The following is a 144,179-nucleotide window of genomic DNA, read 5'->3' as shown; positions in this document are numbered from 1 at the left end:
CTACTGTTCTCTTGGCTCTTCTGCACACGTTTATTACCCGTCTCTGCCTACAGTTTGCACCTGTTCTCCTGAGAATTTCAAACATTCTGCACTATTTTACATTGACGAACTCTTTCTCTAGGCAGACTAATCTTATGAAAGTGTCAATGTTTTCTCTTCTGCATACTTTTATTACCCGTCTCTGCCTACAGTTTGCGCCTGTTCTCCTGAGAATTTCAGACATTCTGCACTATTTTACATTGACGAACTCTTTCTCTAGGCAGACTAATCTTATGAAAGTGTCAATGTTTTTCGTAAGTATTGCACTCAGTGTCAAGCGCAACGTTAGATTGCCTTCTGATGCCTTAGCGCTTAGTAGGATGGCTTCAGCATTCGTCTGTCTTTGATATCGTCGGGATTGTGTGAACGATATTTTTTCAGAATGGCCGATAGTATCTCCAAACTCTCAGAGTCTACACACTAACTTGAGTAATTGCTTGGTACCGACTTGCCCAAATGATTTTATAAATCTATATCTTCGATTTTGTTTTTCGCAAGTCATCCAAAGGTAAGCCGAACTTGAATACTTCATCCCGTGTGTCTCCCAAATTGACACACATTTCTCCCTCTATCGCGTCAGCGTACAGTTTCCCAGTCCTCACTCCACTTACCCGCGCCCTCAACTATGTAATAAGTTGACACCGTTGATTTTAAATCCATGGAAAGTTATTTTGAGTTTTCTGTGTCTGCATCTGTCCTCCAGACAGCCATTTATTTTTCGATTTCTGCACATTTTTGGCGGTTATTTCGCTTTAGCTTCCCTGCCCTTTCTTTGTTAAGTGTCTTACACTGGTGTAACCCTATCTTTCAGATGAATACTGTGTAATATCAAACAGCAATAGAAAATGATATACTGGTAGTAGGATTCATTGTGAATAGCCTTCAGACACGAGTTAGTGTGAACGATTTCCTCTTACAGTTAACCATATGTTGCATCTCCTATTCTGTTAGAGAACCATCCGACTTTTCGTCGCAGAAAGGCTTCAAAAATATAAGCACTTCTTCATCAGGGTTAACATTTTAACGATAATTTTGGACGCATTGTTTATAAACTTTTAGTTCGGTGTTATTATTTTTTAATTGGAGTTGATTCAAAAGACGAAATTGGACTGATGACAGCCCATTCGTACTGATGAAGGTATGAAATTATAATACAGGTGAAGAAGTGTAATCCTGGTCTGGCGAGGCTTGTTTAAAGGGATTACTTGAAGGAATCAGTTGGAGACTGTTAGGCTACTTACTTAACTATGTTGCAGAATGGTCTTAGCAGGAATCATTTATTTAGAAGGGAAGACTCTGTGGAGATCATATTTAGTTACTTGGAGCTCTTTTATTATCTATGATACAGGTAAAACAATCTTCCACATACGGAATGTACAGTTATTTATAAGTTAGTGTGTACAGGTGAGTGGTGTACAAGTGTGTGCGCTGTTAGATGAGTCCGCACGCGGAGCATCAGTGGTGGTATCCGTAGCCGAGCCCGTGAAGGCCGTACCCCAGCCCGTAGGCGCCGTAGCCTGCGTGGGCGGCGTCGGCGGCGTTGACGGCGGCGTCGCGCGCCTTGGTTTCGGCGACGGCGGCGAAGTGGGCGCTGCGCGCGGCGGCCACTTCAGGGGTGTCCACGAGGTACCCGCCGGGACCCACGGCGACGAACGCCGGGCCGTAGGCGGCGTACCCGCCGTACCCGCCGTACGCCAGGGCTGGGGCGCCGTAGTAGCCGGCCGCTCCGGCCAGGTAGCCCGGCCTCGCCACGGCGACAGCCAGCACGGCGCAAACAACCTGCGGAAGACACGGCGTGCATCAGCTCCAGCACTGTCCATATTGCCTTTAGGACTCTCTGCCGTAGACCTCCCTTCTCTCGTAGGCGTAATAACCAGAACAACCCGACAGTAATGCTAGATGCACCAGAAAAATAGGAACCAGCAATCATGCGCCGTACAGATGGCCTGTATACCAAGTCCTTCCGAAAATAAACCGCGCCTTTTCTCCAGATTTCACCCTTGAAAAGTCAGGGTGTGTCTAATTAACGCTACGTGTCTTTTTCACATATCTTTGCTGTCAAAAAATACGCTCATTTGCTACAATAAAACTAGCGCCTGTAGCTGAATCTGGAACAAGGCATTTTATTCCACTATGATTTCAACTTATACCGATATTGTACATCTACATCTACATCTACATCCATACTCCGCAAGCCACCTGACGGTGTGTGGCGGAGGGTACCTTGAGTACCTCTATCGGTTCTCCCTTCTATTCCAGTCTCGTATTGTTCGTGGAAACAAGGATTGTCGGTATGCTTCTGTGTGGGCTCTAATGTCTATGATTTTATCCGCATGGTCTCTTCGCGAGATATACGTAGGAGGGAGCAATATACTGCTTGACTCTTCGGTGAAGGTATGTTCTCGAAACTTTAACAAAAGCCCGTACCGAGCTACTGAGCGTCTCTCCTGCAGTCTGCCACTGGAGTTTATCTATCATCTCCGTAACGCTTTCGCGATTACTAAATGATCCTGTAACGAAGCGCGCTGTTCTCCGTTGAATCTTCTCCATCTCTTCTATCAACCCTATCTGGTACGGATCCCACACTGCTGAGCAGTATTCAAGCAGTGGGCGAACAAGCGTACTGTAACCTACTTCCTTTGTTTTCGGATTGCATTTCCTTCGGATTCTTCCAATGAATCTCAGTCTGACATCTGCTTTACCGACGATCAACTTTATCTGATCATTCCATTTTAAATTACTCCTCATGCGTTCTCCCAGATAATTTATGGAATTAACTGCTTTCAGTTGCTGACCTGCTATTTTGTAGCTAGATGATAAGGGATCTATCTTTCTATGTATTCGCAGCACGTTACACTTGTCTACATTGAGATTCAATTGCCATTCCCTGCGCCATGCGTCAATTCGCTCCAGATCCTCCTGCATTTCAGTGAACTTCCGATGCCATCCACAAGGTCATTTATGTATATTGTGAATAGCAACGGTCCTACGACACTCCCCTGCGGCACACCTGAAATCACTCTTACTTCGGAAGACTTCTCTCCATTGAGAATGACATGCTGCATTCTGTTATCTAGGAACTCTTCAATCCAATCACACAATTGGTCTGATAGTCCATATGCTCTTACTTTGTTCATTAAACGACTGTGGGGAACTGTATCGAACGCCTTGCGGAAGTCAAGAAACACGGCATGTACCTGTGAACCCGTGTCTATGGCCCTCTGACTATTTGCGTTAACGCGGTTCAGACCCGCCAATATTGTTTCGTTAGCTTATAATTCACTTTCATTTGAATACTGGTAAGAGAACTTGTTTATGCCAATACGAACGACAGTGTAGAGCGAAAAGTATCATCAAGCCAAGGAACTCAGAGCAATTACGATGCAAGCTTCAAACTTAAATTGTATGTTAAGGCAAAACCACGACCAACAGAGAGGCCCGAAGAAAGTACGAAGTGGACGAAGCTGATGTTGGACATCGGGTTACTTCAGAAGAAAATAGGAAAAAGGCAGTATCAACAAGAAAATCTTTCGGGGGACCGAAATGCGTAGCTTGAAGTTAAGGTTCTTTCCTATGTGCAACATAAGTTGAAAGATAGGGTGCCTATCACACGAAAACTAATCCAACTGAAGACCTGGGAAATCACAAGTGTTTTAAACGTGCCACAAGCAAACTTCCGTCCTAGTTATTTGTTAGTGTCGTCGGTTTATGCGGAGAAATGCCCTTGCTCTCCGGCGAAGTACCACACTTGCACAGAGAATGCCAGCAGATTTCGAGGAGGAACTGGTTAACTTGAAGCGAAACGTCGTCCAGAAATGAAAGTGTCACTCATACCCTTTTCAACAGATTGGCAACGCTGCAAAACGCCAGCATTTTGTAACATACCGAGCAGTGCGACAGTAGACATGAAAGAGGCAGAAAGTATCCCATTAAGAAGAACCGGGAGTTAAAAAATAGTCTAAGTTACATGATAACTATTAGCTGTTAAAGATGATGGAAGAAGTTATCCCCTTATGTCATTCTGAAGAGAAAAAATATGCTCAAACAAAACTTTCCTAAGGGCTTAGTGATTCTCTGCCAAGGAAGCGGCTGGAGGGCAACTCAATTGATTGTTGACTGGCTGCCTAGTGCTTAGAATCGCTGACCTGCAGCACTGCTTGATAAAACATTGATGCTAGTTTTCGATGCGCTTACGGGACACCAAACTGCTGAAGTAAAAGATAGACTTCCAGTACAAAAGACAGACCTTGTCATAATGCCTTGAGGAATGAGTTGAAAACTACAGGTTCTACATGTAACTATAAACAAGCCGTTCAAGGACAACCTCCAGAAAATGAATTCAGATTAGCTCCTAGAAGAATACCATGCCCGTACACTATCTGATAAGTCAGCAGTTACCATTGCGTGTGAGGGAATGTTTGCGTTATGTTCCTCCATATCATAGGAGTTCATCATCTAGGGGTTCAAGAAATGCTGAATATCGAATGAATTGGATGGCAGCGGGGATGACGTAATGTGGGAAGAGGAGACGAAACTTATGGGTGTGAAAACGAGAGTGATGAAGTGAATACCGATACTGATAGTGATGAGAGTGAATGAGGTAAAATATTATACCGGTATGTTATGTGCCAATACGCTATATCATAATTATGTTAGAATAAATGTTTTCTGTCCATACTTACGTCTTACATGTAAGTACAAGTAAATTTCTTGTAATTTTTCTCGCCTTAGTGTACGGGTTTTTTCTGACATTCTGCCCGCCCCATTAGCTGAATGGTCAGCGCGTTGTAATGCCACGCACCGGGGCCTGGGTTCGATTCCCGGCTGGGGTGGAAGATTTTCTCCCCTCAGGGACTGGTTGTTGTGCTGTCCTCATCATCATTTCATCCCCATTGTCGACGAGCAAGTCGCCTAACGTGGCGTCGCACTCAATAAGACTTGCACATGGCGACCGAACTCCCCACCTGGGAACTCCCGGCCACTGACGCTATACGATCATTTCCATTTCATTTCTGGCATGCTTTTTTTGATGCTGGAAATTTAGGGGTGCGGCTTTTATGTGATGGTGACTATTATCAGGCCTATACGACACATGCCGCCTAAGGAGCTCAATTGTAAAATTACGTAATTTTGGCATTACATGGGGTCGAACAATCATACTTTCTCCCTTTTCATTTTCATCTTCTGTGAATAGAAATCGATGAAGGTAAAGTGACACTGCTAAGCCTCTTTACCCTCTGCCAGACTCAGTGTGGGTAGGTTCCTGTCTGTAATGGTTGGTCGCATTGCGTAGTAAAACACGGAAAGAATTCTCCTATCTCTCAAAGTTCAAAAAAGAATAAGGAAGATCCGACCGCAAGGCAAAGAATGGATTTACAGCGCAAGAGATCTACCAGGTCCAAGTGAAATGTAGACCATGAGGAAACTGCTGAAGAAGAAAATGGTGTCATTTGAAAGCTAACTGCGCAGTTAAACTGGGCGTAAACACACATCCATTTTATTTTTTTTTTGTTTTTCCCTGGCGCGATGGACAACATAGTCAAAGAAATAAAGTCATCAATACCATCCGCCAGTTCTGATCAAGGATTTCAGAGAAACATCCCTTGGTCACCAGGAGAATGTTGAAACTGGTAATTGATAATTCCCTCTAATTTAGTCCTAACAGAGAACCTCTCTTTCCTGTCGTGTCTTGCTGGGAGAAATATTCTGCAACAGCCTGCACTGCTCTCATGAACAGGAACTGAAGAATGTGTGTGTGTGTGTGTGTGTGTGTGTGTGTGAGAGAGAGAGAGAGAGAGAGAGAGAGAGAAAGAGAGAAAGAATGAAATAGGAAATGAGGAAGTACGAAAAATAACACGCCTTTTCTGATGAATGGGCAGTTTTATGGAACATCTGCTCTGGCATTTTTGAATAGATGATTTGAGTCTGGAAAAAACCATGCAGGGGGAAAAGCTGTAATACCAATCAAACGATAACAATATGTACAATACGATCTCGATAATGATTTATGTACTTCTTTAGAGACGAAAAGCTTATTTTGTCACAAGAAGCGGCAAGCGCATCGGCCACACGAGTTGCCGAATGCTGATGAATGTCCCTCTCCAATCTCTCTTCTTACTTCATGTATCAGCGTTTTGCAAGCAGTTACCAGCTAACATTTAGTAGTATCTGAAGGAATACAAAAGAATAAGGTTATCACAAAGCTCTTTGTAAACTTAGAAAATATTTCTACAGTTTAAGCTCTCAGAATGTTTATCCGGTTCTGTTGTGAGTGGAGAGGAATTAATAAAATCAATGTGCAATTTACAATTTCTAGTAATATCATATTAAACTAAATTCAGAAAAACGGAACACACAAAAACTGAGTAAACCAAAGATACAGTTCATGGCATTTAGTATGTAACGTTTGTCTTGAATGTACAGTGCAGCACATGAAATTTGAGAATGACGCTTAAAGTATATGTTGCTTTGAAGAAGATCTTACAAAATTGTTCAGTGGAGTTCACACAATGATTCATTCAACCTCAACCTTAACAAGATATTAATGCGAATTTAAACACTGTGACTATCCATTTCTTCAAGGGAAGAGAAAAATCAAAAATAGACTAATATAATGAGCAGAGCTCTCTTCATTTTCCTGTTTGGATCAGTTATGGTGACAAAAAAATCAACCTATATACGGAAGTACCAATGTAGTTCATCAGCATAAACACGACAGGAAATTTTATACAGCCCTTTAAATTTCCGATTTTTATGAAACGTTATAGTGTATTTCACTTTCTTTTTCTATAAAACACTTCTATACTATGTTTATTCTTTATTTCAGCGTTACGTAGACCTTAAGCAGCACTGAAACCTGCCACTGATTATCAGAATTGATTACAATTGTTAATTGAGCAGATAACAGCATACTCATCCATTCCATAACGAAAATAGCGATACAGTATATCAGTCGTCCTTCGATTTAACCTTTACTGCAGGACCCATCTTCTAACTAGCTGTAAAATTTTAGTTCGCTCAGTGTAAGCCTCACAGTACTTTTTCAGCCTTAATCCTGCCGCAGAAGATTGCTATAACCTTTTTAAGCAATATGACTTTAATGTTGGGCCCCTCAGTGCCGTGCGGTAGCTCAGATCATAGTTAAGCCACTGAAATCAGTAAGCTCGTAGGGGCCAAACTAAATGTATCCCATGTCGTAGCCGAGGTTAGTTTTTCCAAGGGAGTAATTCTCGATAATAAATCATGGCAGTTCAAGCGAAACATAATGGCAGCCCGACCACTGCACGTACTCCAAATGGTTCAAATGGCTCTGAGCACTATGGGACTCAACTGCTGAGGTCATAAGTCCCCTAGAACTTAGAACTATGTAAACCTAACTAACCCAAGGACAACACACACATCCATACCCGAGGCAGGATTCGAACCTGCGACCGTAGCGGTCGCGCGGTTCCCGACTGTAGCGCCAGAACCGCTCGGCCACCAGAGGCCGGCGTACTCCAAATAAATACAGCTACACATACACTAGGCTTTCGCATTTATTAAGACACAAAGAAATTATAGAGATTGACTGCGAGTGGGGATAGGTTGAAATCAGTGGGGAAAGCTGAAATGCACAAATGCTGGACTACCAAGCCATTCGGACGCAGTGGTCATTGCAATTCTGGGATTCGCTGTACACCACTACCAGGTCGCCTGGTATATGACTGGTAAGTCCTTGACACCAAAATATTTTACTACCCGAATAGCCCACTCTACCAAGTGACGATGGAAGAGCTACCAGGTTTTCTGAGCCTAAAGTAAGTTATTGTCTGTTAATACTGTTCGCAAGTTCTTTTCGCTGTCTGAGCACAGCCCCCTACATTATGCGCGAGACTTGTGTTATCATACACAAACGACATTCAGTATTGGCTTATTACTAAAGTCGATCTTGGGAACACTGAAATGTGGAGAATATTTTTATATAACAAAGAAAGAATGATTATGTGAAAATAAAATTCAGTTCCAGACTTTTTCGCCTACTAGTTGTTCGGAACATATAAACGAATCAAATCTTGTCTTCCCATCTATGTAGTAATCTACAGTCGACTTGGGTTTGCACAGACATGTTCCTGAGCAATACAGCAATGATGGAGTAACCTTCCTAAAAAAGTTATTGTTGAAATAACACTACGACACAACCGGTACTGCAGAGGGGGCGTTACGTGTGCGAGCCACACAGCGAAATCAGGATCTCTGATCATAAGCGGGCGTATATGAGTCAGATGTAAGCCGCTCTCAGAAGACCGTGCATTCACTCACCAGCAGAAGCTTCATGGCAGGTGGGTGAGTCGAGTAAGCGGCGGGCAGCTGCTATGAACTGTGCCGGCTTGCGTGCGGCTCGCATATTTATACCTCGCGCCGCCGGTTCTGTGAAAGTCCCGCGCTGGCCTTTGCCGCTATAATTCAAGAGGTGCCTTTGCGGTCTCCTCACCACACAACAAAAGGGTCGCGGCCGCGGGCCCCACTTTTTCTTGCATTCCGGAGGAGGCAACCTGTCATTTTTCTCGCTGAAATTTCCGTCTGTCAGCCGTTCTGCATTGTCAACCGTAACTCGCTCATGTGCGCAGTCTGTATGGCGACCTGAAGCATTCCAGCTGTGGATAGAAATAAGTCTGACGTTGAGAACATTTCAAAACGGCTGTCAGCTGACAACTTAGGAGCCGAAGGTCTAAATCGCATCCTTCGATGCCACCATCTTTTCAGGAAAGAAGTTCACTTTTTCCATGTTTGTCTGAGCTCATGAAGTGTGGCACAGGTTATTTGGACAATAACATTCACAAGTTTTACAATTTCAAACACTAATCTAAAGTGCTAATAGAACGAGCATTTTATTTCTATGAGATTGTTAGAGCGACAAGAATGAATACTTAGGCTGCTGCAGACTGAGTAAGACAGAACCAGTAAAGTTCCTAAAGGCTGTAAATAACAAGTGGATCTTTTTTCCTAAACATTTAAATACGTGTTTACTTCCTTATGATTTTCGCTATACTCCGCAACAGTGAAGGTGCAATGAATATGCTGAGAGAAGATATTACATTACATATGTTACTGTCATTAGCAACCCTTCATGAGGTTCATGAGCATAAAAATAACAGATGTTGCAGCTAAAATTATAGATTTCGTGACAATCAAACAGCAAATTTAGTATTAGTAATTAGAATGCTACAAACCATTATTCTCCGCTGATAATCAACTCTGGCACAGAAAGAAAACGTAACTCATTATTAAATTGCCAAAATGTTGCTCGTCACATACACCTACGTCGAATACCTGGCTGTGAATGGAGTTCACTGCAATACGAATATAGTGCCGTATAGTGGCAACCACTACTGAAATTTTATACGATTAGCTGTTAGACAAGAAGCAGTAATAAAACAAAATTATTAACTAAGATCGCAAATTAGAACTTACAAAAGCACTTCTCATAGATGAACGGAGACGACTTTAGATTTTTGTTGTTTGTCAACAGCTCCACATCAAAATTTATAATGCACAGAGTTTGCTTCTCTAATCTGGGCAATTTCAGTAAGAAGCTTTTTGAAAAGTAACAAAGATGCAGCCCTACTTTTAGCCCACTTTTTCACACACAGAGTCCGGAAACGATTAGAACTAATTTTCAGCAACTTCTTATAGTATTAACGTTTTGTACCTGGGATCCACAGTCATGTGGAACTTAATTTAGACATCATATTTACGCCAGTGATTGTAACACTTCCTTTATTTCACGATTGCAGTTTCGGCCTTGGGCCATTATCAAGTGAAGATGTTATGGCTATTAGGCCATGTCAGCCTAAAATGAGCTGACACATTTATATATCGTTGTTAGCTCATTTTAGGTTGACATGGCCTAATAGCCATAACGTCACTTGATAATGGCCCAAGGTCGACATTGCAGTCGTGAAATAAAGGAAGTGTTACAGTCACTGGCGTAAATATAATGTCTTTTATAAAGTTCTTACAGCATATTAGTTACGGGGAAAACAAAGCAACCGAAAGTAGCAGCATACTACAGGAACCTCTTTCTTACGTGAAATGTTTAAAATGTCCTCCAGTGGCATTGACACATGCATCAGACCATCGTTCTATTGACTTATGGGTGTCTAATTATTCCTGGATTATTGAGGCACAAAGGCTCTTTGCATGCTGTGCCTAGGTTCAAAACAAAAAATCTTTCAAATGCTTCCACAAATAGAAGTCTGGTAGGTTCACATCCTGAGAACGTGAAAGCCATGGAATCGGTCAACCTCTTCATATCAGTTTGTGACAGAATCAGTCATTTAGAAGTATCTTCGCTCTGATAAGACGTTATTTTCTAGCTGATCAGATTGACTATTGTCTAACAAACCAAAAGGCTGCGGAAACATAATCAACCTCCATGAATGCAATGCGATGGCGAGTTAAACCATACTTTTAGTTAAGCTGGAGTTTCATGTGGTACGCCGGTACCATCTGTTTCTGTGCATTTCGCATCGTTAGTGCATACTGCAAAGAGTTGTAGAAAGTTAGTTCTAACATGGAAATAAAGCTTTTCTGGGTCCATGACAGTGTAGCTACTGTATTTCGCCTGTGAACCATGTGCTCTGAAAGCCTGACCGTGCCATTTTGCTACACTCGGAACATTGTCAGCAGTGAATGAAAACCACCGATAGCCATAGCCTATACAGGTTAACATATGACAAACTTAAGAATTCAGTTATAAAGAAATTTGTTTGTTATTATTGCGCAAACCATCGTTGGTCATGAACTCGTCGCTTGTTCATAGTAAATCGGGCACTGGAAAGCAGTTCCTTGTTCAGTTACAAATGAGAATAGGCCTCTAACCAAGGACTCATTTCCTTGCTTGTGGTAACATAATTTAAGACTGTTACTAGAATGACTACAAAAGCTTATTTCCAACATTCTCTGGGAGTATGAGTCTGCTTTGTAATTTGGTGAATTCCGTCTTTGTATTTTCTTATACACTCATCATAAACGTTTTTTAGGAATTTCATCTTGATGGTATACTCTTCAGTTGGGCTCAGTACTGATGCAGTAGTATCTTTCGAATATTCTCTATCTTATATTCCAAATTCATATACATCGTAACACTCTCTGTTTTTGTCCAGAATACGAAATGTAATTTTACGTCATACTAAGCTTTAAAATGAAATAAAGTAATAAGAGATGCAGGACGTCTTTACTGAAAGCCCTAGGTAAAGAAAGGAAAATAGTACATACGGACAGCTTAATAAATCTAGAATTAGGGATTGTAAGGTTATCAATAATTTACATAATTGAGCTGAAGACGCAATTCACTCTGCGATACAGGACACGGAGACATGCTCTCAATGCGTCATGCTAGAGAATGAAATGCGAGAACGGGAAATACGTAACTATGAATACGCTGTTTGCAAACAGAAAGAAAAAAAATAGCGCCGCAGTGTTTCCTTGAGATACATTTACGACTTACGTACCGGTATCGTAAAGGGCACCTGACTTAGAAAATAGCTGTACGTTTCGCAGAATGCTTTGCTTACCGCTTCTTGCAACTACGAGACAGTGGTGGCAGAAACCAATGAAGAGAAATGAAAATGTTGCCGACGTTGACCTTGCTACAGTACGCTATAAATTCAGACGAGCCACGTATGTGACCAGAAGTCGCCGGATCCTTAATGAGACGTCACCCGTGTAGCCGTTAGTGAGCTGGGTTCGGTCACAGGATTTAATACCAGGGGAAGGCCGTCCACTAACTTCTGACATAATGCGAGTAAATCACCCTAAGGTGGTTTGTGGTTTGCGGAATGCAGATGTAGATGATATCGTACTCCACCGCCTTGACTGTACTTAACGCTAAACGTTCTTACCAATACCGATAAATTCGTCTCGAGGGAGCTGAACAACTGTTTTCATATTTAAAAACTTCCATATGTCGTTTATTTTTTCATCTCAATTGCACATTTTTATAGTATGCCTAGGGTCTGTCACACTTGATCTTCTTCAGATTTGTATATCAGTAGTTGCTAAGTAACCCGTCGTGTCTATACAGGAACCATACATGAAAATTCTGACATGCGGTTCCTTTATAGCCATACCGGAATGCTCACGCAACTACATAGATCTGAAGAAAATCAAGTGAGATCAAACTTATCACACCACAAATAAAATCAACTCAGATGGAGAAATAAACGATATCCTAAAGTGGCATTCAATTTCCTTCTGTATTCCAGGCGTGAATCTGTGGAACAAACTACGCAACAACCTGTAGGTGATCAAAACTACACTATAGGCAAGAGGAGACTAAATGTTGCCTTTGGCTTAACTTCCCCTCGCTACATCACAGGTGACTTCTTCCTGTTGAACACTGAATCGAAATTTCTGTTTTACTGTCGATGCTCTTCAAATTTCTCTACCTCTACCACTTTTTCTCCAGTCACCATTATTATTTTCATTATTATTATACTAAATTTTATGTTAGGTTCTGTTTTTTGATGCTATCGCCATGTTTTTCTGTTAGTGCGTGTAAACTACCTTGTGGCAAGAATGTTATGAGAAATGTGTCTATCAAAATTTAATAAGATTCATATTAAAGTAGTAATTATATAGAATGTTTTAGAATTCCTTTTAGAGTCGTCTAGGGGTTAAAGAGAGGACACAGTAGAAAAAGTTTTGATAAGGAACCAATGTCCGAAAATGTACGAGGGTTGTTTATTAAGGAAGGGCCGTTCGCGCGTATAGTCCCGTAGTTCGCGTGGACGCCGCAACAAGCCACCGCGCCACTTGCCGGCATCCTTCCCCTTCACACAGATGCAAGTTGCTGACGTGTAGGCATCGCTGTGCGACTTTACAATGTTTACGATTACTGAATCGCCCGCCGCGTGTGAGATACGGTCAGTGATACGTTTTTTGACCGCGATAAGCCTATCAGCTGCAGAAATTCATCGTCAGTTAACAGAAGTTTATGACTTGAATGCAATGAGTGAAGGTAAAGTGCGTCAATGGGCTAGAGAGTTTAAAAATGGCCGTCAAAACGTCCATGAGGAAGAACGCTCAGGCCGGCCCTCTGTGATCACTGATGATTTGGCGGCTGCAGTCGAAACAAAGATTCGTGAGGACCGAAGATTCACAATTTCCACTCTTTCTTTGGAATTTCCACAAGTTTCAAGATCGGTTTTGTACAAAATTGTGTCTGAAAACCTAAACTTTAAGAAACTGTGTTCTCGGTGGGTACCCAGACTCCTCACAGAGGACCACAAAGGGAAGAGATTTGCCACTTCATTTGACTTTTTGATTCGTTACGAGGAAGAAGGGGATGACATGTTGAGTCAAATTGTCACTGGAGATGACACATAGGTACCCCATACCACTCCCGAAAGCAAGCGACAATCGATGGAATGGCGACACACAACCTCACCCGTCAAGGTCAAAGCCAAACAGACGCTGTCAAAGCGCAAGATTATGGCAACTGTGTTCTGGGACCGGCGCGGTGTTTTGCTAGTGGATTTCATGCCACGAGGAACGACAATCAACTCAGATGCCTACTGTGCAACTCTAAAGAAGCTCCGCAGAGCAATTCAAAACAAAAGGCGCGGCATGCTGACAAAAGGAGTTTTGCTCCTGCACGATAACGCTACGCCTCACACCTCTCAAAAGACTCGGGATCTGATTGATTCTTTTGGCTGGGAAGTTTTGGACCATGCACCACACAGCCCCGACCTTGCTCCCAGCGATTTTCACCTTTTCCGGTACCTGAAACACCATCTTGGCGGGCAGCGCTTCAATGACGACAATGAAGTGAAAACGGCCGTGAACTCTTGGCTGTCGGAGCAGGCGGCCGAATTCTTTGAAGAGGGAATTCAAAACTTAGTTGTACGGTATGACAAGTGCTTAAATAAACAAGGCAACTATGTAAAAAAATAGGTAAAAGTGTGTAGAATCAGAAAATAAAAGTTTTTGTACAAAAGTATTTGTATCTTTTTTTTTTAAATAAAAACGGCCCTTACTTAAAAAACCACCCTCGTACATTTGGATGGAAAATAAGCTTGAAGATGGATAACTTTCAGGCTCCCGCTTCACGGTAAGCACACAGTGCAGACAACAAGCTCTGACCTCCGCGCTCTCTAGGAGTCTGATGGTATGACCAGTGTTTCGAGTACTCGCCGTCACGAAAGAAGCCCTCCTCAAAGTCGAGAGTGCGACGTGCCCGTGGAACACCAGTCAGTCCCTCTATTTGCGAACATAGTGGTTCTCACAATCATTGTTGCTGTCTGAGGAAAACGGTATGTGATGTCAGTATTACAACAGGAACTGACGAAGCCGACCTCTTCACACTTTGTGTGAATACCGTGAAGTCCGATCTTCAAACTTACTTCTTATCCAAACGGTACTTTACGAACTCTGGTTCCTTAACAATACCCTATGTACGAAGTCCCCTATACATCCATCAAAGACTGTAACAGGAATTGCGAATCACCCTGTATTCATAACTGCAACTATTAATTGTTAAGGGAGAGTGTTGTGCCTACGTATAATTTTCAGAGTTTCTCCTCTAGCCAGCCCTGTAATAGCAGTTTAATGTTAAAAAGCTGAATAATAATACAGGCGCCAAGGCCGGACGTATGTCAGTTTCCGAGACCGGAGCCGCTACTTCTCAATCAAGTAACTCCTCAGTTTGCCTCACAAGGGCTATAATAATACAGGGTTTCCATAAATTATCTTTACAGGTAATTTCAATAAAAGTATATTAGATATTAACAAATGATTTACAACATTACAAGTAATCAAATTTTGTTTCCTCATTCTTATACTTAAATGTGTGCACCGTTAGTGTCACGGATAATGTCTAGTCGGAATTCCATATCTCTACACGTACGATTCAAGAACTCCACGGTGACATGTTCAAACGAATGCGAATGCAAGCCTTCACGACCTGTAGGTCTCTTAGTTAGGTACACCAGATTCTTCAGAAAATCCCACAGGAAGAAGTCTGGTAGTGTGAGGTAAGAGGATCGTGGTGGCCATCGAATTGGACCATCTTGTCCAATCCACGTATCCGGAAACTTTTCATCTAGAAATTGACGGACATTTAGGGGCCAGCAGGGTTGTATCCATCCTGTTGAAATATGATGTCAGGTTGCAGATTTTTCAGCTGTAGCAGAGCAACCTCTTGTAACATGTCCAGGGATAGACCACCAGTAACGGCAGACTCAATGAAAAACAATGGACCAGTGATGAAATTGTGCATCAGTCCGAACCAAACACTGATCTCGGGACTGACTTTTTCCATTTCACGTGTAACATGAGGATGCTGTGAACCCCATATACGAACATCATAAGGATCCAGTTTTCCGGATATATGAAATGTTGCCTCACCGGAGAAAGAAATTGTTACCAAAAAGTCATTGTTTGCGTTAATCTTGCCTAGTATATCCGCTGCAGACTATTCGTGCTAAGGTTTCCCGTAGGCTTTAATGCATGAAGCAGCCGCCCTTTGTATGGATATAGCCGTGACCTCTTACACAATACACTGTGCACTGTCGATCGTCTCATTTCCAACTCTTTGGCTGCCATAAGCACTCATTTTGTCGTACTCCTTGTAAATGCCTCCCGTACCTTGTCCACGTTGGCGTCTGAAACAGATGGGCGACCCGCCCCCTTTTTGTGGAGAATACTATCAGTTTCCATAAATGATGTATGCCAAGCCCGAATATTTATTTATTTATTTTTATTTATTGATTTATTTAACCTGGCAAGATTAGGGCCATCAGGCCCTCTCTTACATCTAACCAGGCATTCTACTTATTTTACATTCATATGTTTTAGTAGGCATGTTAAACTACATCTAGTACAAAAAGTGAAATAAACAATTTCAAAGGTACACCTGGAAAAATACACACATATAGAGTTTATATTCTTAGGTCACAAGTACTGTTATGATTAGACATTATTGAAGAGACAGATTTTAGATAGGAGTGCCGGCAGCAGGGAGTATGAGGGAGACTCATGGTGAAGGGAGGAGAAGAATAGAGACACGATGAAACATAATTAAGGAAATATAAAGGAAAAGAAGATTGCGTGGCTAATAGAGAAAGATGAAGAGGAAGGCATCTCAGGAGCAAGATAGGAGACGCTAGCTTTGCTATTTGACAGATGAGGGGATTGTCCTTGTACATTAATTTTGTGGAGAACTTTGTGAGGATGATAGTAGGAAATACTTCAACTTCTTCTTAAAAGCAGCAGGAGATCGAATTTTGCGCAAGGTAAGGGGCAGTTTGTTCCAGAGGCGGACAGCGGCAACTGAGAAGGAGTTTGCAAAAGTTTTTGTTTTGTGAGTGGGCACAGTTAGGATACCAAATAAGAGTGACCTCGTGTTTCGATTATGATGACATGACAGGTTTTTAATCTCTGAAGCAAGGTACTGGGGTGCTTGCGCGATGAGGAGTCGGTGGAGTAGACATAGAGTGTGGTAGTCACGCAATTTGTCCGGCCGCAGCCACCCTAGCTCGGAGTATGAAGCACTAACATGATCATATTGGCGAATGTTGCAGGTGTAACGCACACAGGCATTCATGGTTAGCTCTAGCCGTCTTTTGTTTTCACTACTCATGCCTTGTTGAATCACATCACAATAGTGGAGGTTCGGTAGAACGAGTGCTTGCACGAGCTGGCGTTTCAAGTCCTGTGGAAATATGTTCCGAAACTTTTTGAGAGCATAGAGACAAGCAGACGTCTTTCGGCACACTGCGACTGTATTCTCCGCCCAGTTGAGATGCTCATCCAAAGTTACACCCAAGTTCTTCACTGTTTTCTGATATGGTATTGGAGTACCGTCGAGCAGAATAGGAGGTAGCCGTTCGCGGAAATCTGAACTTATTAATTTCTGATGGGCTATTAAGATTACTTGCGTCTTTTTTGCATTTAGTTTAAGCCCCAGGTTTTTCGCCCATCTCTCTACTGAAGACAGATCATCATTCATCTGAGCGATTGCAGTGTTTACATCTTCAGGTCTGACGCTTAGGTAGAGCTGGAGGTCGTCGGCATAGAAATGATATTTACAGGAGGACAGAACCGACGAAATATCGTTGACATATAAAGAAAACAAAAGTGGTCCTAAGACTGATCCTTGTGGCACTCCCGAGGAAACATGTTTCCAGGAAGATTTTTCATTTACGCAGACAACACATTGCTGTCTGTCTTTTAAGTAGCTTTCAAACCATCTCATTGCACTGTCAGAGAAATTAAGCTGTTGCATTTTTCTGAGCAATATGTCAAAGTTAACAGTGTCAAAAGCTTTGCTGAAGTCCAGTAGCGTCAATATTGTTGCCTTTCGATTGTCGATGGCATATTTCAGGTCATCAGTTACTTTAATTAGAGCAGTGTTTGTGCTGTGATGTTTATGGAAACCGGATTGAAATTTGTCATATAGGATGAATTCATGCAGGTGTTCAGTGATTTGGTCATGAACAATATATTCAAGTGCTTTGGAAACAGCAGGCAGTATGCTAATTGGTCGGTAATCACTAGGCAGTTGCGGGTTTTCGATCTTAGGGATGGGTCGAATTAGGCTTCTTTTCCATGCAGTGGGATATATTCCGTTCACGAGGGAAAAATTAAATATGTCAGTTAAGACAGGTACTAAGATATCGGCAACATTCTTAATCATGGTTATACCGATACTGTCGTTGCCTATTGCATCAGAAGAGATTCTCATTATTGCTTTTCTTGCCGTATTTGTTGTTACATGTTTTAGATGGAAGGTATCGTTGTTAGTTATCCAGTTTGGGGATTCTTGTGGACGGTAATTATCAGCTGTGCTGGTATTCAGAGGTGCAGAGAAGAATTCGTTTAATTCATTAGCTGACACATGAAAAGTAGTTTCCGATTTTGCCTTTCCGACCCCCAAGCTACGGAGATTCTTCCATAGAGTCGTGGGCGTCAGATCGCTGCATACAAGGGAGCGAGCGTGGCTGATTTTCGCGTTGCGAATGCATTGTTTCACTCTGTTCCGTAGCTTTCTATATTCTTCGAAACGCTCGGGTTTCGGATCTGCCTTGAAACGCCTGTGGGCAGCATCCCTATTAGTCACCATTTGACGTAATTCAGCTGTCAGCCAGGGAGCAGGAGATTTTCTTACACGGATTGTGCGCACAGGTGCATGTTTGTCATAGAGGGCAGTGAGTTTATCACCAAGTTCATTAATTTTGCAGTCGATTGTGGGTTTTCTGATTATTTGATGCCATGAGATTTCTGAGCAATCGGCTGTTAGAGCGTCAAGGTCAATACGTTTCATATTCCTACAAGTTATGTAACGCGATTTGATCCTTGGGGGCTGCACAGAGTAGGCCAGGAATATTACATCATGTGCTGAGAGGCCAGGGGCCGATGTTTGACCAACATCTCTTACTTTGTCAGTCTGTTTCGTTGCGATTACGTCTATAAGAGTATGACTGTGCGCCGTATGGTGTGTAGGTTGTAATGGAAGAATGTTCATGCTATTGCAACTAAACAGTCTTCTTAGGTTTATTGCGGAGGGAGTGTCTCTTAGCAGGTCTATGTTCAAGTCATCCATTACGATGACATGTTCGTATTGACACTGAAGTGAATGTAATTCCGACTGGAAGGAACTCATTGAGCTTATTTTTGGTCGGTCGGGACGGTGGTTGCCTTCCATATCGTTTTCGAAAGTTCCGTTGCACTTGCGTATCGGACGTCGACTTTATGTACCAGACCACGCAATGTGTTTTCTCCTGTGGCGTCCACATTTTATCAGGTTTACAGTTTCAATTTTGCTACAAACTTGCGACGTCTAGATGGTACAGAAACCTTATGAGTTATCTTCTCCCATGTTTAAAACCATTTGTTAACATTTATTATAGTTTCAAAGCTATTAACGTTTTATGTCCTGAAGTTAATTTATGAACAGTCTGTATCTTCTCCCATGTTTAAAACCATTTGTTAACATTAATTATAGTTTCAAAGCTATTCACGTCTTATGTCCTGAAGCTCATTTATGAACCGCCTTCTGGCTTTCTGGACCATCATGAGATAACATAATACTAAACACATAGTTCACACAGCATTAGCGAGAGTTCATAGCTGGACACAGTTTTTCAAGTACATGTAACATCTTACGATTGTGTGTCGATACAAAAACACAAGCATAATGTAAAATCTATAGACGCTCAGAATATAACAATGGCATTCACTGTTTTATATGCTGCTTTCCTTTTCTCAGATTACAAAGATTAATCCAGAAAATTATTTTCTTCCCAAATGCGAAAACACGTTCCAAGGTGCATTATGATCTGGAAGAAATATTCTCTTGAAATTTAAAGTCGTTGAAATCGAGAAAGTATTGGCAATACTGTATTTAATGTTCTATCTGTTACGTTAATTCTCTACTACACACCAATAATCAGTAAGTCAAAACAAATAAAGTAGAAGCAGTATCAAAAACCAGTTACAAGTTAAATACATCTTTAAATAGGAGCTATTTGAAACCAACACAGATTTCCATTTTCAAGACAAGTAAACGTTAAGACACTAAAGACACTCAGTTGATTTACAAGTATCACACCTTCCATGGTAAAAAGACCCCCTTGTGTTTCAAAGTACTAGACGGATTGGCTTAACTGCCCAGATTGTACATAAATTGTTCTAAAAATATGACAGTCAAATGAAAACGAGATACATGCATAAAAAGTAAGTAAAGACTTTATTATTTGTCCCAGTGTGAGACAAAGCGATCAGTGCTTTCATGTAAAAATGTTTGTAGTTGCCTACGGAACCATGATTGTATCAAGGCGTCCGAAGCAAATGGATGGACACGTATGTCTGTCTTCAGAGCTCCATAAATATGGGAATGGGTTGGGGTGAGTCAGGGACTGTAGTAAGGATGTGTAAGGACTTCCTAGCGAAACTTCGGCAGGGTAGTCGAAACATCCTTGCCTCCCCCCCCTCCCCCCCCTCGTTTTTTGGACCGATGAAGAAAGACATTCGTCGCCGTCGGTTTGCTTCGGATGAAGAGGTGAAAATCTGGGTATAGTCACGGTTCGTAGACGTTGACGTATGTCACCGCCTGTAAGCAGCTGAGGGTGTTCATTGTTCATTTGATTGTAAATGTTTTGGTGTCAAGGACATACTAGGCAGATACCAGGTGACCTGGTAGGGGTGCATAGCGAATCCCAGAATTGCAATGACCACTGCGTCCGAATGGCTTAGTGGTCCAGCACAAATTTTCAACTTTCCCTACTGATTTCAATCTATGTCCACTCGCAGCCAATGTCTCTAATTCCTCTGTGTCTTAATAAATACGAAAGTCTAGTGTATGTGTAGCTGTGTTTGTTTGGAGTACGTGCAGTGGTCGGGCTTGACTTTTTCAAGGTCCGACTCTCTAACAACTAACTAATAATCGCTTACGCGCCCAAAAATCAGAGTTACAAGTACGTCAAAGATCGTAGTGACAAAAGAAAGAATACACATAAGAATAATATCATTGCTATATAAACATATCGATGTATCACAAATTAAATCAAGTCTGAATGTTGTCTCAGAAATATGTTAAGTAGTTAACGGAAACACAGTAGAATATAGCTGGTATCGTGAGGTTCAGGTGAGGTGCCGTAATGGTAGCGTAATTCAAGTACCATTACAGGCTTTTGTTGGGAAATATCTATGACGCTCTCCTGGCGCTTATATTAATTACATGACGAATCGTGCAGATCTTCTCTGAATATCGTCGGCGCCTTAATGCGTCTTTGCGCGGGTTCCACAACAAAAGGCAATAGTCAAGACTTCGTTGGACAAGAGTATTTTTAGACGGTGTCCATCATTAGTTCGTTAGAGATTTTCCGATTCTCTACAGCTTGGTATCAGCCTCCCTCACGGCCGACCGCTGTGGCCGCGCGGTTCTAGGTGCTTCAGTCCGGCACCACGCGGCTGCTACGGTCGCAGGTTCGAATTCTGCCTCGGGCATGAATGTGTGTGATGTCCTTAGGTTGTTGAGGTTTACGTAGTTCTAAGTCTAGGGGACTGATGATCTCAGATGTTCAGTCGCATACTGCTTAGAGCCATTTGAATCTCCCTCACGGCTGAATTTATTACGTTGCCCCATTTGAGATGGCTCCGGATCTTTAAGTGCATTCCCTTTCCAGCTCTATGTACTGAAGAATGAACAGAAATTACCCCGTTTTTTCGTCAACTGTACTGTATCCGGTACGTGATACTGAAAGGCGAAAGGGGTGTCACTCGGAAATTGCTATCCTCAGAGAGAAAGTAATTGATGGCAGGACCTCCTTTTGCCGTTTCGTTTCCATGACCTGCGGTTGCCACAGGGAGTGTCCGCAGGTCGGCAAGGGCGACACACCCAGCACCAGCGGCGCGTCTCAAAAGTCACGGTCTGGCAGCACTGCTTACGCCTGTATTATATACCAGAGTTGCGGCATTCTGCCCCGCTTTAGATTAGATTAGATTCAGTTTTCGTTCCACAGCCCCAAAAAGTGATATGATTCTCGTGGGTGTGGAACATGTCAGAAAGTATGACATAAAAACATAAAACATTTGAATATAATACTTCCTACCCTGATGATTTCTCAGGAGATAGTCGAAATTAAGCTAATACATTGCATTAAACTGGAACAGCTAATATTTACAGATTTAACACACTGACAGACTGAAACACTGTCATACACTATTAATAAATTTATAATACACAAAATACCTAATCTTGACTGTTGTGACCAAGTGTTGTCAAAACTGAAATCTAACAGATATTTTTACTTAAGCTGCATAACGACCTCTGTTAAGATATTCATCTCTGGAGTAGAAAGAGTGGCCTATCAAAAAGTCTTCCAAACTCTAGAATGAGATTTTCACTCTGCAGCGGAGTGTGCGCTGATATGAAACTTCCTGGCAGATTAAAACTGTGTGCCCGACCGAGACTCGAACTCGGGACCTTTGCCTTTCCCCGTCAAGTGCTCTACCAACTGAGCTACCGAAGCACGACTCGCGCCCGGTACTCACAGCTTTACTTCTGCCAGTACCTCGTCTCCTACCCTCCAAACTCTACAGAAGCTCTCCTGCGAACCTTGCAGAACTAGCACTCCTGAAAGAAAGGATATTGCGGAGACATGGCTTAGCCACAGCCTGGGGGATGTTTCCAGAATGAGATTTTCACTCTGCAGCGGAGTGTGCGCTGATATGAAACTTCCTGGCAGATTAAAACTGTGTGCCCGACCGAGACTCGAACTCGGGACCTTTGCCTTTCGCGGGAGAGTGCTCTACCAACTGAGCTACTGAAGCACGACTCACGGCCGGTACTCACAGCTTTACTTCTGCCAGTACCTCGTCTCCTACCTTCCAAACTTTACAGAAGCTCTCCTGCGAACCTTGCAGAACTAGCACTCCTGAAAGAAAGGATATTGCGGAGACATGGCTTAGCCACAGCCTGGGGGATGTTTCCAGAATGAGATTTTCACTCTGCAGCGGAGTGTGCGCTGATATAAAACTTCCTGGCAGATTAAAACTGTGTGCCCGACCGAGACTCGAACTCGGGAGCTTTGCCAGCTACCGAGGCACAACTCACGCCCGGTACTCACAGCTTTACTCTTGCAGTACCTCGTCTCCTACCTTCCAAACTTTACAGAAGCTCTCCTGCGAACCTTGCAGAACTAGCACTCCTGAAAGAAAGGATATTGCGGAGACATGGCTTAGCCACAGCCTGGGGGATGTTTCCAGAATGAGATTTTCACTCTGCAGCGGAGTGTGCGCTGATATGAAACTTCCTGGCAGATTAAAACTGTGTGCCCGACCAAGACTCGAACTCGGGACCTTTGCCTTTCGCGGGCAAGTGCTCTACCAACTGAGCTACCGAAGCACGACTCACGCCCGGTACTCACAGCTTTACTTCTGCCAGTACCTCGTCTCCTACCTTCCAAACTTTACAGAAGCTCTCCTGCGAACCTTGCAGAACTAGCACTCCTGAAAGCAAGGATATTGCGGAGACATGGCTTAGCCACAGCCTGGGGGATGTTTCGAGAATGAGATTTTCACTCTGCAGCGGAGTGTGCGCTGATATGAAACCCCCTGGCAGATTAAAACTGTGTGCCCGACCGAGACTCGAACTCGGGACCTTTGCCTTTCGCGGGCAAGTGCTCTACCAACTTAGCTACCGAAGCACTACTCACGCCCGGTACTCACAGCTTTACTTCTGCCTGTACCTTGTCTCCTACCTTCCAAACTTTACAGAAGCTCTCCTGCGAACCTTGCAGAACTAGCACTCCTGAAAGAAAGGATATTGCGGAGACATGGCTTAGCCACAGCCTGGGGAATGTTTCCAGAATGAGATTTTCACTCTGCAGCGGAGTGTGCGCTGATATGAAACTTCCTGGCAGATTAAAACTGTGTGCCCGACCGAGACTCGAACTCGGGACCTTTGCCTTTCGCGGGCAAGTGTTCTACCAACTGAGCTACCGAAGCACGACTCACGCCCGGTACTCACAGCTTTACTTCTGCCAGTACCTCGTCTCCTACCTTCCAAACTTTACAGATGCTCTCCTGCGAACCTTGCAGAACTAGCACTCCTGAAAGAAAGGATATTGCGGAGACATGGCTTAGCCACAGCCTGGGGGATGTTTCCAGAATGAGATTTTCACTCTGCAGCGGAGTGTGCGCTGAAATGAAACTTCCTGGCAGATTAAAACTGTGTGCCCGACCGAGACTCGAACTCGGGACTTTTGCCTTTCGCGGGCAGGTGCTCTACCAGCTGAGCTACCGAAGCACGACTCACGCCCGGTACTCACAGCTTTACTTCTGCCAGTACCTCGTCTCCTACCTTCCAAACTTTACAGAAGCTCTCCTGCGAACCTTGCAGAACTAGCACTCCTGAAAGAAAGGATATTGCGGAGACATGGCTTAGCCACAGCCTGGGGGATGTTTCCAGAATGAGATTTTCACTCTGCAGCGGAGTGTGCGCTGATATGATACTTCCTGGCAGATTAAAACTGTGTGCCCGACCAAGACTCGAACTCGGGACCTTTGCCTTTCGCGGGCAAGTGCTCTACCAACTGAGCTACCGAAGCACGACTCACGCCCAGTACTCACAGCTTTACTTCTGCCAGTACCTCGTCTCCTACCTTCCAAACTTTACAGAAGCTCTCCTGCGAACCTTGCAGAACTAGCACTCCTGAAAGCAAGGATATTGCGGAGACATGGCTTAGCCACAGCCTGGGGGATGTTTCGAGAATGAGATTTTCACTCTGCAGCGGAGTGTGCGCTGATATGAAACCCCCTGGCAGATTAAAACTGTGTGCCCGACCGAGACTCGAACTCGGGACCTTTGCCTTTCGCGGGCAAGTGCTCTACCAACTTAGCTACCGAAGCACTACTCACGCCCGGTACTCACAGCTTTACTTCTGCCTGTACCTTGTCTCCTACCTTCCAAACTTTACAGAAGCTCTCCTGCGAACCTTGCAGAACTAGCACTCCTGAAAGAAAGGATATTGCGGAGACATGGCTTAGCCACAGCCTGGGGAATGTTTCCAGAATGAGATTTTCACTCTGCAGCGGAGTGTGCGCTGATATGAAACTTCCTGGCAGATTAAAACTGTGTGCCCGACCGAGACTCGAACTCGGGACCTTTGCCTTTCGCGGGCAAGTGTTCTACCAACTGAGCTACCGAAGCACGACTCACGCCCGGTACTCACAGCTTTACTTCTGCCAGTACCTCGTCTCCTACCTTCCAAACTTTACAGATGCTCTCCTGCGAACCTTGCAGAACTAGCACTCCTGAAAGAAAGGATATTGCGGAGACATGGCTTAGCCACAGCCTGGGGGAGGTTTCCAGAATGAGATTTTCACTCTGCAGCGGAGTGTGCGCTGAAATGAAACTTCCTGGCAGATTAAAACTGTGTGCCCGACCGAGACTCGAACTCGGGACTTTTGCCTTTCGCGGGCAGGTGCTCTACCAGCTGAGCTACCGAAGCACGACTCACGCCCGGTACTCACAGCTTTACTTCTGCCAGTACCTCGTCTCCTACCTTCCAAACTTTACAGAAGCTCTCCTGCGAAACTTGCAGAACTAGCACTCCTGAAAGAAAGGATATTGCGGAGACATGGCTTAGCCACAGCCTGGGGGATGTTTCCAGAATGAGATTTTCACTCTGCAGCGGAGTGTGCGCTGATATGATACTTCCTGGCAGATTAAAACTGTGTGCCCGACCGATACTCGAACTCGGGACCTTTGCCTTTCGCGGGCAAGTGCTCTACCAACTGAGCTACCGAAGCACGACTCACGCCTGGTACTCACAGCTTTACTTCTGCCAGTACCTCGTCTCCTACCTTCCAAACTTTACAGAAGCTCTCCTGCGAACCTTGCAGAACTAGCACTCCTGAAAGAAAGGATATTGCGGAGACATGGCTTAGCCACAGCCTGGGCGATGTTTCCAGAATGAGATTTTCATTCTGCAGCGGAGTGTGCGCTGATATGAATCTTCCTGGCAGATTAAAACTGTGTGCCCGACCGAGACTCGAACTCGGGACCGTTGCCTTTCGCGGGCAAGTGTTCTACCAACTGAGCTACCGAAGCACGACTCACGCCCGGTACTCACAGCTTTACTTCTGCCAGTATTTCGTCTCCTACCTTCCAAACTTTACAGAAGCTCTCCTGCGAACCTTGCAGAACTAGCACTCCTGAAAGAAAGGATATTGCGGAGACATGGCTTAGCCACAGCCTGGGGGATGTTTCCAGAATGAGATTTTCACTCTGCAGCGGAGTGTGCGCTGATATGAACCTTCCTGGCAGATTAAAACTCTGTGCCCGACCGAGACTCGAACTCGGGACCTTTGCCTTTCGCGGGCAAGTGCTCTACCAACTGAGCTACCGAAGCACGACTCACGCCCGGTACTCACAGCTTTACTTCTGCCAGTACCTCGTCTCCTACCTTCCAAACTTTACAGATGCTCTCCTGCGAACCTTGCAGAACTAGCACTCCTGAAAGAAAGGATATTGCGGAGACATGGCTTAGCCACAGCCTGGGGGATGTTTCCAGAATGAGATTTTCACTCTGTAGCGGTGTGTGCGCTGATATGAAACTTCCTGGCAGATTAAAACTGTGTGCCCGACCGAGACTCGAACTCGGGACCTTTGCCTTTCGCGGGCAAGTGCTCTACCAACTGAGCTACCGAAGCACGACTCACGCCCGGTACTCACAGCTTTACTTCTGCCAGTACCTCGTCTCCTACATTCCAAACTTTACAGAAGCTCTCCTGCGAACCTTGCAGAACTAGCACTCCTGAAAGAAAGGATATTGCGGAGACATGGCTTAGCCACAGCCTGGGGGATGTTTCCAGAATGAGATTTTCACTCTGCAGCGGAGTGTGCGCTGATATGATACTTCCTGGCAGATTAAAACTGTGTGCCAGACCGATACTCTAACTCGGGACCTTTGCCTTTCGCGGGCAAGTGCTCTACCAACTGAGCTACCGAAGCACGACTCACGCCCGGTACTCACAGCTTTACTTCTGCCAGTACCTCGTCTCCTACCTTCCAAACTTTACAGAAGCTCTCCTGCGAACCTTGCAGAACTAGCACTCCTGAAAGCAAGAATATTGCGGAGACATGGCTTAGCCACAGCCTGGGGGATGTTTCCAGAATGAGATTTTCACTCTGCAGCGGAGTGTGCGCTGATATGAAACTCCCTGGCAGATTAAAACTGTGTGCCCGACCGAGTCTCGAACTCGGGACCTTTGCCTTTCGGGGGGAAGTGCTCTACCAACTGAGCTACCGTGCTTCACGCCCGGTACTCACAGCTTTCCTTCTGCCAGTAACTCGTCTCCTACCTTCCAAACTTTACAAAAGCACTCCTGCGAACCTTGCAGAACTAGCACTCCTGAAAGAAAGGATATTGCGGAGACATGGCTTAGCCACAGCCTGGGGGATGTTTCCAGAATGAGATTTTCATTCTGCAGCGGAGTGTGCGCTGATATGAAACTTCCTGGAAGATTAAAACTGTGTGCCCGACCGAGACTCGAACTCGGGACCTTTGCCTTTTGCTGGCAAGTGCTCTACCAACTGAGGTGACGAAGCACGACTCACGCCCGGTACTCACAGCTTTAATTCTGCCAGTACCTCGTCTCCTACCTTCCAAACATTACAGAAGCTCTCCTGCTAACCTTGCAGAACTAGCACTCCTGAAAGAAAGGATATTGCGGAGACATGGCTTAGCCACAGCCTGGGGGATGTTTCCAGAATGAGATTTTCTCTCTGCAGCGGAGTGTGCGCTGATATGAAACTTCCTGGCAGATTAAAACTGTGTGCCCGACCGAGCCTCGAACTCGGGACCTTTGCCTTTCGCGGGCAAGTGCTCTGCCAACTGAGCTACTGAAGAACGACTCACGCCCGGTACTCACAGCTTTACTTCTGCCAGTACCTCGTCTCCTACCTTCCAAACTTTACAGAAGCTCTCCTGCGAACCTTGCAGAACTAGCACTCCTGAAAGAAAGGATATTGCGGAGACATGGCTTAGCCACAGCCTGGGGGATGTTTCCCGAATGAGATTTTCACTCTGCAGCGGAGTGTGCGCTGATGTTAAACTTCCTGGCAGATTAAAACTGTGTGTCCGACCGAGACACGAACTCGGGACCTTTGTCTTTCGCGTGCAAGTGCTCCACCAACTGAGCTACCGAAACACGACTCACGCCCGGTACTCACAGCTTTACTTCTGCCAGTACCTCGTCTCCGACCTTCCAAACTTTACAGTAGCTCTCCTGCGAACCTTGCAGAACTAGTACTCCTGAAAGAAAGGATATTGCGGAGACATGGCTTAGCCACAGCCTGGGGGATGTTTCCAGAATGAGATTTTCACTCTGCAGCGGAGTGTGCGCTGATATGAAACTTCCTGGCAGATTAAAACTGTGTGCCCGACCGAGACTCTAACTCGGGACCTTTGCCTTTCGCGGGCAAGTGCTCTACCAACTGAGCTACCGAAGCACGACTCACGCCCGGTACTCACAGCTTTACTTCTGCCAGTACCTCGTCTCCTACCTTCCAAACTTTACAGAAGCTCTCCTGCGAACCTTGCAGAACTAGCACTCCTGAAAGAAAGGATATTGCGGAGACATGGCTTAGCCACAGCCTGGGGGATGTTTCCAGAATGAGATTTTCACTCTGCAGCGGAGTGTGCGCTGATATGAAACTTCCTGGCAGATTCAAACTGTGTGCCCGACCGAGACTCGAACTCGGGACCTTTGCCTTTCGCGGGCAATTGCTCTACCAACTGAGCTACCGATGCACGACTCACGCCCGGTACTCACAGCTTTACTTCAGCCAGTACCTCGTCTCCTACCTTCCAAACTTTACAGTAGCTCTCCTGCGAACCTTGCAGAACTAGCACTCCTGAAAGAAAGGATATTGCGGAGACATGGCTTAGCCACAGCCTGGGGGATGTTTCCAGAATGAGATTTTCACTCTGCAGCGGAGTGTGCGCTGATATGAAACTTCCTGGCAGATTAAAACTGTGTGCCCGACCGAGACTCGAACTCGGGACCTTTGCCTTTCGCGGGCAAGTGCTCTACCAACTGAGCTACCGAAGCACGGTAGCTCAGTTGGTAGAGCACTTGCCCGCGAAAGGCAAAGGTCCCGAGTTCGAGTCTCGGTCGGGCACACAGTTTTAATCTGCCAGGAAGTTTCATATCAGCGCACACTCCGCTGCAGAGTAAAAATCTCATTCTGGAAACATCCCCCAGGCTGTGGCTAAGCCATGTCTCCGCAATATCCTTTCTTTCAGGAGTGCTAGTTCTGCAAGGTTCGCAGGAGAGCTTCTGTAAAGTTTGGAAGGTAGGAGACGAGGTACTGGCAGAAGTAAAGCCGTGAGTAACCGGGCGTGAAGCACGGTAGCTCAGTTGGTAGAGCACTTGCCCGCGAAAGGCAAAGGTCCCGAGTTCGAGTCTCGGTCGGGCACACAGTTTTAATCTGCCATGAAGTTTCTTCCAAACTCTGTTTAAATCGTGCTTTATCTGAAACCTAGTTTTTAATGGTTGCTGGCAATTTATTAAAAATGTGTGTTCCTAAGTATTGGACCCCTTTTTGAACCAAGATAAGTGATTTTAGGCCTTTATGTAGTTGTTGTTTTTGTGGTCTTCAGTCCTGAGACTGGTTTGATGCAGCTCTCCATGCTACTCTATCCTGTGCAAGCTTTTTCATCTCCCAGTACTTACTGCAACCTACATCCTTCTGAATCTGCTTAGTGTATTCATCTCTTGGTCTCCCTCTACGATTTTTACCCTCGACGCTGCCCTCCAATACTAAATTGGTGATCCCTTGATGCCTCAGAACATGTCCTACCAACCGATCCCTTCTTCTGGTCAAGTTGTGCCACAAACTTCTCTTCTCCCCAATCCTATTCAATACTTCCTCATTAGTTATGTGATCTACCCATCTAATCTTCCGCATTCTTCTGTAGCACCACATTTCGAAAGCTTCTATTCTCTTCTTGTCCAAACTATTTATCGTCCATGTTTCACTTCCATACATGGCTACACTCCATATGAATACTTTCAGAAATGACTTCCTGACACTTAAATCAATACTGGATGTTAACAAATTTCTATTCTTCAGAAACGCTTTCCTTGCCATTGCCAGCCTACATTTTATATCCTCTCTACTTCGACCATCATCAGTTATTTTGCTCCCCAAATAGCAAAACTCCTTTACTACTTTAAGTGCCTCATTTCCTAATCTAATTCCCTCAGCATCACCCGACTTAATTAGACTACATTCCATTATCCTTGTTTTGCTTTTGTTGATGTTCATCTTATATCCTCCTTTCAAGACACTGTCCATTCCATTCAACTGCTCTTCCAAGTCCTTTGCTGTCTCTAACAGAATTACAATGTCATCGGCGAACCTCAAATTTTTTATTTCTTCTCCATGAATTTTAATACCTACCCCGAATTTTGCTTTTGTTTCCTTTACTGCTTGCTCAATATACAGATTGAACAACATCGGGGAGAGGCTACAACCCTGTCTTACTCCCTTCCCAACCACTGCTTCCCTTTCATGTCCCTCGACTCTTATAACTGCCATCTGGTTTCTGTACAAATTGTAAATAGCCTTTCGCTCCCTGTATTTTACCCCTGCCACCTTCAGAATTTGAAAGACAGTATTCCAGTCAACATTGTCAAAAGCTTTCTCTAAGTCTACAAATGCTAGAAACGTAGGTTTGCCTTTCCTTAATCTTTCTTCTAAGATAAGTCGTAAGGTCAGTATTGCCTCACGTGTTCCAGTGTTTCTACGGAATCCAAACTGATCTTCCCCGAGGTTGGCTTCTACTAGTTTTTCCATTCGTCTGTAAAGAATTCGTGTTAGTATTTTGCAGCTGTGACTTATTAAGCTGATAGTTCGGTAATTTTCACATCTGTCAACGCCTGCTTTCTTTGGGATTGGAATTATTATATTCTTCTTGAAGTCTGAGGGTATTTCGCCTGTTTCATACATCTTGCTCACCAGATGGTAGAGTTTTGTCAGGACTGGCTCTCCCATGGCCGTCAGTAGTTCCAATGGAATATTGTCTACTCCGGGGGCCTTGTTTCGACTCAGGTCTTTCAGTGCTCTGTCAAACTCTTCACGCAGTATCGTATCTCCCATTTCATCTTCATCTACATCCTCTTCCATTTCCATAATATTGTCCTCAAGTACATCGCCCTTGTATAGACCCTCTATATACTCCTTCCACCTTTCTGCCCTCCCCTCCCTGCCCAGAACTGGGTTTCCATCTGAGCTCTTGACATTCATACAAGTCGTTCTCTTATCTCCAAAGGTCTCTTTAATTTTCCTGTAGGCGGTATCTATCTTACCCCTAGTGAGATAGGCCTCTACATCCTTACATTTGTCCTCTAGCCATCCCTGTTTAGCCATTTTGCACTTCCTGTCGATCTCATTTTTGAGACGTTTGTATTCCTTTTTGCCTGTTTCACTTACTGCATTTTTATATTTTCTCCTTTCATCAATTAAATTCAATATTTCTTCTGTTACCCAAGGATTTCTGCTAGCCCTCGTCTTTTTACCTACTTGATCCTCTGCTGCCTTCACTACTTCATCCCTCCTTTTTGTAGATTGTTCTTATTTCTAGTATTGATACTATGTACTGAACTATTGGTTGCAAATTTCATTAAGGAATAAATATACTGAGAAGCAGTGGTTAGAACACAAAGTTCCGTGAACAGGTTTCTACAAGATGTTCTTGAAGTTACACCACAAATTATTGTTATCAAACGCTTTTGCACCTTAACAAATTTGGTCGGTTTGATGAGTTGCCCAAGAATATGATGCCATACGACATAACATAATGAAAGTAAGTAAAGCCCGCAAGTTTTTTTATATTTATATCTCTTACATCCAACATCATTCTCACATTTACATTTGCACCAAGGGATACGAAGTACAACACAATAAAAATACAATTCAGTAGCTGCAGGGACATTTGCTTCATGACGAATATTAACTAATTTCACATGATTAACTGCAATGCACATACTCAGATTTATATTACTAGGCTTTGTGTTACATTTCGGTGAAAACCCAACAGAGCATCATTGTTATCTATCTTATTCTAGAAAATGTACAAAATCTCACACGTGTGGAGAATAAACATAGAAGCCATTTGCATTTGTCTATGGCACATCGACACCAGACGTTATCATCCTCTTACCGCACTGAAGTTCCATACAAAATGAAGGTAGGGAGCTCAGAAGTTAACGTGTCATTCTGAAAAATGGCAATACTTCTGAACAGCTTGCAACACTCACCTTCTGCTTATGTTACCGTACTCATTTTGAACCGTAAGTAGTGCCTCTCAGTTACAACAAGTGGGTGCTAGACCTACGTTGAGGAGCAACAGAGTCGAAATCATATATTACAGTCCATATTAAGGTTTTCAGTTATTTTGCTAAATCGATTAAGGAAAAAAACCTTTGAAAGGATTTCTTTTTCAACTATGCTTATTTATATTTGAAGAATAGTGAACTTCTTTGTAGCAATTCCTTCGTCACCACTTAGTGGTAATTAATCTTTCGTTCTTGTATCACGCTTAGTTTATTCACACTGTCTGAGTGACTTCTCGGGGGGGGGGGGGGGGGGGGCAGGTAGCGGAAGAAGCAAATGCCGCTCGCCGACTCCTGGCACACTGCCAGCCGGAGGGGGGGTGGGGGGGTGGGAGACGGTGCAAGGTGGAACAAGCCGTGCTTTAGTCAAGCATTGTTGCTGGCACTACACATGTGCTCACTGGTTTTGCACGACATGACACAACATTCCATTCGTAATGGCCACTCACTGTCCGAGCTCAAGTCAGTTCCAAACTTCTCAGAACCAAACTGAAATATCCTCACAGTGCGTCTACAACACCCGCTTATGTCCTCCTCCCGACACGGCAACTCACATTCTCGTGTTGCAAAAAAAAAGCCCCTACCCTGTGAAAAACGTAATACCATTCTGAAGTTTGCCACAAGACATCAACAACATAAGCGATGTTTTACACAATACAACTGCTGAAGCACTGGTGACTCCAGTGCGTAAAAAAGATAAGAGAACGGACTCGCAAAATTGCAGACCAGTTCTGTTTGCTGCAGAATCCTTGAACATATTCTCAGTTCGAATACAATAAACTTTCTTGAGACCGAGAAGCTATGTGCACGAATCAGCATGGTTTTAGAAAACATCGCTCATACGAAACTCCCTTTTCTCACATGATGTACTGCGAACTATGGATGAATGGCAACAGGCAGATTCCATATATCTAGATTTCTAGATTTTGACACGGTGCCCCATTGCAGGCTGTTAGTGAAGGTACAAGCATGTGGAATAAATTCTCAGATATTTGAGTGGCTCCAAGACATCTTAGACAATAGAACCCAGTATGTTGTCCTCGACGGCGAGCGTTCATCAGAGACAAGGGTATCGTCAGGAGTGGTCCAGGGAACTGCGATAGGACGGCTGTTGTTCTCTGTTCACATAAATGATTTGGCGGACAGGGTGGGCAGCAATCTGCGGTTATTTGATGATCATGCCGTAAGGCGTCGAAGTTGAGTAACTGTAGAAAGGCACAAGACGACTTAGACAAAATTTCCAGTTGTTGTGATGAATGGCAGCTAGCCCTAAATGTGGAAAAATGTAACTTTACACGGACCTGTAATGTTCGGATACAGTACTTCTAGCGTCCTGCTTGATACAGTCAAGTCGCTTAAATATCTGGACGTAACGTTGCAAAGCGATATGAGGTGGGACGAGCATGTGAGTACTGGTAGGGAAGGCGAATGGACGACTTCGGTTTATTGAGAGAATTTTAGTAAAGAGTGGTTCCCCTACTTGGGAGACCGAATGCAGGACGCTGATGCGATCTGTTCTTGAGTATTTCTCGAGTGTTTGGGATGCATACCAGGTCGGATTGAAGGAAGACATCGAAGTAGTTCAGAGGCGGGCTGCTAGATTTGTTACCGGTGAGTTCGATCAACTCATAAGTGTTGTCGAGAGGTTTCAGGGATTCAAATGGGAATCTCTGGAGGGAAGGCGAACGTTCTTTTCGAGAAACACTATTGAAAAAATTTAGAGAACCGATATTTGAGGCTGACTGCCAAACGATTCTACTGCCGTCAACATACATTGAGCGTAACGATCATGAAGATGAGATACGAGGAAGTACGGCTCATACGAAGGCATACAGACAGTCGTTTTTCCCTGCATTTATTTGCGAGTGGATCAGGAAATGACAAGTAGTGGTACAGGGTAACCTCCACCACGCACCGTACCGTGGCTTACAGAGGATCAGTGTAGATGTAGAATGACCAATTATCCGTTTCAGGGAGTGTGCCCTTGTACCTCCCTGTTTCTGCTCGGTTTGTGGGACATTCAACTGAGCGGTCTTCAGCTCCCATACAAAGTCCGAATTTTTACACAGTCCAATTTTTTTACACAGTCCAGTGTAGCCACTGTTACGGTTGATGATATGATGAAGACAACACAAACACCCAGCCTCCAGGCATAAGAAATCCCCAACCCGGCCGGGAATCGAACACTAGACCCCATGATCCAGAGGCTGCAAGTTTAGCCACTTTTATTTATTTTTATTTTTTTCATGAACCGCTGCAGGAGCAGGACGACGGGTAGGGCAGGGGTCGACACCCCAAGCCTGGCCATCCCGCCGCCAAGCCCAAGCAACGTGTTCGAGTTCGAGGATCGAAGGATAAGGAAGAGGATGTAGTGGGTTTGTCGATGTTGTTTTATTTATTTATTTCTTTAATTTTTAGAACATTTTTAATTTTTTAAAATTTTCATTTGTATTGTATTTATAGATTTATTTTTATTTCATTACAAAGAAAGGTCCTACAACTGCCGTGGCCGAGCGTCCTAGTCGTCTTCTCGTCTGTTGGGAGACGTTCCCCCCTATTCCGTCCGTAGAAGATCAATACGCTCCAGGATTCGTCTTCATTTTCAGCGCCTCATACCCGGAACGCCCCAGTGAGCAGGAGGATCCACAAATAATGAACCTAAATAATTGGTGAAACGAGTTCTGTACTTCGGGTGGCGGCTGAAAGCTGCATGTGTCGTCATCAATAGGGACCAAAAGTTGAGTGTGCCCATGGGAGCATCGCCAAATATGCAGTAAACGGCCATGCCTTTTAGTCAGTTAACGGCGTTCGTTCTGGTTGATGGAAAGTATATGCCGTCGGGGCGCAATACATCAGTGGCCAGCACTCGCTGGTCGCGGCACACGTCAGACGGTGTGCATCCGTGTCAGCGACTGAGCATGTCGGACACAAGGGGTCATCCGTCAGATGTATGGAATGTAGCCTCTGACGAGTAGTGAACTTCCCATTCACAACCACTTAGCACAATGAACGCACCGTCGTAGGTATAAAAGGCGTGTGTACCGCTCACCACACCGTGTTCCAGGCAACTTCAGGATGTCTGTGGGCGACCGTATTTACAGGTTGCTGATGTTGGTAGAGGCGACAATAGTCTTTTGTGCTGGGCTTCCGTGTCGTCGGAAGTTCTGCCCGTAAGTAGCTGAAATCAATCAAGAACTCTCTGATGTGGGTGAGTGCCGGTGAAATGTGTCCTACAGAAATCGGGGGATGCAGAGAGTGTGCTGCCACTTCCGCTATCAGGGTGCCCGTCAGAGTGGAGTGGGCAGAGGTCCATGTGCGACGCATAGTGTTGAGATAAAGCGATCGCGCACGGTTATATACATGAATTAAACCGATACCGCCCGCCCGCTGCGGCAGTGTCAGGGTGGCGTATCGGACTTTAAAAACCAGACCGGTGCTTACGAAATGTCCATATGCTGCTTGAAATCTGTCGGCCATCGTAGCCGTCAAGGGAAGGACATGCGCAAAATAGTTCAGTTTTGAGACAAGATAGGTGTTGACATAACGTGTTCTGAGGAGCATATCCAAGCAACGCAGTTTGTTGTCCTGCAGCAGAGCACGTGTCTGGTGTAGGAGCCGGCGGTACGTAGCCGCCGCCGTGCGGCGGACATTGCTATAGAATTGCACTCCTAAACACTTGAGTACGGGCACCTTGTCAAAGGGCACCGCCGTGGTGTGGGAAAGCCCCCCTCCGACATCCATGTATTTTGTCTTCTTCACGTTGATGACGATCCCAGCGACCGCCCCATGCCACTAGACCACGAGCTGCGGACCTTGCATCTCCTTGCAGACGCCTATGGACTCCTGGTAGTCACAGAAGAGAAAAAAGTTAGCGAACACTACTGGGAGCAAGGAATTAACTTTTCTGCTCCATTGGAGGAAGTTCTACAATGATTAATAATTCTACTGGTTGTTAAAAACATCCCTTTCTGCCAGAGGATGAAAGTAAAATATCTGCAGATGGTGGTTGATTCAGTGTGTTGCGAATCTTGTAACTGGATACTACTATAATTCAGACCAAACATCCACGGTAGCCGAAAACTACTGTAGTTCATAAAAGGTAGACGTTGCACTCTTGCCACTGATCACTTGTTTGATAGGGTGCTCCATAACAGAAATGTGGCAACACAGCAAAAAAAAAAATTTTGTAAAGAGTATGTTACAAAATCGTCCTTAACTTTGGCTCAATTTGATGTGTGGCACTTGATGTCCTAAGCCTAGTACATTGAAATGTCTAACTATGAGGAGCAGTAAAATGAGAAACGAACACCCGCCCCAGCGGGATCATGAAATGGTTTCATTCAGAAGTAATCTCCACATGCTCTACGACAGTTATCCCTCTAGGAGACGTGATGATCAATTCGTGTTTTGTAAAATGCCACTGACGGATCAACAATCGAGTCCACTCTTGCACTTTCCCGTCCGACTGGAGGCGAAGTCCGCACACGTCCTTCTTCGGGTCGTCAAGGATGTGGAAATCTCATGGTGAAAGATCCGCGCTGTACGGAAGATGTTGCACTGTTTCCCAACAAAATCGCTGAAGCATAGCCTTCCTCCCATTGGCAGTGAGAGGCGGACGTTGCCGTGCAACGGGACAATATTCCATTCGGCAGCCCGAGGGCAAACGGCAAAGCCAACAGTAGGACCTTTCCACATCTCTCCCGCCAAAGGAATCCAAAGCCGCTCACCCAAGTTATGGTCAGGACATGATGACTTCTTTCTTTGACTATAGAACCCTCTGCTCATAGAGTTCCTCGATCGTGGAACTGAAATGAATGTACAGTGCTATGAAGACACTTTTCAGAAACTGCGACGCGCCATAAAGTCAAAAAGCGCAGGAATCATCCTGTTGCACGATAATTACCGCCCCTACACTGCCGATCGGACGAAGTCTATGCTTCAGCGATTTGGTTGGGAAACAATGCAACATCCTCTGTACAGCGTGAATCTTTCACCGAGTGATTTTTCAAAAAATGGTTCAAATGGCTCTGAGCACTATGGGACTCAACATCTTAGGTCATAAGTCCCCTACAACTTAGAACTACTTAAACCTAACTATCCTAAGGACATCACACACAGCTATGCCCGAGGCAGGATTCGAACCTGCGACCGTAGCAGTCCCGCGGTTCCGGACTGCAGCGCCAGAACCGCACGGCCACCGCGGCCGGCGAGTGATTTTTCACAAAGACACGCATGGACGTGTGTTTCAGTCAGACGAGGAAGTGCAATAGTGGGTGCGGTTATGGATTTATTAGCAGCTGACCGCGTTCTATGAAGCAGGAATTTATACCTGTGGGATAAATGTCTCAACGCTTGTGGTTATTACTTTTGAATGGAACCATTTAGTGGTTCCGTTGTGGCGGGTGTTCGTTTTTCGTTTGAGTGCACCTTATTACTTTGCTGTCTCTTGGCAGCCTACAATCTCTTCATTTTAACTGTATGTAATGTCGCAGCCAATCTGTTACGGGGTCTAGTTCTCCATCGGAAAACGGTCTTCAAAGTACTGTAGTGACCAGGCGGCAGGCACTGAACTCAGCTGTCTAATTACTCAAGAGTGACTGCCTGAGTGTTTGCCGCGTGTCACGTTTCGGTGCCTGGCGGTGGATGGAATTCCGGGTTGGCCAGTACAAGGCGGAAGCGGTGTAGTCCACTGTTCACAGCGCTTTCTATGGTGACTGTCTGCACTATCGGCAGGCATATATAATGTGCTGGAGGAGATGGTACAGAAGCAGGAATGAGTTTGTGATCGCGAGCACTACCTGGAGGTTGGTGAATGACTCTGAGAGACGCCACACATTTAGTTGTGCCTGTGCGGTGGAGGTTACTCAGGGTGATTATTGCGTATGTCTTGCTTGGTACACAACACATTGAATGTAGGAACTAAATCAATTATAACACTGTGTATGACATGAAATTCCTTTAGTGGCAAATATCTGTCTTTGGAAATAGACTACTTGGTGCAAAATTATTTATTTGGATATTGCTACATTCCGTTTCTCAAAACAAAAACAGAGATTTTATCACTTTCCTTCGAAGCATTTTCCAGTGTGATTACGGAAATACACCCCTATTTGCGTGGAGGTGGATCAAATTCCTGTAGGACTATCTTGACTGGATTTATACATCATCTGTAAATAAATAAAGTGATTGCCAATACTGGCCTTCATCCACCATATCCACTTTCGTACTTCATTCTTCTCCTACTGAGGTACTACCCTGCTTCAAATAAAATGATTCAAATGGCTCTGAGCACTCTGGGACTTAACTTCTTTCGTCGTCAGTCCCCTAGAACTTAGAACTACTTAAACCTAAATAACCTAAGAACATCACACACATCCATGCCCGAGGCAGGATTCGAACCTGCGACCGTATCGGTCGCGCGGTTCCAAACTGTAGCGCCTAGAAACGCTCGGTTACTCCGGCCGGCTTGCCACCCTGCCCCTGGTATTCTGAACTAGAGGTTAACTTGATTATTCCCAAACCCTTACAATTTCATAAGGAGATTAAATTATTTTTTCCTGATTTACATTGGAGTTGAATCACCTGTCCGAACGTTGAGGATCGAATATACTAACGTTGCTAGCTTACCGACTGGAACTGCCAATGCCGGTCTTGTATAAAATAACGGAATACATTTTGGCATTCGATATATTATCTTGTGAAACGAATACTATGTTGTAGTGGTAACAATGTGAAATACGGTCTGCTTTCATCATTCATAAGGATCGTTGTCTCTTCAAATACTCATAATATAACTCTGACAGTCTTACCACAAACGAGCCAGTATCTAACAGGAATTGTCACTAACAACGGAACATCCCCATCCCACCCCCCTCAGATTTAGTTATAAGTTGGCACAGTGGATAGGCCTTGAAAAACTGAACACAGATCAATCGAGAAAACAGGAAGAAGTTGTGTGGAACTATGAAAAAATAAGCAAATTATACAAACTGGGTCGTCCATGACTAAGATAGGCAATATTAAGGGCAATAGGCCGAGGAGCGCCGTGGTCCCGTGGTTAGCGTGAACAGCTGCGGAACGAGAGGTCTTTAGTTCGAATCTGCCCTCGGCTGAAAATTTTGCTTTCTTTATTTTCGCAAAGTTATGATCTGTCCGTTCGTTCATTGACGTCTCTGTTCACTGTAATAAGTTTAGTGTCTGTGTTTTGCGACAGCACCGCAAAACCGTGCGATTAGTTGACGAAAGGACGTGTCTCTCTAATGGGAACCGAAAACATTTGATCGCAAGGTCATAGGTCAACCGATTCCTCCACAGGAAAACACGTCTGATATATTCTATAAGACACTGGTGACAGCATGTGCGTCACATGACAGGAATATGTTGTCGACCCACCTAACTAGTACACTTGGCGAATGGGTAAAAAGATTCTTCTACCTTGCCCGATTTAGGTTTTCTTGTGGATGTAATAATCACTCCAAAAAAAGTGATGAAAACATAAGGGTTTGTCGCATAAACTGAAAATAAAAAGTTAAAATTTTCGGACGAGGGAAGATTTGAACCCAAAACCTGTTCACGCTAACCACGGGACCACGGCTCTCCTCAGCTCACACTGCTCTTAATATTACCTATATTGCACATGGACGACCCAGTTTGTATATTTTGCTTATTTTTTCATAGTTCCACACAACTTCTTCCTGTTTTCTCGATCGATCTGTGTTCAGTTTTTCAAGGCCTATCCACTGTGCCAACTTATAACTAAATCTGAGGGGGGTGCGATGGGGAGGTTCCCTTGTAAGAATACACCTTTTGTACCTTATAAACGGTAAATCCTCATCAGAAACCAAAGTAGTAAAATTTGTGAAAAAATCGTAATTGTCCGTTACTGTCCACAAATTACGACTGGTAGTGAACAGCTAAATTCTTATTTATATCTCGACAAAATCATTATGAAGCTCGAAGAATTATACTGTTAGTTTGTGTTGCCTGAGTGGCCCGAAGAAAAAATGAATTTGACTGATTGCTTTCCATAATTTGACGGAAAGAGTTACCACTTTCTTTGTTATTTGGATTTCAAACTCTAATCATGTTCCATCCCTAATTTCTCCGCCTCTATTGTTGTTTCCATTGTTAAATTAAATGATTCTCATCTTTTTCTAAACGCTTCATAGCCTATGCCTTGCTACATAATCTTCTACACAGATATTGTTTGTCCGTGTGTGTCTGTGTGTGTGTGTGTGTGTGTGTGTGTGTGTGTGTGAGTGTGTGTGTTTGTTTGTGTTCACTCTCTAATTTATCTATCGGTTGAATATTTAATATCCTTCTGCAGCAAACTACTTAACTGTTTGCACCATTTATTCTTAAGATTTCCTATGGTCGGTGTTTCACTTTCATTTAACAAATGACCCAGGTGCTCAGAGAAAATTATTATAGCAAGAGAGACATTGCAAACGCTGTCAGGTGCCACCGAATAAGGACACTTGTGAGTCCGCAGAAGAGTTCCTGCCATACTGTGGAGCAATGAACAGCAAGACGAAATAGGTCTCCGCGTGTCCCTCTCGATTGCGGTAGCATCTAAATACACTCCTGGAAATTGAAATAAGAACACCGTGAATTCATTGTCCCAGGAAGGGGAAACTTTATTGATACATTCCTGGGGCCAGATACATCACATGATCACACTGACAGAACCACAGGCACATAGACACAGGCAACAGAGCATGCACAATGTCGGCACTAGTACAGTGTATATCCACCTTTCGCAGCAATGCAGGCTGCTATTCTCCCATGGAGACGATCGTAGAGATGCTGGATGTAGTCCTGTGGAACGGCTTGCCATGCCATTTCCACCTGGCGCCTCAGTTGGACCAGCGTTCGTGCTGGACGTGCAGACCGCGTGAGACGACGCTTCATCCGGTCCCAAACATGCTCAATGGGGGACAGATCCGGAGATCTTGCTGGCCAGGGTAGTTGACTTACACCTTCTAGAGCACGTTGGGTGGCACGGGATACATGCGGACGTGCATTGTCCTGTTGGAACAGCACGTTCCATTGCCGGTCTAGGAATGGTAGAACGATGGGTTCGATGACGGTTTGGATGTACCGTGCACTATTCAGTGTCCCCTCGACGATCACCAGTGGTGTACGGCCAGTGTAGGAGATCGCTCCCCACACCATGATGCCGGGTGTTGGCCCTGTGTGCCTCGGTCGTATGCAGTCCTGATTGTGGCGCTCACCTGCACGGCGCCAAACACGCATACGACCATCATTGGCACCAAGGCAGAAGCGACTATCATCGCTGAAGACGACACGTCTCCATTCGTCCCTCCATTCACGCCTGTCGCGACACCACTGGAGGCGGGCTGCACGATGTTGGGGCGTGAGCGGAAGACGGCCTAACGGTGTGCGGGACCGTAGCCCAGCTTCATGGAGACGGTTGCGAATGGTCCTCGCCGATACCCCAGGAGCAACAGTGTCCCTAATTTGCTGGGAAGTGGCGGTGCGGTCCCCTACGGCACTGCGTAGGATCCTACGGTCTTGGCGTGCATCCGTGCGTCGCTGCGGTCCGGTCCCAGGTCGACGGGCACGTGCACCTTCCGCCGACCACTGGCGACAACATCGATGTACTGTGGAGACCTCACGCCCCACGTGTTGAGCAATTCGGCGGTACGTCCACCCGGCCTCCCGCATGCCCACTATACGCCCTCGCTCAAAGTCCGTCAACTGCACATACGGTTCACGTCCACGCTGTCGCGGCATGCTACCAGTGTTAAAGACTGCGATGGAGCTCCGTATGCCACGGCAAACTGGCTGACACTGACGGCGGCGGTGCACAAATGCTGCGCAGCTAGCGCCATTCGACGGCCAACACCGCGGTTCCTGGTGTGTCCGCTGTGCCGTGCGTGTGATCATTGCTTGTACAGCCCTCTCGCAGTGTCCGGAGCAAGTATGGTGGGTCTGACACACCGGTGTCAATGTGTTCTTTTTTCCATTTCCAGGAGTGTAGGTCAGACAGGTCGCACAATTGCAGAGCGTTATACCGAGCACAACCGACGTATTAAACAAAGCGAGCTTGAAAAGTTGGCGCCGGCCGCTGTGGCCGAGCGGTTCTAGGAGCTTCAGTCCGGAACCGTGCTGTTGCTGCGGTAGTAGGTTCGAATCCTGCCTCGGGCATAGATGTGTGTGGTGTCCTTAGGTTGGTTAGGTTTAAGCAGTTCTAAGTCTAGGGGACTGATACCGAGCGAGGTGGCGCAGTGGTTCGACACTGGACTCGCATTCGGGAGGACGACGGTTCAATCCCGCGTCCGGCCATCCTGATTTAGGTTTTCCGTGATTTCCCTAAATCACTCCAGGCAAATGCCGGGATGGTTCCTCTGAAAGGGCACGGCCGACTTCCTTCCCCATCCTTCCCTAATCCGATGAGACCGATGACCACACTGTCTGGTCTCCTTCCCAACAACCAACCAACCAACCAACCGACCAACCAACCAACTGATGACCTCAGATGTTAAGTCCCATTCTGCTCAGAGCCATTTGAACCATTTGAATAGTCGGCCACAGCTGAGGATTGCCTGGAACAGGGACACAAAATACTGGTTGAAAGCACGAAAGTTTTGGCTCATCAGCAAACATTCTGGGATTCCGTTATAAATGAGGCGGCTGAGATTAGAGTGAGCAGCAACAATTTTAGCAGAAACCAAGGGTACACACATAGTAGGGCATGAGTCATTTTTAATCATATGAGAGTTGCTAGAAAGTACACTACTGGCCATTACAATTGCTACAGCAAGAAGAAATGCAGATGATAAACCGGTATACACTGGACAAATATATTATACTAGAACTGACATGTGATTACGTTTTCACGCAATTTTGATGCATAGATACTGACAAATCAGTACCCAGAACAACCACCTCTGGCCGTAATAACGGCCTTGATAAGTCTGAGCATTGAGTCAAACAGAGCTTGCCCATGCAGCTTCAACACGATACCACAGTTCATCAAGAGTATTGACTGGCGTATTGTGAGGAGACAGTTGCTCGGCAACCAGTGACCAGACGTTTTCTATTGGTGACATATCTGGAGAATGTGCTGGCCAGGGCAACAGTCGAACATTTTCTGTATCCAGAAAGGCCCGTACAGGACCGGCAACATGCGGTCGTGCATTATCCTGCTGAAATGTAGGGTGTCGCAGGGATCGAATGAAGGGTAGAGCCACGGTTCGTAACATATCTGAAATGTAGCGTCCACTGTTCAAAGTGCCGTCAATGTGAACAACAGGTGACCCAGACGTGTAACCAATGGCACCGCATACCATCATGCCGGGTGATACGCCAGTATGGCGATGACGAATACCCGCTTCCAAAGTGCGTTCACCGCAATTTTTCCAAACACGGATGCGACCATCATGATGCTGTAAACAGAACCTGGATTCATCCGAAAAATTGACGTTTTGCCATTCGTGCACCCAGGTTCGTCGTTGAGTACACCATCGCAGGCGCTCCTGTCTGTGATGCAGCGTCAAGGGTAACCGCAGCCATGGTCTCCGAGCTGATAGTCCATACTGCTGCAAACGTCTTCGAACTGTTCCTGCAGACGGTTGTTGTCTTGCAAACGTCCCCATCTGTTGACTCAGGGATCGAGACGTGGCTGCACGATCCGTTACAGCCATGCGCGTAAGATGCCTGTCATCTCGACTGCAAGTGATACGAGGCCGTTGGGATGCAGCACGGTGTTCCGTATTACCGTCCTGAACCCACGGATTCCATATTCTGCTAACAGTCACTGGATCTCGATCGACGCGAGCAGAAATGTCGCGATCCGATAAACCGCAATCGCGATAGGCTACAATCCGACCTTTATGAAAGTCGGAAACGTGATGGTACGCATTTCTCCTTCTTACACGATGCATCACGACAACGTTTCACCAGCCAACGCCGGTCAACTGCTGTTTGTGTATGAGAAATCGATTTCCTTATGTCAGCACGTTGTAGGTGTCGCCACCGGTGCCAACCTTGTGTGAACGCTATGAAATGCTAATCATTTGCATATCACAGCATCTTCTTCCTGTCGGTTAAATTTCGCGTCTGTAACAGGTCATCTTCGTAGTGTAGCACTTTTAATGGCCAGTAGTGTATATATAATTAATAGAACATCGCAAAAAAATCTATGAAGTCTTAAAAGTTAAATAACGGGTGATCAAAAAGTCAGTATAAATTTGAAAACTGAATAAATCACAGAATAATGTAGATAGAGAGGCACAAATTGCCACACATGCTTAGAATGACATGGGTTTTAGTACAACCAAAAAAATACAAAAGTTCAAAAAATTTCCGACAGATGGCGCTTCATCTGATCAGAATTGCAATAATGAGCATAACAAAGTACGAAAAGCAAAGATGCTGTTCTTTATAGGAAATGCTCAATATTTCCACCATCAGTCCTCAACAATAGCTGTAGTCGCGGAATAATGTTGTGAACAGCACTGTAAAGCATGTCCGGAGTTATGGTGAGGCATTGGCGTCGGATGTTGTTTTTCAGCATCCCTAGAGATGTCGGTCGATCACGATACACTTGCGACTTCAGGTAACCCCAAAGCCAATAATCGCACGGACTGAGGTCTGGAGACCTGGGAGGCCAAGCATGACAAAAGTGGCGGCTGAGCACACGATCATCACCAAACGACGCGCACAAGAGATCTTTCACGCGTCTAGCAATATGGGGTGGAGCGCCATCCCCCATAAACATCGTGCGTTCCAGCAGGTGTTTATTAGTCAGGCTGGGGATGATGCGATTCTGTAACATATTGGCGTACCTCTTACCCGTCAAGGTAGCATTTACAAAACCAGAATCACGCATTTTCTCGAAGAAAAAAAGGCCCGATAACGATAGATGTGGTAAGTGCAACCCATACCGTGACTTTCTCGTCGTGCAATGGAGTTTCCACGACAGTTCTGGGATTTTCGGTAGCCCAAATTCTGAAGTTGTGGGCGTTAACAGACCCTCGGAGCGTGAAATGGGCTTCGTAGGTCTACAACACGTTACTCAACCAATCGTCATCTTCCGCCATCTTTTGAAACGCCCACACCGCAAATGCCCTCCGCTTCACTAAATCGCCAGGTAACAGTTCATGATGCCGATGGATTTTGTACAAATAGCATCGGAGGGTACGCCTTAGTGCCAATCAAACAGTAGTGTATGGAATGCCGGTGCGTCGTGCGACTGCACGAGCGCTGACTTCCCCGTGCATAGACGAACCCGCTACAGTCTCCATTTCTTCCGGAACTGTCTCAGCGGCATTACGCCTTGTGCTCGGTCGGCCACTACGGGGTCTATCGTCTAAACAACCCGTGGCTTCGAACTTCGAAATCATTCTCGCCACAGCTGCGTTTGTCAACGGACCTTTACCCGTTCGAATCCCCTTCCTATGGCGATAGGATCGTAACGCTAAACTAGCACATTCCCCATTCTGATAATACAACTTCACTAAAAGCGCCTTTTCAGGTAACGTCAACATGCTGCGACTGCTGGCGCATCTGATTCTCTCTCTCATTACAGCTCCTTTTACACACGATTGTCATGGGCAGTCACTGACGTTCTACTGTACAGCGCAATCTGTCGGACATTTTGTGAACTTTGTTTTTCTTTTTTTTGTTCTAATAAAACCCCATGTCATTCCAAGCAAGTGTGTCAATTTTTACCTCTCTGTCTACATTATTCCGTGGTTTATTAAGTTTTCAAGTTTATACTGACTTTTTGATCATCTGGTATAAGTAAATACCACACAGTTGAATAAAAAGCACATGTAATTACAAACACATTACATGTCTCATAAGATGTAATGTACAGAATTTATTATGTATTATTTTTTTGTATTTTATATAGAACCACTGATGATGAACATCTGCACGAGATCGGTCCAGTAAGTTACACAATATAGAAACCAAGCAGCCTTGTCATTATATATACAAATAAAACATTCTTTCAACCACTATATGAAGGCTGTAAGGCACGTTGAATACAAAATATTAAAGAGTAATGCTAGGCGCTATTGGCTATAAAACTCTAATTCTTGTGTTATCTCTCGAAGGATGCGTTTTTGAACCGATTATTGTCTCGTGTTAATGTCGGGTTACTCGCGGCGTGTTGCCTTCAGTTAGTACCTGCTCAAGAATGGTGTCTAAAATCGCATCATGTGCCCTCGTCTGTCCACAATATTACAGCATCATACAGGGCACATCTTCAGATGGTGCAATCCTTCCTGTGTCTTTTATCCACTCAGCTTAGGATTACCGATGCACCGGGAAGATAGCAGATGTGACTTGATAATTTAGGTGTTCTAGGGGACCATAGATATACATCCACTTAAGAAAACGAATATTTTGAACCCAAATTGGAGGAAAAGAGAGCATTAAGACTGGCTACCTAGCTCTTGTCAACACGACGGTGATTACAAACTGATGTTAATATCTTCAAATGTAGGGGTAAGACGAGCAAGAGAGACCAATGCAAGCATTGAGAATCGAGCGTGCAATGTGACGACGTGTCGCCTAGTCTGTAGAGTGTGAAAAATCATTGTGTAGCTGACAACTTGAGGATGGCATTTCAGCTTCCGATCACATAAGTAACAAAGGCAGTTTATGCCCACCGAGCGATTAACATTGCGATCTAAATGAGACGCTCTTACCACTCCTATGAGTGTTGAGCACTCAGCCAAAGGCACCCAGGTAGCCTTGCAGCACTATGTAATGTTCTCCTGCTAGGCCATTAACATGGAGGACAATCTACATATACATCTACATCTATACTCCGAAAGTCTCCTTATGGTGCGTGGCGGGGGATACTTTGGTACCACTGTCACTTACCTCTTCTTCTGTTACACTCGCAAATGGTTCACGGGAACAATGATTGTTGGTAAGCCTCCGTGTGAGCTCGAATCTCCGTAATTTTACTTGCTTGATCTTTTCTCGAGATATACGTAGAAGGGAGCAATATTTTGGCTGACTCTTCCAGGAACACACGCTCAGCGAAATTTACTTGGCTTAGCATCTCCGTGACGCTTGCGTGCTTGCTAAATGAAAATGTAACGAAATACTCTACTCTTATTCATATTTTCTCTATCAGTCCTATCTGGCAAGAACTCCAGGCTTACCAGCAGTATTCAGTTACTGGTCGAACGAGGGTTTCGTAAGCTACCCCCTTTTTGGGTGAGCTATATTTCGTGAGGGTTACTCCAAGGAATCTCACTCTGACGTGTATCTTACTGCGATAAGTCTTTTACATTTTCTTACGTCAAGAGTCTACTGCCATTCCCTGCGAAAGTGCCGATTCTTGGAAGGTCTCGATGCATCTCGTTACAATTTTCTATCCTTTAGAAGACACTGCATACAACAGCGTCATCATCGAAAAGGCTCATCGAAATCCGGGAGTTACCATTAAGTCCCAAAATTACCTAAAATGCTTAGCATGTTGCGCGGGAAGGCACACTGGTCGGTTTTCAAGAAGGAACCCATGTCTGGAAATATGTGACTCGGGCGCTGGAGAGCGTTTAATTCTGGGGCCGTGTGCATTCTACATTATGTCAACAAATTCATTACAAACGGGCTTCGGACTGGGGACCATTTACGTCAATGCAGAGGCTACATCAGTCGTGCTGAGGCTCAAGTACATGAGCCAGTACGTGCGGTTGTCTTTGAAGTATTTCAGTTGTTCCGTGGATTCAAGCAATAAGGTTCTCCGCTGAAGTTACAGGTGTGCCATACACTATACTCTTCACACTACCCCACAGAAAATAGTCGAGAAGTGTCAAATCTGGCGATCGTGCTGGCCTTGGAACAGCTTCACCTTCGCAAGTCCATGGACTGGGATATACGACGTTAAGGTAATTCCCCAAGTCGAAATGAAAGTATGCTCAAACTCAGTCGTGTTAAGAGTCACATGTCCATCCGAAAGTTTAGTGTCACTACATCCAATAGCAAAAGCAAAACATTTCTGATAAATATAGATCGGTCCTGTTAGTCTGTTTGGCAGTAGATAAGGCCCAATGTACTTGAGGACAATATTATGGAAATGGAAGAGGATGTAGATGAAGATGAAATGGGAGATATGATACTCCGTGAAGAGTTCGACAGAGCACTGAAAGACCGGAGTCGAAACAAGGCCCCCGGAGTAGACAACATTCCATTAGAACTACTGACGGCCTTGGGAGAGCCAGTCCTGACAAAACTACCATCTGGAGAGCAAGATGTATGTGACAGGCGAAATACCCTCAGACTTCAAGAAGAATATAATAATTCCAATCCCAAAGAAAGCAGGTGTTGACAGATGTGAAAATTACCGAACTATCAGTTTAATAAGTCACAGCTGTAAAATACTAACGCGAATTCTTTACAGACGAATGGAAAAACTGATAGAAGCCGACCTCGGGGAAGATCAGTTTGGATTCCGTAGAAATGTTGGAACACGTGAGGTAATACTGACCCCACGACGTATCTTAGAAGAAAGATTAAGGAAAGGCAAACCTCTTTTTCTAGCATTTGTAGACTTAGAGCAAGCTTTTGACAATGTTGATTGGAATACTCTCTTTCAAATTCTGAAGGTGGCAGGGGTAAAATACAGGGAGCGAAAGGTTATTTACAATTTGTACAGAAACCAGATGGTAGTTATAAGAGCCGAGGGGTATGAAAGGGAAACAGTGATTGGGAAGGGAGTGAGACAGGGTTGTAGCCTCTCCCCGATGTTGTTCAATCTGTACATTGAGCAAGCAATAAAGGAAACAAAAGAAAAGTTTGCAGTAGGTATTAAAATCCATGGAGAAGAAATAAAATCTTTCAGGTTCGCCGATGACGTTGTAAATCTGTCATAGACGGCAAAGGACTTGAAAGAGCAGTTGAACAGAATGGACAGTGTCTTGAAAGGAGGGTATAAGATGAACATCAACAAAAGCAAAACGAGGATAATGGAATGTAATCGAATTAAGTCGGGTGATGCTGAGGGAATTCGATTAGGAAATGAGACACTTAAAGTAGTAAAGGAGTTTTGCTATTTGGGGAGCAAAATAACTGATGATGGTCGAAGTAGAGAGTATATAAAATGTAGACCGGCAATGGCAAGGAAAGCGTTTCTGAAGAAGAAAAATTTGTTAACATCGAGTATAGATTTAAATGCCAGGAAGTCATTTCTGAAAGTATTTGTATGGAGCGTAGCCATGTATGGAAGTGAAACGTGGACGATAAATAGTTTAGACAAGAAGAGAACAGAAGCTTTCGAAATGTGGTGCTACAGAAAAATACTGAAGATTAGATGGGTAGATCACATAACTAATGAGGAGGTATTGAATAGAATTGGGGAGAAGAGGAGTTTGTGGCACAACTTGACTAGAAGAAGAGATCGGTTGGTAGGACATGTTCTGAGACATCGAGGGATCACGAATTTAGTATTGGAGGGCGGCGTGGAGGTTAAAAATCGTAGAAGCAGACCAAGAGATGAATACACTAAGCAGATTCAGAAGGATGTAGGCTGCAGTAGGTACTGGGAGATCAAGAGGCTTGCACAGGATAGAGTAGCATGGAGAGCTGCATCAAACCAGTCTCAGGACTGAAGACCACAACAACAACAACAAGGCCCAATTATACGGCTACCAATTACTGCAGCCAAGATGTTAGTACCGATCCTGTGTTGGTGATTTTGAATCACCCACGCACTCGCGTTTTCGTCCGCACGAACATGCCATCTGTAGTAAACGTGCATTGATCCGTGAATAGTACCAAGGTTGGGTATTGAGAGTGGAGTATGCATTGTTGTAAATACCACTGCGCAAACTGTATACGTTGGGGTAGTCCTCCTCAGCGTACTGCCTGAACGTTCTACAGATACTATGGAGGGAGCTGCAGTTCATGAACAACGCGCTACACGGCACTTTTACCATGTGCAGCGTCTGTGCCAATTGAGCTGGTGGTTGGGACTTTTTCGAACAGTCAGCAAGTCCTCTTGCAAATGTAGTGACCGAGCCGAGCGTGGACGAACCGCATCACGTTTCAGCAGCATCCAGAGGACAAACGGTAGACTGGTGACAGTATTAGCTACTTTACTGTACAATGGACACACCCCATGCAGAAAAGACTTACATGAACTTTCCGGCTTCTGTGAGGCCTCTCACCATGGCCGCGAACGTGGAATGATGTGCGGTACGTCTGTTTGGAAAACGTTCCGCATACAATCTGCAGCAGGTTTCCCATTACAATTCGCTTTGCCGTATGAAAGAACCATGTCGATCATTTGCGCGGCTGTGTAGGCTAAAGGGTTGTATACCTTCCGTATTCAGAGGTCAAAACGAATCGGAACAAACCGTCACAACTTTTCATACTCAGGACATACAATGTAAACTTTCACAGCTGGTACGGGCATCACTTAACACTTTCCGGCTAGTATGCCGTTGGCGATGTATGAAGCTTTCTTTTCTCCTAACGTTTCCTCTCCTACTGCGGAGGCATCTTCACAGGTAAAGTGGCGAACTGCAACCAGAACTCCTGGGAGCGCCGAATATATGGGCAGCATAGAGGGCACCACAGTTCATCAGGTGACGTCGGCGACGAGATTCTCTGGTAATGCCAATATACTGGATTTAAAGTGATCGAGCGTCAGTCTTATGTTGTCATGTTAACATCCAATTTTTTCTAATTTAACGCTTTCCTCTTTTCTGTTAAAATTATTACGGTGTTCATAAATCTCAACAGCCTCTCTTTACATAAGAGCATGATAATGCAATGTTTTCGATATGGCGCTCGTTTCATTGAATTTTATTTGATAATCATTCCTTTGGTAAAGATATTCCGCTACGAGTAGACTTATCCGAGACTCATCCGTACGTCCCAGGCAGCAGTTGCTCTTGTGTTCAACCAGACGGGTATTAACACTTCTTTCTCTGGTACCGCAACTACAAGGAATTTGGTAGATACCTGGTGTAGTCAAAGGACGCCCTGCATTTGTTGCTGATCTTAAACATTCTTTTATCTTCCTGGTGGGTCTGGAGGTAGTTTTCTCACCATACTAGCTCAACACTTTGCGAATACGATCTCTAAATGAACTGATGAGCGGAAGGAAACTTTCCCCTTGGGCGGATGTCGTTACTCGTCGAACCTGATTCTCTCCCTGCGACGGAGTGCTCCATCTCTCTCCTTGTTAGAATAACCATTCTTCAAGAATGACAACCGTAGATGTTCAAGCTAATCTTTTAAATAAATCAGTTCACAAGTTTGGTGCGCCCTGTCTACCAAGGTTCTAATCACACCGCTTTTTTGTCTGGGTTGATGGTTAGAATCATTATACAGGTAACGGTCAGTACTTTATACCCTATTGCGCAATGTCCTGTCCCCTTGCTTGATTACGGACACATCCAAGAAATTCAATCGGCCATTTTTCTCCGTCTACATAGTAAATTGTATTTTCAGATTGATACTGTTGAAATGTATCAGGAAGGCATCCAATTTCTTTGTACTGTGTGCCCATACTAAGAAGGTGTCATCGACTTAGCCATAGCACTCCGCTGCTCTTTTACTGACAATTCCAACGCCAGTGTTTCAAAGTTCTCCGGAAACAAATTGGCCACAGCAGGACTAAGACGACTGTCCATACTCTCTCCGTCAGTCTGTTCATAAAAATCATAACTGTATTCAAACTAAGTCGTGGGAGGCAATGTCTGAATAACTCCACAATATCTGCTGGAAAAATATCCGCTACAAATGATATGGCTTCGTCCACTGGAATCAAGGTAAACAACGACGCATCGAAACTAACAAGGATATCACATTGGTCTACGTGTATTTCTTTTAGTTTGTCAATGAAATGATGTGAGTTTTTAATATGACTCAGTTCCACCAACATAAGGTTGCAGCAGTGACGCGAAGTGTCTATCTAGCTAATTCGTGGTTGGGAGACCCTACAGCACTAGCAGTACCCCTCAAAGAATTCTGTGATTTGTGCATCTTCGGTAATCTGTAGAGTCCAGACGGACGCGCTTCCGTTTTGCATAGTAGCTTCTCATCGTCAGAGGAGATTGAAGACGCTTTCGCCAGTCGATTAGTGATTTTTAAAAACTTCGTAATCGGATCCTCCTGAAGTTTTTTTTATAGTTGCTGGGATCGAAAATATTATTGATCTTTTCATGATAGTCCTCTCTCCTCATCAGGAGCGTGGTGTTACCCTTGTCTGCGGCGAGACCGATAACGTTTTTATCAGCATTGATATCACTCAGTGTCTTCTTTTGTGACTGCGACAAATTACGTTGAGCAAGTATGGTGCGGAAACAACCTTCAGACCGACCACGAAGATGAAAGAATGTTTAAGATCGGCAAATGATATAGGACATCCTTTGATTCCTTGTAGTTGTGGTTTGGTTTATATTGGTAGCAGAGAAAGAAGTGTTAACACCCGTCTGGCTGAACACATAAGGAATTGTCGCTTGAGACATACGGATTAATCGGCCGTAGCGGAACATCTTTACCAAAAGGGTGATCACGAAATAAAATTCACTGAAACGAGCGCTATATCGAAAACATAGCATTATCACGCTCGTATGTAGTGATACTATTGAGTATAAACACTACAATAATTTTAACAGAACAGAGGAATGTTTTAAATTAGATAAAATTTGGATGTCAACATGGCAACATAAGAATGACGATCTATCACTTTGAATCGAGAATGTTGACATTACCAGAGGTAATCTCGTCGCCGACTATGGTGCCCTCTACACTGCCCATATATTCGGCGCTCGCTGGAGTTCTGATGGCAGTTCGCCACTTAACCTGTGAAGATGTCTCCCGCAGTCGGAGAGGAAACGTTAGGAGAAAAGAAAGTATTATATATCGACCACGGCCCATTAACCCGGAAGTTTTAAATGGTGTTCGTACTTAGACTTCGACGCTCTCCAGTACCCATGCCGCGAGTTTCTGAATATGGATTCATTCTTGTAAACCGATCAGTTTGCCTGCCCGCACAAGATACTAAGCGCTGTCAGTGTTTTATGGGACACATTGTAGATTGTGAATAGTAATGATCATGTAACACTCCAATACTCCCCTGGGGTACATCCGAAGTTACTTTTACATCAGAAGATTTCTATCCAGCCAGAATTTCATGCTATATTCTGTTAGAAAGAAATTCATCAGTCCAATGGCACAGCTGGTCTCGTATGGTGTACGCACGTAATTGTTCAATAGGGTTCAGTGCAGAACTATATCGAACGCGATATATATAAGTCAAACACAGCTATCAGGGCACAGGTATCTACTGCTTTCTCGGTGTCATGAACGAACCGAGCGAGCTGCGTTTCGCAAGGTAGTTGTTTTCGGAACCTATGTTGATTCCTACAGAGATGATCTTGCGCCTCAAGAGATTTTAGTATTAGCGAGCATAAAATATGTTAAAAAATTGTACAACAGACAGACATCAGAAATATAGGTCTATTGTTATGTGCGTCTGTTTGATGACAACTTTTGAGAATGAAAGTGACTTTCGTTTTTTTCCATTTGTTAGGAACTCTTCGGTTCTATTTCCTGTTGCTATCCTAAATGGAGAATCCTAAAGAAACCCGTAAACAGATCTGTTAGATTGCTATGGCCTGGCTGATTGTAGCCACCAATAGCTTTCCAGTGTAAGTATCTTTGCACTCATGGCGTGCTCCTACTTCCAAGAGACATTGACGCCATTGTGCAAATGAATACTTATCAAGTGAGAGGAATTACATTAATATTAAAATTATCCAACAGTACATTCACACCAAATAATATGTACATACTATAAAAAAAGTTCCCAGCCGCATTTTTCAGTCTACAAGTGAAGGCCTATCTAGGAAACAATTTTAGGGGTTTTGATAACATTTCCACTGCTGGACAGAGTCCCGAGGAAGGTTTGTGGATGTAAAATATTATCTCTATGCCAGACCAGTCTGTCGGCCGTAGATACTCTGTGCCAATCGTCCAAAGTTTGGGCAGATCGCTAGTATTATCTAGCTTCCGTATCTGCCTCGTCTAGCGAAAACTTCTAAAATTGTAATTGAAAGCTCGGGAAGGATTAAGTAATAAAGAATTTGCAAAATAAAATGTTTCTTTGTGAAATTTGAGCTTCTTCCAGCGCATCGAATATTCAACTACCTTGCGCGAGAGTATCCGCGTAATGTCGCTCGGCCGGTTTCCCCAAAGTTATATGAACAAAATGTCACATTTCAGTTCAAGTATCCTTAAATGTTGGCCACATGATTGTGTTAAAAATCTCCATCCCTTCTCGTGCCACTCTGCAACAGTTAGGTGCCCACATAGATCTTCGTCCTCGAACTTCCCTTATATACTCCTCAGTTCTGTTTCCAGCGGTTCTTTTTGTACGTAAATACTGACTTGGTATAGGTAGTTTTACGAATGCAATGTTGTATGACCAACACCTCATTCATGGAACGTTTCCGTAATGTTTGTCGACATGGTGACAATGTAAACTACGATCAGCTCCTGTAACGAGTAGTTTTTTACATTGTTATATACTGTACAGCAACAGTGCTGTTGCAGTACTCTTTTTTTGTCACTTTTCGTTATTTACTACTAGCGCTGTCAGAGTTCAAGAGTTGGTTTGAGGAGGCAAGAGGACGTTTTCAACTAAGTATTAGAAATTAGCATTTAAAAAACACACTCTATCATCTGCAACAAAGAAACGAATAAAAAGTCAAGTGAATCCTCCGATTGATGGAGAGGCACTCAGCACAGAGATTGAATGAAAGTGTTTTTAGTTTTCATTCACCCATTGTTGAGACATGTTTCGAAGTATTGTCGTTAGCTGTATACACCAACATTAAGAAGGTGCAAGTCCCCCTGAATAAATTCTTGGGTAACTGATGCTCCCAGTTATGTACGAAACTCAGAGATATACACATAGCTCCATATCTGTGAAATCACTGAAATCATACAACAGCCATTGCACAACGTCTACTTCTAGGCTAAATCATCACCCCATCATTTAGTCCGAGCCGTAAGTACGATAAGATCCTCCCTTACACTAGGTACAATTTCCTGAATTGATTCTCAATCTGCAGTTTAATATCGGAATTGCTTCGTCCCTAAATAGTACAGTCTCAGAACAAAACAACAGTGAAGGCAATGTCAAACGGTAATTATAATTTGAAAGAGCGACCAGCCACAAGAATGTATTAAATTTTTTTTATCGAAATTCGAACCGTATCGGAAATTATTCCCCGGCTTAGACAAGGAATGAAACCTATGCCGTCGGGGTTCTTCAAAGTCGATACGTCTTGAACCCCTCGCAGTGCTCGGTCGGAACTGCGTTTGTTCTTCGACTTCTGGGGTGGCCGTCGCTCTCTCACTGAGACGGCGTCGTGTTTCAGGTTCACCGCGTGTTACGGTTTTGCTGGTACGCACGTCTAGGCCACCTAAACGTTACAACTTTCCTCGTCATTCTGCGGCCCTGTGGTCAGCCTCTGCGACGTGATCGGCCGCTACGACATCGTACCACTTCAGCTCAACTAAAACTCTGCTCCAAGGACGTGGCTGCTGAATTTCATAACTTTCTTGCCGCAGCTGCGGAGATTTCGTTAGTCGCTTCAAACTAATTCGTATTTTGTCAACTCCATGCGGTTGCCACCACTTTTTCTTACGTTTCGTGAGTCAAGGTGTGATACTTGAACGAAGTGCAGTGCGAATACTGCTTTCTAGTTCTTACGAACCAGAGATCGGGTGTTGAAACTGTTGTTTCTTAAAATGAGGTATTACTGGCATTAACTTTTTCATATATGTTGGTATTTTCGTCATGGCAAGACGCTGAACTGCAGTTATCATTTAAATCGTGGGTAGGAAAATTGATCTAGACCAAGATCCAGTTACCCTGCTTAACGTGACCAGTCAGTAACCCTGCGTTAATCTGGCGGATTGTCGTATATTCCATGACACATGCTTTCGTATGCAGGTTTGGTGTTTCCACATTTCATTTTCTCAGTCTGTGTACCTTCTGCTTTTGTAACTTACACTGAAGAGCCAAAGAGATTGGTACAGCTGCCTAATATCGTTTAGGGCTCCCGCGAACACGCAGAAATGCCACAAGAAGACGTGGCATGGACTCGAATAATGTCTGGAATAGAGTTGGAGGAAATTGACACCAAGCATCTTGCAGGGCTGTCCATAAATCCGTAAGAGCACGTTGGGGTGAAGACACTTGTTGAAGGCCCAACATTGAAATCTGCAGCAATTTGCGGAAGGGTGTTCTGTCACGTTGAATGATTCTCTTCAGTTGTCGTTGGTCCTGTGCTTGTATGATCTTTTTCCGGTCGCAACGGCGTCGAAGATATTTTACGGGATTCCTGATATTCACGGTAACTCGTGAAACGGTCGTACGTGAAAATTCCCACCGCATCGCCACCTCGGATATTCTGTGTCCCAACGCTCGGGCGCCGACTATTAACAGCACGTTAAAACTCACTTAAATCTTGATAACCTACCATTGTAGCAGCAGTAACCGATCTAACAACTGCGCCAGACACTTGTTGTCTTGTACAGGCGTTGCCGACCGCCGTGTTCTGTCTGTTTACATATCTCTCTATTTGAATCCGCAAACCAGTTTCTTTGTCGCTCCAGTGTAATATGTATAGGCGGATAACTATATTCTCCAGTTTTCATTGTTCTCAGGTATTTAATTTCATAATAACGCCATTTTCAGCTGTATGTTTTGTTATTGAAGTACAAAATTGATAGTGAGGTTAACTTTAACCAAGGTATTTATTTTAAAGTATATGTGTGGTCAGGCGTTAAAATTAATAATGTGACCTTATTTCTGTAACATTATACAGGAGTTCAGGAGGTATATCCAGATTAACACTACATCATTTTCCTTCTGATGGTAACGTACGATTAACCAAAGTGACACAGAGCACTTATCTAGAATAGAACCAAAATTCAATGCCATTTATATATTTTTCCTATTTTTACTTTCGGGAATAGTGTCAGTCAGTTTTTGTTCAGTTTTTGTGTTTATCTACGGGAAGTTAAACCATGGTCCTTAGTCATGACCACTCTTCTCGAGACACTCTTCTCTAAGGATGAATCTTCGGTTGATTGTTCGGAGAAGTATGTTGACAACATACATTGGTCGATTGGCGGAGTGATACGCGTGCCTAAATCTGGTGCAGTCCTGCCAGTGGGGACTGCTACGGTCGCAGGTTCGAATCCTGCCTCGGGCATGGATTTGTGTGATGTCCTTAGGTTAGTTAGGTTTAAGTAGTTCTAAGTTCTAGGGGACTGATGACCACAGATGTTAAGTCCCATAGTGCTCAGAGCCATCCTGCCAATGGCCCATAGCTCATCAGTATTGAGATGCTGTGCCTTTTTCACTACTGCGAGATGTAATACATCAAAGAAAGCAGATAACTCTTCAAAATCTGTCCGTGGGCAGTCTCAAGCACTTCTTGAATAAGATGCTGCCATTCTGTCAAGTTCTTGGTTAGAGTATTCCACAATGTGATCAATTACACTATCTGGAGAAAATAATTTCCAGCATTCCAAAATTGTTTTCGAATCTTTTGCAACACCCTTCACACCTGAAAGCTATGTTACAATATTCTGACGGGCAGTTTTTCCTAGAGGAGAGTGTTGCACCAACCATTGTAGTTTCCATCCTTACCTAAAAGGTTTCACGATCTGTATGTTGGGAAACTGCGGTAGCTGAAGTATCAGATTCGCTGTCTGACTGATCCATTGCGGTATTGATCTCTTCATGCTCAGAGGGTGCGTCTGTATCTGATGACAGACCCTCTGTGTGAATATCCTCGTCTAGTGGTTCATCTAGCCATATCAATACCTGTCCCTCTGACATGACTTATTCCCTGAAAAGTTTCATATATTTTCATATCCGACAGAGAATATCATGTACTTTGTATAAACAATTGCTTCACCCAATTCCTAAAACCCAATAAGAATACTTGCTTTTCTTATAAAAGACGTTACATACGCTGAACACTTTCAGGAGAAAACAAACGAACACAACCGATTGTTACAAGTACAAGAAACAGACTAAAAGTGAAGCGAGGCGGTATTCCACGAAACGAGAAGTAATTGTTACTTAAACACTCCAGTGTTAGAAAAAATCTGACACTGCTCACCATTTCAAATAATGGTACAACTAGCAAGCTATTGCTGAAATTTGACTGTCGAGCCACAGATTAATTGATGCACGGGATATGAAAGAAATCGCTTCTAGATTGTCAGTTCATTAGCTTTGAAATGCGCTAGAATATTTAACTAAAATCATAAATGTTAGATTTTTTCTAACAACGCGAGTGATCGCGGCTTGACCTGCCAAGCCTATGATGTTCAGTCGTCGGTTGCCTTATCGCTTCCTGTGCTTATTGTTGACACGTCTTACTGATAGGTGTTGGAGTCTCCTAGACCGCGCCTCTTGAACTACGTACCTGTTTTCTTCAGTGCGGTACCCTATAGCTCAAAATGTGTTCGCACGAATGTGTTAGTTTTAACTTTCCCGAGTTTGATGAAATTGTTAGTTGGTCTACGGAGGAAGTTGAGAGTGATATGTATGAACAAATAAACCAAAAAGAAGACAATTTTACGTTAGCCATTGATCACAGTTCTGCTGTCGAAGAAGAGTATGATTCAGAGAAAGAACTTCAGGAAAGCTGTGATGGGGGACATTCTATTTCTTCAAGTGTACGTTAAAATCGAATGTGCTCTTGAGTGGGGTTAATAAAAATGTAGTTCCCAGCAATGAATGTCAATTTGACAGACTTTCTTTTTGTACCCATCTGGTGCAATTTTTATGGGCAAATTTAAACCCTGGAATTTAAATTTATTTGGAAATTTCTTTGCTACAGAGATTATCTATATAATTTTTCAGAATGTAAAATTCAGTACTCTAACGGTCCATTTATGTGCACTGTTTAAAAGAACCACACAAAATTATATGTTTTTGTGTGATAAACATTAAAATGCTGCAGGATTTGTTTATTGGGACAAAATAAACTAGGAGTACTTAAAGGTATTAAGTATTTTTCTAATGTTACGAACACGCAAATGCTTAAACGTTCACTGACTTGTTTGGCTGTGCACGTGCGCCCGAACATTTCAATAAAAACTAAAACTAAACAATGTTGCCGCTCGTCAGATACGCACTCGCGCCGCGTGATTGGTGACAGGTGAGCGGCAGCATCTGTCTGGCATGTGACTCGCTCTCTCATGTACACGCCCCCCGCGCTGCCGCTGTCACCCGTACGTTTCGGATGTCAGGAATATGAGCAGGTAGGGGGGTACGTCTAATCAATTATCGTTTGGCCTGTTTGCAAACCGGGTCATTTTCCTTCTGGCTGGTGAGAACGGGAAAGACGAAGCGGAACTGTCCCGCTCAAAGCGGGACTCAATGGTTACGTCAATCATACCAGCAGTCAGTCTGTTTCTCACGTCGGGCTATGAATGAATCGTGCTACTGACGATTCCATCCACATACGAACTGCTCCATGGAGCCGCAATTATTCTTTTGCTAGGGTTTTTTTTTTTTTTTTTTTTTTTTTTTTTTTTTTTTTTTTTTTTTTTTTTTTTTTTTTTTTTACTGCTAGGCGTGACTCCATTTAAAAACGTTTTCGAAGAAACTGAGTTTGTGGACGTAGATGTTTCACTTCGTAATTGTTCCAAATGCAGCACGCATCGGCTGGCAACAGTGTACCAAACGCTTCTTGACTTAATTTTGCAACTCAGTAAACAAATTAATGATATGAATGGAATTCTAAAAATGCCGAACACAGGGCTGAAGTACCGAACAGTTCGTTAAAAAACGGAACACCTGGTAACCCCCCCCCCCCGCACATACACACCACACACACACACACACACACACACACACACACACACACACACGGACGACCGGAATTCCAATTTTTGAGTAGAACAGCGGATGCTGTCTCAGATTATTTTCCAACTATCAGTCTTCTGACTGGTTCGATGCGGCCCGTCACGAACTCTTTCCTAGTGTCAACTTCTTGATCTCAATGTTGCACTTGCACTCTGCGTCCTCAATTATTTGTTGGATTTATTCCAGTTTTTCTCTTCCACTACAGTTTTTACTCCCTACAGCTTCACCTACAACCGTTGAAGTTGCTCCCTGATGTCTTAACGCGTTTCCTGTCATCCATACCCTTGTTCTTTGCCAGTGTTGTCCAAATGTTCCTTTCTTTGCCGGTTCTGTGGTGAACCTCCTCATTCCTTATTTTATCAGTCACCTAATTTTCAACATTGTTCCATAGCAACATATGTGCAGCGCTTCGATTCTCTTCTTTTCCGGTATTCCCACAGCCCATACTCTCTGCCACACTCGTACAACGCTGTAATCCGAACGTACGTTCTGCCAACTTTCTTTCTCACGATAAGACCGATGATTGATGTTATAGCACACTTCTCTTGGCCAGGAATACCCTGTTTGCCTGTGCCAATCTGATTCCTATGTTCTCCTTGATTCCTCCAACATCTGTTACTTTCTTTCCAAAGTAGAAGAGCTTCTTAACTTCGTGTACTTTTTGCTTCGTGATATTTATGTTAAGTTTATGATTATTCTCACGTCTGCTGCTCCTCCACACACCGTTAGGTGGTGGTGGTGGTTAGTGTTTAACGTCCCGTCGACAACGAGGTCATTAGAGACGGAGCGCAAGCTCGGGTTAGGGAAGGATTGGGAAGGAAATCGGCCGTGCCCTTTCAAAGGAACCATCCCGGCATTTGCCTGAAACGATTTAGGGAAATCACGGAAAACCTAAATCAGGATGGCTGGAGATGGGATTGAACCGTCATCCTCCCGAATGCGAGTCCAGTGTGCTAACCACTGCGCCACCTCGCTCGGTACCGTTAGGTGGCTTGCAGATTATGATGTAAATGTAAACCTGTTGCTTCTCATTACTTTTATCTTTCTCCGGTTTACTTTCAACCCATATTCTATATTCATTTGACAAGTGGTCGTCAAACTGCTGCCCGCGGTTCTCAGCTGCATTTTGTAGTATATACGTCTAACGACTAACAGCCGAATCCAAAAACGTTAACTACCGTTGAGAGCTTCTTAGCAGTGTTGTTTTCCAGCTGAGTAACAAACAAATATACTTGCAGAGACAGTAATACTTTAAGATGTGCTTAATTTTAATTGATTTTGGTGTATTCGGCTTTGAGATAAGTAAAGTTGGCCGCTTACTTTACTCGTTCCGATCAGCTGCTGTGGTATTAACATATACAGGCTGGCCGATGTGGCCGAGCGGTTCTAGGCGATTCAGTCCGGAACCGCGAGACCGCTACGGTCGCAGGTTCGAATCCTGCCTCCGACATGGATGTGTGTGATGTCCTTAGGTTAGTTAGGTTTAAGTAGTTCTAAGTTCTAGGGAACTGATGACCTCAGATGTTAAGTCCCATAGTGCTCAGAGCCATTTCATTAACGTATACAGACGGTTATCTTGTATGCTTATTGTTCCCTCTTGTTCCTGTCAATATGGTGTATTATCCGTCTTTCCAAGAGTGGAAGGACCGCTCTGAACAGTTTACGCCTCAGCGTCAAGATGACTGAAGATCTGTTAAAGAATGCAAGTAATACGGAAACCAACAAGACAGGTGGTATAGATCGGATAAAGGCTAATAACTTCAGGCACCTTCGTTGAAAAACCGCTGTTGATGACTTACTCACTCCCGAGATTACGAATCTCGTTAGCAATACACAGCTTAAATCGCGAACTCATTGAAAAAATACATTGATATGCAGTCCGCCCAATTGTCTTGCATGTAGCAGAACATTTGCCATCAACAAAAGGAGCCGAGTGATGACAACTGATAATGGAAACCAAAGTACCTCAGTGGTCATCTGGCCTGACGGTTTGACATTGCACGACGAATGACTTATTTCGATAGCAGCTTGGAGTGGTCTTCGCCGTGGCCCGCTAACAGACAAGCGAAGAGGAAAAGTGACCATTTAACGTCGCCGCATGGCAGTGAGGGGAAAGAGAGAGAGAGAGATAGAGAGAGAGAAGTGTCTAGTTCGCCGTGTCTCGCACTAGAACCCTGCTATGGGAGAGCGCAGAGGCGCCGCGCATTACAATGGACGGGCTGTATCCGCCGTTTATCGGGTGTAGTGCACCGTGGGGAACGGTGTCATTCAACAGTGTCATGCTGCGTCGTGTTGAGTGGCTTTTATTGGAGATTTCTGACAGGCAGGTTTTGAACTTTGCTGCAGCTCGCTGATGCATCATTTTGTTGAATCTGTGACGTCGCCCATTGGCGCTATGGTATTTCTAACTTCCAATGCAACCACAACGCCAGCATGGAGTCGTGTTTATTTGATGTGTTGATTGGGTGCCCTTTCTACAGGAGATCTGATGTCAGTCTTGCTAGTAACTAAGTATTCAGAGCTGTAATTGAAGTGGGTTACTGCTTTGGTCATTGTAATTGTTTAGTTCAAGATGTAACCTTAATCGTCTAAATGAACTGCAACATGTCTTTTAAATGATTGTGCAAAATTTCCCTTGCGGTGACCTCTGTAAAATAAAAGTACTTTTCGTACTCTACTGGAGGAAGTACCAACCGCCCTCCTGCTCCATGCAGATGCTACCAGGAGAAATATCCTGCACAATATCAGAGATGTACTTCGAGCATATCAAGGAAAAAAATGACAAAATGCAGGCTGATGGCAAATGTCCTATCAGGAGACACGGTAGTACTGACTAGATGCCCTCAGAGTAGACCTCAAGATAAAAGGTCTGCATCCTGGCCAAGCAGGAGACTGAGCCAAATGAGGACAGAAAGCAGAAATCGAGGAAAAAGAAGAAGGGACCCCGCACCTCCTTAGTGCTGTAGGCTCCACTCAGTATTCATCCAGACCAATTCGTCAGACGACTTACTCCATACTGAGGACTCGGAAGGCCAAGTGGAACCAGTCGACCACCGCGTCATCCTCAGCCGATAGGCTTCACTAGACACGGATATGGAGGGGAATGTGGTCAGCACACCATTCTCAATCAAGTAGCTCCACAATAGGAGTCATGAAGGCTGAGTCCACCCTACTTACCAACAGGACTCAGCAGACACAGAAGGTCACCCATTCAAGACTAGCCAAGCCCGACAGTGCTTAACTTTGGTGACCTGATGGGAACTGTTGTTACCACTCAGCAAGGCCGTTTGCTCAGACATGTTAAATGGTAATGAATGCAGAAAATGTGTCTAGCTCAAATTAAAATTAGACTCGTAATTTACTTGAAATTGCAAAAGTAGTTTTATTGATAAATAACTTTGTACAAATGCTTGAAGCGTTTGAGTAGTGTGTGCACGCGTCCGTCGGTCAGTCTAGGAGGGTCAGCGGACCTCACAGTCAGCCCAGGTGGTGTCCGGCCTTGAGCGCCAGGATGCTGGGGGCGGCCAGGCCGGCTCCTGCGTAGCCCAGGCCGGCAGGACCGTAGGCGCCAGCTCCGGCGTAGCCAGCAGAAGCGGCAGCAGCGGCTGCGGCGGCGGCGGCCGCTGCGGCGCCGGCGCCCGCGTAGCCACCGTAGGCGGGGGCGGCGCCGGCGTAGCCCGCGTAGGCGGGGGCGGCGCCGTTGATGGCAGCGTCACGGGCGCGCGTCGCGGCGACGGTGGCCAGGTGCGCCTTGCGAGCGGCCGCCACCTCCGGCGTGTCGAGGGGCACGCCGCCCGGACCGATGACGATGTTCGCTGGAGCGAAGTGTCCAGGGCCAGCGTAGCCCGCGTAGCCGGCGTAGGCGGCGGGTCCCGCGTAGCCCGCGCCCAGGAGGCCGGGGGCGGCGCCGCCCAGGAAGCCCGGCTTAGCCACGGCGGCGGCCAGCAGGCAGCTCAGCACCGTCTGCAAGGAAAAGTTCCGCAGTGTGAGCCATAGCTAACTCGAGAATATGCAGATATTATTGTAGTAATAGTGCGACCCAAGTCTTCAAGATGCTAACTATAAACCAGTGCCCACAGGGTCAATATGTACACGGCGAGGCACTTAATGCATGACACCCTTTTATTTCCTGAACGTTTCTAGGTATCTAAATGAAGATTTGGCCACGTAATTTTGCTCCATGCTGTGCTCTCATAACTCTAATATCAACCGACATGTTGAAGTAAGTGTAAATTCTCATGTGGTCTTCAGTGTAGAGTGCTCGTCCCCAGCCCTGGAGATCCCTGGTTCAATACTGCTTCAGAGTGGGTGAAAACAGTTGTGGAAGACAGAGACCAAAAAAAATGCAGCAAATGACTGAGGATGTAAGTTGAAAGTTCTATTCAGAGAAGAAAACGTGCATACGAGGGGAATTCGTGAGGGTCGCATCAAATAGAATCATCAGATTACACAAGTAATGGCCGTGCGGTTCTAGGCACTTCAGTCTGGAACCGTGTGACCGCTACGGTCGCAGGTTCGAATCCTGCCTTGGGCATGGATGTGTGTGATGTCCTTAGGTTAGTTAGGTTTAAGTAGTTCTAAGTTCTAGGGGACTGATGACCACAGATGTTAAGTCCCATAGTGCTCAGAGCCACTTGAACCATTTTACACAAGTAATGGGTAAGACGAACTCTAGATTGCGGTTTATTGGTAGAATCATGAAGCGATGCAGTCCTTCAACAAAGGAAATTGCTTACAATACGTTAGTTCGTCCAGCCTCAGAGTATTGTTCGTCTGTATGGACCCTTACCAGTTGGGCCTGATTCAAGAGATTGAGAAGGTCCAAAGAAGAGCGGCAAGATTCGTGACTGGTACATTTAGCCATCGGGAGAGCGTTACAAATCTCATTGATAGTTTGAAGTGGGACACACTTGCAGATAGACGACGCGCTAAAAGGAAAGGGCTGCTCACTAAATTCCGAAATCCGATCTTTGTCGAGGATGTAGAGCATATATTACTACCACAAACTTTCATATCGCACAATGCTCGGCATTCAAAGATAAGGGAAATTAGAGCGTTTAGACAGTCGTTTCTCCCTCGCGTGATCCGTGAATGGTGCAGAGGGGAAGGGGTGGGGGGTGGGGGGTCATGACTTTGGCTCGAATTGTGCTCTTCACTACACACCGCTTGGTGGCTAGCGGAGTATGTATGTAGATGTAGATATGTAGAAACCTGTCAGAAGTTCGACGACTCAAGAAAAACAGAGAGAGGTAAGTATTTTTGCTAATTCCAGTCCCCCCATGACGACCCCAGTTCCACTCAGCCTGGTAGCATGTTGAGTACAGGGAACCTTCCACAAGGATAAAAGGCACCCAAAGTGATGGGCTCTCTACCCTCCCCCTTCTAGTGCTGCACCAAACCAAGGGCTGCACTCTAGCTGCAGTCAGGCCAGAAGTCCATTCACAGGTTGACTCCCACAGACTTTACCTTCATTTTTGTTGCTCCTTAAACAGAGAGATTTACCTTTTTTGGCCTTAAAACTTCTGGCAAACATATCCTGGGAAGGTGCTAAAATCGGAAGGGAAGGCGGCCGGAATCAAGTGTTATGACGTAGACGCTGCCAGCCTCTGTCGCTTCCTAAAAACCTTTCACTGTTTACACGATTCCACAAAAGATTTTCACTTGAATGTGTGTACATAGACATATTTCAAATTGTTTCCTAAGCCCTTCTCAGTGGCTACAAATTAGGATACAGTTCATTTACAAAAACCGTAGCTTGTACTGTGTCAACGTAAAATACCATCTATCTTGCAAGTTTGTAGTATCTTCTTACTGCATATAACCTGACAATGTTTGCACCACAGTAGCCGATTCCACTCCAGTGGAAGAGTATTTGTCGGATGCTTTTGAGAATATAAAATGTCAATACTCACAAGCATTACATCACAGGATGCTTCTTTTCAAGAACTTCTAATTCCGTAGTAGAAGTAAACCGTGACATTTAAAAGACCTGAACTACCCTAACATAACTGTTATTTCAGAAGTTAAAGTGTTTAAGCATCCAAAAACTTTACATGGTTCTCTGCTTCCATGATTTTCCGAAAACTTTGCCTGGCTAACTTGAATCATTTATGAGAGACGATGGATGTTACGTTTTATGCGACTCATCCTGTACATAGTGGGACAGAGCAGAGTCTAATTTTGTAAGTGCAAGTCATGCAAGACAGAGTGTGCTTGAAAGCCCTTAATAAATGTAATAAACACAATTTAGGGTCACGGAAATGCAGCATTCACCTATCCAAAGGAACTACAATTTGGGTTTGACTTTACAACGTCATGACCATTACAGTCGTAAATTCAACTCTGAGTTGCCACTAATTCCATCATTTCGTAGCGGTTACTCAGTGTTCACACTCAAATGTTCAGGAAAGCCACAGGAAACCTAGATCTAGCTGGCTCCATCGGTAAGTAGAACCCACTTCCTAAGAAATTTTGGTCTTATGTCAAAGCGGTAGGTGGGTCAAAACAAAATGTCCAGACACTCTGTGACCAAAATGGTACTGAAACAGAGGATGACAGACTAAAGGCCGAAATACTAAATGTCTTTTTCCAAAGTTGTTTCACAGAGGAAGATTGCACTGTAGTTCCTTCTCTAGATTGTCGCACAGATGACAAAATGGTAGATATCGAAATAGACGACAGAGGGATAGAGAAACAATTAAAATCGCTCAAAACAGGAAAGGCCTCTGGACCTGATGGGATACCAGTTCAATTTTACACAGAGTACGCGAAGGAACTTGCCCCCCTTCTTGCAGCGGTGTACCGTAGGTCTCTAGAAGAGCGTAGCGTTCCAAAGGATTGGAAAAGGGCACAGGTCATCCCCGTTATGAAGAAGGGACGCCGAGCAGATGTGCAGAACTATAGACCTATATCTCTAACGTCGATCAGTTGTAGAATTTTGGAACACGCGTTGTGTTCGAGTATAATGACTTTTCTGGAGACAAGAAATCTACTCTGTAGGAATCAGCATGGGTTTCGAAAAAGACGGTCATGTGAAACCCAGCTCGCGCTATTCGTCCACGAGACTCAGAGGGCCATAGACACTGGTTCACAGGTAGATGCCGTGTTTCTTGACTTCCGCAAGGCGTTCGATACAGTTCCCCACAGTCGTTTAATGAACAAAGTAAGAGCATATGGACATCAGACCAATTGTGTGATTGGATTGAGGAGTTCCTAGATAACAGGACGCAGCATGTCATTCTCAATGGAGAGAAGTCTTCCGAAGTAAGAGTGACTTCAGGTATGCCGCAGGGGAGTGTCATAGGACCGTTGCTATTCACAATATACATAAATGACCTTGTGGATGACATCGGAAGTTCACTGAGGCTTTTAGCGGATGATGCTGTGGTGTATCGAGAGGTTGTAACAATGGAAACTTGTACTGAAATGCAGGAGGATCTGCAGCGAATTGACGCATGGTGCAGGGAATGGCAATTGAATCTCAATGTAGACAAGTGTAATGTGCTGCGAATGCACAGAAAGATAGATCCTTTATCATTTAGCTACAAAATAGCAGGTCAGCAACTGGAAGCAGTTAATACCATAAACTATCTGAGAGTACGCATTAGGAGTGATTTAAAATGGAATGATCATATAATGTTGATCGTCGGTAAAGCAGATGCCAGACTGAGATTCATTGGAAGAATCCTAAGGAAATGCAATCCGAAAACAAAGGAAGTAGGTTACAGTACGCTTGTTCGCCCACTGCTTGAATACTGCTCAGCAGTGTGGGATCTGTACCAGATAGGGTTGATAGAAGATATGGAGAAGATCCAACGGAGAGCAGCGCGCTTCGTTACAGGATCATTTAGTAATCGCGAAAGCGTTACGGAGATGATAGATAAACTCCAGTGGAAGACTCTGCAGGAGAGACGCTCAGTAGCTCGGTACGGGCTTTTGTCAAAGTTTCGAGAACATACCTTCACCGAAGAGTCAAGCAGTATATTGCTCCCTCCTACGTATATCTCGCGAAGAGACCATGAGGATATAATCAGAGAGATTAGAGCCCACACAGAGGCATACCGACAATCCTTCTTTCCACGAACAATACGAGACTGGAATAGAAGGGAGAACCGATAGAGGTACTCAAGGTACCCTCCGTCACACACCGTCAGGTGGCTTGCGGAGTATGGATGTAGATGTAGATGTAGAACTGGAGCTTAGATATGAACTGCCCACTTGCTCCATCACCGATGTTCAGATGATCAGTGAATAAGCAGTATTAGAGACAATTAGATGACGCTGGCCACATGTGGCGCCTCACTTTTGGAGAACAGTTTAATGCACAAGACATACAATCTAATTACTACAGTGCATCACTATTATGAACTGCTGCAGTTGCCTCTTCGTAGTAATGGTCAGGGTAACGGCTCACCAGTGTACTAAAAGTAGTTGAGCCACTGAACTTTAATAGAAATGAACTGATTTATTAATGTTTTACCAAATATGAAAGCAACGATAAGCTCTTATTGCACAAACAACCATTTGAAATGAGCCATAATTATAGATTATCATAGGCAATAATTTAGAATACTTTTTATTGTTCGTGTTGCAATAAAGGGAAAGGCACTATCTAACAGGTAAAAAAGACCAAGAAGGAGACAGAAGACAACATTCAGAGAAATACTATAATGCTAGTCTGTCAATAACTATCAGAAAATTTTGAAGAAAGTGGGCATGTAACATGTAAAGTTTACACTGCTGCTGCGATTGTATTAAACGGTAAAGTGGTGAACTTTTATGTCATTTATACCTCCCATAATTCGGATTTAACTGTTATTGTGATAACTGTACTGATTAAAATACACGTAGAAATATTAATGTTAGTGTTTTAAATGACAGAAGATGTCTAGTCTTTATGTGAGGCACTTTTTTAGAGATTTTTGATTATTGGCAAACACAATTAGGATTCAGATACTGAATCATTGTAGATAGGAAGATAGTAATTGGGAAAGCTAGTACAGTACAGGGCATAATACTTTCAACCTGCCCGACATATTCAGTAAGAAAGATAAGTAAATTAGCACTTACAATGACCTGATGGTTTCAATGTCAGTGATTACAAAATTCACTTCACTGGAGACGGTCCGTGGATGACACTGAGAAACAGAGGACTCGGGAAATTCACGCTATCAATTTGCAAGTGGATGAAGTCCGTACTAGGTCGCATGATACAATGAGCCTCCCTGTTTAAACAAGGGCACGAACTGTCAACCTTACTGTCAGAACATAACGCATAAGAAGATCCTACACGGGTGACTAGAAGAAATAATAGCACCTGACAGTACATAAAACCTCCGAATATTTGTTCTCATGCTCCACTTGGAACTAAATGGGGATGGGACCGAACCATGTGATAGCGTCTTCCGCATTCCATTATGCAACTGTATGGGTTTAAGGTGTTAAAATGTAGACGGGGAACCAGTTGTAGAATATGTTATACTTTGATGGAGCACTCGAAGGTACGATTTGCAAAACTATAAACACTGCCTCAGCGGATTGTAGTCACGGAAAGTGTTATAGAGGTAGTTTCGCCTAGGGAAATTTAATTTCAGTTATCATCTTACTTTTACTGACAAAATGCCCAGCACGTGACTGGTCACAACGTAATGAGAAATAGATGGTACGTTCTAGCTAAGAAAAATGTAATTATAATTTATTTTATTTTATACGTCCAGTTTCGTAGGACCAAATTGAGAAACAAATCTCCATCATCGTGGGACGAATCAGTACATCTGATATGTGACGGTTTGCTTGTTTTCGAGCAAGGAAATAGGGCTGCCAAGACCTTTACTATTTTTGTAAATGAACTGATAAAATTACCTAAATTTAAAGCGAAAATCAGATTAACTTATGATCAGTGTATGGAACATGGTAAGATTAAATGAAAGGGCCTTCAGGTGGGTTCAGATATAATAAATAAAGCGACTGGTTGTGATAAGCAGAACATTGGGTTTCGAATTCAGGCCCGGCACGCATTTTTGGTAATCATTAAATCCTTACCTTGGAGTTTAGAATTTTCTTAGAGTAAACAACTGAAACCAAGTCACTCATTGCATCCTCATCGACTCCGTCTATTTCATGTGAGTGAAATTAATTCAGATGATGAACAGTGAATTTCAATGAAAAGAGAATCCGCAGATCTCAGAATATTCAGCACATATGTACGAGTAACTGTAGTATTGTATGTGAAACTTTCAAGAAGTGTTTGACTCAGTATGACAGCAACGCTTTTTTGAAGAAACATTATACTGGGCTGAGGATTTGTTGATAGAGAGGACGGAGAGACGTTGACATGTGTGGAAGTAGCTTAAGTTTTTTTCTAGTAAAGTGTGTTGGGACGCTTGCTTTTCATGTTTTGCGTATGTTACTGACATGACAGACTAATTTTATAGAAACCTCAAGGCTTTGAAGATTGTGCAGTTATCTACAATGAAGCACAATGTGAAAAAAGATGCAGAAAATATCCAGTCAGAACCTAGTAAGTTTATAAAGTGCTACTACTGGTCACTTGCTTTAAATGTTCATAAATATGAAACTGTGCACAACTCAAAAAGCAAAAAGTGTCTAATCACTGCAGTATTAATAAATCACACTTGGAATCAATCAACTCTTACAAATATGTAAGTGTAACATAATGTGGGCCAATGAAATGGATTGGTCTACAAAGGCGATAGCTTCAAAAATTTTCTTGTGACCCATTTACAAAACTGGTCATATGTGTGGGCCCCTTACCAGGTAGGATTTTTAGGTTAATTGAACAGATACACAGAAGGACAGCATTGATGGGTGCAGAGGAGACGTTCATATAAATGCTAAGAGACTTGGCATGGCAGACATTTCAAGATATTCGTCAATTGTCTCATGACATAATTTCAAACATTAGTATTAAGTGACAAATCTAAGAATATGTTGCACTCCCTTACGTATCATTCCCCTATGGCTCGTGAAGATACGATTAGACTAGCTGTAGCGCGCAAAGAGGCATCTTGGCACTCATTCTTCCCGAGCTTGATACGCGAATGAAGCCATGCACTTCACAGTGATTTACGTGTGTAGATGAACGTTTGTAAATGTTGCTTGAAGCGAGCGCACGTATGAGTGGCGAAATGAAATGGGAGACCGTTCAAATACAATGAACATTCGATATTTGAAATCGTGTAGCCGAATCGTATTTTTTACGAGAAGTACTTCAATACACACAGATTAAAATAAAGAGTTTGTAGGTACTGGAAGCACTCCTTACGGTCTGTTTACGATATTTATGTACGATATTCACTTCTCTAGGAGTTCTAGTGCAACACAGAATACAGAAGAGCGTCAGTGATGTTCGGAAAGTTGGAGAAATGTACTGAAAGATGTGAAGTGTTGGAGGTTGGTTCCGAGACATTCCTGACTGACCTAGCCAGAAAGAACATATTGGCAAAGAGAATAAATAGACCAGATCGTGTCGTGGTTTCAGTCTTTGTGGCAGTTTCATGACAAAACCGTCTTCCCCCGGTAGCAGAGTGGTTGCCGGCACGGTAGCACAGCGTGTTCGGTCAGAGGGCTGCATGCTCTCTGTAATAAAAAAACTGAGTCAAAGAATCAACGATCCACTTGAACGGATGTCTTGTGACGTCCTCCCAGACCAAACGCTACGAGCAATATTGAACAAAATGAATAAAAGAAAAGTGGTCAGTGGGGCAGACTGTCAATCCTAAGGGCCCGGGTTCAATGCCCGGTTGGTTCGGAGATTTTTCTCCGCCCAGGGACTGGGTGTTGTGTTGTCCTAATCATCATCATTTAATCCGCATCGACGCGCAAGTCGCCGAAGTGGCGTCAAATAGAAAGACTTGCCCCCGGCGAAAGGTCTACCTGACGGGAAGCTCTAGTCACACGACATTTTTTTTTATGACAAAACCTGCTTGTTTAACAGTGCTCGAACTGTGGGAGGAGACAACTTACAGCAACGCTTGCGAAATCATTAACAAAACCGAATGTAGGAAGAAATACCAAAATTGAAATAGAAGCTGTTGATGTCTCGGGGTAGACTGCTTGATCAGTATCGTTCTCAGATGTGTAAAAAATAATTGGAAACAACTCGAAAGGAAAGAATAAGAATGGGCAATTTTCCAAAAGATCAAGAAGAAAAAATGATTTAAGATGGTCAAATGATTCTAACTAGGCCAAAGTAGATGTTCTCCAAGCAAAGACTATGAATCCGTGCTGCGGTAACTACGGGTGGAAATTAACTCGGACGTATCAAGCGGGAATCTGCATGAAAGTAAACTATGGACAGTAAGCAAATCAGAGAAAAAGTTACTGCAGTATTTTCAAACTCGACTGTTTAGAAGAATTGTGCACTACAAAATTAAGTGCATGAAGTACGACTTTAGGAGGTATCGGAGTAGACGGTGAAAGGAGAGTAAAGGTAAGTTCTACTAGAACGAGAAGAAGGCGTGCCTCGTGCAACGACGTGGTGCTGCTGCGCTACTCACCAGGAACTGCATGGTTGGCTGGTGGATGGCTGTACGACCAGAGGCGACTCGGAGCGACTGTGCCCTGAGCGCCGGCCGGCGGCTCTTTTATAGCGAGGCCCGGCCAGGCCAGGGTTCATCGCGAGAAAGTCTCCTCCCAGCTGAGTCCGTCCCTCCACAGAGGGCGTGAGGAGCAGGCGGTCTGGGCGTGGGCCGTGGCCACCAGCCTTGACATTTCGACCGCGGGAACTGTCCCTCGCGCTTCACTATTACGGGAAGTACCCACTAACACACACTACATATCACTTTTTGCTAGGGTCATTACTCCGACAACTCTAGTAGCTCCAGTTTTGAGCCGCAGCGGTGCGCTAATTACCCGATACCGCTCGTTACACAGAAGCGGAAACACATCACGATGACTACATACCTCGCTGACGAACATACGAGCCGAGCAGTTTATCCCGTTATGCCGATGTCGTCATAACCTGCACTTACACTCCTCGAAACAAGGTTCGTGAGAAAATTACTTGCAGCACAACGCCTGAGTAACTGTGCCCTCGATGATCGAGAATCGCGACTTGAACCTACTGGCCAGTATAAACACGTAGTTGTAATGGTTCTTTATTTACGTGACCATTACGGCACTCCAACCCCAGTTCTCGATACCAGTAACATCGTACTACTTTTCTGCGAAGTAACAGACATATTTTTGTGACAATATTCACATTTGGTTTTATTAATGTATAGGTACTCCGATGTATCGATATATTACAGTGATATGGTTCTTGTGTGTATTCATTTCTGTGAGACTGTTCAAATGGTTCAAACGGCTCTGAGCACTATGGGACTCAACAGCTGAGGTCATCAGTCCCCTAGAACTTAGAACTACTTAAACCTAACTAACCTAAGGGCATCACACACATCCATGCCCGAGGCCGGATTCGAACCTGCGACCGTATCGGTCGTGCGGTTCCAGCGCCTAGAACCGCTCGGCCACTCCGGCCGGCTGTGAGACTGTCATAATCTTTGATTTACTTGTAACCGTTTTGGCGTGAATGCGCACATGTCAGTCTTTGTTTCACTTTGCAGAAGATAAGTTGTTATTTCGCTTTGTAAAAGAACAGTCAAGTCTTGTGTTTGGTTGAAGTGGAAATTAAATATATGAAGATTGATACAAAACTTTTTTCTTGATCATGTGACAATTAAGAAGAAGTATATGTGAATTAACAAGAAGTTTAATAGAAATGTGGATCGTGAACACCAAGTCAAATATTATATCTGCCATACCTTTGTTCTGATCTGGGATTGTTTGATTATTAAGAATTTCCTGAAAAACGCATTTGTTAGGTCTTCAAATATTGCTGAAATACAGACTTGAACCTTCTAGCAGTCAAAGTGGAATCACCCTAGAATCAACAAGATGAGCCATAACAACTTCGACGAAATCTACGTTCGAATCCATTCAAGATAAGTGCCAAAATTAATGACTTTTTTACAGAGACTTCATTATTTCCATTCGGACGATACCATCCACAGTCAATAACTTTGTTGTTGCCCGACAAAGCGAACATATGTGGCGTGAGCAACATTATTAATATGATTTCTAACCTACTTTGCAATTGATGGTATTGTTAGATAGTGATTCGTTAGACTTTAACCCAGGAAATGTTAGTAAGCGCTAAGGCGATCTTTAGGAGACGTACAGAATGACAATAAATGCAGGCATCACAGAACATGTGACTGAAATTGAGAATACGTAGTTAATTTTATGGCTGTGGAACATGCGGTTTGAATGAGAAGGGAATTCAAGAGTTGAGGGTTACTCAGTGACCGACGGAGAATTCTATCTTGCAAATTACTGGGAGAACAAAATTATGCCTATGGCGAAAAAGTGGATGTGACATGTAGCCCGATGAATGGTTGGATCAAAATGGATTCCGAGATGTACGATAATGTTGAAACAATGACGTAGTGGGAAACTGGTACATTTCATTACAAAACATGTAGCAATAACACGGTGACATAGAGCTCTTGTGTAACGCTTGTGAAGGTCTACCGAAAACATTTAACCAACAGTGGGTATCAACTGAGTGATGACGCCAACGACGATTATTATTATTATTATTTTCTTCTTCACTTTCTCAGACGTTAGGTCCGGTTAAAAATGGAGTGACGCGGACCTTGATCAAGCGTCACTTCCTTTTAACTGTACGGTATGTGTTATACTGCATTTAGGAACTTTCGGGTAATTGAACATGTATCAATAATTACGGATTTCTGTAGCTGTATATATATGTTAGGATGTAGCTGTATTGCATTGATGTACTGGTGGATATTGCGTGGTATGACTCCTGTAGTTGAAAGTATAATTGGTATAATGTCAACTTTATCCTGATGCCACATGTCCTTGACTTCCTCAGCCAGTTGGATGTATTTTTCAATTTTTTCTCCTGTTTTCTTCTGTATATTTGCTGTATTGGGAATGGATATTTCAATCAGTTGGGTTAATTTCTTCTTTTTATTGGTGAGTATGATGTCAGGTTTGTTATGTGGCGTTGTTTTATCTGTTATAATGGTTCTGTTCCAGTATAATTTGTATTCATCATTCTCCAGTACATTTTGTGGTGTATACTTGTATGTAGGAACGTGTTGTTTTAAAAGTTTATGTTGTAAGGCAAGCTGTTGATGTATTATTTTTGCGACATTGTCATGTCTTCTGGGGTATTCTGTATTATTATTATTATTATTATTATTACTACTATTATTATTGGCGAATTCTCCCAACAAATGGAAGGCGTTAAGCAAATAACACAATTAACTTTTCTTTAGGTTCTTTTTCTTGCTCCAATAGGCTTTAAATCCTTCTAAGAAGGCCTGCTTACGTTGTCCCGAACACCATGGTCCGTAATGTTTCTTTTTTTACGTTGCTCTTGTTTAAGTTCCCATTTGTCTACTTTGTGTGTGAAATTTTATTTTTCTAAAACGTCCATTGTCTTATGTTTGCGTTTTGATGTCCTGTCGAATTTCGTTCAGCCAAGGTGATGAGTTCTTAACTGATGTTACATAGTTTCTTATCCTTTGTGTCAATCGCCTTTTTAATAACCTGTTGAGATGACCAAAGAATTTCATTCGCCTTCTCTTAATGTCGGCTTCTATATTTAAAAACTTTTCTGTTGTTTTGAGTGATTGTTGCCGGTAACCATCTTGCGTATGCCTCACTTATCAAATTTTCGCAGTGGTCTTTCTGTCTTCTTTTTTGATTTCTATAAGTTCGTTTTGTTTGTTAAAACGTCAGTGTTTCGATTGCGTGGAGGACTCTCTGTTTTATGAGTGTGTTGTATTGCCAAAGTTTTGTCTGTCTTGACGTGTATTCTTGTTGTGGAGCTTATGCACCAACCCTAACAGTTTTTTGACTTTTTGAAGACTTTGCTGTGAGATTTTTTCGAGGCCTGCCAATTCGATAATTTCTGCGAGGTATTTAAAATAGTGGTTCCTGTCGATTTTACCTCACTTTGTTTTTGTACTTACGATTTATCTTTGAACATGAGCGTTCAGTTTCCTTGAAGAAGATTTATAAAGTCATTTTTCTGCACATTCTTTAATATCTCGAGCTGTGTAAGTTTCGTCACGTCCACAAGCACGAGATGTGGTATGTAGAGGTCTTCTATTGGGGGGGTGGGGGGGGGGGTGGAGGGGGTAGGGGGCGGGGAACCCAATAGGATTGCCTTCCATGATGATGTCGACGACTTGTGTGCTGCTTAAAACTTAAGTAATGGTGCATTTTTATGCGTGTGTTCATTGTGGTCTCTGGCACTCGTCAAAATAGGAGTATCGCCTAAGCTTGTCATTCGGTGAAGCAGGTGGCAAAAAACAACCAACCTGTTTGCTCCATTTGACTAAGCAAGAGGAAGTGTGTAACATGCATACGTTCACTGAAACGATAAACACACTTTACAAAATGCAGTGGATATACTCTCATGACTAAAAACATTGTGGCTAGTGCCCACTGCTAAACTGAAAGCCAGCTGATAAGTAGCAGCTACATGAATACATAAGGAAAGTATATAAGGGGAGCAGAGGTGAATGGGGAATTTTTCTAAAGACGACGACACAGGCCGCAAGTGTGGAGGTCCTCTGACACAATCGACTTTGAGAAAGAGCAGTTTGTTACAGTCCTGGGCCAGGGAACGAATGTCTCGGGAACGGAGAAGATGTTCGGTTGCTCGCATGCCACTGTCGTGAGTATCTGTGGAAAGTGGTTGAAGAACGTTGAAATCACGGCTGGGCGGCAAAGCTTTTGGACGTCCCCGTTTCATCACAGAACATGGAGGCAGGAGGCTTGCCCGCTATGTGAAACAGAATAGGCAGCGGTTTGTGGGAAACATGACGGCAGAGTACAACGCTGGGGCAAGCACAAGTGTTTCGGAGCAGACTCTTCAGCACAGAGCTCACAATTCAGCGCATCCCCATTGATGTATGAGTACAAAATAAGTGATCAGTCTTTGGAAGCGGTAACATCAGTCAAGTATCTGAGTGTGACTATTCGAAATGATCTCAAATGGAATGGTCTGATAACACAAGTGACGGGTAAGGCGAACTCTAGATTGCGGTTTATTGGTAGATTCCTGAAGCGATGTAGTCCTTCAACAAAGTAAATAGCCTACAATACGTTAGTACGTCCAGTTTTAGAGTATTGTTCGTCTGCATGGGACCCTTAGCAGTTGGGTCTGATTCAAGAGATAGACGACGCGCTAAATGGAGGGGGCTGCTCACTAAATTCCGAAATCCAATCTTCACTGAGGATGTAGAGCATATATTATTACCACCAACTTTCAGATCGCGTGATCATCATTCAAAGATAAGGGAAATACGAGCTCGTACTGAGGCGTTCAGACAGTCGTTTTTCGTTCGCGCAATCCGCGAGTGGAACAGAGGGGGCGAAATATGACTTTGGCACGAACTGTGCCCTCCGCCACGCACCGCTTGGTGGCTAGCGGAGTATATATGTAGATGTAGATGCAGTAGACGATCCCTATAAGTTCCCATGTCGACCTAACAAAATAGTCAACTACAATATCACAAAGACTGGTCGGTGAATCAACGGAAGCGTGTGGCTTGGTCGGATTAATCACGGTTCTTGCTACATCAGGTCTGTGGTCGCTTTGGGATACGTTGTTGTCCAGGGGAACGGATGCTCGAAACATAGAGCGCTTCCCGCGGCAGACGCAAGCCGTAGAGGGCAATAGTATGCTACTGGAAACATTCGTAACAGCTTACATTGGACCTATGGCAGTAACTGAAAAAATGGTTCAAATGGCTCTGAGCACTATGGGACTTAACATCTGAGGTCATCAGTCCCCTATAACGTAGAACTACTTAAGCTTAACTAACCTAAGGACATCACACACATCCATGCCCAAGGCAGGATTCGAACCTGCGACCATAGCGGTAGTACCTGAAGTCTGCCTGACAGTTGTGGACTACATGAACGTTCTTTCGGACTACCTGCATCCCTTAATGCTTTAAGTCTTCCATGGCGACGATTGCATCTTCCTGTGGGACAACTGTCCGTGTCGCAAGGCAACCATCTTGCTACAGTGCTTTGAGGAGTACGATGTTGACGTCCCTTTGATCTCTTGTCCACCAAAGGTAGGGGAACTGCATGACACGTGCGTACACATTTTGTGCCACACATCTCCAGAAGCATACCAAGCACTTGTCGAATTCATGTCACGCAGTAGTACTGCTATATTGTGTTCCAAAGGTGGACTTAGAGGCTGTTGACAAGATGGTCAAAATGTATTGACACATGAGTGTACGTATCTAGGCAACATTACGCAGTTAAGCTACATGAAGATGTGATTGTTCTTAAACGTGTTCCTCAGTCTTGAATGGAAACGAGCGTAAAAGCTCGGTATCAAGGCCGTGAAGACGGCTGTTTTGTAATCTTTGTGAGTTTTGCTGTAGAATGGACGTTCTGGATTCAGAATATCTCGAAACCATGGAAATCATAAATCATTGAAATGAGTGTGTGGAGGACAACTTTTAGAGCTGAAAAACATTATAAACTTGAACAGCGTTTAAACATATTTAAATTTTTTGTTACTTAAAATGTCATCAAACCAGCTTTATCTGCTGTGTTGAAGTAAAGCTGAAGCTAGGATAATTGCAGTTGTAACCCACTACGACTGAACTACCGCTTACAGGTAAATATTAACGCAGTTCCCAGACTGAAATTTTTCACTCTGCAGCGGCTTGTGCGCTGATATGAAACTTCCTGGCAGATTAAAACTGTGTGCCGGACCGAAATTCGAACTCGGGACCTTCGTCTATCCCAGGCAAGGGTTCCACCAACTGAGCCACGAGTCGTCCTGAGAGCCTTATTTCCGCCAGTACGTCGTCTTCTACCTTTCAAACTTCACAGAAGCTCTCCTGCGCAGGAGAACTTTGGTCCTTATGTAATGAACGTGGGTGTTCTTGGCGTAATGGATTTATGACTCCCCATTCGTCTTGTCTCTGATCTGCTTATACTCGTATTCCACGCTATGCGCCCACACCATGGCCAGGCAGCATCCAATCCAGCAGTGGACAGTGATTCTGTTTAAGTTCATTACTGTACACTGTACCCAGTTAGAAATCCACAATGCTCTGAATAAGTAATCTCAGATGAAGTATTTAAGATATGCATTCCTATATTTATTGAACGAAAATAATTAAGAGCTACATAGAATGTGAACCGTATACAGAGGTCAAGCGTTTTCCCATTCAAGAGGCTTCTATCACAGAGTCAAATGGCTGGTTTGGTTGGTAATATCACTGTACATGTAGTAAGAAGATTTTTAGGTGCTTATCAAGATTGCTCTTATCTCAGTAGAAACTATTAAATTTCAACATCTGTATTTGTTGAATTATTGATGGTACTATCATGACCTGTTAACGTGATCGTTTGGAGACTCGCTAGCTGTAGCTTACATATGTTGAACTGCACCTCCTCTAACACGCATCGGCTGTTCACAGACGACCCCCCCCCCCCCTAACTAACAGTGTCACCACCCCTACCGTACCATATGTGCAGGTACGGGAAAAATAATTTTTTTATGTACTCCGCACCTTCTTCTTGGCAGTGTACCAGCTGCAGGTGATTACCAGCAGCTGCAGCTGCTCACTGATTATACAATAACTAGCTGATTCACAAGACTTCAAACATGTTACTTCTGATTTTCTATGTACGCGACTGCATAATTATTTAGGATATTATTACAAAAACACTTCATGTAAGGTCTGCTAAGAGATGAGTGACTGAACAATAAAGTTTATTGCAGCCGAAAATTCACACGAAATATTTTAGTGTGTTATCGAAGAAAATATTTGACTGCAGTAAACCGTATTATTAATATAAACGTGCTCTCTGCTACTCTCCTTTGGCAACATGGCAAGCATGAACAGTAAACTGACGTCTAAGTTAGCGCTTAAGCCGGGCCCTATTTCACATGTTTCCGCTCTTTCAAAAACCTATATTCACTCTCCTAAACGCATGTTACGAAACTTTTGGGTTGTGCTCACCGTATAGACGGGCCTCTGACACCTCTTCCGCTCAATACAAATTTCGTTTTATACTGTCTGGTGTCCTTCAGGACTCCTGCATTCCTCTTTGCATTCGTACTTCAGCTGCCAGCCTTTCTGTAGATTACGTATTGCTATGGTCCTCGTACAGCGTGGATGGGACACATTAAATTTGCTGCCTTCCCAGTTCACATTTGCTTAGAGGGAAGCTTCCCCGCTTGAGTGGGCATCTGGTAACTAAACGCAGAGATTGAACACCACAATCACAGTGCTTAATACAGGTGCCAGCTCATTTCTGTCTTTTCCTCAGTTCTCTAGTAGGACTGAGCTATTCCCTTGAGAAATATTATTCTAGTTATCACGGTTTTCATTCTCTTTCACTGATGACTTACTTCAGAGCACCTACGTATTTCGATTTCACTGTCATATGTCCAAAGGCAGGAACGGTGTGGGAAACGACGACATGTCCATATACACTGAAGAGCCAGATGAGCTGGTACACCAGCCTAATATCGTGTAGGGGGGCCCGCGAGCACGCAGAATTGCCGCAACACGATGTATCATGGACTCGACTAATGTCTGAAGTCGTGTTGGAGTGAACTGACACCATGAATCCTGCAGAGCTCACAATAAATTCGTAAGAGTACGACGGGGTGGAGATGTCTTCTGAACAGCACGTTGCAAGGCGTCCCAGATATACTCAATAATGTTCATGTCTGAGGAGTTTAGTGGCCAGCAGAAGTGTTTAAGCTCAGAATGTTCCTGTAGCTACTCTGTAGCAATTATAGATTTTTGGAGTGTCGCATTGTCCTGCTGGAATTGCCCAAGTCTGTCGGAATGCACAATGGACATGGATGGATGCAGGTGATCAGACAGGATGCTCACCTACGTGCCACCTGTTATAAGAGTCGTATCTACACGTATCAGGGGACCCACACCATTCCAACTGCACAGGTCCCACACCATTACAGAGCTTCCCCAGCTTTAAAAGTCCCCTGTTGACGGGCTGGTGCCACAGATTGGTGAGGTTGTCTCCATACCTGTACACGTCCACCCGCTCAATACAATTTGAAACGACACTCGTTCGACGAGGCAGCACGTTTCCAGTTATCAACAGTACAATGTCGGTGTTGACGTGCTCAGACTAGGCGTAAAGCTTTGTGTCGTACATTAATCAAGGTTACACGAATGGGCCGTCGGCCCCTTAAACCCATACTGATGATTTTTCGTTGAATGGTTCGCCCCCTGACACTTGTTGATGGCCCAGTACTGAAATCTGCAGCAATTTGCAGAGGCGTTGCACTTCTGTCACTTTGAATGATTCTCTTCAGTCGTCGTTGGTCCCGTTCTTGCAGGATCTTTTTCCAGCCGCAGTGATGTCGGAGATTTGATGTTTTACCGGAAAATCTCCACTTCATCGCTACCGTGGAGATGCTGTGTTCCATTGCTAGTGCGGCAACTATAACATTACATTCAAACTCACTTAAAACTTGATAACCTGGCATTGTAGCAACGGTGATCGATCTAACAACTGCACCAGATACTTGTTGTCTTATATTGGATTTGTTGACCGCAGAACCATATTCTGCCTGTTTACATATCTCTGTATCTGAATATGCATGCCTATACTAATTTCTTTGGCGCTTCAGTGTAAATGTTAGAGGCAGGTATCATTACTTGTTAAAGAGGGCAGTCAAGATATGACTTTTGTTCTACCTCTATCATTTCATTTTTGATATATTTAATAACTACATTCTCCATAAATAGTATTTTAATAGCTTTATGGTTAATTTTATTTAGCTATGTTACTACCGATATCAGCGTCATATCAATCCATGCCAAGAACATTTTAAAATATATTTAAACCAAACCAGCATTTTTGTAGGGATTCCTTACCCAATTTTTACGCAGAGTGTAATAAATTAAATTTTCCGTCAGCCGGCAGCCGCTAGGTGTATGAAATATATCTATAAAAATGAACCCATGTGCGAGGCTTATGAAAGAACAGCCACATATGAGGAGCGGAAAGAGTAGGTGCAGTCTCACAATAGGTACAAGACGTTGGAATCGTTTCTGACAATATGAGCGATGCCCTAGAGATAGTGCAAGTACCTCAGACGTTTTGATGTATGAAATATGTCTTTCTTGAGATAACATGCACAACTTCAACATAATCTTCTATATATCTCGTTTCCAACAACGTTTTCATTGAAGCAAATCCTTAAAATCAGTTAAATCGAGCACCTACACCACAGACAAAACAACGCCACAAAATTTATAAATGTTTACAAGTAGGCTTGTTTACATAGAAGAGAGCACATAAAATAAACTACTGTAGCATTCGAGACAATTTAAAAAAATCTAAAAGTTATGACCGTGAATTCCTTCATAAGGATATCATGATTACGGATCATCAGGTGCATATTTTGTTGTGGCGATATGAACATAGTGGAGGCTTCATACTGCAACACATAAATAGTATCGCCACATTTTCTGGACATGGATCTGATCTTTTGATGTTAATGAATATTTGCCGACTATTACAATGGCACTTATCTTTTTATGTTGATGGGAATGCAATCTGATTACGCTGGTACAGAAATTTTAACTGTATTGACTACGTGACAAGTACTGACGTCCATCACTTGTTTGATTTGGTTGAATGCTGCTCGTTACTGTAATCAGTAATTGTTTTAATGCAGTATGTAATGTACCTGGACACTGCTCCTCTTTTTTTTCGTTATGTATTGGAAAAAGCGATACAAATCAGATCATAGCACAATCCACCAAGATCGAAATTGTTACTGCATTTACTATAATTTGGCCGTTACAGCCAAAATAATCATACATTTTATAAACAGAAGTAAAGCGCGATGTAGATGTAAGATTAATTACTATACGAGGGTTGATTGAAAAGTAATGCCTCCCCCTTCGTAACTCTTCAACAATTAGCAGCATTGGTACGCGGCTGGTACTGGCTTGTTCCGTAGCCTCTTCTCTACAGCTCCAGTTGGCGGAAAGCTTTACCACTCAACAGTTGTGTTGTTACAGTGTAAAGTATGGAACATCTACATCTACATCTACATCTACATTGATACTCCGCAAGCCACCCAACGGTGTGTGGCGGAGGGCACTTTACGTGCCACTGTCATTACCTCCCTTTCCTGTTCCAGTCGCGTATGGTTCGCGGGAAGAACGACTGTCTGAAAGCCTCCGTGCGCGCTCTAATCTCTCTAATTTTACATTCGTGATCTCCTCGGGAGGTATAAGTAGGGGGAAGCAATATATTCGATACCTCATCCAGAAACGCACCCTCTCGAAACCTGGCGAGCAAGCTACACCGCGATGCAGAGCGCCTCTCTTGCAGAGTCTGCCACTTGAGTTTATTGAACATCTCCGTAACGCTATCAAGGTTACCAAATAACCCGGTGACATAACGCGCCGCTCTTCTTTGGATCTTCTCTATCTCCTCCGTCAACCCGACCTGGTACGGATCCCACACTGATGAGCAATACTCAAGTATAGGTCGAACGAGTGTGCAGACGGTCGGTCAGCGCGATTTAAGGAACGTGCAGTCATTGAATTCTTGACAGCAGAAGGTGTCACCCCAAAGGAGATTCATCAGAGAATGAAGGCAGTTTATGGTGATTGTGTTGATGTGAGTACTGTGCGTCGTTGGGCGAGTAGGTTTAAAGATGTTGAGACGGAGACATCTGATCTGCGTGACAAACGAAGAGTTGGACGGCCTGTGACAGCAACCACCGAGTTTCACAAGCAAAACGTTGACAGATTGATTCAGGAGTATCGTCGTATCACTCAGAGAGTAACTGCATGCACAATCGGCATTTGACAAGAATGTGAGGGTCACATTATTGGTTTAATTGGCTACCGGAAGATCTGTGCACCTCGGATACTGACTCCTGAAATGAAATTGCACAGATCTGAAATTTTCCAGGAACTCTTCTCGCGTTACGAGATTGAAAGTGACGCCTTTCTCCATTCAGTTGTGATAGGAGACGAAACGTGGGTACACCATTACGACCCGGACGTCAGTCTATCGAATATCGACACAAAGACTCGCCCCGGAGAAAGAAATTGAAGACGCAGCTCTCAGCTGGAAAAATCATGGCCACAGTGTTGTGAGACGCAGATAGTGTTATCCATGTTGATTTCCTTGGTTGTGGAAAAACAATAAATTCAGAGCGTTACATCACAACGATGCGAACTCAGAGACGACGGCTAGCAACGGTCCGAATGGAGAAGGGAAATGTTTTCCTGCAGCATGAGACTGCCAAACCACACGCTTCAAGTGTCACCACAGCAGAACGTCAGACACTGAATCTCACCACCGTACGAATGTTCCATACAGTCCAGATTTAGCACTGTCTGGCTTCCATCTGTTTCCGATAATCAAAGACGATCTGCGGGGACATCATTATGCTTCTGTTGAAGACGTTGAGAGAACTGAGAGACAGTGGTTGTGGAAACAGAGTGTCGACTTCTTCCCTGACGGCTTCAGAAAACTTGTTCAACGTTGGCAGAAATGTATCCAATCGCCTGGAGATTACGTGGAAGAGTGAATATTGGTAATTAAAGATCACATTCTAGGGATTATTTCTGCGTTTGATTTATTAAAATATTCCCATCCAAGCCCAATTAACGAAGGTGGAGGCATTACTTTTCATTCAACCGTCGTATAAGGAACACAATGAATTTTATACTTTCGACGTGTTTCAGTTATATTCATATTTGAAATCATAAACATTTAAAGTTCGAATTTTGATCATAATTATTGTTTCTATACTTATTGCAAAGATTATTAGATATATGGTTTTCTCTGTGAAATATTAATGAAAGGCAATTCCTTGGTTATATCCATTCTATCGATTGTATTCACTTATCTTTGTACTAAAACTGTTAGATTTCTGATCTTGTAGTGTGTGTAAGCTTTTGGTATGAGTCAGTTTTAGCTGAGTTGTACTCATGGTTGTAATCCACAGTACTATTAGTAAATTGAATGGACTGTGTTACATTGAAAGGACATTATGACAATAAAAATGTTCTGAAAAGAATATACAATCCTGCAAACGATTTACTATTCTCTTAATGTATGCAGATAGAAGACCGGGAGACCTCTTCGTAGCTACTGCATGAAGAACTCATCTGCTGCGACTACTGTGCCGCGAATAAGAATGAGAAGGATCTACAACGAGCATTACGAAAGAACTAATTTGACAACATTTTTATAAAATTTCGGAAGATAACTAACTTTCTCACTCGTTCTCAGGTTCAGGCTTCATGTAGCTGAACATTATCTGACTCCAATGAAAATGCATTTAATCCATAGTTTGGAATAATAGTCATCAATAATAATTATCGATCTTTACTTTTAATATTTTAATGAGACAGAGGAGTCAGAAGTATCAGTCTACCCCCTACATATGTCAGTGTTTCAAATAGTGTTCAGGATCTATCGCATTCACCTTGTATAATTAAACGTTCAGGACGACAAATAAATATTATCGCCGCAGTGTATTCTCTCTTGACTAGTAATTCCGATGATGGCCTTTGCACAAATGCATGAATTGTGTAATGAGGTTCTTTAAATTACGTTCAACACTGGACGCTGTCTATAGATACTAAAGTGATCACTAACCCCACTAAGGCGTTTCTAATTTTCACTGTGAAATTTATGAATATGTCGTCAGTAAAATAAAACAAAAATTACACTTTAAGTATTAATGGATGCAGCTAATATATAGCTCATAAATACCGATTCGTTTTTCATAGATATTTCGATCTTAAGGTTCATCTTAAACTGTGTCTGTGCTCCTGTAGAGTTGTCTGATAGACAAGGAACTTCAATGTTTCAACGATTTTTTATAGTGTTACTGGAAATGATGCGGGAAGTCACGTCATGCAGCCTAATGCAATGACAGGCTGCATGGCAAAGCGCTGAGTCGCTTGCATATTGAATAGGTGTGACTTTTGGTCTGGTGAACTGCACCGGTACATCCTGGGTGAGATCTCCCAAGCGCTTTATGCACACAGTCTACTTGGCTGGTCGTCTGTGTCCACTACAGAGGAAAAACATTCAAACAGTCAAAAATACAGCAGAATGAATAAATACTTGAGTATTCAAAGGTATGTAGTTGTATTACACTGTATCTATGTGTTACTGTTGTAACCTTCAATCTGAAGACTTGTTTGATGCAGCAAACTGATATTTACTGGCGTCTCTTCTATCTGTTTTCCCATACTTCTGTAAAGAATTTATGTTAGTGTTTTGCAACCATGACATACTAAACTGATAATGCGGTAATATTTCCAACTGTCAACAACTGCTTTCTTTTGAATTGAAATTAATAGATTGTGCTTGAAGTGTGAGTGTATTTCGCCCTTCTCATACATCTTCCACACCAGATGGAAGAGTTTCGACATGGCTGGTTCTCCCAAAGCTATCATTAGTTCTGACGGACTGTCGCTTACGCCCAAGGCCTTGTTTCTACTTAGGTCTTTCATTGCTCTATCAAATTCTTTTCGTAGTATCATATCTCCAGTCTCATCTTAACCGATCTCCTCTTACATTTTTGTAATACTGCCTTCAGGTTCATCACTGTATTATATACTCCCAACTTTTCAGCTTTCCCTTCTTTCCTTAGGACTGGTTTTCCATCTGAGGTCTTGGTATTCATACAGCTGCTTTTCTTTTCTCCAAAAGCCTGTTCAGTTTTCCTGAAGACGTTATTTATGTTTCCCCCACTGAAATATGCTTCTACCTGTATCTATATACATATCTGCAGATACAACTCCATTATACTGTATAAGCCACCTTCTTGCTGATAATCAAAAATTTTGTAAGGTGTCAAACAAATAACACACCTTACATTGAACACCTAAAAAGATTCCGGTTAACTCAGTGTAACATGTTGTTGTTGTTGTTGTTGTCTTCAGTCCTGAGTCTGGTATGATGCAGCTCTCCGTGCTACTCTATCCTGTGCAAGCTTCTTCATCTCCCAGTACTTACTGCAACCTACATCCTTCTGAATCTGCTTAGTGTATTCATCTCTTGGTCTCCCTCTACGATTTTTACCCTCCACGCTGCCCTCCAATGCTAAATTTGAGATCCCTTCATGCCTCAGAACGTGTCCTACCAACCGGTCCCTTCTTCTTGTCAAGTTGTGCCACAAACTCCTCTTCCCCCCCAATTCTATTCAATACCTCCTCATTATTTATGTGATCTACCCATCTAATCTTCAGCATTCTTCTCTAGCACCACATTTCGAAAGCTTCTATTCTCTTCTTGTCCAAACTATTTATCGTCCACGTTTCACTTCCATACATGCCTGCACTCCATACAAATACTTTCAGAAACGACTTCCTGATACTTATATTTATACTCGATTGAAACGTCCCCTTAGAAATATTATACAGGACTGTGCTTAAACTCACACACAATATTTTTAGCGCAACGCAATCTGACTTTCAAAAATCCCTACAAAAGAATGGCCCTGACTAACATTAACCTATACCTTTCACAAATCACTTACCTCATAAAAATCTTCGTTACTCGAACTACTGCAATACAGCGAGCGCCACTACTGCCAGCTAAATAAAAGATTCAAACTACAGAAGGCACTAACTACTGATAGGCATAGTTAGCAAATGAAAGATTTTAATAGAGAACAAACAATGTATTTACCTTAATAATGTTGAAAAATCATAATATACATAGCAGTTCATGACATCCAGTCTTACAAATTTCAAAACTCCACCATTTCTCTCCCCACATCCACCACCGCTGGCGGCTCACCTCCAACTGCGCAACACTACGCGCTGTTAACATCCAGCGCCCAACACTTCAGTAGCAGACAACAATGCAAACTAGCCACAGACTGCACACAGCGCAGCCAGTGATTTTCATAGAGAGCGCTACGTGGCATTACCAATAAAAAAACCTAAACAGCCTACTTAAACAATGTTAACAAATTTCTCTTCTTCAGAAACGCTTTCCTTGCCATTGCCAGTCTACATTTTATATCCTCTCTACTTCGACCATCATCAGTTGTTTTGCTCCCCAAATAGCAAAACTCCTTTACTACTTTAAGTGTCTCATTTCCTAATCTAATTCCCTCAGCATCACCCGACTTAATTCGACTAAATTCCATTATCGTCGTTTTGCTTTTGTTGATGTTCATCTTATATCCTACTTTCAAGACACTGTCCATTCCGTTCAACTGCCCTTCCAAGTCCTTTGCTGTCTCTGACAGAATTACAATGTCATCGGCGAACCTCAACGTTTTTATTTCTTCTCCATGGACTTTAATACCTTCTCCGAATTTTTTTTTGTTTCCTTTACTGCTTGCTTAATATACAGATTGAATAACATCGGGGACAGGCTACAACCCTGTCCCACTCCCTTCCCAACCGCTGCTTCCCTTTCATGCACCGCGACTCTTATAACTGCCCTCTGGTTTCTGTACAAATTGTAAATAGCCTTTCGCTCCCTGTATTTTACCCCTGCCGCCTTTAGAATTTGAAAGAGAGTATTCCAGTCAACATTGTCAAAAGCTTTCTCTAAGTCTACAAATGCTAGAAATGTAGGTTTGCCTTTTCTTAATCTATTTTCTATGATAAGTCGTAGGGTCAGTATTGCCTCACGTGTTCCAACATTTCTGCGGAATCCAAACTGATCTTCGCCGAGATCGGCTTCTACCAGTTTTTCCATTCGTCTGTAAGGAATTCACGTTAGTATTTTGCAGCTATGACTTATTAAACTAACAGTTCGGTAATTTTCACATCTGTCAACACCTGCTTTCTTTGGGATTGGAATTATTATATTCTTCTTGAAGTCTGAGGCTATTTCGCCTGTCTCATACATCTTGCTCACCAGGACAGGCTCTCCCAAGGCCGTCAGTAATTCCAATGGAATGTTGTCTACTCCCGGGGCCTTGTTTCGACTCAGGTCTTTCAGTGCTCTGTCAAACTCTTCACGCAGCATCTTATCTCTCATGTCATCTTCATCTACATGCTCTTCCATTTCCATAATATTACCCTCAAGTACATCGCCCTTGTATAGACCCTCTATATACTCCTTCCACCTTTCTGATTTCCCTTCCTTGCTCTTGATATTCATACAAGTGGCTCTCTTTTCTCCAAAAGTCTCTTTAATTTTCCGGTAGGCAGTATCTATCTTACCCCTAGTGAGATAAGCCTCTACATCCTTACATTTGTCCTCTAGCCATCCCTGCTTAGCCAATTTGCACTTCCTGTCGATCTCATTTTTGAGGCGTTTGTATTCCCTTTCGCCTGTTTCATTTACTGCGTTTTTATATTTTCTCGGTTCATCAATTAAATTCAATATTTCTTCTGTTACCCAAGGATTTCTACTAGCCCTCGTCTTTTTACCTACTTGATCCTCTGCTGCCTTCACTACTTCATCCCTCAGAGCTACCTACTCTTCTTCTACTGTATTTCTTTCCCTCATTCCTGTCAATTGTTCCCCTATGCTCTCCCTGAAACTCTTTACAACCTCTGGTTTAGTCAGTTTATCCAGGTCCCATCTCCTTAAATTCCCACCTTTTTGCAGTTTCTTCAGTTTTAATCTGCAGTTCATAACCAATAGATTGTGGTCAGAGTCCACATCTGCCCCTGGAAATGTCTTACAATTTAAAACCTGGTTCCTAAATCTCTGTCTTACCATAATATAATCTATCTGATACCTTCCAGTATCTCCAGGATTCTTCCATGTATACAACCTTCTTTTATGATTCTTGAAACAAGTGTTAGCTATGATTAAGTTATGCTCTGTGCAAAATTCTACCAGGCGGCTTCCTCTTTCATTTCTCTCCCCCAATCCATATTCACCCACTATGTTTCCTTCTCTCCCTTTTCCTACTCTCGAATTCCAGTCAACCATGACTATTAAATTTTCGTCTTCCTTCAGTGCTTGAATAATTTCTTTTATCTCATCATACATTTCATCAATTTCATCATGTGCAGAGCTAGTTGGCATATAATCTTTTACTACTGTAGTAGGCATCGGCTTCGTGTCTATCTTGACCACAATCATGCGTTCACTATGCTGTTGGTAGTACCTTACCAGCACTCCTATTTTTTTTATTCATTATTAAACCTACTCCTGCATTACCCCTATTTGATTTTGTATTTATAACCCTGTATTCACCTGACGAAAGGACTTGTTCCTCCTGCCAGCGAACTTCACTAATTCCCACTATATCTAACTTCAACTTATCCATTTCCCTTTTTAAATTTTCTAACCTACCTGTCCGATTAAGGGATCTGACATTCCACGCTCCGATCCGTAGAACGCCAGTTTTCTTTCCCCTGATAACTACGTCCTCTTGAGTAGTCCCCGGCTGGAGATCCGAATGGGTTACTATTTTACCTCTGGACATACAGTAAAGCTGACATACGATATATTTATGTGAAAATGTCCGAATTTTATTGACAGGCAAAGCAAATAGACAGTGCAACATTTCGGGAATATAAACCACTAACACTCTCACTAGTAATTGCACGCAAGTAATTTCCCAGACCCGAGCTACAAGGCGCAGTTCTGAGGGAAGAGAATTTTATGATGGCATCCCGTGTAGAACAAAAACATTCACAGCGTGTCACCTATGGACAGAATGAGACGCCGGAGCCACTGTGTAAGCCGCCAGTAATAGCAGTCTTTGTCCATGCTTTTAACGACGACCCTTCGGAATGCCTTTCTACAGGAACATGGCGGGAGATGCCAGATAAACATCCAGCAAACCCAAACTCAAAACACTGGTGACTCACTGTAGCCACCTGTGTTAAAACTCACATGATAGAAAAAGCTGTTTATCTCGGTATTCGTAACAGAAGTTAAACTGTGCCCTACGAAAGAAATAATGCCTGTGATAGGCTACAAAAACTCTAGTGGGTGGAGTTATAACAAGTACAAACGCTGTGATTGGTCAGAAAGAAAATGCGTGGTCACCAGCTTTAATATATGCAAATTGCAGACAGAGTAATTCACTGCTACTCTTGCAGAAAATCATTGAGTGTTTGAGCAAGGCAACTCGCGCCGCACTGAGACGATTGCTAGAATCATTATCTGATCATCTGTTCACAGGCTCGTCTTAACTCGTAAAGAGTTAAACTGCAAAGTCACCTAGTACAGAGAATCGCACCGAGCACTGACAGCGCTTGTAAGCGATTTGAGGGCAACGACTATGCGCTATTCCAGCCAAATAGCGTGTACCACGCGAGTTAACTTAGCTATGGAGTAACAAGCAGTCTCAACTTCATCGAAGACGTAGGAAAAATATCCAGCTGGTGTTTAACAGTCTAGAAAAAAATAGAATGGATTCTCAGGTTCACATCTCGCGCCGGCAGCAGCCACTCCCGCCACCGACGGAAGGTAAACACGCGAGCTTGCACTACACCACAAAACGATACTCAATTGACACTCAGAACTGTGGTCGTCTATGTCTCTCTTTGTACTTTTGTACATTCTGCCATGACCTTTGGTTGAACATATTCACGATTGTTGGGCTTAACTGAAGCAGAAACGCGAGATATCCGATTTAACGAACAGAATTGTTCAGCCGCTGTAGAGTGCTTTATACTCTTAAGTTATGGAATTGTTTAGGCTATGTACCTCTTTTTGATTGCTCTTTACCGACCCCCATTAAATTTTTGGTATTTTCATTGTGCATTTTAGCGTAACTGATATTTATGCCCCAGTTGTATTTTATTTGTTTGAATTTTAATCACCCCCAGACATGGTCATAAACCAAGTTAACATTAAAGAACCTTACAATAGTTTCGAATTTCGCTTCACAGTTGTGGACACCCAGTATCAATATTTTACCGCCCTGTATGTAATTTTGCTAACATTGCTTTTTCATGAAGTCATAATTAGAGTGAAGATAAACCTTAATAATGAAAATCTAAGATTTCATTTTTGCTAACGTATAGTTATGCCTGAACCCGTACACTAATCTCTGTTAGCGATAATGTTTCCTTTACAGGGAATGTAGTGAAACCAATATTGAGATTGTTGTCTGATTACATCACTGCTGCACTCTTCTGAACTCTGCATGCATGAAATGTGTCTCCCTACCTTTCAGGTCAGAGGTTCAACACCAAATTCCTAAAACACTCATACAGCATCTGAGCATAACTATGTTAGGAAGATAGATGAGAACCAGTCTCACACATGTTAGAATTTTTAAACCAGTATGGGAAAGCAGCCACAATACGCTGTCTCATAAAGTGAGAACAGTACTTGGCAATGTCCTTATTGATGAACGCAGGAAGCCATTGGATACATTTAGTACCAAATACAAGCGTAAAAGGCCTACACCTATCTCTCTTGAGATTGTCTACGTTCAGCTGTAGCTCAAGAGATAATGCTTTATTATTATTACTGGAAATAACACTGTATTGTGCGAAACAACCTTACTCATTTGTTGGCTACTTCACAGCTTTTGTGCTAATATGACTGCTTATTTACTCAAGAAAGCTCTCAGTCCCTTAAACCTGAGATGAGTGGGTGGGAATTCAATCGGACACCTTGTCAGTAACCCATTCTCCACAGAACTAGTACACTGCCAGAAGAAAAAAAAATGGATATCTCGAAGGAAGATGTTGATTTTGATCTGGTGACAGAATATGCCACCTGCATGATGCTAGATGTACCGATATGGGTTTGAGCGTCATCCAGCAGCAGATGAAGTGGTGACATAGCTACCAGAGAGCCATTTGTGTCGGTGGAGGATGAAATGGAGCAACATGGTCGCCAGCAATTAAAGTTCTCTTTGCATGCAAATCACTGTCGTTCATGCATGCAATGTAAATCCGTTGAGTGCTGTCCCAGAAAATACTTTCTTCCAAGACACATTGGTCCCACCGTATGCCTTACAGACTGATGTGCAATAAGCTGCAACTCTCTTTAATCTTTGGTGTTTGCAGAGAGAACACACCACGATACAATACATGCACAATATTGTTCGACAACGGTCGCAGGTTCGAATCCTGCCTGGGTCATGGATGTGTGTGATGTCCTTAGGTTAGTTAAGTTTCAGTTGTTCTATGTCTAGGGGACTAATGGCCTCAGATGTTAAGTTCCATAGTGCTTAGAGCCATTTGCACCATTTTAGCCATTCGACAAATATCAAGAGTGTCTGTTTTCGCAATTAAGAACCGACGCATTTAATTCTATATCTCGTTTTACCTTGCGTCATTTTCGAAGTACTTAGCTGTCTCAGTTTAAAAAAAGCCCCCTGTAAGCTTATTCTACAATATTTTTGAAAAATCTGGAAACTGCACTCGGAAGTTCTCATTTTTCCTGACGGTATAGATATTAGTTTCTTCATTAGAAGTGGGGGCTCACACTCCTAGCTTCACTGTCTATGGAACTGTTGACAGAGAACCAAGTAGGGCATTCTCCCAGTCATTAACGTCAGCTTGAAAAACAGGAACCACTACTTCAAGCACCTTCTAGACGATATGAGACTAAGGACACAAACTCTACCACGTTTACCTGCGAAATACACTACTGGCCTTTAAAATTGCTACACCACGAAGATGACGTGCTACATACGGGAAATTTAACCGACAGAAAAAAGATGTTGTGATATGCAAATGATTAGCTTTTCAGAGCATTCACACAAGGTTGGCGCCGGTGGAGACACCTACAACGTGCTGACATGAGGCACGTTTCCAACCGATTTCTCGTAAACAAACAGCAGTTGACCGCCGTTGGCTGGTGAAACGTTGCTGTGATGCCTCGTGTAAGGAGGAGAAATGCGCACCATCCCGTTTCCGACTTTGATAAAGGTCGGATTGTGGCCTATCGCGATTGCGGTTTATCGTATCGCGACACTGCTGCTCGCGTTGGTCGAGATCCAAAGACTGTTAGCAGAATATGGAATCGGTGGGTTCTGGAGGGTAATACGGAACGCCGTGCTGGATCCCAACGGCCTCGTATCACTAACAGTCGAGATGACAGGCATCTTATCCGCATGGCTGTAACGCATCGTGCAGCCACGTCTCGATCACTGAGTCAACAGATGGGGCCGATTGCAAGACAGCAACAATCTGCACGAACAGTTCGACGACGTTTGCAGCAGCAGGGACTGTCAGCTCGGAGACCATGGCTGCGGTTACCCTTGACGCTGCAGCACAGACAGGTGCGCCTGCGATGGTGTACTCAACGACGAAACTGGGTACACGAATGGCAAAACGTAATTTTTTCGGATGAATCCAGGTTCTGTTTACAGCATAATGATGGTCGCATCCGTGTTTTGCGTCATCGCGGTGAACGCACATTTGAAGCGTGTATTCGTCGTCGCCATACTGGTGTATCACCCGGCGTGATGGTATAGGATACCATTGGTTACACGTCTCGGTCACCTCTTGTTCGCACTGACGGCACTTTGATCAGTGGACGTTACATTTCAGATGTGCTACGACCCGTGGCTCTACCCTTCATTCGATCCCTGCGAAACCCTACATTTCAGCAGGATAATGCACGACCGCATGTTGCAGGTCCTGTACGGGCCTTTCTGGATACAGTAAATGTTCGACTGCTACCCTGGCCAGCACATTCTCCAGTTCTCTCACCAATTGAAAACGTCTGGTCAATGGTGGCCGACCAACTGGCTCGTCACAATACGTCAGTCACTACTCTTGATGAACTATGGTATCGTATTGAAGCTGCATGGACAGCTGTACCTCTACACGCCATCCAAGATCTGTTTGACTCAATGCCCAGGCGTATCAAGACCGTTATTACGGGCAGATATGGTTGTTCTGGGTACTGATTTCTCAGGATCTATGCCCCCAAACTGCGTGAAAATGTCATCACATGTCAGTTTTAGTATAATATATTAGTCCTATGAGTACCCGTTTGTCATTTGTATTTCTTCGTGGTGTAGCAATTTTAATGGCCAGTAGTGTAAGTCTAGCACTGCCAACGAAGATTTGGTGTCATCTGGTTAGCAGTCACAACTACAAGTGAGCTGGCATACCTAGATCAGGTACACTTAAAAAAGGACGCACAATACTGTTAGTTTGCAAGACTACATTTATTTATAAATAACTTTGTACAAATATGTAAGAGGTGTGTTTCACACATAGATATACGCGTCCGTCGGTCAGTCTCGGAGGGTGATCAGTGCTCGGGGTCATCCCAAGTGGTGTCCGGCCTTGAGCGCCAGGATGCTGGGGGCGGCCAGACCGGCTCCTGCGTAGCCCAGGCCGGCGGGACCGTAGGCGCCAGCTCCGGCGTAGCCAGCAGAAGCAGCAGCAGCGGCTGCGGCGGCGGCGGCCGCGGCACCGGCGCCCGCGTAGCCGGCGTAGGCGGGGGCGGCGCCAGCGTAGCCAGCGTAGCCCGCGTAGGCGGGGGCGGCGCCGTTGATGGCAGCATCGCGGGCGCGCGTCGCGGCGACGGCTGCCAGGTGCGCCTTGCGAGCGGTGGCCACCTCCGGCGTGTCGAGGGGCACGCCGCCCGGACCGATGACGATGTTGGCGGGCGCGAAGGGTCCAGGGCCAGCGTAGCCCGCGTAGCCGGCGTAGGCGGCGGGTCCCGCGTAGCCCGCGCCCAGCAGGCCGGGGGCGGCGCCGCCCAGGAAGCCCGGCTTAGCCACGGCGGCGGCCAGCAGGCAGCTCAGCACCGTCTGCTAGGAAAAGTTCCGCAGTGTGAGCCATGTCGCTGCAGTCTCAGCTTTGTAAAGTTTAGCCACTGTTGAAGTTAAATCTTCACGACACTAACAAATACAGTGAGTTGTGAAGGAAGTGTCTGGTCAGCAGCACAAGGTCGACGATATAAAGCTAGTTTGCATTAAAATACATCTGTTTCTGATAAATCAGATATATGTACAGTATGTACAATCATTTTCTGATCACTGCCGGTGAATTAAACAAAAATATAGTTTCTACAGAAAATCTTATAACTCTCTTGGCAAATGCCTTTCCGAGATTGATGTCTGAAATACTACTCTGTGATACAGACAACAGGGAGATTGAATCGGTAATTAAATCACTGAAATCTAAGGACTCTCATGAATGTGATGGAGTGCCTAGCAGAATACTAAAGTACTGTGCTGCACATTTTAGCCCTTTATTTAGCCATATTTGTGATTTTTCTTTTAGGAATGGTCAGTTTCCTGAACGACTGAAGTATCAGTAGTAAAGCCACTGTATAGAAAGGAAGAAAGGGATCATGTAGACAATTTTAGACCTGTTTCTATGCCATCAGTTTTCGCAAAAGTTACTGAAAAGGCTATATATGTAAGGGTAATTGATCATTTTACATTAGACGATTTGCTATCAAATGTACAGTTCGGCTTTAGAAGTCGTTTAACAACTGAAAATGCTATATTCTGTTTTCTCTGTGATGTACTGGATGTGTTAAACAAAAGGTTTCGAACTCCTGGCATATTTTTTTATTTAACTAAGGCATTTGATTGTGTTGTACACAAAATATTGCTCTAGAAGTTGGACCATTACAGAATACGGCGAGTAGCTCAGAATTGGTTCACCTCTTACTTTAGCAACAGGCAGCAAAAGGTCATTGTCCACAATGTGGATAACGGCTATAACGTGGCTGAGTGGGGTACTGTCAAGTGGGGGGTGCCCCAGGGATCAGTGTTGGGGCCATTCCTGTTCCTTATTTATATAAATGATATGCCCTCTAGTATTATGGGTAACTCCAAAATGTTTTTGTTTGCTGATGACACAAGCTTGGTAGTAAAGGATGTTGTGTGCAACATTGGCTCAGTTTCAAATAGTGCAGTTCATGACCTAAGTTCGTGGCTTGTAGAAAATAAACTAACGCAAAATCCCAGCAAGAGTCAGTTTTTACAGTTTCTAACACACAATTCAACAAAACCTGAGGTTTTAATTTCACAGAATGGGCATATGATTAGCGAAACTGAACAGTTCAAATTTCTAGGTGTTCAGATAGATAGTAAGCTGTTGTGGAAAGCCCACGTTCAGGATCTTGTTGAAAGACTTAATACTGCCATTTTTACTATTCGAACGGTATCAGAAGTGAGTGATCGTTCAACACGAAAATTAGTCTACTTTGTTTATTTTCATTCGCTATTGTTATATAGTATTATATTTTTGGGGTAACTCTTCTCATTCTAAAAGGATATTTTTGGCTCAGAAACGGGCGGTTCGGGCAGTAAGTGATGTTAGTTCACGAACCTCTTGTCGACCTTTGTTCACGAGTCTGGATATTTGGACATGGCCTCTCAATACGTATATTCCTTATTGTCGTTTCTTGTTAGTTTATTCCCAGGAATAGCAGCTTTCACTCGTTTAATACTCGCCAGAAATCAAACCATTCAGGGATTTGAAATTAGGATTTTGGCCACATAACCTTGGTGTATGTTTGATGCCCCTAACTCTAGCAGCAAGCAACATGTTTAAGTAAGTGTAGATTCTTAGGTGGCCATGGTGGACTAGAGGTTACAGTGCTAGACTACGGGCATGGAGGTCCCTGATTCAATCCTGTGTAAGAGTGGGGAACTTTCCTCGTTCAAGTTCCCCCATGGCGGCCCCAGTTCCTCTCATCCTGCTATCAGGTTGAGAACTGGGGATCATTCCCAGGCATAAAAGGCACCCAGTGTGTTGGCCTACCCACCCTGTCCCTACTAGCGCCGCGCAAGTGAAAGGCTGCACTCTTAGCTCCACTCAGGCCGGACGCACGTTAATGGGTTCAACACCAGAGCCTTCACCTTTACTTTAATAGCTCCTTAGATGGAATCATTGTTTTTTCTAAGGTTGAAACTTCTGACAAAGGTATCTGGGAAAGGAGCTATAAAAACAAGGTGGTTGGAATCAGCTATTATGGTGTAAATGCTGCCATGGTCTGTTGTTTTATCAAACCTTCAGCTAGTTACAAGATTCAACAAAATCGTTTTGCTTCAATATGTGGACATATATTTAAAATACTTTTCCTAATCACTTCTGAAATCTGCTAGAAATTAGCATACAGTTCATTTACAAAAGGCGTAGTGCGTCCTGTGTAAAAGAAAAAAAAAAATGTGTTACGTCTTATGCGACTCACCCTGTGCGTACTGGGAGAGAGTAGAGTCTGATTTGGCAAGTGTTTAAGTCAGATTGTGCTTCAATGCGCTTAATCAATGTGACGAACATCCGGAAAGGACATGAAAGTGTAGCGTTCGCTCATTTTAGAGGAAGAAAAGTTAGGGTTTGAAGTTACGTCGATGACGTTGCCATTGCAGTAGTAAATTCGACTCGGAATTGCCACAAATTCCATCGTTTCACAACAGTTATTCAGTCTTCGCCTTCATGTGCTTAGGGAAACGATGGAAAACCTTAATCTAGATGGCTGCAATGGGACATGAAACCCACTACTCTAGAACTGTGGTCTTACTGGAGGAGTCACCACTCAGCAACACAACAACTCCTCAGTGCAGTTGATCATATGACACGCAGCAACAACATGAACAAAGCCACAGGGGCCGTGTTCCTTAACATCGAAAAAGATTTCGACCATCTTTGGCACAACGGCCTTATACGCAAACTAAGCGAAGCTGGTTTCCCGGACGGACTCGTACGTCTCATACACTCATATCTCACGAACAGATCTTTTCGGTACTGACGTGCAGGGCAAACAATCGACACAGCACGGTATCCAAGCTGGAGCACCCCCTGGAAGCATCCTAGGGCCCATCTTGTTCAACCTGTACAATAACGACTTCCCAGTAACACAAAACACGACGTTAGCCATCTACGCGGATCACACAGCCATGCTTGCACAAGATTGTAAACCATCGAACATTAATTCACGATACAGACGGCACTCAGAACTGCCGAGCCTTGGTTGGAACGGTGGCGTATTAAAGTAAACGTCGACAAGTGCGAAGCATTTCCGTTCACACGCAGACATCAACACTGTAGACGGATAACACTACACATGCACCAAAAACGTTTCCGAAAGAGAGTCATATGTCGTTGTTTGGCTGGACCTTAGCCGGCCGCGGTGGTCTAGCGGTTCTAGGCGCTCAGTCCGGAACCGCGGGACTGCTACGGTCGCAGGTTCGAATCCTGCATCGGTCATGGATGTGTGTGATGTCCTTAGGTTAGTTAGGTTTAAGTAGTTCTAAGTTCTAGGGGACTGATGACCACAGATGTTAAGTCCCATAGTGCTCAGAGCCATTTGAACCATTTTTTTCTGGCTGGACCGGAAAATTCCATGGGGGAACCACATCGAATACGTTGACAACAGAGTGCACGCGAGGCTCAGACAACTCTACCCAATGCCCAACAGCGAAAGTACATTAAACAGGAGGGTGTCGAGGTCCATATACATGATACTGATTAGACCTCTGATGACGTACGCAGCTCCAATCTGGGGATATACAGCTCCTACACGCCTGCGTCACGTGCAGATCATGCAGAACAAAGTGCTACGCATCATTATCAAAGCTCCACGCTACACACGCACCCTGTACCTTCACGATGAATACCGCCTTGGAACCCTCAAGGAAGTATTCAAAAAAATCGCCACATGACTATACAGGAACTCGAGACACTCGAACAATTCTTTCATCCTTACTCTGGGAAGCTATGATCACAATCATACGTGGAAGCATAAGCGACCAAAGACATTACTAGCTAACGCATAACCACCTATGGCAAACTAAAATACATCAACATGCGACAAACGTCGGTAAGCCTTCGCGTATCAGCAACGTTGACTGGATATGCCAGCTGCTATTAAAGCCGAGCAACAGGCTACAGCAGGGAAACCGACGAGCTCGCCCACTTACGAACAAATCGCCAACTTCACCCTACACTGTGCTTCTGATATATGATCTATTGGAGACAAAACAATGATGCACCTAACTGCTACAGGTATGCTGACACTGACAGAGAGATCAACACCGGCAGACAGCGGCAGCCGCCGAGTAACAACACCGCACTACGTCAAAGGTATCGAAAAGCGTGATACCCAAAGCCTACCATTGCCTGATCTTTCGCTGGCAGCAAGACATCCGCTACTGTTCCTACTACCCGACCAAACAATCGCAGAACTTATTTTCCTTTGCCTCTTACCTTGGAACTTTTTTTCCTCTGCCCTCCAAACCTATACTCCTCGTTCGACTTTCGACCCAGTCTATCTTCAGATGAGCGCGTATTAATGGTTAACCTTAACCAGACGTACGCAAACATCGCAGTACCCACATCCTGCGACCCCTCACATTAGTGAAAACTGAACCCTATGCAGACATGGTAGTAGACCTTCTGAGTTGGCCATCATGTCTGTGTGGGCGTGAAGGGGCTACACTTCTTAATAAAAAAAATACTGGAGCCTGAGAGACCAGCTGGCCACTTGTTCCAGCACTGATTTTGAGCTCAGCAGAGAATGAGTCAGAGTTAAATGGGAACAGGAATCTGACTGCATCTTATACAGGAAATTTGTATGAGGATGTCTTGAATACAATGGCTGAATTTGGCGTACAGTTTCATACCGTCAGATAATCAATCTTAGAACTGTATTGCACAGGTGAACAACCAGAGGCCTGCTGACCACATCCGGCCCGCAGTTGGTTTCAATCTGGCTCTCGGGAGAAATTCCGAGTGAGTTTAAAATGAAAGTTTTCTCACAAACACGAGCTTTGAAGCATAATTTGTTCTCATGACGTATCGGGAAAGGGATGCCATTCGTATCAGTTCGTTATCCAACAAACATTAGTCACCGACGCTATAGTTTAGATTTTTTGTGCCAGGAGGATTGTTCTCAAGGTTATATAAATATGTGAATCAGGCCCGCAGGTCACGAAACGTTGTCCGTGCTTGTTGTAGTGTGTCGCACTTATGTACTGCTGCACTGTAGTCGTTATAGTAAACGTGATGGACAGCAATAGCAGCTCACAGTATACTACAAGTACTTGAGTTACCAAGGTTCCGTAGCAAACAATAGTTTTGTTAATCTTTTACCACCTCAGAAATACGAAAGAAACAATACACTCTTAGTGTACGAGTAATCAGTGGGAAGGAGCAACAATTACAGAGTATCAGAATCAATATCTTTGAATATTCTTGAAGGTTGTTGCTGCCGTGAAGGGAAAAGCAAAATCAAACAGGTAAAAAGACCCAGAATAAGACAGAAGAAAGCTTTTGAGGAAATATTTTGACGCTAGTTTGCATATAACTATGAGAGAATTCTGAAGAAGGTAGCTTAGTGCATAAAGTTAACAATGATGCTGCGATTATATGAAATGGTAAAACAGTGAACTTGTATGTCACGTACACCTTTTGTACGTCATATTTTACTGTGATTGTGATAACTGGGTTGGTTAAAGTATGCATAGAGATATTTTTCTTCGTGCTAAGTGTCAGCGGATGTACAGTCTCGGTATGTGGCACCTTTTTAAATAATTTTGTTTCGTGGAGAAAGTAATTAGGAAGCAATTGTTGAATCATATAAACAGCAGGATAAGAGTTTGGAAAAACGATTATATTGTAGGGGATAAGGGATAATACTTTCTACCTGCCCATCATATTCAGTCAGATAAATAGCACTGATAAGGACCTCAAGTTATGATTTTGAGTACTACAAAAATAACTTTACTGACTATGGTCCGTGGATGACAATACAAAACAGACCTCTCAGGAAAGTCACGATAAATATTTGGAAGAGGGTGTAGAGCATATTAGACCGCATGGTACAATGTACCTCCCTGTCTAAAAAAGCACACGAATTATCTACCTTACCACAAAAACATAAGACAACGCACGAGAAACGCCTATACGAATGACAAGTGCAAATAATAGCACCAGGTAGTACAGAAGACGTCCAGACAACTGTTCTAGTTTTACGACTTGGACATGAATGGAGAAGGAACCGAACAATGTAACTACTAGGCTTTTACGCATACAACTATACAACAGTTTAAGATGTTAAAATGTAGGTGGGGGAACCGGTTGCATTGTCTGTTATACTCTGACAAAACCCTCGAAGTCACGATTTTAAAAGCGCAAAAACAGCATTATCAGATTTTAGTAGAGGAAGGAGCTATAACGGGTGTTTCGTCCACGAGAATTAAATTTCATTTATCGAGTTACTTTTTGACATAATGGCTAGAGCGTGACTGGTTCACAAGGTAATGAAAGATAGATATAACGCTGTAGTAAAAAGAATGGAACTATAATTTACGGCTGTTTTGCTTCTCTTTCAGCTTTGAAACAAGGTTACCAAAGCCTTGATTGTTTTTGTAAATAAACTGACAAAATTACTTAAATTGAAAGGGAAAATCTGTTAACTTACTATCAATGTTTAGAACAGAGTAAGATTACGTGAAAAAGACCTCCGTATGTATTCAGATACGATATTTATCTCGGCCGCTTATGATAAGCAGGGAATTCGTTTCCGAATAAATTAGTATTAAAAGAGGAACCTAGTAATATTCCGCTGTCCCCAACATATCACTCGCATAGGGGCCACGAAGACACATTTAGGATAAATACCGCACACATTTTAGCACATTCTTTCCTTGTTCGATACGCGAATGGAGCGGAAAGAAACCTCGATACTTATCACAGTGGGAAGAAACGTTTGCCATTCGCTCCATAGTGGTTTGTGTGTGTGCATATAGGCGCATAAATGCTGCTTGAAGCGAGTGCCATTATGAGTGGCGAAAGGAAAGCGAGAAAGTTCAAATACAATGAACATTCGATACTTTAAATCGTATAGACGAACAGCATTTTTTTACAAAAAGTACTTAAATAACAACAGTTTAAAATAAAAAATGCTTAGGTATTGTTAGCGCCGCTTACGGTCTGGCTACAACATTTCTCCACTGAGCCTTGTCGGCTGCCTTTCCTTTCACAAAAGAAAGGAAAAAGTAGTTCAGTATGAAGGAACTCTCCCCTAACAACGCGGGACCAGAATGTTCGACAGAGATAAATCGCTTAAGTACAAGGTTCAGGCCAGGCCACCAAATTCAGATTATATGCTTTGGCTCTTACTAGATTTCGCTAAACCAAAAGAAAAGGTTACAGCACCAGATACTGGTTTTTCCATTCATTGAATTCTAAGGTTAGATACAGCGCCGGAGTTTGTTTCTCGGTGGAGATACAGAGGCAGCGCCTACTCATGAACTTTCATATTTCCTTTTTTTTTTTAATTCTAAAATCAGTAGTTTCTTGTTTGATTTATTGTTGAGTCAGCCTACTGCGGCAAGTTTGCAACATTCTCGTCAAAAGTTATGGAAAAATGTATTTGACTTATTTGCGCCCGTTACTGTTCTCCCAAGCTAAGCTCTGTGTGGAAATAGATACAGCCTGTGGTTTAAATGATAGTAGCATTTGATCCTAATTTGGCATTAGTGGTTTCAAGTTTCTTGGGCTTGTCTATAGGGAGTTGTGATTTGATAAACGACCCTATTTCATTTATAGCTGTTGCTCCTATCAAGACTGTTGTTCCCTTTTTTCCCCATTGCTGTTAAATATATTTGTTGCTGATCATACAAATTTTCGCTTAGGGTACACTAGCTTTTTTTAAAAAAAGTGATCATAAAGTTTGGCAGATGGTTAATGATGTGTACTTAAAACCATGGGCCAGTCCTTTAACGTGTTTGATATTGGTTAAGCCGCACTATGAAAAGTCAGATTTCAATGGTCATTCATAGCGCAGTTTTCTTGGTTAAGATAGAGAATTTTCCCTACTGAATCACTCACCATTTCCTGCGTCAGTACTTTTAGTCACTGGTGTTTTTTGTCGTATTTGCTTATTGCAATTCTTTGTTGTAATTAATTCTGTCCTATTTGCAGGATTATTGCCAAGCATGGCGTGGCACCGTTGTCTTGGCGTTTTCCTTCTTAAGAGAGATAGTTTAACCTATGAGGCAAGGATACGACAAAACCGTCCCGATGGAAGTGTTGCTGAGTTAGTGGCTCGTTTGCGTACAGCGTAGTGAAGCCGTTTTGGAACACTATTTTATCCAGAATATTGGGTTAATTTCGACTATCGGGATAGAACTTTTCACCTCAAGTTTCATCCTGTTGAGCGGCTTGCCTTGTGTTCTATTCATAGTTCTCTGGAAGTCTGTGCCCCTCCAGAAAATTTGAGGCCAGTCACTTAGTCGTTTCCTACTGTTTTTATATGACAAGCCGAGGATAATGAATAAGATTTAGTATTGTACAAGATCATCCTTACTGATGAGGTGCCAGTTCGGCACTATACAAGTATGCCCTCCGAAAATGAAGAACTTAGGTTGTTTGATTGGTGGCATGTTACGTGATGGAGTTATCAGACCCTCTATATAGCCGTATGTATCGCCCCTATTTCTAGTAATTGAAGCCAAGAGTGGGGAGTTCGCTGACTACAGGTTGTTTCAGAATTGGTATCCTTGCCTAGTTTACATAATTGTTTTATGTGGCTCATGGGGCCAAGTTCTTTGCCTTTCTTGAGCTTAATCAGACTACTATTAGAGTCCTTTATCTGCGGATTCTAAACATATTACCGCCTTCAGTACGGACTGGAACTTATGAGTTCAACAGTGTTCCTTTTGACTTGTCCACTGACGCATCTGTTTTATCCCGCCTTTCACGTAGTGTCTCGGGTGATTTGAAGTTTAATTGTGTATATAACTATCTCGATTACGTTTTGGATTACAGCGCCATTTTCGCTGATCGTTAGAAACACCTGGAGGCGGTTCTGGAGCGTCTTATGGGGGGGGGGGGGGGGCATGGTTGGACGTCAAACCACCAAAAATCACGTTGGCGCGTCGGCAGATATCATTTTTGGGGCATTTCGTTTCTGCTGACGGTATCAGGATCATTCAAGATCGCACTAGGGATTTTGGCAGATTCCTTGTGCCCGGGAATAAGGAGGATGTGCCGGCCGGAGTGGCCGAGCGGTTCTAGGCGCTAAAGTCCGTAGGTTAGTTAGGTTTAAGTAGTTCTAAGTTCTAGGGGACTGATGACCTCTGAAGCTAAGTCCCATAGTGTTCAGAGCCATTTGAACCATTTTTATTTAAGGAGGCTGTAACTATGCTTATTGGCAAGGCAAATTTTTTTTTGTAAGTTCTTTCCAAAGTTTACCTAGTTAGCTGGGCCCAAATGACGATCCTAGGACAGGGGTTGTTTCCCACTGGGACGAGTGGCATCAGGCATCCAAACGGATGCTTCTACTTGCGGAATAGCGGCGGTTCTTCTGCAACAACAAACCGGGGAACGGCATCGCACCCCTTACGCTTCTAGAAAGTTGCTACCCTCTGAAACTAAATATTCCGTTATGAATGGTTAACATTGGCAGTCGTCTTTGCCCTCGATAAATTTAAGATTCATCTTGATCACAGGAAGTTTCTTCCATAAACGGATAACCACGCCCTGAATACGGTTCTAGCACATCCCCTTAAGACTGTGCGAATAACACTTCAGGCGATCCGGATTTCCGCTGTTTGTTTTAAGATCAGGCATATTAGGGGCCTGACAAGCTGGTGGCGGTTGCCTTAAGCCGCGTGTTGGAATACGAGGTGCATGATCACCAGGAGCAAGGAGGGGGTGGGGGGGGGGGGGACAGATCTTCCGAAGATTGCGCAAGAGAGGATTTTACGGAGGTCTCTCAACTCTTTACTGACTTGAAGGGAAAGCAAGGTCTTGGCCCTAGAATTGCTGGGATTAAACGGAGGTTATTACAGAGGGAACAGTTCCTTGGGTATAGCGTGCACAAAGGCATACTTTGTTATATTCGCTGTGGAGAGCGGGAATCTAAGATTTCTTAGTTCATGGAACTTTTCGTTCAGCGTTTCAATACTTTCACGATACCGTGGTTCGTGGCAGTTGCTAACGTTAAGGAACATGTTACTTGGCCTACCCTTCATAAGGACATTCGGATACTGGTGGGGGAGTGTGCAAGCTAAGCTCAATTCTAACTCGCATAAGGTGTTTTTGCAGTCGAATATGGAGGATTGTCTTATGGAAAAACTTTTTATCGACTAAGTAGTGCTCTTCCCTTGTACTAGTCCTGGTAATTGGTATGTTCTGGTGGTTGTTGATGCCTTTCTCCGTTTCTGCTCGTTGATTCTGAGTAGCAGTGTTACGGTTCCTTTGATTTTTCCCTACTTTGAACCACCTACGTCTCTTTTGAGCTATAATCTATCAGCTTTAGCTTCTAAAGCGTTTAAAAGGTTTTATTTTGAGAATACTGTTAAACTCATCACCACCACTCCATACAATTCCCAACCCTCCTTTGCGGAACAAGGCAGTCGTAATTTGAAGGCAATACTGATCGTATTTCTTGGGAGTTGTCAAAGGAAGTGGGATCTTTCGATATCATGTCTCAATTTCGCGTTCAATACGGCCCAGCACGAGTCTTTTAAGACCTCCCCAGTCTCATTTATATTTGCTTATCAGGTGAATCCCCCCTTCAGCTAACTTTAGGTCTATTAATCACATTTTCCCAGAGCGGATTAATCCGGAAATCATTCCGCTGAATTGGAAGAAGGCGAGGCGCCACATCCAGCACGCCCGACAGAAGTTAGCGAGGCATTACAATCGTGGTCATAAGGAGTTTACAGGAGAAGTGAGGGAACGTGGTTTTGTGTGGAACCCCAACATCGCCTTAAAAGGAGAGGTCGGTTATGCTAGTAAACTGGCTCTGCAGCTCCTCGGTCTCTGTGAGATCTTTTGGAAATTAAGTCCTGTTAATCTTTCTTTGCGGAATCTCCACACAGGTATAGTGATGTGGGCTAACGTAAGCCTAGTCAAGGAGAATCGTTAATTCTATAAAAAAAAGGGGCATGCCTCCCCTCCCCCACTTTTTTTTAGTTTTGATGACATAGGTTGGCTGTGTTGGCTCCCATTCCTTTTACAAATTGCAAGTCTCGTTCGCATGACTTCGCGACCACGGTATGGAGTGCGCTGTTTATCTAGGGACCGTGATGGTGGTGTCACGACAGGGGAAGTGACGCATTGCTATGTGAAGTATGAGCTGAGACCAGCGGTGCATGGACAGCGACGTCCTCCTCTGTCAAGGGGGTAACGTGGCTGGGAATTGTGTTGTGGCATACTGTGTTTAGTCTTTGGCAAGCTTATGTGTGTACAACGACTTTCTGGGGTCAGGCCCTTTCTTAGTGTAGAAGTCGCTCACGTATTACTGAAATGATTAATTTACTTTGTGGTAATCTAGTTGCGCATGATGGCTGATTCGTGGCCGTGGAAGTAAGCGCCCTTCTTACTTGTTCTCCTAGAGTGAATTTTGGCTCCGAGAAGCCAACTTCTTGTCTGCTAGCGTAGATCGAACTGTTACAAGTGAATATGGTTGTTCTGGCCGTATAAGATACTCACTGAAATTCTCGTCTCCTTCTCGGTATCTTCGTAGACCAGAGACGAGCCGAGTTGAGTTGCGAATTGCTGACAGTTTAGGTTTCTCAGTCCATGCTCGGCAGCACTCCTGGAATTGTTGGTCTATTCTGACATCTTGTTTTGTGATAACCACAGTGCATGTGTACTGTAACACGTTTATTTAACTTTGGCTATCTTGCTGAAAGGTGTAACTACGGTAGTGATGAGCTTGCGGTAGTGGTCTGGACTTCGACGCGCCTTTAGTCTGTTCCAGCGTCACGGATAGTCCGGTGTGCTGCCTTATGGGACTCCTGTATCGTAGTGCCAGTTATAAGTTATAATATTGTAATCTGTGAACTATTTCATGTAAATGCTGTTTTCCTATTCCTGAAGACCTAAGCGATCTATGGAGATCGTCGCTAGCTAACTTACGTAATTGTAAAGTAACCACATTCTAAGGACCTAAGCGGCCAGTTATTCTATGCCTGTTTGGTAGCCCTCGTTTCAACTGTAATATGTTTTCGAAATTTTATTGTGCTTATTATGAGAAGCTATTCCCTTTGCAAACAGCTCTTCCTTTTGGCTTAGTCTAACGTGGCAACCCCACTTTCCTTCTTTTAATTATGGAAATTGTAACGGCACTGGTTTTGGGCCCCTCGCGCCTAGTTTGAAAACAGTTGACCGTATGTCAAAGGCGCGGTACCAAAATGCAACCAGATTGTTTTGAGTTCTTCCTTATTTTGTCAAGTCATCACCCTGTTCTGTTCTATTTACTGTGTTTGGTGTTACCAGTGCAGTCTTGTAAGAGGAAAAGCATATACTCTGCATCGCATGGCTTACACCTTGTGCTTAAGTGATTTATCCCTGCCGAACATTTTGGCCGTGCGATGTTAACTGTGACCAATCTTACCCGGGGTACATCTCCTACACAGTGAGCGTGTTTTTATTTTTGTTTTAATTTAATTTTCTTTAAGGAAGGAGGGGAATAAAAGGCTTCAGCACCAAATATTAAGTTTGTTTTTCCACTCATTGAATTCTAAGGTCAGCCACACGCCGGAATTTGTTTCTAGCTGGAGATACAGAGGGAGCCGTTGCTCCTTAGTCTCATATTCGTTTAAATGTTGAGTGAGTCCAATGTGGTCGGCTTGTAACGTTCTTGTCAAAGGTTATGGAAAACTGTATTAGATTTACTTGCGCCAATTACTGTTCTTGCAAGCTGTGTCAAAAAAATTGTTCAAATGGCTCTGAGCACTATGGGACTTACCATCTGAGGTCATCATTCCCCTAGAACTTAGAACTACTTAAACCGAATCAACCTAAGGACATCACACACATCCATGCCCGAGGCAGGGTTCGAACCTGCGACCGTAGCGGTCGCGCGGTTCCAGACTGAAACGCCTAGAACAGCTCGGCCACACCAGCCGGCCAAGCTGTGTCCTTCGTTAACACAGATACAGTCTGAGGTTGAAATGCTAATAACGTTTGTCCCTACTTTGACATTAGACGTTTCTTGTTTTGTGCGCTTCGCTATAAAGAGTTTTAATGCGACTGAAGGCCCCGTTTCACTTTAAAACTGTTGCTGGTGTCCATAGTTTTGTTCCCTTGGTTATTTCCATTTGCTGTTTAATGCATTTGTTAGTGATCTCAGAAATTATCGCACTTATGATATGTAGTGTCTTATGTAAATGGTAATAAACCTTGTCAAATTGTCACTGATGTGTGCTTAAAACACTGACCCAGTCCTTTAATGTGTTCGAATTTGGTTAAGCCGTACTCTGTAGGGTCATCCATGATTTCCCATTTGTAGAGTAGGGTTGATGCAATACGGAATACAAGAGGGTTTCTAAGTTGGAGTAAAGTACTGAAAGTGATTATTTTCTCGAGGAGAGGTAGTGCAACGTGGAATATAAGAGAGGTTCTATCCACTTCCGAAAGTTCGAGAAAGGAAACAGTTGAGGTGGTGAGGTATTTTTGGGATGCATTCGTGGTTGGTTTAAACACTAAGAGAATTTGCGCCAGTGGGAAGTGACTTGATCGTGTCCTTGGCAAGGTCACAGTTTGAATCGTTCAGGAACTTTCATGACAAAATTAGGTTGTTTAAGTTCCGTTCAACCTTTGGCGGAGACGATTTATAGCAAAGCTTATGGAAACTGTAACAACAAACAAAAAAGGAAAACGACCCTTAATAGGAAGTCAAGAGTGAAATAGTAGGAGGGGCAGTCCTAAGCTAGATAACTTAATAAATATTGCAGTTTATCGTTAAAAGAGGTGTAAAAATATTTGAAACTATTGGATAGAAAAGCAATAAGGGTTTATAATTTTTTTCTGAGGATCAAGAGCAAAAAATATTTCAGGATGATCAAATCATAACGAGTGTAACGTGCACAAGCTGTACCTCACGGTAGCTACTCAAACTTGAAAAAATAAATTCACTAAGAATTACGGGTATGGAAAAGAAGAGCGTGTCATTAGAATCTCCTGAGAAATTAACACTTAGCGAGGAGCGGGGGAGGATTTGGGTGAGGGATGGGGATGGGGGCCTGAGAATCTCACAGTAACAACTTTTCTTCTTCTAGAGTGTACCTAGACCGCATTTCTTAAACACATTATATGGACTAATGTTCAAATAATAAATACCCATTATTTAATTTTTGAATTTTAAATTCTATGGTTTATAAAGTTCAATAAAATTAAAATCCAATCTCAGTTTAAGTGCAAAAAATTCCTCAAGATCTAACAAAATTCTCATATTTTCTGCGATTTCCCTTATTTTTCTTGGTAATTTGCAATTCCCTGAGAATTTTAGGTTTTTCAAAGGAATCGCCACACTGCAGACGGTCCGCTATCAAAGCGTTTGAATTTGTGTTCTGATAACTCAGGGTGGCGTTTCTGATACCGTACACCTTAAATGCAGGGCTGCATGAGCGTAAGATGTGTACCATAAGTCTGAGAGAAAGTTACTGCGGTATTGCCAGGTTTGATTGCTTAGAATGATAATGCATTACAAAGTTAAGTGAATGAAGTACTATTTCAGAAGGAATCGGAGTAGATGGAGAAAGGAAATTATAGGAAGGATCTACTAGAAAGTGAAGAGATGGTGCCTAGTGTAATGACCACCCTGCTGCAGCGTTACTCACCAGAATCTGCATGGTTGGCTGGTGGATGGTTGTACGACCAGAGGCGACTCGGAGCGACTGTGCCCTGAGCGCCGGCCGTCTGTGCTTTTATAGCGAGGCCCGGCCAGGCCAGGGTTCATCGCGAGAAAGTCTCCTCCCAGCTGAGTCCGTCCCTCCGCAGAGGGCGTGAGGAGCAGGCGGCTGGGCGTGGGCCGTGGACACCAGCCTTGACATTTCGACCGCGGGAACTGTCCCTCGCGCTTCACTATTACGGGAAGTACCCACTGTACACACATTACATACCACTTTCTTTAGGGTCATAACCACCAGTTCTGAGCCGCAGTTGTTGCGCTAATTACCCGACTCTGCTCGTTAAGCAGAAGTGGAGACACATCGCGATGACCACGTACCTTGCTGACGATGTTACGTGCCGAGCAGTTAATAGCGGTATGCCGATGTCGTCATAACCTGCACTCACACTCCTCGAAACTAGACTCGTGAGAAAATTTCTTGCAGCAGAACGTCTGAGTAACTGTGACCTAGGCGACCTAGGATCGTGACTTCCACCTACTGACGAAGATAAATATGTTGCAGCGATTCTAGACCTTTGCCGCGTAAATGTTAGTAACCGCTAATGTTAATATTTATCAGACGTGCAGAATGACAGTGAATGTCGTCATCGCAAAACAGCTCACTGAAATTAAGAGTACGTAAGGGTATCAGACGGACGCCATATTCCTTGACTTTCGGAAAGCGTTTGTCTCGGTGCCCCACAGCAGACTCCTAAGGTACGAGCATATGGGATGTAGATGTAGATGTAGGATTAAATGCTAATGAAACATGTACTTTTAATGCGAAGGGAATTCAAGAGCTGAGAGCCTGTCAGTGACCAATACAAGTTCTATGTTGCGAATTACAGGGAAAATCTGACAGGTAAACAGATTCATCAAGGAATAACTGCAGTGCCTGTAATGAAGATGATGATGTTACATATAACCGCACGAATGGTTGGACTAATGAATCTATATTTCGGGTTTAAACACGTACGAAAATGCTGAAATAAGGACCTAGTGTAAAATTGATAGATTTCATTACGAAACATATAGCAATAACATGGTGACATATAGCTCTTCCGTTGTGCTCGGAAAAGTGTACCAAGACCTTTCTTTAATCGAGGATGGATGTCAACTGGGTGACGACAACAATAACGACGACGACGATGATCATTACTGTTATTACTATATTTTTAACGAATTCTCCCAATCAATGGAAAAGTTAAGGAAATAACTCAGTCAGCTTTTCTTTAGGTTCTTCTTATTGTTCCAATAGGATTTCATTCTTTCCGAGAAGGTTTGTTGACGTTTCTTCGACCTCTTTGGTGAGTATTATTTTTGTTTTCGTTGCTATGATGTAAATTCTCATTTGTCTACTTTGTGCCTGAAGCTGTCGGCTTGCATTTTTGAAGTCCTTTCCAATTTCGTTCAGCCGAGATGTTGAGTTTTTAAGCGATGGTACATAGCCTTTTATTCTTTTTGTTAGTCACTTTACTGGCAGTCTATGGAGATGGCCAAAGAATTTCATTCGCCCTTTCTCTGTGTCGGTTTCCACGTTTGAAAACTTGTCTGTTGTTTTGATTGATTGCACCCTGTGACCGTCTTTGGTATGGCTTACTCCTAAAATATTCCTAGTGATCTACCTCATTTCTTTTTTGATTCCTTCAAGTTCGTGTTTTCAGGTAAGTGGCAGTGTTTCACATGCGTAGACGATTATTGGTTTTGTGAGTGTGTTCTAGTGCAGACGTCTTCCTGTCTTGACATGGATTTTTAATTGTAGAGATTATGGACTAATCCGAATGTTTTTCGATGTTTTGGATGAGTTTTCCGACGTAAGTACGGTACTCTGTTGATTTCAGCGTTTTTTTCAGGATCACAATTTCTCTCTTTAAACTTAAGAATTCAGTTTTCTCCAATGGAATGTATAAACCTACGTTTTCCTGCCCATTTTTAAGTATCTCGAGCTGTCTGACTGCAGTCTACACATCCTCTGTTAAGTAACATTAGGTCGTCCGCACATGCGCGATTTGCTCCGTACATGTTTTCTTTCTAGGAATGGCTTCCATGACAATGTCGACGGTTTGTTTGTCGTTTAAAAATCGGTGATAGGGAATTTTTATGGGTATGAGTTCATTGTGGCCTCCACCACTCGTCTAAATAGGATTATCGTCTGAAGCTGACGTTCGGTGTAGCAGGTGGCCTAGGTCCCGACTGTAAAGCATTGGACACTTCGCGAAAACACCAAATATACAGAGATGAGTCGGAACGTTATGGTCAACGCCCACCGCGAGACTGAACGCTCCTGATGATGTAGCAAGTATATGGAGTGCTGAGAAAAGTATATGACATGAGCAGAAGACGAAAGTGGAATCATTCAAAGTCGACACAGGGCGTAGGTGGAGAAATCCACTGGCATAATCCACTTGAGGAAGAGCAGTTTGGCCTGGAAACGAGCATCCCACAAATGGTGATGGAGGTCGGCTGCTTGCGTTTTACTGCCGTGAGCATCAGTGGAAAGCAGCTGAAGGACGATGTAACCTCCGTTAGCCGACAACGTGTTGGTTGGACGTCCAAGTTTCATCACAGAACACAGAGGAAGGAGACTTGCCCGCTATGTAAAACTGTTGAACATGGGGCTCTGCAGCAGGCGATCCCCACGTGTTCCCATGTTGACCCAACAAAATAATTTGGGTATTTTAGAGATTGGTGGCCTGTCAGATAACTCACATTTCTCGTTACATCTGGTCAATGGTCCTGTTGGAACACACTGTCATCCAGGAGAACAGATACTCGAAACATGCACTACTACCCACAGCATATGCAGGCCGTAGGGGGCAGTTTTATGCTGTGGGTGACATTCATCAGTGCTTCCACGGGAGATGTGGTAGCAATCGAAGTCCGTCTGAAAGCTGTGGACTACGTGAACTTTATTTCAGACTACCTGCATCCCTTAATGGAAGATCTCATCCACGATTATTGCATATTCCCCGACGATTGTATCGTCCCTGACGACTGTACCTTCCCCGACGACTTCATCTTCCCTGACGAATGCATCTTCCCCGACGACTGCATCTTCCCTGACGACTGCATCTTCCTTGACAGCTGCATCTTCCCGAACAGCTGCATTTTCACTGACGGCTGTATTTTCCCTGACGGCTGCATCTTCCCTGACGACTGCATCTTCCCTAACGACTGGATCTTCCGTGACGACTGTACCTTCCCTGATGACTGCATCTTCCCCAGTTTCTGAATCTTCCCCAACAACTGCATCTTCCCCAAAGACAACATCTTAACCACTTTCTGCATCTTTCCTGACGACTGCATTTTCCCTGACCACTGCATCTTCGTCAACGACTGCATCTTCCCCGACCACTGCAGCTTTCCCGACGACTGCACCTTCCTCGACGACTGCATCTTCCCTGACGACTGCTTTTTCCCTGACGACTGCGTCTTCCCCAACTTCTGCATCTTCCCCAACGACTGCATCTTCCACGACGACTGTACCTTCCAGCGGGATAACTATCACAAGCCCACAATAGAGGTACACTGGTTTCAGAAACATGATAGTGAAGTCACGTTAAGTCTCAGTCATCAAATCTGCGGGCATGCATGACCTCTGCGTAGACATTTTGAGCCGCAATTCTCTACTAACCTACCACTGAATTTTCGAATTCATGCCACTGGATTTGCTACTGTATTACGTCCCACATGTGGACGAACTTGCTGTTAAGAAGGTGGTCATAATGTTTTGGTTCATCCGTGCACACAGTTAGGCTTTGTTGCTCAGACAGCCTACGTTAAGGAATGAGTGTTATTAAGTGTATTTTTCAAATTTGATTTCCCAATAGAAAAAGCCCAATATAAATACAATATCAACAGTTGTGTTAAAATCGTGGCGAGTTCTCTATTTAAAATATTTCTAAATAAATCATATAAATCTGTGAGAGGAGAACAACTTTTGTGGTGAAAAATATTATAAATTTGAAAAAAGGTTAAACTTCTTTAAATACATAGTTCATTATGTTTTCTTCTGCTGTATTGAAATAAAGATTACTGTTGAATAATTACATTTCTTATCCACTGCAATTTGACTACTCTTTACAAGTGAATGTTAGGGAAGTTATTGTTTCTTAATGTACTGAATTTCCGGAGGGAGCTGTATAATTTAAAATAATTAGGACGTGAAAATACGTAACGTATATGTTGAATACGTTAATTTCATGCGTATAATCTTACTGATACGAATGTCATCTCGGAATATAATCAATTCTGGTACAGTTTCCCTTTTTTCTATGCTGCTTTTCTGAACATTACCAGAATTTATGTGTATTCAGACGAGCATCAAGGTTCAAATGGTTCAAATGGCTCTGAGCACTATGGGACTCAACGTCTGAGGTCATCAGTCACGTAGAACTTAGAACTACTTAAACCTAACTAACCTAAGGACATCACAAACGTCCATGCCCGAGGCAGGATTCGAACCTGCGACCGTAGCGGTCGCGCAGTTCCAGACTGTAGCGCCTGGAACCCCTCGGCCACTCCGGCCGGCGTGCATCAAGGTTGGTTGGTTGGTTTGTGGGATTAAAGGGACCAGACTGCTACGGTCATCGGTCCCTGTGCATCAAGGCACCAGAGAAAGTGCGAAGTTAAAAATCGAACAACAGGAGGACCAAATACTCAAAACTGTTTTTGGATGATGCAAAAAGGCGTATTTTACTTCGTTTTGTGCTGTTTGGTGTGCTTTTACGAAAGTAACCTACTGTGTGTGACCAGAACCAAGCAGAAGATAGATCTTCAGCAGGTTGACTACTAAAATCTCAGTAAGGCGAGGCAAATTTTGTTGTTCTGCTCTTTCCTAAAGTGCTTCTGGTTAATACCTGTCGTTCAAGAAATGCTTTCGGAAATTCATGCTCAAATTCCCGAACCGCTCTTGTGTATTTCAGTATATGGCACATTGTTACTTTCTAGTTATGTATTTATTTTACACGACACTATTACCGTCTTCAGGTTCTGTTCTACATCTAATGAGGTATTTTCTTTAAACTCTTATGTCTAATTAGATGTTCCAGTAACGCTAAATAACCCAGTAATAATCGTACTAGCAATTATAATAGTAACCTACTAATAATAACCCTTTATATACAGTAAATCTACATTTTTGACGTAAAGACGTAGTGGAAATGAAATTGGTACTATCAGTAAGAATGGCAGTGATGGAGCAAAAATTAAAACTTAAGTCAGAGCTATGAGATGACATGGAAAGAAAAAAGCGGCTAGGATACACTTCGGTTTCTGTGGAAATAGCTGGAAACAGAATTCAGTATTCTGATTTTACATTTACATTGCTGTCCTTGAAATTCATGAGTTTTTTATGTACTAATTTTTTCGATACAGCCAGCTTTAACCACGCCCAAGATTTCTTATCGTTTTGAGAGAGATCCTGCGCTCTAGTTTTACTGAAGTAGTTTTAAACGATTCCGTCCGTTGAATTTCTTATTACGAGGCGATGGTCGTTTGTACGTGCGTTGTTAGGGTCAAATAGGTTCAGAGAATCTCCTACTTTTCTTGAGTGAGTGAGGACTCATTCTTATGGCTCGACCAGTGTTATTGTTTGCTTGTAGAAGTCTTCCGTTTTAAGGTGGCCTCAGGCAATCATTATGTGCCCACCGCGAATTTGTAAGATGCCGGTCTTCCAATTCACCTAACTCCTATCCAGTCTTCGCCAGGTTATTTAAGTGGTGGATGAAAACTATTTCATATCAGTGTCAGTGTTGGTATTCTTTATATTTTTAAAGCTCGAAACGATTTTGAGATTAATTCTTGTTCATGTATGTTGCTAGCAAAGTACTACATAAATTGGTTTTAGTCTGGGCCATTATTTCATTCCAAAGTTAGTTGATCCCATTTTTAATACATGTTGTGAGTTTGGACATCCATTGTCTTATGTTTGTATAGCCATCTTTTTCCTGTCTATTGCGCTACAGTTAAATTAAAACATATGAGTCCATAGAATGCGATTTAACCATCGGTCAGTACAGCCAATACAGAACATTCTGACACCTGCAGGGGTATATAAAAGCGGAGTTGACACCATACAAGGTGAGTTTCTTCATAAGATGTTCTGGATATGTGGAGTGGGCACATTCACTCTTCGGTGCCCTTGTATGTTCTCTGCACCAAATAAAAAAGATCGAAAGAGATTTAGAGCTGCTGTTATTACATATTAATTCATATTATGTTCCTGAACTACTGAACTATTCTACTGATATTTCCCTTCTGCAACTGTTTTTTGTTATTCAAGGATATATTACGTTTTTGTTTATTGAAGATGTTACTATTCTTGTATATGAGTTGTATGCCATTTTGTGTTTGTGTTGAGGGATACGTTTCGTGCGGAGAGCGTGAAGTGCGTGTTACCGATATGTGTGGATATATATGTGTAGTTTATAATTTTGCTGTCTTCCGTTTGTATTTTCCTTTGAGTGGTGTCGTTTAGTTTCTGTACTGCCTTGCAGTTGTATTCATTATTTCCTGCTATGTTTAGTTCTTCTTGATACTTCCTTTCCCTAGATGTGTTCCATAGTTTGAGAGTGTAGGTGATTTAATTTCTTGTATATCGTCATTCAGGAGCTGTGCATATAATGGTATTGTAGACTGTATGTACGCATTCCGCATATGCAGAACACATAAGAGAAAAATCACTTCTACACTGGGATACAAGCACATGACACTCTTGTGCCATAACAACACAAGTTAGAAAATGTTCTCCCTATATCAAGAATATTTCGTATAGAACTCCAAAAAGAAGTTGTAAAATACGGCGAATGACCAAAATAGGAATAACAGGAAAACAAAATTCAAACCAGTTGGCAGCTTACCATAAATGTAAAAAATCGCACACACACACACACACACACACACACAAAATGTGTGTGAAATCTTATGGGACTTAAGTGCTAAGGTCATCAGTCTCTAAGCTTACACATTACTTAACCTAAATTACCCTAACGACAAACACACACACCCATGCCCGAGGGAGGACTCGAACCTCCGTCGGGACCAGCAGCACAGTCCATGACCGCAGCGCCTTAAACCGCTCGGCTAATCCCGCGTGGCACACACACACACATACACACACACTCACTGTCCTGCAACACCTACCCTCCCTCTATCCTCACCCAAACACCCTACTTTGCTCTCAACCTCAACAGCTCCAGTGACTCACCAATCAGCCCTTAATCAGCATGTGAGCAACATGTGCGGTCCACTGCGGTAAAGGTTAAATGCAATTTTTGAATTTGACTTATCGATTGGAATCTAAGTGTACTATATGCAATTAATGCATACAGAAGAACCCTTGGATAAATGAAAAGAAGATAAAAATGGAGGTAAGTCTGAAAATTCAAGGATGTAGTTGCAAATATTAAATTTGAAGGAGCTAACAGAATTCGCTACAGATCTCTTATTAAGATATGTGTTACAATTAAATAATTTTCTTGTACATTGTAGAGCCCTGAAGATTACTAGCATTAATCGACGAAACCTGTTTGAGACATGTGAAAAAAACATTCAGCGGCAAAAGATAAAATTTCTTATCTACATAATCAAATAAAATTAAAAAGGAGCTCAGGATAATGGTCGCAAATATTAACAATATGTTTATTTAAGTAATTAATTAAACAATAACGTAAGTAATAATAAGCCATGGGAACCTAAGTTAATGAAATGATTCACTGAGAACATGAACGCAGAATAGCAATCAATTTGACAAATGTGATTATGTGTGTTAATTGCCTGTGTGACATGATGAGCCATATGAATAATAATGAGTTACAGTTCACTATCTTATTTATGACTTGGTATATTATAGATTTTCTGTCCCATATACATAACGTAATTCAAGTTGGTACATACAGTATTCAACAAAATAACACTACTCATCAGCCATTTTGTTTCTGGCATGTGATATATCAATTAGTTCGTACTTCCGTGTATATAGCCCGTCTCTACCTTTAATATATCACAACACATAAGATTTTTGAGTTTTTCAGCTATTTTTACTTGTGGGCCTTCAGTCATTTGGAAGAAAAGCTTCCTGAACTGAGTGAAGCAAAACTGAAGTAATGTATATTTGTTGGACTGCAAATAAGCATATTGATGAAAATTTCAAACTTTTGATAGCAATATGACGGCACGACACAAGGCTTTATGCCTCGTCTGGGTCTATCAACACCGACATTGAACTGTTAATGATGGGAAACATTTTGCCTGGTCATACGAGTATGGAGACAACCTCATGAATCCATGGTACCTGCAATTCAGCAGGGGACTGTTAAAGCTGGTGGAGGCTCTGTAATGATGTGGGACGTGTGCAGGTGGAGTGATATGGGACCCCTGATACGTGTAGATACGACGGCACGTAGGTGAGCATCCCGTCTGATCACCGGAATCCATTAATGTCCATTGCGCATTCCGACGGACTTGGGCAATTCCAGCAGGACAATGCGACACTTCACACATATAGAATTGCTACAGAGTGGCTACAGGAACATTTTGAGCTTAAACACTTCCGCTGGCAACTAAACTCCTCAGACATGAACATTATTGAGTATATCCGGGATGCCTTGAAAGGTGCTGTTCAGGAGAGATCTCCACCCCGTCGTACTCTTACGAATTTATGGACAGCCCTGCCGGATTCATGGTGTCAGTTCACTCCAGCACTACTTCAGACATTAGTCGAGTCCATGTTACATCGTGTTGCGGCACTTCTGCGTGCTCACCGGCTCCCCACACGCTATTGGGCAGGTGTACCAGTTTCTCTGGCTCTTCACTGTGTAATATGTTTATACCTATCTGTTCTGCAATTGTCTATGTTGACTGCTACAGTCAGTAGATCTTTCACAGTTATTGATAATGTTTTATTATTATACATGGAAATAATACTGTAGTGTGGTTCACAACATGAATCAGTCAATCCGATTTGATGCCTGCTTGGAAGATTTCTTGTTAATGCCACTGCTTATTTAGTCATGGAAGCTCTTTGTGTTTTATTCATAAATTATGCTCTTACAAGACTTTTCAACCTGAGGTGAGTAGGTGGGAATTTAATCAGATACTTTCTGAGTAAGCTGCTTATCCACGGGACCAGTACGCTGCTAGAAAGGAAAAAATACCTGGAAATACGGTGTAGATTTTGATTCGATGACAGAGTATACTACCTGGAGAGTGACAGATATACTGATAACGGTTTTAACGTCGTCCACGAGGAGATGGGATAGTGACATAGCTACCTGAACGCCATGTGTGTTACCGTACCAGTGGTCATACGGATCAGCATGGGGTAGACATAGGGAGCAAGTAGGCATCATGTTGTAGTGTAGTCAACGAGCTTGAGAGAAGTTGCACTGTGGCTTTCCGAGTGTCACGTTGGTAGGAGACTTACCACACAACTTGGATGTATCACTACAGTTGTGCAGCGATGATGGCAACACTGGCTACGTGAGGATTCTTACATTCGTAGACGAGATTGTGGTCGTCCACACAGCATAGATGCCCGCCGAGGCTGGCCTATTGCAAGTGAAGCAGTGGTAGATCTTACGGCTTCTACAGCATAGATAATGGAAATGCCATGTGGCTAGGGCCTCCCGTCGGGTAGACCGCTCGCCTGGTGCAAGTCTTTCGAGTTGACGCCACTTCGGCGACTTTCGTATGGTTGGGGATGAAATGATGATGATAAGGACGACACAACAACCAGTCCCTGAGCGAAGAAAATCTCCGACCCATCCGGGAATCGAACCCGGGCCGTTAGGTATGACATTCCGTCGCGCTGACCACTCAGCTATCAGGGGCGGACTATAGCATGGATAAGAATAAATGTGACTTCATAAGTGTCAACACGAACTGTTGCGAACTCGTTACCAGTAGTGAGACTACGGGCACACACGCCTCTAGCTCACCTTCCATTCACAACACGACATGATCAGCTCGTCTGGTGACGTCAGCGATTAATCTGGAGTGTGAAATGACACGCCGTCGACTCCAGCGACTAAATCAGACCTTGTCTGCATGGCGAACGCCGGCTCGAATAATTCACTGGTCCCACCCTAAGCGTTTAAGGTCTGAGATAAAACAAGCTACACCTCTCGTTCATCTTTGATGTTTGTGGAGAGAACGCCCTAGGTTTCGATGCATGTTCAGTGCTGTTTGACTACTTACTGTGCGATTCTGGCAGCATCAACGTGATGTGCTGTTCCAACCGGATAATGCTCACCCACACACTGCCGATTAAACTCAACTTGCTCTGCAAGACGTGTAGCGACTTCCGTGGCCATCATGAACGTTGGACTTGTCTCCATTCGAACAGGGATGGGATATGATACCCCATGTGACTCGTACGATTCATTCACCCATAACCCGTACGATGTTATGCGAACAAGTCGACCAGGTATGGAATAACATATCCCGAGACAGTATTGATCCCCTTTATGATCGACTGCATGCCAGAGACAGTGACTGCATTTGCCACCTCTGGAGGATGCACTGCGTACCAATATGGATGTTCCAGCAGATATAATCATACCATTTATTCCATATGTATAGTTTTTATAACATTTTTAATAATTAAAAAAATTCTCATTCATTTACCCTCTTAGCTGCACATTTTTAATTAGATTACATGTTAGGATCACCCTGGATCATCTTTAGGTCTAAGTAGCCACCTCAACAACCCGTAGTGTCTACTCAAAGCCAAATATCGGAGTACTGCATGTCTCTCTACTTTGATATGTGGTTCTAGACAAGACGAGTTGCTGACGCGAGTAGTTAGATCTGAAGATGATTCAGAGTGATCGAAACATGTGATCCAATTAAAAATGTGCTATTGAAATGAAACGATAAATGAGAATTATCTTCATTATCTAAACAGTTGATGAAACTGTCAAGACGATTATGTCGACTATAGTGAGTCGCGAATGAATTGGAAAACTCTTCTTGTTTGTTCTGTTTCTTCTTCTGGCAGTGTAAATATTGGTCACTTCTTCATTAGGATTAAGGGACTTCACGGTGTTGAATCATCCTAACTTCATCCTCTATGTAACTGCTGAGTGAGAACCAAGTGGAGCACTCTCCAGTCATCGAAGTAGGGGATGCAAAAAAGAAGACGCTAGTATGAAACTTCCTGGCAGATTAAAACTGTGTGCCGGACCGAGACTCGAAATCGGGACCTTTGCCTTTCGTGGGCAAGTGCTCTACCAACTGAACTACCCAACCACGACACACGACCCGTCCTCACAGCTTTACTTCTGCCAGTACCACGTCTCCTACCTTCCAAACTTTAACGAAGCTCTCCTGCGAACCTTAAAGAACAAGCACTTCTGAAAGAAACGATGTTGCGGAGACATGGCTTAGCCACAGCCTGGGGGATGTTTCCAGAATGAGATTTTCACTCTGCAGCGGAGTGTGCGCTGATATGAAACTTCCTGGCAGATTAAAACTGTGTGCCGAACCGAGACTCGAACTCCGGACCTTTGCCTTTCGCAGGAAAGTGCTCTACCATCTGATCAACCCAAGCACGACTCACGACCCCGAGTTCCAGTCTCGGTCCGGCACACAGTTTTAATCTGCCAGGAAGTTTCATATTAGCGCACACTCCGTTGCAGAGTGAAAATCTCATTCAAGAAGATGCTACTTCAAGGAAATTCTCGTCGATATGGGACTGAGAAGACGTAAATGTCCGTATTATCAGCGAAAAAACTTTACATTTGCCAATGGAGATATAGCGTCATCTGTTTAGCAGTCACATACACAGGAAGCTGAACTAGATGTAGTGTATCTTGATGAAGTTCTGTTAATGAAGAAAACAAGACTGTGTTCATTTGCAAAAACTACGTTTATTTATAAATAACTTTGTACAAATACATATGAGGTGTGTTTCATAAATAGCTACACGCGTCCGTCGGTCAGTCTCGGAGGGTCAGCAAGGCTGAGGGTCAGCCCAGGTGGTGTCCGGCCTTGAGCGCCAGGATGCTGGGGGCGGCCAGGCCGGCCCCCGCGTAGCCCAGGCCGGCGGGACCGTACGCTCCGGCCCCCGCGTAGCCGGCGGCGGCGGCGCCGGCGTAGGCGGCGCCGGCGTAGCCCGCGTAGGCGGCGCCGCTGGCGGCGTCGGCGGCGTTGACGGCGGCGTCGCGGGCGCGCGTCTCGGCCACGTAGGTGAGGTGGGCCTTGCGCGCGGCCGCCACCTCGGGGGTGTCGAAAGGCACGCCGCCGGGTCCGATCACGATGTTGGCCGGCGCGAAGTGGTGGGCGCCCGCGTAGCCGCCGTAGGCCGCAGGTCCGGCGTAGCCCGCGCCCAACAAGCCGGGGGCGGCGCCCAGGAAGCCCGGCCTCGCCATGGCGGCGGCCACCAGGCAGCTCAGCACCGTCTGCAGGCAACAGTTGATCGACTAATGCGTGCAGACTGGTACACTGGTGTCTAGTACACTACTGCCCATTAAAATTGCTACACCAAGAGGAAATACAGATGATAAACATGCATTCATTCGACAAATATATTATACTAGAACTGACATGGGATTACATTTTCACGCAATTTGGGTGCATAGATCCTGAGAAATCAGTACCCAGAGCAACCGCCTCTGGCCGGGATAACGGCCTTGATACGACTGGGCATTGAGTCAAACAGAGCTTGGGTGGCGTGTACAGGTACAGCTGCCCATGCAGCTTCAACACGATACCACAGTTCATCAAGAGTAGTGACTGGCGTATTGTGACGAGCCAGTTGCTCGGCCACCATTGACCAGACGTTTACAGTTGGTGAGAGATCTGGAGAATGTGCTGGCAAGGGCAGCAGTCGAACATTTTCCGTATCCAGAAGGGTTCGTACAGGACCTGCCACATGCGGTCGTGCATTATCCTGCTAAAATGGTTTCGCAGGGATCGAATGAATGGTAGAGCCACGGGTCGTAACACATCTGAAATGTAACGTCCACTGTTCAGTGCGGATAAGAGGGGACCGAGACGTGTAACCAATGACACCCCATCCCATCACGCCAGGTGATACGCCGGTTTGGCGATGACGCATACACGCTTCCAATGTGCGTTCACCGCGATGTCGCCAAACACGGATGCGACCATCATTATGCTGTAAACAGAACCTGGATTCATCGGAAAAAGTGACGTTTTCCCATTCGTGCACCGAGGTTCGTCGTTGAGTACACCATCGCAGGCGCTCCTGTCTGTGATGCAGCGTCAAGGGTATCCGCAGCCACGGTCTCCGAGCTGATAGTCCGTGCTGCTGCAAACGTCGTCGAACTGTTCGTGCAGATGGTTGTTGTCTCGCAAACGTCCCCATCTGTTGACTCAGGAATCGAGACGTGGCTGCACGATCCGTTACAGCCACGCGGATAAGATGCCTGTCATCTCGACTGCTAGTGATACGAGGCCGTTGGGATCCAGCACGGCGTTCCGTATTACCCTCCTGAACCCACCGATTCCATATTCTGCTAACAGTCATTGGATCTCGACCAACACTAGCAGCAATGTCGCGATACGATAAACCGCAATCGCGATAGGCTACAATCCGACCTTTATCAAAGTCGGAAACGTGATGGTACGCATTTCTCCCCCTTACACGAGGCCTCACAACAACGTTTCACCAGGCAACGCCGGGCAACTGCTGTTTGCGTATGAGAAATCGTTTGGAAACTTTCCTCATGTCAGCACGTTGTAGATGTCGCCACCGGCGCCAACCTTGTGAGAATGCTCTGAAAAGCTAATCATCTGCATATCACAGCATCTTCTTCCCGTCGGTTAAATTTCGCGTTTGTAGTAAGTCATCTTCATGGTGTAGCAATTCTAATAGCCAGTAGTGTAGATGGTAACTCTACACAAATAAGCTTACAAGTTTGAAATGCAACAACAACTGCTCCAAGAGAACACTATACTTTTACCAGTGCACGTACTCAACTTGAGGGTATTGTGTACCAGGAAGTTGGAGGAAAAGATGTAAAGAAGATTAGGGTTTTACATCCCATCGACATCGAGGTAATTAGAAACAGAGTACAAGCTCGAATTGTTTCAAGAACAGGGAAAGAAATCAGCCTTGCCCTTCCAAAGGAACCATCCCAGCATCTGCCTAGAGCATTTTGGGGAAATTACATAAAACCTAAATCTGAATGGTCGGACGCTGGTCTGAACCACCGACCTCCCGACTGCCTATTGCTCTAACTGTTCCGGCGTAAAGCCAAGCGCCGGCACGACGAGCAAGAACGTTAAGCCGTCGGCACACGGATCGTGCATCCGAACGAAGAGCAATGAGCATGCCCAGTTTCTGACGTCATAGCGTGGAATAGCACGCTCGGGAGTCTTTCCGAACGTGCAGAGCTATATCTGGAATGTCAGATATTCTGAGCGTGTGTCTGAGCGTTGGCCAATGAGATAGCACAACGCCACCTACGTCACAAGCGCGCCGTCTCCCTTCAGTACAGAGTTGTGAGGCGCCATATTGGCATTCATTTCAGGCCTATATGCATATATGCCGTTTCTGAGCACCAGCAACTTGAGAATCACTGGAAAACTCGTTGGTAACTGTGTGATTCGTTCCAATAAAATAATGAGAAACATCATATTCGTGGCAAAAGAATTATTGTAACGTCCGTATTATGAGCGTGGATTATTTGAAGGCAGCGACACGCTGAGGATCCAGCCAAAACGTATTGTTCTTGGTACAATTTGTTATAATTAAATTTCAATTGTAACATATCTACGATTAAGGTTTTCAGCAAGGAGAAAGATTACATGATTAGCAACAAGCAGTGTGGTGGTAGTTTAGCACAGCTGGCACGATAGCTCAGATGCCGGCACGGTAACTCTGCGTGTTTGGTCAGAGGGTTAGCTGTCCTCTGTAATAATAAAAACTGAGTTAATGGATCAACGACGAACCGAAACGGGTGTCTTGCGACGTCCGCACCGAACAGATGAATCGAACGAAAACGATCAAAATGAGATTAAAAAAGCCTCGCTTTAATAAAAAACTGAGTGATAGGATCAACAAAGAACCTGAACGGCTGTCATCGGACGTCCGCCGCGAAAAAATGCATCGACCAATATAGAGCAAAATAAGATTTTTTAAAAAAAAGCATAATGAATAGGGTCACTGTCATGCATTGTGTTGTTTCTAGGGGCGGTGGTTCGCGTCTTGACTTTTCCAAATTTATTTTCCTAATATTCGAGTTTTTATTAGGTTCTGATACTTTATTATTAGTTTAAAATAATTATACACTATAATATTTGATGTTATGTAAATATAAGTTCACCTTTTTTTGAGGGGTGACTTTGTTCGATTGGCTTAATCTACAGGACTTGTGTAAAGATATTTTGCTCCTTTTTCTTTTACGCCTCGTAATTCACATGTTGCAAAGATTCTGCTGCTAGGTAGGAACAGTAATCAAATAAGACTGACCTTGGGTTTTACTAAAATGTGGGAATGATGAAATAATGTTAATCTTACGCGGAGAAGTATTCCAAATGTGTAACGCACTGTTTGTGATGGAACTTTTATAAGCCTGTGTCCTTACTGATCGGACATGGTACTTTCCTTTTCGTGGACGATGGAGGAAATGTGCGTTTTAATAGAGCTAACGTCGGAATTTTACGCGCGCCCGTTGAGTAAACAGTACAATTTACGAACTAGAAACATCCCTCAACTGCCGCTGGAGTGTGTTGTGACCACATATACCACGTTGGGGCCCACGTACCGTATGCACAAGTCGCATCGTTCCTGAGCGTTGAGCAGCACGTTGAACTTGGCACGCTCAACGTTAACGTTCGACAGCACGGTCCGTGTGCCGACGGCTTTAGAGCAGAGAGGGCTCTGAGACGACGTCAGCCAATAGTACGCTAGACCGACAACGAGGCAGTAGCGCCATCTACACGAAGAGGAAATAAACGCCGCGGCGCCTGGCCACGGCCCAGCTGAAGACTAGCCGTTCTACGAACGCTAGAGTAGCGATTTAGCATGTGTATCGTTTCGCTTATGTTGGAAATTGAGTATACTTATGAGATGGCTTATGTTTAATGTTGCCCTTTGCTTGCGACATCCCACTGCAAGTTTCTCAAAGTTAAGTATTGTCATTTATCTTACTGTAATAAAAATCTAGCAACACGATTTGCTTGAATTGTTGTCTTGCGATCCGAGAAAGCAGATTTCCTAGGCACCCTATATTAGACATGTGGGCGCAACACAACACTAACTACTGCGCCACTTCATTCGATTTGGAGGAGAACCTGCAACAGTAAAATAACTAAACTAAACTAAACTCCTCCCAAACAGGCCATGAAGGCTCGACGGTACCGACCGGCTGCCGTGTCATCCTCAGCCCACAGGCGTCACTGGATGGGGATATGGAGGGGCATGTGGTCAGCACACTGCTCTCCCAGCCGTATGTCAGTTTCCGAGACCGGAGCCGCTACTTCTCCATCAAGTAGCTCCTCAGTTTGACTCACAATGGCTGAGTGCACCCCGCTTGCCAACAGCGCTCGGCAGACCGGGTGGTCACCCATCCAAGTGCCAGCCCAGCCCGACAACCCTTAACTTCGGTCTGACGGGAACCAGTATTACCACTGCAGCAAGGGCGTTGTCCAACAGCAAAATATATGTACATAAAATAGATGTACATCTAAATGAGTCAGTGTGTATTATAACTGCAATAATGATAAACAGCTTCATGCCCTCATAAGCATCGCTTCGCCAGACTTGGAACCTTTTTTTTTTTTTTTTTTTTTTTTTCTTTTGCTATTTTCTTTCACTTTAGTCATCAGTCGTCTGATTTCAACCCATGACCTCAATCATTGGCTGGGTGTATTACAATCTCCTTCTTTCCCCACTGATTTTATCTTCAACAGCTCTCTCTAGTACCATGGAAGATTTTCCCTGAGGTTGTTACAGGTGTCCTGTCATCCAGTCTCTTCTTGGCAAAGATAACTGGCCACAATTAGAGATAAGAGAAAGCTTCCTTACTCCCATTAATGCTTCGAACACTGTATTGGCTAGTACTCCACAGTCCTACCTTAAGTTCTACGGATGTGTGAGGGATTATAATAGAGTTGGACTGAAAAATTGGACCATTTTAGGCTTTGGAGAGTTTAAGGTACACGATGGCCTTTTTCTCAATTCAAAATAATACTCGACTAGAATAAATAACGTAGGGTAACGGAATGAGATTTTCACTCTGCAGCAGAGTGTGCGCTGATATGAAACTTCGTGGCAGATTAAAACTGTGTGCCGGACCGAGACTCGAACTCGGGACCTTTGTCTTTCGCGTGTAAGTGCTCCACCAACGGAGCTACCCAAGCACGACTCACGCCGCGTCCTTAATGTTTTACTTCTCCCGTACCTCGTCTCCTACCTTCCAAACTTTACAGAAGCTCTCCTGCGAACCTTGCTGAACTAGCACCCCTGCAAGAAAGGATATTGCGGAGACATGGCTTAGCCACAGCCTGGGGGATGTTTCCAGAATGAGATTTTCACTCTGCAGCGGAGTGTGCGCTGATATGAACCTTCCTGGCAAACTATGTGCCGGATCGAGACTCGAATTCGGGACCTTTGTCTTTCGTGGGCAAGTGCTCTGCTGCATTACCCGCGAAAGGCAAAGGTCCCGAGTTCGAGTCTCGGTCCGGCACACAGTTTTAATCTTCCAGGAAGTTTCAACGTAGAGTGACATTTAAGCTCCAAATCTATGGAGTTATATCTTAACGATGTTTTGGCACCCGTTTGCTCACGTTTATTGTTACTTCATCAAATGGTCAGAAAAGGACGCAGAAAGAAATGAGTGTTTTTAGTGAGCGCGCACTGGTATATCATTATTGGAGGATCGAAATTAGTATTTGTGAACATTAATCTCACACATTACTTACACTCATTTGTACTATGGGTACCATTGCACGCATGGATTGCCACAGTGGTAATAGTGAAGTAGTTGTCCTAATAGCCGGCCGGAGTGGCCGTGCGGTTCTAGGCGCTGCAGTCTGGAACCGAGCGACCGCAACGGTCGCAGGTTCGAATCCTGCCTCGGGCATGGATGTGTGTGATGTCCTTAGGTTAGTTAGGTTTAATTAGTTCTAAGTTCTAGGCGACTGATGACCTCAGAAGTTAAGTCGCATTGTGCTCAGAGCCATTTGAACCTTTCATTTTGTCCTAATAAACAAACTAAGATGTGGGCGTAGCGGAAATGATGTAGTGAGGGTAGCAAGTGACCGCGAAAACAGCATTGCCCAATGAAATGAGAGTTATCGCGTAAAGTGTTGACCTAAACTGTGCATATGCACAACATCAGTGTGAGAGAATTCCCAGCTATTTGCAACTTTCTTGAAGAAAGTAAAGAAACGTTAAAGAACAGGTAGCTGTGAGAATGTCGTCGTTCAGCGCATCTATGTAAAAGTATAATTCGCAAGGCACGAAGGGCACGCCCTTGGAGCAGAACCTGGCTAGTCGAGGCCGGAGCGATACTCACGAGTACTTGCATCGTGGCTGTTGGACTTCCGGAGGAGGCTGCGATCGGCGACCGAATGTGCCTCAGCCGGCGCTGCGCGGCGTATTTATAGTGGGCGCCGCTGTTGGGTGCATCGCGGGAAAGTGAGAATCGGGAAATATGACGCCTTCATCGTGGGCGCAGGTCTTCAGGTGTTGGGCAGGGCGCGAGTACCCGCCCTCCGCGTCACTCAGTGAGCTGGCCTTGGCATTTCGAGCGCTGGAGCGGCCCCTCTCGCCTTGCTGCTCTAGGGAATACCGGGCGGTGCCATCCAGACGACGGTCTAGCCTCCATCTTCGTTCTCAGTTTGTTTCGAGTTACAGACACTATTCATTTTTTACAACAGTTTTGTTTTCTAACTGGGTGTTGTTGTGTCGTCTTGATCATCATCATTCACCCCCATTACGGTCAGAGGAAGGCAATGGCAAACCGCCTCCGCTAGGACCTTACATAGTATGGTGGTGCGGGTTTCTACATCTACATCTACATCCATACTCCGCAAGCCACCTGACGGTGTGTGGCGGAGGGTACCCTGAGTACCTCTATCGGTTCTCTCTTCTATTCCAGTCTCATATTGTTCGTGGAAAGAAGAATTGTCGGTGTGGTTCTGTGTGGGCTCTAATCTCTCTGATTTTATCCTCATGGTCTCTTCGCGAGATATACGTAGGAGGGAGCAATATACTGCTTGACTCTTCGGTGAAGGTATGTTCTCGAAACTTCAACAAAAGCCCGTACCGAGCTGCTGAGCGTCTCTCCTGCAGAGTCTTCCACTGGAGTTTATCTATCATCTCCGCAACGCTTTCGCGTTTACTAAATGATCCTGTAACGAAGCGCTGCTCTCCGTTGGATCTTCTCTCTCTCTTCCATCAACCCTATCTGGTACGTATCCCACACTGTTGAGCAGTATTCAAGCAGGGGGCGAACAAGCGTAGTGTAACCTACTTCCTTTGTTTTCGGATTGCATTTCCTTAAGATTCTTCCAATGAATCTCAGTCTGGCATCTGCTTTACCGACGGTCAACTTTATATGATCATTCCATTTTAAATCACTCCTAGTGCGTACTCCCAGATAATTTATGGAATTAACTGCTTCCAGTTCCTGACCTGCTATTTTGTAGCTAAATGATAAGGGATCTATCTTTCTATGTATTCGCAGCACCTTACACTTGTCTACATTGAGATTGAATTGCCAATCCCTGCACCATGCGTCAATTCGCTGCGGATCCTCCTGCATTTCAGTACAGTTTTCCATTGTTACAACCTCTCGATACACCACAGCATCATCTGCAAAAAGCCTCAGTGAACTTCCGATGTCATCCACAAGGTCATTTATGTATATTGTGAATAGCAACGGTCCTATGACACTCCCCTGCGGCACACCTGAAATCACTCTTACTTCGGAGGACTTCTCTCCATTGAGAATGACATGCTGGGTTCTGTTATCTAGGAACTCTTCAATCGAATCACACAATTGGTCTGATAGTCCACATGCTCTTACTTTGTTCATTAAACGACTGTGGGGGACTGTATCGAACGCCTTGCGGAAGTCAAGAAACACGGCGTCTACCTGTGAACCCGTGTCTATGGCCCTCTCAATCTCATTGACGAATAGCGCGAGCTGGGTTTCACACGAGCGTCTTTTTCGAAACCCATGCTGATCCCTACAGAGTAGATTTCTAGTCTCCAGAAAAGTCATTATATTCGAACATAACACGTCTTCCAAAATTCTACGGGCAAGAGAATGATCCTATAAGGGTTTCGATTTTACCGACTGAGGTCCCCTACGCTCCTCGGAGTATGGGACCTCATCATCATTGTTTTCTAAATTTCAAAAACGGTTGGTTTCAGGTTTGCTAAACCTCTACATTTTACATTTTTGGGGGTTCCACACCTCATTCGGTAAAATCGGAACCCTTATAGGATCATTCTCTTGCCCGCTATCAATCTGTTCGACTGATAAGAAACACTTTTATCAGGGAGGGCAAGACCCGCAAATTGAAACTAGGGTCATGTACTAAGGTCCACGGCTCCTTGGCGATGTAACTAATTTCAGTTTCAATGTCAATACAATCAACAGATGCGTCCGTGTTCGTGACATTCTTAGATACTTGGAAATTCACTCATCAAAACCTGTAGATGAACTATTTATATACATGTGGTGGCTGGAAAACGAGAGTTTGTGGGATGGGGTCTGGCGTGACTACCGATTCTTCAAAGATGTATATAAAACGATAAGGGTCGTGCCTGGAAAGTGGAAACCGGGAAGTCGGGCCACCGATAATTGAGCCATCGTTTAAACCTAGCCTGCACCTCCCAACAATGTGAGGAGTTGCCAGAAACGACACGTGGTTCGAATTCCACGTTTAATCTTTGGTCCCTTCTCCCCGGATAGATAACTGGTGTAGGCTATGGACAGGAAAGTCGCCGAAATGGCGTCGAATAGAAAGACTTTCACCGAGCCATTGAGCCACATCAGATTATTATTATTATTAGTAGTAGTAGCAGTATTACCTAGACGCACAATTAAGTTTGTACGAAGCCATCAGAGCCCAAATTCTATCCGCACGTCTCCAATTTTATTAATTAATTAATTTATTTATTTTGACAAGATCAGAGCTAACAGTCCCTCTCTCACATCTAAGTAGTCATTTCAAATAAATTTCGTTACAATTAGTTATGATAATTATAGTTCAAATGGCTCTGACCACTATGGGAGGTCATCAGTCCCCTATAACTTAGAACTACTTAAACCTGACCTAAGGACATCTCACACATCCATGCCCGAGGCAGGATTCGAACCTGCGACCGTAGCGGTCATGCGGTTCCAGACTGTAGGGCCTAGAACCGCTCGGCCGTCCCGGACGGCACGATAATTATGGTACATCCAATGTACAATATTATTACTGTAGTTCAGAAAATCTAAAAAAGTCACTGCTTACACTCGCTCGTGAAAAGTGTAACAATAAAGACGAGGTACAGGAAGGGAAATTTATATCATGAGGTACAGCAGCAGTGTATGAGAGATTAGGCCTGGAAGAGGCAGAGAGAGAGCGGACGTAATGAAATATAATTCATCTACATCTGCATCTACATGGTTACTCTGCAATTCACACTTAAGTGCCTAGTGCAGGGTTCATCGAACCATTTTCATACTACTTCTCTACCATTCCACTCTAGAATGGCACGTGGGAAAAAGGAACACTTAAATCTTTCCGTTCGAGCTCTGATTTCTCTTATTTTATTAAGACGATCATTTCTCCCTACGTAGGTGGGTGTCAACAAAATATTTTCGCACTCGGAAGAGCAAGTTGGTGATTGAAATTTCGTAAATAGATCTCACCGCAAAGAAAACCATCCCAACCTGCGTGTCATATCAGTGACAATCTCACCCCTATTGCGCCATTACACGGAACGAAATGCCCTTCTTTGCACTTTTTCGATGTCCTCCATCAATCCTAGCTGGTAAGGATCTCACACCGTGCAGATTAATGAAAAATGGAGAAAAAAATGGCGTCGTCGACTGAGAAATGAAAACAGAACGAATCGTAAAGGGGGAGAAGCATTTCCTTTACTCTTTGACAGAGGGGAAACTGGCGATATATGTTCATTATGGGGAAACATTATGAGTGTGACAGAAGGAACTACTTCAGCTTCTTCTTGAAAGCATTAGAGCATATAATTCTGCTGTGACTGAAGGTTAGTTTATTCCAGGAGCGGACAGAAAGAACAGAGAACGTTATTGCGAAAATTTTTGTCTTCTTCGCGGGATTATCTAGGGTCCTAGTTAAGTTAGAATTTGTGTACCGATTACTATGAGATTACAGGTACTTAATCTCTGATGCGAGGTGCTAGGGAGCATGGGCACCGAGGAGCCGATGATGTAAACATAGTGTATGGTAGTGACGCACCTTGGCTGGCAGCAACATACCTAACTGGGTGTATGAGTCATTGACATAATGAAACAGGTGGATGTTTGCAGTAATAGCGCACACCACACACAAGCATCCATGGTTAGTTCTAGGCGGTTAATGCATCGCGACAGTGGAGGTTCGGGACAATGACTGATTACAATAGTTTACGTTTTACACTCTGAGGAGATACGTTACGAAAAGTTTGAAAGGCATAGAAGCAAGCGGGAGTCTTCTCCCGTGTGGCGACAGTAACTTCTACTAAGCTGAGACGCCCATCCAAAGCTACACACGCGTTCTTCACTGTTTTTTGATAAGGTTATTTCTTCATTTGTTACACTGTAGCATGTTACCTACGATTTAAACATAGGCAGTATTGATTCTTACACAATTTGTTACTATCAACAGCAATTTTTTTCTCTACATCGGCAACGAACGACAGGTTTTTTGATGTTACTGGAATACCGTTAGGAAGAATAAGAAGCTAATTTTTCTCGGAATTCAGAACTTGTTAATTTCCGATGGGATACTAAAATTACTTGCGACTTTTAGTGTAAGTTCCAGGTTTTGCACCCATCTTAACAGTGAAGACATCACGATGACATTATTGATGTGTTCAGGTGTGGTGCTTAGGTAAAGCTGGAGATCTTCTCCGTAGAAATGATATTTACGTAGATAGGTATTTAGCTAGTTTTATGGGTTACAAAATAATTCTTTTAATCTGTTGAGATGAAGATGGCCACTGGCTGGTCAAAACTTGTTACAGCGTTGCGAAAGTTCCAAATGCGTCGTAAAAAATAAAAAATAAAATAGTCTTTTCAGTATTGTATCCATTTGGTGTGTCAAATGTGCTCCTATTCTTTTCTACCTACGTAAAATCTCTCTATGGTATGAAATGCAAACGGCCTGTCACGTGGAATACGCCCTCATACGTTCTCGAACGATCACCAATGTTAGGCAACGTCGGACCCAGTGAGTATTTGAATGGTTGCCCGTTTGGTACACCGGATGCCGTTGGATCAGACACACAGTTCGTCGGTGTGGTGTCCTACTGAATGCTTTGCACCAGGCCGGTGTGACGAATGTACGATATTTTGCTGCAAGATTCTCTATGTTATGGAACTCATTTATTCCCGTATTTCGACTGTTTGTTAATTTATTTTGGATACATTTAGGAGCCTTGTATCTTCCTCTTCCAAGAGCTACCACGTTTTAGGACATTAACGTTCTTAAAAGAGTTATCCACCGCGTGGCGCAAAAGGTCATAAGGAGTTCAGAGACGGATAGCCATAATTTACTGACCAGTCATGTTGCCTGCGCGGTCGCCTTCTACGTAGCGCATGACAGAAAGGTATTCAGTGTTCCCAGGGTGCAATGTTTTTTGTCAGAGAGGCATTTCGGAATAACAGCTGTTAAACTTTATGGAGGCACAATCAGACGACAATAAGGAGCAGGTACCGTAATGGAATTTTCGAAAGCGAACGGAACGGAACGAAGCGATGACCCCTGAGGAGGGCGATCGGCGAGGCTCGGCCCACTCCACTTTCTGCTCGGCCGGCCAGCCGGGGGCGGCGGGTGGGGGCAGCGGGGGCGGTGTCGCAAGACTGGCCACAGCCGCCCCCGGGTCACGGTCTCGTCCGCCACTCCTCCGCTCCGGACTGCTCTCCAAGAGGCCGCTAAATATCACCGGTTCACATCCCGACGATAAAAGGGAACTCTACGACTCAGAGCCACGCCCGCCGGAGCCACCTCGGCGAAACAACAAATCATCTTTCGTGAATAGCGACACATCGTGCAGAATGGGAAGCTACATCTACTCTTAGAAAGCTATCTTATGGTGGTGGAGGGTACTCTGTTTATCACTATCACTTATCCTCTTTCTTGTTCCAGTCGCTAAAGTAGCGCGAGAAGAGCGGTTGTTGGTACGCTTTCGTGTGAGCTTGAATCCTCGCGAGATATACGTGGCAGGAAGCAGTATATTGGTTGACTCTTCTAGATACGTACACTATTGGAATTTTAAAAGCAAACCACACTGTGAAATGGATCGCCTCTCCTTCAGCGTAGTCTTTCACTGGGTTTGGGTGAACATCTCCGTGATGCATTCACGCTTGCCAAATGAACCTGTAACGAAACGCAGTGTTGTTCCTTGAATCTACTCTATTTACTGTATCAATTATCTTTGTTACATGTCCCAAAATGACGAGCAATACTCAAATACTTGTAGAGTGAGGATTTTGAAAGCTACCTGCTTTGTGGGTGGATGACACTTGCTGACGGCTCAGCCAGTGAATCTGTCAGCATATGTCTTAAATTCACTAGGTTTTATGTAGAAGTTCAAATCGCTCCCTACGCTTACTCCGAGTATTTAAAGGATGCGACTGCTTCCACTGATTGTTTTGCAGTCGTATAATCAAATAATAATGGCTCTTTCTGCCTATTTATGCACGGTACGTTATATTCGTTCAGGTGACGGTCAAGTGATAATCCCCGCACCAAGTGTCAAAATGGTTCAAATGGCTCTAAGCACTATGGGTCTTAACTACTGAGGTCATCAGTCCCCTAGAACTTAGAACTAGTTAAACCTAACTAACCTAAGGACGTCACACACATCCATGCCCGAGGCAGGATTCGAACCTGCGACCGTAGCAGCAGTGCCGTTCCGAACTGAAACGCCTAGAACCGCTCGGTCACAACGGCCGGCTACACCAGGTGTCGGTCCTGTGTATGTCTTCCTGCATTTCACTACAATTTTCAAGGGTTGTGGCTTCTCTGTATACAACAGCGTCATCCGAAAATCGTCTCACGAAACTTCGAGCTTATTCACTACGTCATTTAGATGTGTTAGTGTGAAAAGCAATGATGCCGTAACACTCCTTTCGGGTACTCCTGAAGTTATCTGAACATTTCTCTCCGTTAAGAATGACACGATGTGTTCTATTTACTAGAAAGTCTTCGATCTAAAGATGGAGCTGGTATAACACTCCGAACGCTCGTATTTTTTTTCATTAGGGGTCTGTGCGGAACTGTGTCGCAAGTCTTCCGTAAGTCCGGGAACACAACTTTAATCTGGACCCCAGAATTTACTGCTTTCTGACACCAATAATTGGAAGTCGCTTACTTATAATCCAGCTTCTTAAAAATACGGCATCCGATAGCAGCCAGTGACACCAATATCGACACCAAATTTTCGATGGAAATGCGACTGCAAGTGTTGTCAAATTACATAGGTCTGCTGAAACTTAGAGGTCAGATTTTCAGCGCAGCGTAATTTACATTCATGGGAAATATAATTTAGATTATGGGAAATATAGCATGCCTTCTTCTATCACTTAACTCCTTTTTGACATGCTTTTAATTCAAAATAGTATCGCTAACGAATGGCAGGCGAACTTTCGCTAAAATGCGATGAGTACTACCGCCATACCGTTAGCCACTCGTGGCAGTCTTTCATGTGCCAGACGACCTCCTCCAACTTCGATATTTCGGCTTGCGGAGGGGGGACGATCGCACCTGTCGCTGCCGATTTTCCTTTTCCTGTTTTCTGAGGTTTTGTGTACTTCCTTCTGTGTTTGACGTCTGATGAGGTTGTCTGTTGCTAGTCAGTATGTTTCGTTAGGCCCTATAGTCGTAATGTGCGGCACTTTGTGAAGAAACACTATTTTCAATTTGTACTTCCTCAGACTTACCCACTTCTTGTCAAAGAGTATTTTCTGAAGAAAAAAAAAATATGCTGAGAGAAAAATCAATTCACTTCTAAGGTTATTTAATTCTTTCGTTGTTTTACACATCAAAAACAGCCCTTAGGTCAGAATCCTGGTTTTACAATGCCAACGTTCTCCTTATATAGCGCACAGTACTATTCACTTCATTAGCAACATTGCCATTTCATTTTAATGGGATTCCGATAGTCGTCCAGAAACAAGGAAAAGTACTCACCTCTAGTGGGGCAATTCCTCGCGTGTCGTACTTCCCTCGCATAGGGATACTTGCATTAGCTCCCAATTACAATGGTACTCTTCTGGTCTAATGTGTGTTAACAATGAAAATACTTGGCACCTTCTTTCACTGAGCATTTCTTTCCAATTTTTATACAAACCTTAATATTATTTGTATTTTGTAGTTGAAAAAATTGTAATACTCTTTTCCACTTCATTTATTTCAGAACGCGTGCTAATGATCAAGCCGATGAGCGGACTAGGCAAAAAAAAAAAATAAATAAATAAATAAATAAATTGAATTAGCTAGAGTTGAAATGTTCATTAAAATACTTTGACATATGTAGCACAGTTGAGTTACGGGACAATTGCAGTGCAGTATGGTAGACTCTCCTCATGAAGTGTACAGTAGGTTTCTGCACTTTCTACAATCTCAGGATTGGTTAGAGCCACAGAAGTGAAACAGAGAAACCGAAAGTCTCATAGCACATTATACGTGAATAAATATCATCGTGCTGGCACCTATACGAGGTACCTAATCTGTAAGTGTAGTAGGGCGAAGTAGGGGTAGTTTGCTGTAGTTTTGCGACTAATACAGCTGTCGTTTCTTTCTTAATTTAAGAGGGGAAATGGTGGCTGAAGGGACAAAGTAAGTGTTTTCCATCAGTGTAGTTTGTTGAAATGCAATGAGGCTAAAACAAAGTATAAACCTGTGGAAAACACAAAAATGATATTAAACTAACACAGATGACGTGTAGATGTGGCGATTGCTATTTTGTGGGAAACCATCGTGGTGTCAATGATAAATTGGATGCAGATGATGTTGCTGAGTATGAGTAGGGCCTACCAGCTGAAGGGCAAGTATCTGTCTGTTCGCTGACCAGCTCACGGTTAAAGCTTTCTGGAACGGAATCAAAAGTAGGGGAAAATGTGAGATAGCTGGGGAGCTTATATTTGAAGTTCGAGACTGGAATCTGTAGTGCTTTACTGCAGGGGTTGCTTGTAATGGGGATTTGCTCCAATACTCTATAAGATTTGAACTTCTACAAAGGCTAAACTTTCAGAAAAGAATTTATAATAAACATCCCGAAGTAGAGAAAGTATCAGGGAAAGACAAGCTGCTGCGCCATTTGTCCTGCAGTGATACGGAAACAGCGGAAAATCCCTAGTTTGAATTATGACGACAGTCAGATTTCCATTACAAGTCGGAGTGACATACAGATGTTACGGAAAGTACATCTCAGTCCTGTTGGGGTCGCCAGTGATTGTTGAAATGTTTGAGCTGACAATATTTTATTTTCTGGTACAAATATCAATATGAAATTACTAGGTTCGATTACTCTACAACCATTTTGCATCTGACAGTTAATATGTGTTTTCATCGTTTACTCTTCATTTTACGTATTTCGCTGTTTTCTAGGTTTTTGTTTAGACTTCTATATTTTTAAATTTTTGTTTTAGATCAATTGGTACTTTCTTTCTTCAGTATTTCCACGTGCCGAATTCAATGTGTCAAGGCTATCCAAAGATATCAGTTGTCCGATGAGGCCCCTAGGTGAATAACATAACCCACAAGAGAGTTAACTATATGCTGATTCCAGCAAAACCGACTGGAAATCGCTGGTACTGCTTAATGGCAATACGGTCCCATCAATACATTGGCTTATGCAGTGGACACGAAAGAAACTTATGAAACCATGACTTTGCTAATAGAGGCAATCACATGTAAAGACCTCGACTGGCAGCTTTGGTGTGATTCACAACTTGTTGTACTTCTTATACATGGTGGGTTCACGGGACGCTTCGGTTTTTTGTGGTTATGGGACAGTTGAAATGGTTCAAATGGCTCTGAGCACTACGGGGCTTAACATCTAAGGTCATCAGTCCCCTAGAACTTAGAACTACTTAAACGTAACAAACCTATGGATGACACACACATCCATGACCGAGGCAGGATTCGAACCTGTGACCGTAGCGGTCGCGCGGTTCTAGACTGAAGCGCCTAGAACCGCTCGGCCACTCCGGCATGCTATGGGACAGTCATGACACCAAGGACCACTGTAGAATGAAGCAATGACCTACAGGGAAATCGTCTATTACTGGAAAGAAAAATACGAAAAATACTCCATTGACTGAAGCCGATAAAACCATCTTGCCCCTTCTTCATTTCGAGTTGGGCCTTATTAATAACTTTGTTAAAGGTATGGATAATATAGGTTGGGCTTTCGATCATTCGAAGAAAAGTTATCTCGGCTGAGAGAAGCAAAGCTTAAAGAAAGTATATTTTTTGGGCCACAAACGAGAAAACTGATGAATTATACACCATTTGGTATCAGACTAAAATATGGAATTAACTGCTTGGTGATTTTTCACAGTAATTGTGAAAGGCTTTTTTGGGCGACGAAAGAGATGATATCTATGTTTCTGTTGCGGATAGTCTGTTAGACAGTTACAAGAACATGGGGTGAAGAACGTCAATTAAAATTCACTTTTCTGATTCCCGCGTTAATTTGTTTTCCAGAACTTTAGGGAACTAGAAGCGTGAATAGGATGAACGCTTAGCAGGGTCACTGGAATACTTCGATGGTGGGTGACTACTGCTGGTGTCTTGTAATGGAGAGTGATGAAATGGCAAAAGGAGGGTATCGTTGTCACATTTTTCGTATACCAAAGAAGATTAAAATTGAAAATATGTTGTGAACTAATTTAGACATTCTGGTGGCATCATGTACATATTAAATAGTATTGAGTTGTAAGGTTCTGAAGATGTATTTCTTGTTTGTTTTAATTTTGTTAATGTTCGTCAGTACCAGTTTTGATTCTACTGCGTATCTAGGTAACGTGAAGAGATAGAAACAAATTTTACCAGTGAATTCAGAACCCAAAATTTAGGTAAATCCACCCATTTATGGACCAAATGGCGAAAAAAGTTTTTTATGTTTACTTCTGTCCTGCAATATTTTAGAACGGCAATTTTCCGCCTGGACTGCTGAACGTTTATTTATTCATCACGATCGTGATGTCGGCTTCTTAATCGAGTTTCAACAGACAGATCACTATGAACTGCCTCAAAGGACAGTTTTCTCGAAATGTTACATGTGTATAAGACAACAGGAACCTAAGTCATTAATATAAAAGAACGTAGCACTTTATGCAAATACCTGCTACCGAATCCATGTGATCTGCGCACCTAATTGTCACTACGCTTCCACCAGGTGTGACATTCGACAACTAAAGCTCTACGTTCGTTCAGGGTGCTACTATCAGACATTGTGTCTATGCCATCATAAGCCTAAATCGCGATCCAGGTGGACAAATAAACTTTTCAGAGCTCACACGGAAAAAGTCCTTTCTAAATTACCAGTCTTTGCCGTCACTAGCCAACTTCAGATCATTACACATATCTACATCTACTTGGGTACTTCCTGTTCACACTTAAGTGGCCTGGCAGTGGGTTCTTTGAACCGCCTTCAGGCTACTTCTGCATCGTTCCATTCTCCAACAGCTCGTAGGAAAAATGAACACTAAACTCTTTCAGTACGAGCCCTGATTTCTCTTGTTTTGTTATGATGATTATTTCTCCCTATGTATGTTGGCGACAGTAATATCTTTTCGCATTGAAAGGAGAGAGATAGTGATTGAAATTTCGCGAAAAGGTCTCGTCGCAACAAACAAAGTCTTTTTTTTTTTAACCCTCCGTCGCTCGCGCAGATGACACTCGTCATCCACATGACTTTCCCGCTCAATTTTGTCTGACAGTGCAGGACTGAGATCGCGCCATTTTCAAGTACCTTTCTGTTAACTCTCCAGCAGTTAGCTCCAATCATTGTTGGCTTCCAGTTATGATAGATAAATAGTTTATGAAACATTATTATAGTCTGGAGGACACCAGTCATCCGCACGAGCTATGCTGCCACAATCTGAAATAAAGTAAGTCTGTATTACTTTATTGCTTTCCTAGATTCAGCCGATCTTTCATGTGCGTAAATTTGGGCTTATTGAAACTGACTGCAGTTACCTTCCGTGTTACCTAGTATTCTCTTTATTTTTAGATTGTGGAAGAAATGTCAAAAGCAGGAAAACCTCGCACAGAGTTTAGTAGAGATCCTAATGTGTGGTTGGAATGGTTCAATGACCTCAGTGACGAGGAAGCTCACAGTGAAAGCGCTGACTCAGAGACTGAAGACTGTGTTCATGAAAGCGGTCATGATTCAGGAACAGAACAAGAAGTGCCAGAGAATGATGAATATGAGTCACAGGAAGAAGTAACTCAAGAGCATGCATTTCTTTTAGGCAAATATGGAATAACTAAACCGAGGAAAAATAAATATCCTACCATTGTTAGAACCAGATCTTGTAATATCATTACGCATTTGCCTGGACCAAAACATCAAGCTCGTGTAAAAAAGACAGAAATAGAAATTCTGAATTTGTTCTTGAAAGTAAACATGCACAAATATATCGGTCAGTGAAGTTCATCGTAACTTCTCTAGGGAAAGGGATGCCATAGAGATCAGAGCTTTCATTGGTTTGTTATGTTTGTGGAGATCTTTGAGATGTTCAAGGAAGAGTATATCGAAATTTTGGGATAACTCAAAGGGAAACGGACTTGAATCGTGTTATTTATGCATAAGTGAAAACTGATTCAGGTTTCTGTTGAGATGTCTTAGGTTTGATAATATCCGTGATAGAGGTGTTCGCAGAGAGACTGACAAGTTGGCTCCTATCAGAGAGGTTCAAAAGTAGTTCAAATGGCTCTGAGCACTATGGGACTTAACATCTGAGGTCATCAGTCCCGTAGAACGTAGAACTACTTAGACCTAACTAACCTAAGGACATCACACACATCCATGCCCGAGGCAGGATTCGAACCTGCGACCGTAGCGGTCGCGCGGTTCGAGACTGAAGCGCCTAGAACCGCTCGGCCACTCAGGCCGGCTATCAGAGAGGTACTTGAACATTTCACGAACAATTGCCAAAAATATTTTTCACCTTGGCATTTAGAGGAAACTGCCCATTCCATTCAGGCAATATATCCCTAGCAAACCAGCAAAGTATGGGTTAAAAGTGTTTGCTTTGGTTGATGTAAAAACAGCTTACACTTTGAATTTAGAACCGTAAGTCGGTAGGCAACCAGAGGGATTATGTAATGCCAGTAATTTAGCTGAAGATATTGTACTTCGAATGGTCGAACTGTTTCAAACGTTACAGTATACACTACTGGCAATTAAAATTGCTACACCATGAATCAAAGCATACCCACAAGGTTGGTGCCGGTGGCGACACCTACAACGTGCTGACACGAGGAAAGTTTCCAACCGATTTCTCATACACAAACAGCAGTTCACCGGCGTTGCCTGGTTGTGTGAAACGTGGTTGTGACGGCTCGTGTAAGGAGGAGAAATGTGTACCATCACGTTTCCGACTTTGGTAAAGGTCGGATTGTAGCCTATCACGTTTGCGGTTTAACGTATCGTGACATTGCTGCTCGCGTTGGTCGAGATCCAATGACTGTTAGCATAATATGGAATGTATCACTAGCAGTCGATATGACAGGCATCTTATCCGCACTGCTGTAACGGATCGTGCAGCCACGTCTCAATCCCTGAGTCAAGAATTGGCGACGTTTGCAAGACAACAACCATCTGCAGGGACAGCTCGTCGACGTTTGCAACAACATGGACTATCAGCTCGGAGACCATGGCTGCGGTTACCCTTGACGCTGCATCAGAGACAGGAGCGCCTGCGATGGTGTACTCAGCAACGAACCTGGGTGCACGAATGGCAAAACGTCATTTTTTCGGACGAATCCAGGTTCTGTTTACAGCATCTTGATGGTCTCATCCGTGTTTGGCGTCATCTCGGTGAACGCACATTGGAAGCGTGTATTCGTCATCCCCATACTGGCGTATCACCCGGCTTGATGGTAAGGGGTACCCTTGGTTACATGTCTCGGTCAACTCTTGTTCGCACTGACGGCAGTTTGAACAGTGTACGTTACATTTCAGACGTGTTACGATCCGCCGAAGTCGCCGAGCGGTTCGAGGCACTTCAGTCTGGAACCGCGCGACCGCTACGGTCGCAGGTTCGAATCCTGCCTCGGGCATGGATGTGTGTGATGTCCTTAGGTTGGGTAGGTTTAAGTAGTTCTAAGTTCTAGGGGACTGATGACCTCAGATGTTAAGTCCCATAGTGCTCAGAGCCATTTCTGAACCGCGCGTGTGAGCGTGTCACGAATTTTCGCGCTAGTAATGGAGGCTTAATGATTACCATCACACCTCGCCTATCACATCCGTTCAACTCTCTCCGTAGTTCACTCCAACCACGGAGGACAACGTGATTTCCACAGTGGTTGAAGTGTGCTATGGCGCCTGCCCCGCGTTCTGAAGATATGCAGTAACAGCTGAAACGGTACTGTGTGTGAATGTGCAGGCAGATAAACTGTTTTCGAAACAAAGCGGCTGTTTACTGGGTAGCGTGCCGGCCGGCACGCCCTCGCCTCGGTCCCAGTCGGCAGACAGGCCTTATGTGTGTGTGTGTGTGTGTGTGTGTGTGTGTGTGTGTGTGTGTGTGCGTAGCAGTGACCCGCAGCGCTTACGCACGCTGCGCGCTGCAGGTGCAGCGGCCGGCCGTTGCCCCGCCTAACCGGCTGCGCGGCCTTGCCGGCGCACCTGCGGCCTGACGACAACACGTGTCTGGCTGGGCTGCCGTGAACTTGGCCGCGGCTGGCGCGGCGGCCGTGACTCGGCGCGGGATGCGCTGCCGTAACGACCGGCGCTTTCCCTCGGTGGAGCGAGGTCGGGATGCGCTGCCGTAATCGGAGGCTCGCCACTCTCTCCTCGGCGGATCAAGGTCGTGATGCAACCGCCACACCGGGAGGCCGCAGCGCATCACGATCACCCGTTGGCACGGTCGCCACTTGCCTTCCAGCGCCGGCAGCTTCGCGGCCGGCGCATCTTCAGCACACTAGCCACCTTAGTTGTGGCCTTCCACGTGTGAAGAAAATTGCCAAATGTATTTTGATACTGGAAACGTTCACCCCCATACTGACCTACATTTCGCCGGCCGGGGTGGCCGAGCGGTTCTAGGTGCTACAGTGTGGAGCCGCGCGACCACAACGGTCGCAGGTTTGAATCCTGCCTCGGGCATCGGTGTGTATGATGTCCTTAGGTTAGTTAGTTTTAAGTAGTTCTAAGTTCTAGGGGATTGATGACCTCAGAAGTTAAGTCCCATAGTGCTCAGAGCCATTTGAGCCACTTGACCTACATTTCCATGCACCTGTCGGTCGCAAATTTAATTACAGGTATTGGAAAAAATTGGTTAGACACTGGACTCGCATTCGGGAGGACGACGGTTCAGTCCCGCGTCCGGCCATCCTGATTTAGGTTTTCCGTGATTTCCCTAAATCACTCGAGGCAAATGCCGAG

General features: G+C 43.8%; 3 protein-coding genes across 4 annotated transcripts; all 3 read right to left on the bottom strand.

The window, feature by feature from the left end:
- Nucleotides 1-1,349: 1,349 nt before the first annotated feature.
- Nucleotides 1,350-8,386, bottom strand: LOC126474559 (cuticle protein 18.7-like). The gene is made up of 2 exons (XM_050102034.1): nt 8,338-8,386; nt 1,350-1,818 (listed from the first exon to the last, which is right to left on the bottom strand). The coding sequence occupies exons 1-2, from the start codon at nt 8,350-8,352 to the stop codon at nt 1,495-1,497; spliced, it is 339 nt and encodes a 112-aa protein (XP_049957991.1). The 5' UTR covers nt 8,353-8,386; the 3' UTR covers nt 1,350-1,494.
- A 54,804-nt stretch (nt 8,387-63,190) lies between these two features.
- LOC126473888 (spidroin-2-like) lies at nt 63,191-110,402 on the bottom strand. 2 transcript variants are annotated; one of them, XM_050101225.1, is made up of 2 exons: nt 110,355-110,402; nt 63,191-63,796 (listed from the first exon to the last, which is right to left on the bottom strand). In XM_050101225.1, exons 1-2 carry the CDS (start codon nt 110,364-110,366, stop codon nt 63,311-63,313), a joined length of 498 nt encoding a protein of 165 aa, XP_049957182.1. In that variant the 5' UTR covers nt 110,367-110,402; the 3' UTR covers nt 63,191-63,310. The 2 variants fall into 2 exon arrangements, with proteins under 2 accessions (XP_049957182.1, XP_049957183.1); XM_050101226.1 differs by lacking the exon at nt 110,355-110,402 and adding an exon at nt 72,352-72,398.
- Nucleotides 110,403-122,373: 11,971 nt separating this feature from the next.
- Nucleotides 122,374-128,935, bottom strand: LOC126474268 (spidroin-1-like). The gene is made up of 2 exons (XM_050101733.1): nt 128,893-128,935; nt 122,374-122,805 (listed from the first exon to the last, which is right to left on the bottom strand). The coding sequence occupies exons 1-2, from the start codon at nt 128,902-128,904 to the stop codon at nt 122,374-122,376; spliced, it is 444 nt and encodes a 147-aa protein (XP_049957690.1). The 5' UTR covers nt 128,905-128,935.
- Nucleotides 128,936-144,179: the final 15,244 nt, after the last annotated feature.

The sequence above is a fragment of the Schistocerca serialis genome, chromosome 4 (assembly GCF_023864345.2).
Source record: "Schistocerca serialis cubense isolate TAMUIC-IGC-003099 chromosome 4, iqSchSeri2.2, whole genome shotgun sequence".
NCBI classification, from domain to species: Eukaryota; Metazoa; Arthropoda; class Insecta; order Orthoptera; family Acrididae; genus Schistocerca; species Schistocerca serialis.
The sequence above is the reverse complement of the archived record's forward strand: the minus strand, read 5'-3'. Positions and strand labels throughout refer to the sequence as shown.